Source organism: Muscardinus avellanarius, assembly GCF_963383645.1.
Source record: "Muscardinus avellanarius genome assembly, chromosome: 16".
Lineage (NCBI taxonomy): Eukaryota > Metazoa > Chordata > Mammalia > Rodentia > Gliridae > Muscardinus > Muscardinus avellanarius.
In genome coordinates this window covers 58214097-58357982 of record NC_137802.1, presented here as the reverse complement: position 1 = coordinate 58357982, position 143886 = coordinate 58214097, and the positions used below count along the sequence as shown (strand labels likewise).

Below are 143886 nucleotides of genomic sequence, written 5' to 3'. Positions count from 1 at the left end.
CACTGGGGATTGAACCTAGGGGCATTCTACCTCTCTGCTATCCCCCAGCCCTATTTTATTTTTTTATTTTGAAACAGTGTCATAGCCCGGTGTGGTGGTGTATGCTTGGAATCCCCGTACTTAGAAGGCTGAGACAGGAGAATCTCTGGTTCGTGGCCAGACTCAGTTACTTAGTGTGGCCATCTACAACTTAGTGAAGTCCCTGTTTCAAAATAAAGGGAAAAAAAATAGGGGTAGGGTGTAGCTCAGAGGTAGAATGCCTCTGGGTTTAACCCCCAGTACAGACTGTCCTCAAACTTGTAATTCTTTTATCTCAGCTTCCCAAGTGCTGGGATTACAGACATCTACCATCCCACCTATCTTGTTTGTTTTGTTTTTGTGGTACTGAGAATTGAACCCTGGGGCGTTCTACCTCCGGAGTCATACCCCCAACCCTATTTTATTTTTATTTCGAAATAGTCTTACTTAGTTGTGAAGGGCCCCTGCTAAATTCCCGAGACTGGCTTTGAACCTGTGATCTTCCTGTCTCAGCCTCCTAAGTACTGGGGTTACAGGCATGTGCCATCACACCTGGCACTTATTTTTGAGACAGGGTCCTGCTAAATTGCCCAGATGGATCTCAAACTTGTGAACCTTCTACCTTAGTCTCTGAAGCAGTGGGGATTACAAGTATGCATCACCACAAAATGCTGGGATTACAAGCATGCACCACCACATTTGGCTATACTGTTTTTATTCTTTATTTTGAAACAGGGTCTCACTAAGTTGCTGAGGCCCTCACTAAGTAGTTGAGGCTGGCCATGAATCTGCATTCCTCCTATCTCAGCCTCTCAAGTAATGGGATTACAAGCATGCGCCACCAGATGCAACTTCCCAGCTCTTTTTGAAAAGAAATCTTCAGTGATATTATATATAGTCCTCTCTCCAAAAATATGGAGGACTTATTCCAGTAACACCCTCAGAAACCCAAACCTGAGGATGCTCATGTCCCTTATATAAAATGGCATGTGTGCAATACAATTAATGCCTATCCTTCCATATACTTTTCTTGTGTGTGTGTGTTGGGGGGGGGGTACTTGTGATTGAACCCAGGGATGTTTTACCTCTGAGCTGTACCTCCAGTTCTATTTTTGTTTGTGACAGAATCTTGCTACATTGCCAAGGCTGGCCTCTAGTTTGAGATCCTCCAGCCTCAGCCTCCTGAGTTGTTGGGATTACAGACATACACTACTATATCTGGCTTATGTTTTACTTTTATTTTGAAATAGGATCTCACACTGGCCTTAGACCTGAGATCCTTTTGTCTCAGTCTTCCAAGTTGGAATTACAGGCATGAGCCACTATACCTGGCTCTCATCTATATACTTTAAGCCATCTCTAGATTATTAGTAAAACCTAAAACAGAGTAATTTCTTTTCTTTTTCTTTCTTTTTTTTTTTTTTTTGTTTTGTTTTGTTTTGTTTGTTTGCGGTACTAGAGATTGAACCTAGGGACATTCTACCTCTGAACTACACCCCCAGCCCTATTTTTTATTCTTTATTTTGAAACAGGGTCTCCTAAGTTGCAGAGGGCCTCCCTCACTAAGTAGCTGAGGCTGCCTGTGAACTTCTGATCCTCCTGTCTCAGCCTTCCAAGTACTGGGATTACAGAGTGCACCACCATGCCCAACTCAAGAATGCAAATCATTATCATTATAAATTTATTTTGTGTTAATAGAGATTGAACCCAGGGGCATTCTACATAAATTTGCAGAGGGCTTTACTAAGTGGCTGAGGCTGGCTGTGAACCTGGGATTCTTTTGTCTCAGCCTCCCAAGTACTGGGATTTTAAGTGTGTGCCACCATGCCCAGCCTATAGAAATGTTTTGCAGATAGTTTTATCCTGTATTATTTAGGGAATAATGCCAAGAAAAAAATATCTGTACTATACATGTTCATTACAGATGCAATTTTATTTCAAATATTCCCTATCTGTAGTTGATTGACTCAATGGAAGACCAACTGTATGCTATATTAGATTATCCCTGAATTTCTAATCCTAACTCAAAAAATATAATGCTTTAGCTGGGTGTGGTGATGCATACCTATAATCCCAGTACTTTGGAGGTTGAGACAAGAGAATTGCAGATTCAGAGCTAGCCTGAGCAATTTAGCTAACCACTCCGCAACTTGGTGAGAGCCGGTTTCCAAATAAAAGATAAAATAGGGCTGGTAAAATAGCTCAGACTAGAATGCCCCAGGTTTAGTCCTTGTAACACACACATGTACATGCACACACACAATGCTTTATTATAAGAAATTAGCATAGAAGTAGGAAATAAAATATAATTCTTCAAAAGTGTTCCCAGGCATAGTAGCTTCAAAATTAAAAAAAAAAATTTAATATAAGGTGGGCATGGTAGCACAAGCCTGTAATCCCAGTACGGAGGCTGACAGGAAGATTAAAGGTTTGAGGCCAACCTCAGCAACTTGGCGAGACCCTATTTCAAAATAAAAAATAGGACTGGGGCCAGGCGTGGTGGTATATTCCTGTAACTTCAGTACTTGGAAGACTGAGACAGGAGGATTGAAGGTTCAAGGACAACCTCAGCAAGTAGTAAGGATCTTGTCAACCTAGTGAGATCCTGTTTCAAAATAAAATTAAATAGGACTGGGGGTGTATCTCAGAGGTATATGCCCTGAGTTCAATCCCTGAACAAGGGGGGGGGGAAATAGAATGGGGGTATAGCTTAGAAATAGAATGTCCCTGGTACTGCACCCTCCCCCTAAGAAAAGGGCCTGGGGGTATAGCTCAGTGATAGAGTACCCTAAAATATCGAGCTAGGGCTGTAGCTCAAAGGTAAAATGCCCCTGGGTTCCATCCCCAGTACTGAAAAAATAAAATAAAATAAGGGCCCTATACTCTGAGACTTATTTCTGTCTCCCTCAGTAAATATAAACTACCTGTCATCTGGGCGAGGTGGCACACACTTGTAATCCCATCCCAGCGAGGCACTTTGCAACTCAGTGAGACCCTGCTTCAAATATAAAAGGACTAAAAAATAGGGCTGACGGTTTAGCTCGGAGGTAAAATGCCTCTGGGTTCCATCCCCAGTACTGCAGAAAATTTAAAAAAATTAAAAATAACCTGTCGGTGATCTCACTGGCAGTATTAAAATAATAGGATAAAGGTCATTTGGGTGGACAAGTGGATAAAATAACCTTAAAGACAAGTAGGTGAAATGACCTTAAAGCTTTTTCAGTTTCAGAGATTATATTTAATTTAGAGTGCCAAGACATATGTTATGCTGATTATCTGCACATGTCAGTCCATCTCAGTGATTTAGATACACAGAAAGTGACTTTCTTATGTTCTCTCTTAGTACACTTTTATTTTTATTTTTTGACAGGGAAGGTCAGCCTTTAAAGCTACCTGACACTAAGAGGACACTATTGTTTACATTTAATGGTAAGTATTCTGCGTCTCACCTCAGTTTTTAGTTTTCTGTGAGATGATCTTAAGAAGAGTATTGCCAGGCCTGATGACACATGCCCCTAAAACTAGTACTTGGAAGACTGAAACAGGAGGACCCCAGATTGGAGGCCAGCCTCAGTAATTTAGCAAGACCCTATTTCAAAATTAAAAAATGAGCCAGGTATGGTGGTACTCATTTGTAATCCCAGTACTTGGGAGGTTGAGACAGAAGGATTGCACCATAGCTACTTAGTGAGACCCTCTGCAACTTACTGAGACCCTGTTTCAAAAAATAAAGAATAAAAAATAGGGCTGGGGGTATGCTCAGAGGTAGAATGTCCCTGGGCTCAATCCCCAGCACCACAAAAAATAAAATAAATAGCCAGTTATCCCAGTTTTGAGAGGCTGAGACAGGATTGAAGGCTGGAGGATAGCCTCCACAATTTAGTGAGACTCATAAAACTATTGAGAGCCTATTTCAAAACAAAAAAAAAATTTTAAGTCCTGGCGGTATAGTTTGGAAGTAGAATGCCTCTGGGTTTAATCTCCATTACAAATAAAATTTAACAAATAAAAAGAACTAGGGACATAACTAAAAAGTAGAAAGCCCCTGTATCCCTGCCCCTCCCAAAGAGAAGATTATTTTTTGTTCTCAAATGATAGCTATAAACTACATTAAAACTAATCTCAGCCAGGCGTAGTGGTGCATACTTGTAATCCCAGTACTTGGAAGGCTGAGGCAGGAGAATCACAGGTTCTCTGCCAGCCCAAGCTACTTAGTGAGGCCCTCCGCAACTTAGTGAGGCCCTGTTTCAAAATAAACAGTAAAAAATAGAGCTGTATCATGTCGGGCGTGGTGGCGCACGCTTGTAATCCCAGCATTCGGGAGGCTGAGACAGGAGGATCACGGTTCATGGACAGCCTCAGCTACTCAGTGAGGCTCTCTGCAACTTAGTGAGACCCTGTTTCAAAATAAAGAATAAAAAACAGGGCAGGGGTGTAGCTTGGAGGTCAAATGCCCCTGGGTTCCATCCCCAGACCTGCAAATATAGATAGATAGATAGATAGATAGATAGATAGATAGATAGATAGATACAGAGAGAGACAGAGAGAGAGACAGACACAGAGCGAGCGAGAGAGAGCACGCGCACTGTATCTTGGAGGTAGAATGCCCTGGGTTCAATCTCCAGTACTGCAAAACAAAACAAAAAAACTAATCTCAAGCCGGGCGTGGTGGCGCACGCTTGTAATCCCAGCATTCGGGAGGCTGAGACAGGAGGATCACGGTTCGCGGACAGCCTCAGCTACTTAGTGAGGCTCTCTGCAACTCAGTGAGACCCGGTTTCAAAATAAAGATAAAAAATAGGGCAGGGGGTGTAGCTCAGAGGTCAAATGCCCCTGGGTTCCATCCCCAGACCCGCCAAAAAAAAAAAAAAAAAACTAATCTCATAGCTGGACATGGTAGCACATACCTATAATTCTAGTACTTGGAAGGCTGAGACAGTAGGATCACAGGTTCAAACCAGCCTCAGCAACTTAATGAGGCTCTCAGCAACTTAGGGAAATCCTGTTCCCAAACAGAAACAAAAAAGGGCTGGGAGTGTAGCTGAGAGACAGAATACCCCTAGTTTCATCCCCAGTACCAAAAAGAACTAACCTCATACCTGCTTTTTAATTTTTTAAAATAAATACATATGTGTGTGTGTGTGTGTGTGTGTGTGTGTGTGTGTGTGTGTGTGTGTGTATTGCTGTATTGGAGATGGAAGCCAGGGGCATTTGGCTTCCGAGCTACACCCCCTGCCCTATTTTTTATTCTTTATTTTGAAACAGGGTCTCACTAAGTTGCAGAGGGCTTCACTAAGTAGCTGAAGCTGTCCACGAACTGTCATCCTCCGGTCTCAGCCTCCCGAATGCTGGGATTACAAGCGTGTGCCACCACTCCCGGCTAACCTTTTATGTATTTTAATTTCTATTTTCTGTTACATTTTAATTTGGAGAAAGAAGTTTATTGACATTTTTAAAAGGAGAGTTTGTAAGTATTATGCTGCCATTAACTCAAGAGAAAAATGGATTTGTTTTCCAGTGCCTGGCTCAGGTAACACTTACCCAAAGGATATGGAGGCTTTGCTACCCCTGATGAACATGGTGATTTATTCCATTGATAAAGCCAAAAAGTTCCGACTCAACAGAGAAGTAAGATCCATAGTCTTTATTACAAACTGGTCCCTTCTATTATTGTTTTTTTCTGGGGAGGGAAGAACTATCAGTGATTGAATCTTTGCTAGTTGACTGCAGAGTGCCAAATGGAGGTAGTCTTATGAAAAAATACTAAGTGAGAGTTTGCTTCTGTTGGATAGAAACAGATTTCTTATGAAAGCCTTTATTTTTTGGGGAAAGGGCAAACAAAAAGCAGATAAGAATCGTGCTCGAGTCGAGGAGAACTTCTTGAAACTGACCCACGTGCAGAGACAGGAAGCTGCACAGTCTCGGCGTGAGGAGAAGAAAAGAGCAGAGAAGGAGCGCATCATGAATGAGGAAGATCCTGAGAAGCAGCGCAGGCTGGAGGTGAGCCAGATTTGCCTTACCAACTGGGACAAAACAGATGTTAATGATAAGAATGCCTGTTTTTGCAGGGCGTGGTGGTGCACACTTGTAATCCCAGTATTCCGGAAGCTGAGGATCACGGTTAGAGGACAGCCTCAGCTACTTACTGAGGCCCTCCGCAACTTAGTGAGACTCTGTTTCAAAATTTAAAAAAAAAAAAAAAAATAGGGCTGGGGGTATAGCTCAGCTCAGAGGTCAAATGCCCTGGGGTTCCATCCCCTAGACCTGCAAAAAAAAAAAAAAAAAAAAAAAAAAAGAGTGCTTATTTGTATCATATTGGTAGTTTCTAGGTAATCCTTTGTCAGACTGTATACAGACTAAAAGTTTAAAAGTTTATTATTTTCTCTGCATTTGGGACATTTTGTCAGTTGATAGCACTACAAAGAAGGGGAAAAAAATTACCTGCCCAGTGTGGTGGCGCAGTTGTAATTATAGAGATTTGGGGTGCTGATGCAGAAAGATTGCATGTTTGAAGCCAGCCTTGACAAAATAAAAAGGTCTGAGAATGTCAGTTAGTGATAGATCAACCCCTGATTCAGTCCCCAGTCCACACATGAACACAAACACTGCTCACACCACGCTAGATTGAGTTTGCAAACATGGAGAACTTTCCCCAGCACAATACCTTGTGAAGTCAAACTCATAGTGCGATAGAAAGAAATTAGGAATCTTAATAGAAGCCAGCACGTGCAGTGTGTTCTGAACAAACTTGTTACATAAAATTTAAGATTTGAACATAGAATTAGAGAATTACTTTATTTATTTATTTATTTATTTATTTATTTATTTATTTATTTTGTGTGTCTGTATGTGTGTGGTCCTGGGGATTGAACCCAGGGGCATTATACTTCTGGCTACACCCTCAGCCCGATTTTTGTATTCTTTTTTTTTTTGAAACAAGGTCTCATTCAGTTGTGGAGGGCCTAAGTAGCTGAGGCTGTCCATGAACTGTGATCCTCCTGTCCCAGCCTCCAGAATGCTGGGATTACAAGGTTGTGTCACCACGCCCAGCTTGAAGCAGGGTCTTACTGGCCTCCAACTTGGATCCTACTGTCTCAGCTTCCCAAGTCTGAATTTGCAGGTGTGCTCCTTCACTCCCAGCAAATTGTGTGTGTTGTGTGTGTGTGTGTGTGTGTGTGTGTGTGTGTGTGTGTGTGTGTGTGTGTGTGTGTCTCAGGCCTGAGAGCATGTATAGGCAAGTGCTCTACCATTGAGCTAATCTTCAGCCCTTCTACAATTAGCATCTTTTTTCTTTTTTTTCTTTTTTTTTTTTTTTTCCGCAGAACTGTGGATTGAATCTAAGGGGCATTCACCTCCAAGCTACACCACCAGCCCTACTTTTTTTTTTTTTTTTTTTTTTTTTCTGTACTGAGGATGGAACCCAAGGGCATTCTACCTCCAAGTTACACCCCCAGCCCTGTTTTTTATTCTTTATTTTGAAACAGAGTCTCGCTGAGTTGCAAAAGCTTACTTACTAAGTAGCTGAGGCTATCTGGGAACTGAGATCCTCCTGTTCCAGCCTCCCAAATGCTGGAATTACAAGCATGCTCTACCATCCCCCAGCTCCATACTTTTTATTCTTTAATTTGAAACAGGGTCTCACTAAGTTGTAGAGGGCCTTACTAAGTGGCTGAGGCTGGCCATGAACCTGTGATCTTTCTGTCTCAGCTTCCCAAGTACTGGGAATTGTAGCAGTTCTAGCTGGAGTGGTGGCGCACGCTTGTAATCCCTGCACTTGGGAGGCTAAGACAGGAGAATAGCACAGGTTTGAAGCCAGCCTCAGCTACTTAGTGAGGCGCTCAACAATTTAGAGAGACCCTGTTTCCAAATAAAATATAAAATAGGTCTGGGAGCATAGCCTGAAGGTAGAAAGCCACTGGGCTCTGGGTTCCACTCCCAGTACCACCCAAAAAAAAAAAAAAAAAAAAAAAAAAAAGTTTCTGTCTTTAAGGAAAGGAATGTCTTTCTATACATGAATATACATTTCTTCTAGGATTGTTTTCCTGAGGAAATAAAAAATGTATGTGTGAGCTGGGCATGGTGGTGCATGCTTATAATCCCAGTACTTGAGAAACTGAAAGAGGAGGATCACAGGTTCGTGGCCAGTCTCAGCTACTTAGGCCCTCTGCAACTTAGTGAGACTATTTATTATTTATTTATTTATTTATTTATTTATTTATTTATTTATTTTGGTGGTACTGGGGTTCCTGAAAACCCTTCTACTTCCGGGCTACACTCCCAGACCTTTTTATTTGGAAACAGGGTCTCTTAAGCCAGCACAGCTGGCTTCGAACCTGCGTGATCCTCCTGGCATGGCAAATACTTTTAATCCTAGTACTTAATGTGTGATTTATTTATTTTACAGTACTGGAGATTGAACCCAGTGGCATTCTAACTCCGAGCTACACCCCCAGCCCTATTTTATTTTTTATTTTTTATTTGTGAAACAGGTCTCACTAAGTTGCCGAAAATCTCATCAAGTAGCTGAGGCTGTCCTTGAACCATAATCCTCAGGTCTCAGCCTCCCAAATGCTGGGATTATAAGCCTGTGCCACCACGCTCAGCTTTGATGTGTGATTTATGTCACTATCAATATGATTTACATTATGACCAAAAACTATAATGCACCAATAGAAGCATATAAAAGAAATCCCAGTACGGACGTGGTGGCGCACGCTTGTAATCCCCGCGCTTGGGAGGCAGAAACAGGAGGATCGCGCAGGTTCGAAGCCAGCCCCGCGCGCTGGCTTAGGAGACCCTGTTTCCAAATAAAAAAAATTGTAAAAATAGGTCTGGGAGTGTAGCCCGGAGGTAGAAGGGCTTCCTGGAACCCCAGTACCACCAAAAAAAAAAAAAAAAAAAAGAAGTCCCAGTACCTTGGAGGCTGAGCCAGGAGGATCTCAGGTATGAGGACCACCTCAACAACTTACTGACGGTCCTCTGGAACTTAGTGAGACCTTATTTCAAACTATAAATAAACAAATAAAATAGGACTGGGGGTGTAGCTCAGAGGTAGAATGCCATTGGGTTCAATCCCCAGTACTACCACCAAAAAAAAAAAAAAAAAGGCAATTTGTATGTCTCTTTATTCGTATCTTTTTGAAAACTCATAATAAAATTTTTTTTTTGAGTCAAGCATAGTGTCACACATTAGTAATCCCAGTACATGGGAGGCTAAGACAGGAAGATTGCAGGTCAACTTGGGACCTCCACAATTGTGGACCCTGCTAGAGTCCACAAAAGCTAGAGTCAACTTAGGCCCTCCACAATTGAGTGGACCCTGCTTCCAAATAAGTAATAAAATCAGGCTTGGGGTATAATTTAGAGGTAGAATGCCTCTGGATTTAATTCCAGTACCAAAAAAAGCTTAGTGAGGCTTTCTACCTCCGGGCTATACTCCCAGCCCTATTTTATATTTTATTTTGAAGCAGGGTCTCACTAAGTTGCTGAAAGCCTCACTAAGCTGAGGCTGGCTTCGAACCTGCGCGATCCTCCTGTCTCAGCCTCCCAAGTGCGGGGATTACAAGCGTGCGCCACCACGCCCGGCTTAGGTCAGTATTTTCTAAGAGGAAAAATCAAATCAGATTTAAAGTCTAATTAAATGTAGTGGTTATTTTCTGTCCAAATTGAGATTTTAATTCCTTTTATTTCATTTTGAGTTGACTTAATTTCCATTTACCAGCGTAGATCCTAATAGGGTTTTTGTTTTTTGCAGTTCTGGAAGTTGAACCCAAGGGGTTGAACATGCCAGACAAGCTCTATACCACTAACCTACATTCTCTAGCCCCTTTATATTTTATTTTGAGAGAGGGTCTCACAAATTTGCCCAGGCTGGCCTCAAACCTGTGATCTTCCTGCCTCAGCCTCCTGAGTAGTTGGGATTACCGGGCATATACCACCATACCTGGCTGCTTTTTTTTTTTTTTTTAAACGTGCTAAGAACTTAGTTTGGATTCATATTCTTTCTCTCTCTTTCTTTCCCTTTCTACTACTCCCTAGGAAGCTGCTTTAAGACGTGAGCAAAAGAAGTTGGAGAAGAAACAAATGAAAATGAAACAAATCAAAGTGAAAGCCATGTAAAGTCATGCCAGAGATTGAGTCCTAATGCCACCTGTAAGCTCTTAGTTCATAGGAAACTTAAAATCAGGAGTCTGTTTCTTATCTTAAAGTCTAGACACTTTCTGCAGCTGAGAAGTCCTTATTTCATCATCTATTCTGCTCTTGGTTTGGAGTTTTATAGAAGCTGTGGATATATTGAAAGGGCTCTGTTTCAGTAATTCTCTTCTAGGTAATCAATTTATCTTGATTATTTTATAAAAGGAATGATATATAAAATATGTGTAGTTTTAGAATATTTTTTAAATTATAACATGAATCATCAGTGCTTTTAGTCCTTCAGTGTTTGAAAAAATATCATGAAATTTATAGGTAGATAATTAGGTTGTTACTTTTGTTTTTAAACTAGACAGTTGGAATAGCTATGGAAACTGACTTAACTCAAGATTCCACAAATAACTATTGGACTTGCACAATAAACATTGTTTGATGTTTTTATCTGTGTCTACATTTAACTTGTGAAAAAAGCAAAATTTAGAACATGATGATATGTGCTGATGAAATTTTAGGGCCTCAAAACATAATGCAGTATATGTTTTGTAGGTGTGAGGTGCTGATGACAGTATTATAGGAAATCAGTAGGTTTTGGGATAGTGACATGTACATGGATAATTCTAGAAATAGGAAGTACAAGAGCCCAGTTTTTACCTGATACTATGAACCTATGGCTATGTGAATGCTGTATTTTATGTGATCGTATGTTATTTTTCTTGAGAAACAAATGCATGAAAAATTAACTGCTTCACCTAGATCAGATCAGCAATCAGATCATGGGTCTGTGTGAGGTCACAAATGTTTTTCTCCTTGGTTACTACAATCTCTTGGATGTTGATGGAGAAGCTCTGTTCTCTGTGTTCTGGCTTTGTATCTGTGCTTCTTCATGTGCTTTATCTCTTCTACAGTTGAGGCTGGGTATGTTCTTTCAAAGAAATAGCCATGAACCTGCATAAATATACTTAAAAATGAGCTTTCCTAAACTTTTGAGAGTTCTTTCTGACTCTTGAGGAAGAAACTCTTGGAGGAGAGGCCCATCTATCTGCACGAGCATTTGGCTTGTTCAGATCTCTGCATTTTATAAATGCTTCCTACTAAGAAAGCATTTTTTAAGTCGCTGCTTGTACCAGGTAATTTTGGGGGCTTTTTGGTGGGAATGGGGTCGTGTTTTTTTGTTGATACTTTATGTGAAGACCTGCTTTGAGGCAGTAATGAGTTGCTGTGAAAACAGAATGTACTGCCGCCTTTGTAACTACATGGGAACTTTTCAGGTGGGTGTTCTCTAGGTTAATACAGAAGTGTGTAAACTGGGAGATGCAGATGTAATATTTTTTAACGATTCCTGAATTTAAGTTATTAAAATGACAAAGTAACACAAAAATTTTAATTACTTTAGTGCTATATAATTCTAGAATTAACCTTATTTTACAAATCTTTAAAGTAACATTTTAGAAATCAAAGTTGATATGCTTAGTTATCTTTTCAGTAATATAAGCTTTCTTAAAGCCCCACACATTTGGACCATGGCAGCTAATTTTGTAATATAAGCATTCATAATAAACCACCAGTGGATATATATTAAACTGATTGACAAAATCTCAAAATGCCGCCTTGACTTTTCTGATGTTGTCTTACAAGAGTATAAGCCCATAGGAAAGTTTTGTTGTTTTTTTTTGTTTGTTTGTTTGTTTGTTTGTTTGTTTTGAAGGTCTGGGGATGGAAGCCAGGGCATTCAACCTCCAATCTATACCCCCTGCCCTATTTTTTATTCTTTATTTTGAAACAGGGTCTCACTAAGTTGCTGAGGGCCCTGGATAAGTAGCTGAGGCTGTCCGTGAACCAACCAAGATTCTCCAGTCTCAGCTTCCCAAATGCTGGGATTACAAGCTTGCGGCACCACGCCCGTAAAAAGTTCTTTCTCATTAAAAGTCAATATTAAAATGCTATCCCTTCAAAAGAGTTGATCTTTTGATCAACTGCCAGATTACAGATATGCCTGTAATCTCAATACTTGGGAGGCTGAGACCTGATGATCACAGGTTTGAGGCCAGCCTAAGCAATTTAGTGAGCCTCAGTAACTTAGACCCTGTTTCAAAATCAAAACTAAAAAGGGAACTGGGCGTGGTGGCGCAAGGTTGTAATCCCCGTGCTTGGGAGGTTGAGACAGGAGGATCCCACAGGTTCAAAGTCAGCCTCAGCTACTTACTGAGGCTCTCAGCAACATAGTGAGACCCTGTTTTCAAATAAAATATATATTAAAAAAATAGGTCTGGGAGTATAGCCCGGAGGTAGAAAGCCTCTGGGTTTCACCCCCAGTGCCACCAACAAACAAACCAACTAAAAAGGGATAGAAGTATCCCTTGGAGGCAAAACACCCCTGGGTTCAGTCATCAGTACCGAAAAAGTATAAAGACATTGATCTTGAATCAATGTTGTTACCAGTAGCCACTTTTAAAGAGTGTTTTATAGTCTTGAGACCCATGTTTTGCTGATGGGCTTTCTGTAGTTTTAGCCAGTTGTCTGTCACTGTGACCAGGTATCTTGGAGAATCCACTAATAGGAAGAACAACTTACTTTGGGCACAGTTACAGAGGTTTCAGTGTATGTTGCTTGGCCCCATCACGAGGTAGAACATGATGGTGAAGCAGAGCTGCTCACCTCATGGTGGCCAGGAAAGAGAGTAGCAGGAGGGACTGGGACCCCATTATTCCCGCAACCTAACTTTCTTCTACTCCTGAAGGTTCCACCTCCCAGCAGCACCAGCAACCTTCAACACATGGCCTTTGGGAACATTAAAGAGCCAAACCTTAACAGTTCTCTTGGGTTATGACACCATACCTCTCCTATTGACAGGACTGAGAGAGGAGAATATTTACTGCCAAATGCTAGAAAACCATTAAATTGGCTGGGTGTGGTGTGGGGAGGCACATCTGTAATCCCAGGCTGCGGCAGGAGGCTCGGGAGTTCAAAGCCAGCCTGGGCAACTTAACAGGACCCTGTCTCAAAATAAATAAAAAGGACTAGGGATTAACTCAGTGGTAGAGTTCTTCTGGGGCTCAATCACTGTACCCTCCAACATCACCAAGCCACAAAAACAAACTCAAAAAACAACCACCTCAAAGCCAGGCGTGGTGGAGCACACTTGTAATCTCAGCATTCAGGAGTCTGAGACAGGAGGATCCTGGTTCAAGGACAGCCTCAGCTACTACTTACTGAGGCCCTTTGCAACTCAGTGAGACCCTGTTTCAGAATAAGGAATAAAAAAGAAGGCTGGGGTGTAGCTCAGAGGTAGAATGCTCCTGGGTTCCATCCCCAGTACCACACAATAAATAAATAAATAAATAAATAAATAAATAAATAAATAAATAAATAACCACTTCAACTTTATCTTTATTGCCTGGGCACTTAGTAATGTTTAAATAAACACTGAACTACAAGACAAAGACCTAGCTTTCAGGGTCAGCAAAACTAATTACATAAAATTACATAATTCTTTGACTTTGAGCAAGGGAAAATTCATTAACCTGTTTGAGTTTATTCTGTTCATCTTTTTTTTTTTTTTTTTAGGTAATGAAGATTGAGCCCAGGGGCATTCTACCTCTAAACTACACCACCGTATACCGTATACCCTAGGGCTATTTTTTATTCTTTATTTTGAAACGGGGGGGGGGGGGGTCTCACTAAGTTTCAAAGACTGTCTTCAAACTTGCAATCCTCCTGTCTCAAGTATCCCAAGTACTGGGATTTCAAGCTTGTGCCACCACGCCTGCTCTGTTTATCTTTATGTAATATGAGGATCATAATTATTTTCCCTATGAACAGGTTTATAGGGAACTTCACATAAAGCCAAGTGATAATATATATGAAATTGTAAGCTCTTAAGCACTTTACAAAGTTAAGGTATCATCTAGTATTGTTCCTCAAATGGTATATTTTTGTTCTATTCTCTTGCTTTCTTTCTCCCAAGCAAATCTTTTCTGAATTCTCTCACTTTATCTGCCAAACCTGACAGGAAGGAAAGAAGAATCATTTATGGTTCTGTTCCCTTAGTAATAAGAAACCTCACTGTGGCAAGCACCAAATATAGAACTCCTTTCCTTAGGTGGAACCTTGACCGAGGAAAAATATTGCTTAGAAAAATACTGATTTTTTTTTTTTTTTTTTTGGTGCTAGGGACGGAACCCAGGGGCATGCTACCTCTGAGCAATACCTCCAGCCCTATTTTCTATCTTTTTGTATTTACTTATTTATTTACTTATTTATTTGGTGGTACTGGGTTCCTGGAAACCCTTCTACCTCCGGGCTACACGCCCAGACCTATTTTATACTTTTTATTTGGAAACAGGGTCTCTTAAGCCAGTGAGGCTGGCTTCGAACCTGCGCCTCCCTGTATCTCAGCCTCCCAAGCATGGGGATTATAAGCGTATGCCACCAAGCCAGGCTTTTATTCTTTATTTTGAAACAAGGTCTCACTAAGTTGCAGAGGTCCTGACTAAGTAACTGAGGCTGTCTCAAAACCCTGATCCTCCTGTCTGAGCCTCCCAAGTACTGGGATTATAAACATGCAACACCACACCCAGTTCCCAGCCCCATTTTTTTTTTTTTTTTGGTGGTACTGGGGTTCCTGGAAGCCCTTCTACCTCCGGGCTACACTCCCAGACCTATTTTTGCATTTTTATTTGGAAACAGGGTCTCCTAAGCCAGCACGCGGGGCTAGCTTCGAACCTGCGCGATCCTCCTGTCTCTGCCTCCCAAGCGCGGGGATTACAAGCGTGCGCCACCACGCCCGGCTTCCAGCCCCATTTTTTATTCTTTATTTTTGAAACAGTCTTACTAAATTGTAGAGGACCTCACTAAGTAGCTGAGGCTTTTCTCAAACCTATGATCCTCCTGCCTCAGCCTGGCAAGTACTGGGATTACAAACATGTGCCACGATGCCCAGGTGAAAAGTACTGATTTGTTTTTATTCTACTTATCCAATAGAAATCAGGAATTTGATGATTATCATTGTTCAAAGATCTATTGGAAAGCCTGGTGTGGGTACACATGCATGTAATCCCGGCATTTGGGAGGCAGAGACCAGAGGATCGGAGTTCATAGATACACACACAAAAGAATGTAAAGTTAGTGGTATAGAATGTTAAAGGGATGTATGTAAAATTGAATGAGGCGCTCAGGGCAATGGCAAAGTCTAGTTTCAGCAGGTATGTTTGGATGCAGCTAAATTTCCCTATTTTGGAAGTTAGACCTATATAAAGTATGTTAAAGAAGCCCAGTGTGGTAGCGCACACTTGTAATCCCAGCATTTGTGAGGCTGAGGCAGGAAGATGGCATTTCGCAGACAGACTCAGCTATTTAATGAGGCCCTTTGCAACTCAGACCGTGTTTCAAAATAAAGAATAAAGCCGGGCGTGGTGGTGCAGGCTTGTAATCCCAGCATTCGGGAGGCTGAAATCAGATCATGGTTCGTGGACAGCCTCAGATACTTAGTGAGGCCCTCCACAACTTAGTGAGACCCCGTTTCAAATTAAAAAGGATAAAAAATAGGGCAGGGGGTGTAGCTGGGAGGTCTAATGCCCCTGGGTTCCATCCCCAGACCCGCAAATTAATTAATTAAAGAATAAAAAATAGGGCTGGGGGTATAGCTCAGAGATAGAATGCCCCCTGGGTTCTATCCCAGTGCCACTGTTGTATGCAGGTTTAGCGAGAAATGTCCAAGGGAATGTGCAATCGAAGCCTTTATTAGCTGCCCAGTGGTGGTACCCTCAGTCCAGAAATCTGACTGGAGGGGGGCACCGACTGGCCAGGGATAGTGGTTAATAAAGGAGAAAACAACAAGGGGGTGAGCCATTTATTAAGCAAGTGGGTTTACAGAAGTAGAAATTTGCAGTTAGCTTATCTTGTATGCAAGGTGGTCCTGCTGTTCCCCTCAGGTGCCCAGTGAGGCCTGGGCTCCATCCAAGGTTAGACTTTTGGGATATGTTTACCACAAATCACAGGAATTTCAGGTAGGGAGATAGGGCATTGTGATTACAAGTGTGGCCTATCAAAGGCTTTATCTTTAAAAGAAACCTTGCAAGGGATAATGAAGTTTCTAAATTTTTAAAACTATTATTTTTTCTCTTTTCTTTCTAGTTTGGCTCCTTTTTACTTTTCCCATTACACCACAAATAAAGCGTGTCAAGGGGCAGGAGGAGCCTCCCCTTGATGGTATATAATGACCTTTCAAACCCCCACTCTATAGGAAGCGAAGTAAATCACTAAAAATCCTAGCCTCTAGCCGGGCGTGGTGGTGTGCACGCTTGTAATCCCAGCATTCCGAGGATCGCGGTTCCCGGACAGCCTCAGCTACTTAGAGCCTGTTTCAAAATAATGAATTAAAAAACAGGGCAGGGGGTGTAGCCTGGGGGTTGAATGCCCCTAGGTTCCATCCCCAGACCCTTACCCTCATAGGAGTCTGCTCCATCACATGATCCCTTCATTTCTACTTCTTTTTTATTTTTATTTTATTTTTTGGTGGTACTGGGGTTCCGGAAGCCCTTCTACCTCTGGGCTACACTCCCAGACCTATTTTTATATTTTATTTGGAAACGGTCTCTTAAGCCAGCGCGGCTGGCTTCGAACCTGCGCGATCCTCTTGTCTCCGCCTCCCAAGCGCGGGGATTACAAGCGTGCGCCACCAGGCCCAGCCTGATCCCTTCATTTATGCACGCCTTGGCTTGAGCTAGCTTCCCCATCACGGTGTAAACCTTGTAGGTTTCTGTGAACAGGACAGGCCTCAAAGTTGTGTATGACAAGATCATGAAAAGGGGTGGGAGTCGGAGCAGTTACCACTTGAGCTATTTTCCTCGTTTTACAGATGTCTTTGAAGTGCAAGACAGGTCTTCCTGTTTAACTTTTACCACATGAAATTATTTGGGTGGGGGGAAATCTTCAAAGTAAATGAAAAGTAGCGAGGAAGAGAAAGCCGGCTGCCCAGAAAAAAGGCTTTAGGAGGCGAAGGGGCTCCACCCGCGCGGTCTAGGGCGGGGCTTCCGGGTTTGGGACGAGAGTACGCCGCGCAAACCCGGGCGGGGCGGAGCTTCCTCCGAGGCGGGCGTGACTTCCGGGGGCGGGGCGGGCGGAGCTTCCCCACCCTCCGGGGCGGGGCGGAGTCGACGGCCTCCCCGGTCCCCGACTGCGCATGGCACGTCGCGTACCACCCTCCCAGCAACCGGCCAGGCGGCGGCGCGGCCACCAAGCTGAGGAGGCGGAGCCGAGACGGAGTCCCGACTGCGCTCTAACTCCCAGACCAGGTACCGGGTGGCGGCCGCCTGGTGCGCTCGGGCCGTCCCTCTCGGGACGCCGATTCATGCCCTCAGGGGCGGGCCTCGGCAGAGCGGCCATGCCGGCTTCTTGAACCGCGTCCTGGCTTCCCGCGATGAGGGCCCGGCGCCCGGCCACAGAATAGGCCTGGGCCTGGCGGGAGCGGTGTCCGGGCGGAGAGGCGGGCTCCCGCCCCCCTTCCCGTAACCTCGGGCTTCCAAGTGGGGAGCCGGGGCCGGCTGTCGATGGCGTCAAGCCCCGCGGGTCGTGGCAGATCTCAGGGCCGACCCAGCCCGTCCGCCTCTCACCTCACCCAGAGGATGCCGGCGCCCGGGACTCCCCGAGTCGGCCAAAACGAAGAGCTGCTCGTCATTTTGTTTTCTACGAATAATTTAAGTGCCCACGGTAGATTTGGGGCTGGAGGTGGGGAGAAGGGACAGGAGAAAGCAAGAGGGAAGGGGAGTGGTTAGTTGTTCATAATTTTCAGGAAATAGGGAACTAATCACTCTGCCCAAACTTCTGAGATCCTAGCAGGCTTTAACTTGGTCCCCCACCCCAAACACACACACACACACACACACACACGAAAAACCGTTGGAATTGGTCTTTATTGTCATACCTGTTGAAGTAGAACCATGTATGTAGGCATTTCCTCAAGGACTAAGACTTCCTCTTGTTCTTTTTTTATATATATACTGGGGATTGAATCCAGGGAATTCTACCTCAGAGCTACACGTACTCCAGCCCACTTTACTTTTTATTTTGAAGCAGTCTGAGTTGTAAAGGGCCTTGCTGAATTGCTAAGGCCAGCCACGAACTGATGATCCTCCTCCTTTCTTAGTCTCTTCAAGTACTGTGATTACAGGTTTGTGCGGCCACACTCAACTCAGAGACTGTTTCTTGTCCCTGAAAGTTAATGGAAAAATCCAATTTGATAAGCTGCCGTAGGCCAAGAGCCTATTAATTCAACCATAGTTATTGCGAAGAATTGGCTAGATATGTTGCCCACCCTATAATCAGGTTTCTTAGAGGTATTTTGGCTCAAATTCAGTGTTCATAGTTGTGAACACAGACATGGAAGAAATTTAGAGAAGTGGCAACAAAAATATGGAGAAAGGGGAAAAAATAATTACAATAATTTTTTTTTCTGTACCATTTGGCAGCTGGTCAGCCATGTTTGCTAACTAGGTGATATCATTTTATCTTTGCACACGCAAGTCTTGAAACTTCTTCCTAGTTTTCTCATCACTGTGGTTTTTAGAGTACAGGCTGCAGGACAAATTTCATCAATCCTTTACCACTTGCCTGTGTGACTTTGGGCAGTTAATTTCCCTGAGCCTTAATTTCTTGAACTGTACAGTGAGGAGGACAGTGGTAATATTTATTGTGAACTGATCTCCACAAAGTATTTGGCACAGTGCTTGTGACATAGTTTGCCCTACTTATTTGTGCTAGTTTTTTTTTTTTTTTTTTTTTTTTTTGCGGGTCTGAGGATGGAACCCAGGGGCATTCTACCTCTGAGCTACACCCCTGCTCTATTATTTTCACATAATCTAATAATTAGAGATTATTTTCACATAATCTCTAATATCTCACACATCAGTCCTACATTTCTTACAATACCTTGTGTGTGTGTGTGTGTGTGTGCGCGCGCGCGCGCACGCTGGGAATTGAACCCAGGGGCATTCTTCCTCTGGGCTTCACTTCCAACCCTTTTTTATTTATTTATTTTTATTTATTTATTTATTTTTGGTGGTACTGGGGTTCCTGGAAGCCCTTCTACCTCCGGGCTACACTCCCAGACCTATTCTTGCATTTTTATTTGGAAACAGGGTCTCCTAAACCAGCGCGGGGCTAGCTTCGAACCTGCGCGATCCTCCTGTCTCTGCCTCCCAAGCGCGGGGATTACAAGCCGATCCTCCTGTCTCTGCCTCCCAAGCGCGGGGATTACAAGCGTGCGCCACCACGCCCGGCCCTTTTTTATTTTTTTGGAAACAGGTTCTCACTAAATTGTGGGAGGCCTCACTAAGTACCTGAGGCTGGCCGCGAACCTGTGATCTTCTGTCTCAGCCTCCCAAGTACTGGGATTACAGGCATGTGCCATCATGCTCCAACTCAGTCCTACTTTTCTCTCTTTTTTTTTTTTCTTTTCTTTCTTTCTTTTTTTTTTTTTGCAGGTCTGGGTCTGGAACCCAAGGGCATTTGACCTCTGAGCTACACCCCCTGCCCTATTTTTCATTCTTTATTTTGAAATAGGGTCTCACTAAGTTGCAGAGGGCCTCACTAAGTAGCTGAGGCTGTCCGCGAACCGCGATCCACTGGTCTCAGCCTCTCGAATGCTGGGATTACAAGCGTGCATCACCACGCCCGGCTTCAGTCCTACTTTTCTAACTTAATGCTGCCTGTTTCTTCTTGGAGTGTATTACTATCTGTTCATCCTCAGTATGATTTAAAAATCTTGAACTCATCTTTTCACCAAAGCCAATTCTACCTATGAGCTTGCTGATTGCTGTCATCGATACACTATTTTCCCTCTCCCCGTCATTTGGGCACACACAGAAACTGGACTCATTAGTTGTCCACAGGTAGAACAGGGTCCCTGCTAAGGTAGTAAGTCTCTGACATGGGGAGTTTTCAAGTAGAACTTAGGTAACCATATATCCAGGATTTTGTTAAAATTATTCTCCAGCTGAGTGAGGTGGCACACACATGTATTCCCAGCAACTCAGGAGGGTGAGCTGGAGAATCTCAAGTTCAAGGCCAGCCTGGGCAATTTAGGGGGACTCTGTCTCAAGGCAAAAAAGACTGGTGGTATAGCTCAGTGGTTCAGTCCCCCAGTACTGCAAAACAAAACCAAAAAAACAAGAAGATGAAGTTGCTCCTCATCTTATTATATTTGTGCATTTCCCTGTCTTGCTGTTTACCTGTACTACTTCACTACGAGTTTGTAAACACTGCATTTTCCAGGGCTCTGTTGTGTGTCTTATAATTTTTGGTGTCACTATAGCTGGGCACCAGTGTCTTGGTAGAGGAGGTACACGCATCAGAAAATGAAAGTTTCATGGTTATCCTCTGAGTCCTGACCCCCAGCATACAATCTGGGTTTTCAAGATTAGCAAGAGGTGCCACACCCAGTGTAAGAGGTAAAAACCTCTTCATAATAGTTATTCTATCAGTGCTCTTAATATAAATATCTCACTATCCTAGGGCCAATAAAGAGTTTTTAGAAAATGCATATATAGGATTATATCATGCTAGTCAAAAGGCCTCATTCTCACTTTTCTTCAGGATTTTAATCATAGCCTTAAATAGCAGTAGAATCTTTTAAATAATCATTTAAACCTGCTACTAAATAGAAAAGCTGTTTGGGGATGGGAGTATAGCTCATGCTTAACAACCATGACGCCTCATTCAGTCCCATTAGTAAAAAAAAACTATTTCTATATCTGTCCAGAAATAATATTGCTAATGTAGTATAGTGTTTGTTTTGTTTTGATATTGGATATTGAACCCAGGAGCATATTATGTCTGACATATCCCCAGCCCTTTGGGGTTTTTTTTTTTTTTTTCTTTTTGGTGGTACTGGGGTTCCTGGAAGCCCTTCTACCTCCGGGCTACACTCCCAGACCTATTTTTTTGAAACAGGGTCTCTTATGCCAGCGCGGTGGGCTTCAAACCTGCGCGATCCTCCTGTCTCCGCCTTCCAAGCGCAGGGATTACAAGCGTGCGCCACCACCCACGCCCGGCCGCCCTTTTTGTTTTAAAACAGGGTCTAAGTTGTGGAGGCTGACCTGGGATTCTCCTTTCTCAGCCTCCCAAATACTGGGATTACAGGCATGCACTACCACACCCAGCTTGTTTGTATTTTAGGATAATTGGGATTGATCAGGGCCACTGTACCACTGAGCTATATACTTAGGCCCCCCTGCTTTTTTGTGGTACTGGGGATGGAACCCAGAGGCATTATACCTCTGTGCTACACCCCCAGCCCTTTTTTTAAAAAATAATTTATTTGGAAACAGGGTCTAAGTTGCTGAGAGCCTCAGTAAGTAGTTGAGGCTGACTTCGAACCTATCCGATCCTCCTGTCTCAGCCTCCCAAGCACTAGGATTATAAGTGTGCGCCACCACACCCAGCATTCTCAGCCTTTTTCATGTTTTATTTTGAGACATGGTGTCATTGAGTTGTCCAGGATTGCCTTGAACTTGTAATCTTCCTGCCTTAGCTTCCTGAGTGGCTAGGATTACAGGCATATGCTATTACTCTCAGCTTCATGTTCTGATGATGACTGATTTCTTTCTTTCTTTTTTTTGGTACTGGAGATGGACCCAGGGGCATTCTACCTCTGAGCTACACTCCCAGACCTACATTTTTTTATTTTTTATTGTGAAACCGCGTCTCACTGAGTTGCAGAGGGCCTCACTAAGTAGTAGTTGAGGCTTTCCTTGAACCGCGATCCTCCTGTCTCAGCCTCCCAAATGCTGGGATTACAAGTGTGCGCCTTTGACTGATTTCTTTTTAGACCTGCTTGGTAACTGTCATCTTGAGATTTCTTTTCTATTTTTATTTTATTTATTTATTTATTTATTTATTTTTTTTTTGAGGGTCTGGGGATAGAACCCAGGGGCATTCGACCTCCAAGCTACAGTTCCTGCCCTATTTTTTATTCTGTATTTTGTAACCGGGTCTTACTGAGTTGCAGAGGGCCTCACTAAGTAGCTGAGGCTGTCCGGAACCGTGATCCTCTGGTCTCAGCCTCCCAAATGCTGGGATTACAAGCATGTGCCACCACACCTGGCTTGAGATTTCTTTTCAATGGACTTCTTTTTTGTATCTCATATCTTCCTTTTTCTTAGATTTTTACCTCTATTTTGCTGATGTACAGAAATTGACAAGTAATTTCAGTAAAAACATATATGGGAGTCAGGTATGGTGGCGCACACTTGTAATCCCAGCATTTGGGAGGCCAAGACAGGAGGATCGTGGTTTGTGGACAGCCTCAGCTACTTAGTGAGGCCCTTTGCAACTCAGTGAGACCCTATTTCAAAATGAAGAATAAAAAATAAGGCTGGGGTGTAGCTCAGAGGAAGAATGTCCCTGGGTTCTTCCCCAGTACTGCACAAAAACAAAACAAAACAAAAAAAACACCAAAACTATATATGGGGGAGCCAGGTGAGATGGCACATTCAGGAGGCTGAGACGAGGATCTCAGTTCACAGACAGCTTCTGCTACTTAGTGAGACCCTTTTTCAAAATAAAGATTAAAAAATAGGCCTAGGGGTGTAGCTCGGGGGTAGAATGCCTCTGGGTTCCATCCCCAGTAACTATATATATATATATGGAAGCTGGTCATGGTGCATATACCTATAATCCCAGTACTTAGGGGGCTAAGATAGTAGGACCGCAGTCTTGAGGCCAACCTCATCAATTTTGTAAGGCCCCCAACAACTTAGACCTTCTCTCAGAATTAAAAATTTAATAAAAGGCTGAGGCTATAGCTCAATGAGAGAATGCCTGTGGGTTCAGTCCTCAGTACAAAAAAGAAATAAAAATCTAAGATTGAGTTCATAGCTGTATAAACATTATTTAAAAGTGGCAATAAAAACCCAAAATAATGGAAGGTAATTGCTTCTGGGAAGAAATTAATGGCAAATTGGGTCAAGAGAAATTTAAAAAGTAAGCCAGGAGTGGTGGTTTATGCCTATAATCCCAGTACTTGGGAGGCCGAGATAAGAGGATCACAGATTCAAGGACAGCCTCAGCATGTAGTGAGACTCATCAACCTAGCAAGACTCTGTTTCAAAATAAATATAAAATAGGGCTGGGGGAATAGCTCAGAGGTAGAATGTCCCAGAGCTCAATCCCCAGTACCACACACACACACACACACAAAAAAAATTAAGCCGTGTGATGATGGCATATGCCTCTAATTTTTAGTACTTGGAAAGGTGAGATAGGAGGATTGCAAGTTCAAAGACACCTTTAGCAAATAGATTCTCAACAACCTAGTAAGACACTGTTTAAAAAAACTTTTAAATGGGTCTAGGGATGTAGCTCAGAGGTACAGCATCCCTATGTTCAACTCCCAGGACCAAAAATACCAAAAACTAAAAAACAGCTGGGCGTGGTGGCACACGCTTATAATACCAGCATTTGGGAAACTGAGACAGGAGGATCGTGGTTCGGGGATAGCCTCAGCTACTTATTGAGGCCCTTTGCAATTTGTGAGATTCTGTTTCAAAGTAAAGAATAAAAAAAATAGGGCTGGAGGTGTAGCTCAGAGGTAGAATACCACTGGGTTCCATCCCCAGTGCCACACACACAAAAAAAAAAGACAAAAGGAAAATATTGCAATTTCAGAATGAACTTGGTCAAAGTATAATTCAAGTTTATTGTCACTCAAAGTTTCTCTACAAGTATTTAGAATCTAACTGTATAGATCTACTGCAATGCTTTGAATGGCAGACCCTTAGTAAGTTTTTGTTAATCAAAAGTTCTTTTGTGCATGGGAGAGAAAGAGAGAGAAGAGAGGAGAGGAGAAGAGAGAGAACGAACCCAGGGTATGCTACCTCCAAGCAACACCCCCTGCCCTATTTTTTATTCTTTATTTTGAAACAGGGTCTCACTAAGTTGTGGAGGCCTCACTAAGTAGCTGACGCTAACCAAGAACCTGTGAGCCTCCTGTCAGCTTCCCAAGTACTGGGATTACAAGCATGTGTCTGTCACCACACCCAGCCAGCTCAGAAGATTTCTATAAAAGAAGATTTGACTAACTCAATTTGTTTAATTTTCCTTCTAGGTTTAAGTTTTTGAAATTGAAGTAGGTCTACACATTAAGAACTCATGTCTTTTCTTGTAAGTAAACCAGAGCGAATTAGGGTAAGTGTTTCTATTTTTCTTGCTTTACCCTGTTTCTTTTCTGAAAAGTAAAATGTTTTGGCAGATATTGTAGATTTTTTTTTCTTTTCGGTTCTGGGGATGGAACCCAGGGGCATTCTACCTCCAAGCTACACCCCCAGTCCTTTTGGGTTTTTTTTTTATTCTTCTTATATTTTGAAACAAGGTCTCACTGAATTGCGAAGGGCCTCACTAAGTAGCTGAGGCTGTCCATGAACCACAATCCTCCGGTCTCAGCCTCCTGAATGCTGGGATTACAAGCATGCGCCACCATGCCCGGCTCTAGGTGTTTGTTTCTTTTGTTTTGGTTTTGTATTTTGCAGGTCTGGGGATGGAACCCAGAGGCATTTGACCTCCAAGCTACATCCCCTGCCCAATTTTTTATTCTTTATTTTGAAACAGGGTCTCACTGAGTTGCAGAGGGCCTCACTAAGTTGCTGAGGGTGTCCATGAACCGCGATCCTCTGGTCTCAGCTTTCCAAATGCTGGGATTACAAGTGTGCGCCACCACGCCCAGCTTCTAGGGTTTTTTTTTTTTTTTTTTTAATGTGAATCAGAATCATTTATGTTCAGAATCATGCAGAAGTGAGGGATGTAGGAGGTACAGCAGATATTGCATCTCCTACTCCCGAAAAGAGTTTGCAGGCAGAGACTGGCCAGGGACATAGAATATACTGTCAGCCGTGTGATTGAGTGATTGGGAAGAAACAAGAAGGTGGCCGATTTCAGCCGGGCGTGGTGGCGCACACTTGTAATTCCTGTGCTTGGGAGGCTGAGACAGGAGGATCGCACGGGTTCGAAGCCAGCCTCAGCTACTTAGTGAGGCTTTCAGCAACTTAGTGAGACCCTCTTTCCAAATAAAATATATTTAAAAAAAAAAAAAACGGTCTGGGAGTATAGCCCGGAGGTAGAAAGCCTCTGGGTTCCACCCCTAGTACCACTTTAAAAAAAAAAAAAAGTAGAAGGTGGCTGATTTTATGAGTAAATATACGACATATCTTAAATGCGATTAAATGAGTGGCTGGCCCTTTTCAATGTAGATACTAAATGCTGATCCTCTCCCTGTTCTGTTTTTGATGGGTTTGTGTGTTTTAAAATTATTATCAGCTGGTTATGGTGGCTCACGCTTGTAATCCCAGCATTCAGAAGGCTGAGACCGGAGGATCTTGGTTCATGTACAGCCTCAGCTACTTAGTGAGGTCCTCTGCAACTCAGTGAGACCTGGTTTCAAAATAAAGAATACAAAATAGGGCAGGGGGTGTAGCTCTGAAGTCGAATGCCCCTGGGTTCCATCCCCAGACCCGCCCCCCAAAAAAAATTATTATCAAATGGAGCCGGGCATGGTGCCTTGCCCCCTAGGCCTATTTTATATTTTTTTGGAAATAGAGTCTCACTAAATTAGCTGAGGCTAGAAATAAAACCTGCAATCCTGTCTGCCTCCCAAATACTGAGATTGTAAGCATGTGCCACTTTGAAACAGTGTCTCACTAAGTTGCAGAAGGCCTCACTAAGTAGCTAAGGCTGACCACTAACTTGTGATCCTTGTGTCTCAGCCACTCAAGTACTGGGATTACAAGCATGCACTACCACACCCAGCTATTTTTTTCAATGTTGAAAAAATTGTAATACAGAAAGATAGAGAATAATTTCATAGTTCCAATTCACAATCTGTACTTACTTTGTAATTTATTTCAGAATGTTACTTAATCCTTTTTAATATGTTTATGTATTTAAGAATAATCTATATTTACATGTATATGTATATTTACTTATTATTTTTTGCAGTACTGGGAATGGAACCCAGGAGCATTGTACCTCTGAGCTACACACCACCAGCCCTATGTTTTAGGCTGTGTGTGTGTGTGGGGGGGGGGGTACTGGGGGTGGAATCCAAAGGCATTCTACCTCCATGCTATACTCCCAGACCCATTTTATATTTTATTTGGAAACAGGGTCTCACTAAGTTGCCGAGAGCCTCACTAAGTAGCTCAGGCTGGCTTTGAACCTGCGCGATCCTCCTGTCTCAGCCTCCCAAGCATGGGGATTACAAGCGTGCGCCACCACGCCAGCAGGCTTTTTAATTTTGAAACAGGATCTCACTGAGTTGCAAAGGGCCTCACTAAGTAGCTGAAGCTGTCTTTTAACTGCCATCCTCCTGTCTCAGCCTCTCAAGTACTGGGATTACAAGCATGTGCCACCATGCCCGGCTCCATCAAGAATAATTTATATTGAAAAGAGTAAACTGCATCCTCCTTGTGTCCCTTTGGGGCCATCATGAGGGTAGAAGAAGTGGGTGGGGGAGATCATGGTATACTGAAGTGTGAAACTGATCAAATTGTGCTTGTATGTATATGCAAATGTGACACAATGAAGCTTACCATTCTGTATAATAGAGATGCACCAGTTAAAAAAGAAGAAGCCGGGGAGTGGTGGAACGCACCTGCAATCTCAGTATTTGGGAGGCTGAGACTGGAGGATCACAGGCTCGAGGAGAACCTGAGCAAGTAGTGAGATGCTCATCAACCTAGCAAGATCCTGTTTTTAAAATAAAAATAAAATAGTGCTGGGGCTGGGGCCTGGCTCAGAGGTAGAATGCCCTGGGTTTAATCCCCAGTACCACACACACGCGCACCAAAAAAAAAAAAAAAGAATAAATTTCAGTATCAATTAAGAGGAAAAAGTGAATCTTTCCTTGGCCTAGTGTCTGCTTCGTGGAAAGAATGTCTCCGCGCCAGACTTTAACACCAGTCCTTATGTGAAATACAATCTTGATTCCATTGCTACTTTTCTATTTTCCCCTAGCTTGATCCAGGTGAAACCAGACCACTGCTCAGTATGCTGGAAATCTAACACTCATTTGAAATAGGCCAGTAAAGTGAACTGTAGATTGATCCTGCTTGTTTGTCCTTGTGAACTTGGTAGAAAACATAAGTGAGGATGTCTTTTAGAAATACTAGTAGGTAAAATAATATGCAGCTTGCTTTGTTTCCTTTTACAAACTAATGTAGGCTTGTGAAAAACAACTGTTTCACTCTTGTTTTCTATATTTTGAATTCTGATAATACTTTTCAAAATGGCATTAATGATCAAAGGCATCTGTAATAGGTAGCTGAAATGAATAGGATGGAACCCAAGGGAGTCCTATACATAAGAAAGACAGCCAGGCGTGGTTGTGCATGCTTGTAATTCCAGCATTCCTAAGAGACTGGAGGATCACAGTTCATGGACAGCCTCAGCTACTTAGGCCCCTTGCAACTCATGAGACCCTGTTTCAAAAATAAAGAGTAAAAAATTAGGGCCGGGGGTGTCACTCAGAGGTAGAATGCCCCTGGGTTCCACCCCCAGTACCATAAATTAAAGAAAGAAAGAAAGAAAGAAAGAAAGAAAGAAAGAAAGAAAGAAAGAAAGAACTGGGCGTGGCAGTGCATGCTTGTAATCCCAGCATTTGGAAAGTTGAGATAGGATCAAGATTCTGGAACAGCTTCAGCTACTTAGGCCCTTTGCAACTCAGTGAGACCCTGTTTCAAAATAACAAAAAATAGGGCTGGGGGATGTAGCTTGAAGGTAGAGTGCCCCTGGGTTCCAGTTCCATCCCTAGTACCACAAAAAAAAAGAAAAAAATATTCTTCATTATTAATGTATTACATATTTCTCATCTACCAGATTTAAGGACTAGTCATTCTTTTGTCTAAGATTAGGTAAAGAGGAATAAATAGAGATAGGAATTCATTGTTTTAGTTGATGTCAAGATTCTTTTCAAAACTTTTCTGTAGAAATGTATCCTAACTATCCTGTATGATTCTCTTTTTACAGTTGTGGTTTTGCTTGTGTGTCTAAAGGCTGATAGCTGATTCATTTTGGTTTGGAAGAAATACTAATTCTCTTTGGGGTTTTCCTCTTTAGCGGTGGGTCTCGGAAAAGTTCATTGTTGAGGGCTTAAGAGATTTGGAACTATTTGGAGGTAAGTACAGTATGGCACTTATCCATCACTTCAGGATAAATATCACTACTCTTTTGTTGATTACATCAGTGATAGAAACTAGCAATTCTAGGTGCAAGTGTAAACTACAGTTGTTAGATTATTTGGCTCCTTTTTGAACGCATTACTTTCCAAAGATTTGAGGACTAGTCTGACAGTTGTCCTTGGCCTGTTTGATTGCTAGAAAGCCTGTATAATATTTACTTGATGCCATGTATGTTTCTTCTAATTATTTGTTCAGTTGAAGTAACAGGAGCATTCTCTCTCTCAGCTATACCCCAGCCCTATTTTGTTATGAAACAGGGTCTTGCTAGTTGCTGAGACTGGCCTGGAACCTGTGATTCTCCTTTTGAGAAAGGAGCCTTCCAAGTACTGGGATTATAGGCATGTGCCACCATGCCTGGCTTCCTAATCTTTAATCTGAGGAGGGCAGAGGTTTTTCTGTAGATTTTTACAGCCTATTGAAGTCTGTATTAACAAGTCTTGGAATTTGCCTTCTACTCTGAAAGATTAAATTGGATTTTCTTTAGTTCATTCACCTGTCTTCTTACCTTTGATATATTGATTTAAGCAACAGCCCCTGTGCCTTGTGTATCAGGAAATGGATGCAGGGTAGGGGCGTGGTCACACATACTAGGCAGGCACTCTGCTACAGTGATATACCCCCAGCCCCCATTTCTGTGATTTTTATCACTTTTATAAAAATGGGAGAAATATTAAGCACATACAGAATTTGTCTGATTGGAGAACAGAAAATTATTTCAGTTGTATTATAATTGGTTAATTTTCACTATGAATAGAGTACATTAAAACCTTTGCTCTATTTGCATTTAGAATAGAATGAAACTGACTCTTGAGAATCAAAATGGGGGAATGATTTCTCAAATATGTATTGCTATATTAAAGTGTTTTTTTACTTAAAAACAAAACACTATATTCTAATCTCTGCACTCCTTAGGAAATAGCTGATCATCTCTGTGACTTTAAAATGAATTGTAAGAGCTGAGCGTAGCTCCAAAGGGAGAGAACTTGCCTAGCATGTGCAAGACCCTGGCTTTGAGCCCCAGAACTGCAAAAAGAAAGGCTTTTTATCTTACAGCCTATTCAAAATCTTGTGTGTTGATGACAAGTAAATTTATGACCAGAACTGGTGACTCATGCCCAGTAAAAAATACCCATAGAGTAGTAGCCTTGCTTTGAAGAGTGGAAGATTCATGTTTAAAAGTTTTGAAGAGTGGTAAATTTATGTTTAAAACCCTATCTAGCTGTAGCATTTTCACCGTGTGTCTGTGTATATGTGTGTGTGTATGTGTGTGTATGCATGTAGCACTGCAGGCACTCTTTGCTGTAATGACTCTTAAGTGGTTTCTATTAGTAAATGTAATCCTAAGTGCAATAATGGCTGTTTTGAATGTGGTTGTGTCTTCTGCTAAACAACAAAATGCCAACAATCAATTTCTCTACCCCAGAGCAGCCTCCGGGTGACACTCGGAGAAAAGTAAGTGATTTGGGGGGCTCTAGCACTCTTATTGCATGGCGATGACTTCTCGTGGAAGTTTGTGTTTTGTTGGCTTCTTGTTTTATGTTTCTGCTTCTCTGTTATTCTTTCACTTTGGGATTCAGGTTTCACCCTGGAAAGACTCTGATGTCTAGTGTGAAGAGTGGGAAAGAAAGACAAAAAAGACACTTTTTGTCTTGTGGGATTGAAGTCTCCTCCTACTCATCCTAACTATCCTCCACTAACCTGCCCTCCCAAATAGCTTTCACCAGTCTGAATTCTCCTTATCTTCTAGTGGCTTGTGGTCCTAAAGTCTACATCCTTAGTCTGTATTATGGAGATAATATAAATTTCTATTTAGATCATAAGGCAGGACCTCAAGTCACTTACCTTAAAAATAAAACCAAAATTAAAGAGTTCAAAGCAAAGCCGGGCATAGTGGCACACACTTATAATCCCAGCATTTGGGAGGCAGAGACCAGAGAATCACAATTCATGGACAGCCTCAGCTACTTAGCTAGGCCCTTTGCAACTCAGTGAGACTCTGTTTCAAAAACTAAATAAATAAGCCAGGCGTGGTGGCGCACGCTTGTAATCCCCATGCTTGGGAGGCTGAAACTGGAAGATCGCGCAGGTTCAAAGCCAGCCTCAGGTACTTAGGCTCTCAGCTACTTAGCGAGACCCTGTTTCCAAATAAAATATAAAATAGGTCTGGGAGTGTAGCCCAGAGGTAGAAGGCCTGTGGGTTCCACCCCCAGTACTACCAAAAAATTAAATAAAAATAAATAAATAGACTAAAACATAGGGCTGGGGGTATAGCTTGTAGGTACAATCCCCCTGGGTTCCATCTCCAGTACAGAAAAAAAAAAAAAGTTCAGAGCAGAAAAGTTACTCTTTCCAGTTGCCAGAGCTGCAAGACTCTTGCTCTGCTTCCTCTTTTTCTGGTTTATTTTACCTAAGTATTTAGCACCAGATGTGCACAGTGTACCAGACAGTGCTGTTTTGGAAAATGTGAATCAGTGATCAGTGTTTTACAAAGAGATAGCTTAAGAATGTTTTTCTGAGTAGACTTCGGACCTTGCCAGGGTTACAGACATTTGCACCTTTCCCAGGTAGCCCCAAAGTTGAGGAAAGGATGATGATGGTAATTAGGACTTTCTCTCTCTCTCTCTTTTTTCCCCCCGTTGGGTACTGGAAATGGATCTCAGGGGCATTCTACCTCGGAACTATACCCCTAGCCCTTCTTATTTTTTATTTTGAAACAAGGTCTCACTAAGTTGCTGAGTCTATCTTGGAACCTGCCATCCTCTTAACTTAACCGCCTAAGTACTGGAATTACTAGGCATCTGCCACATGTCCAGCAGGACTTTCTTGTTATTAAAGTTTTGGCTGCACTGTTCAGTGTTAGTCAGGAGTACCTTTCAATCAGATCCAAATATTTTCCATTCAAGAGACTAAAAAAGTTCCTATAGGATAATATATTTTTCAGAATACAGTAGCAATTATAAATAATTTTTATATTTTCAGAGCTATCAATCTTATACCAAAAGCTATCCTGTGTGAAACCTATGGAAAATTGAATGCATTTCAAAAGTATTGTTTTTGTATGCTAAATTGTATTTTGTTTTAAATTTTTTAAACAGTTATTATTTATGGTCATTTATGGATGTCAATAGCTCGTACTTTTTCTTTTTGCAGTACTGGGGATTTAACTCAGGGATGCTCTTCTCCTGAGCTACATCCTCGGCCCTTTTTTATTTTGAGACAGGGTCTTGCAAAGATGCCCAGGCTAGCCTTCAACTTGCAGTCTTCCTGCCTCAGTTTCCTGAGTTGCTGGGATTATCGGTGTGTACTCCCATGCCCAGCTTTTATGTATTTTTCAAAGGCTTCAAAGTGAATAAAATGCTTTTTCTGCTATGGGACACTAAAGAAAAGACTTTAAAAGAATTAGTCCCTTTCTCTTAAATAATTTGAGATCATACATTACACTAATAAAACTGTACCTTGCTATATTTACTTATTTATTTATGGTACTAGGGATTGAACCCAGGGGCATTTGACCTCTGAGCAGCACTTCCAGCCCCTAATTTTTCGTCTTTGAAGCAGGATCTCCTAGGTTGCTGGAAGTCTCACTTCTTGCTGAGGCTGTCTGCAAACCTGTGGTCCTTTGACTCTGCCTCCCAAATACTGGGAATACAAACACGTGCCACCACGCCAGCAAGAATTTTATTTTCTAAAACTAACACTTTTGAATATCCTCTGTATGACTAGATAGTAGATAAATTTGTCAAGTTACTAACAAAATAACATCAAGAAACCAGCTGTAGTGGTGCATACTTGCAATCCCAACATTTGGGGAGCTGAGACAGGAGGATTGCAGTTTGAGGACAGCCTCAGCTGCTTCATGAGGTTCTTTGCAATTCAGTGAGACCCTGTTTTTAACAAAATAAAGAATAAAAAGCTGGGTGTGGTGGCCCACGCTTGTAATCCCAGCATTCGAGAGGCTGAGACCTGAGGATCACGGTTTGCAGACAGCCTCAGCTACTTAGTGAGGCCCTCCCAACTCAGTGAGACCCAGTTTCAAAATAAAGAACACAAAATAGGGCAGGGGGTGTAGCTCGGAGGTCGAATGTCCCTGGGTTCCATCCCCAAACCCGCAAAAAAAAAAAAAAAAAAAAAAAGAATAAAAAATAGGGCTAGAGGTAGAGCTCAGAGGTAGAATGCCCCAGGATTCCAACCCCAGTACTGCAAAACAAAACAAAATAGTTTAGGGAACCATTCCCTAAATAGGCTCAATAAGAACTTGTCTTAATATAGAGCTTGGTAGATAGTATGTTTGTTTTATATATGCTCTGACAAGGAAGAAGTGTACGCACTTAACAAAAGAGGATCTGTTTGTAATGTTTCCAAAGGAAGTTATTTATTTATTTATTTATTTTGCTGTAGGGGATGGAACCCAGGGGCATTCTTACCTCTGAGCTATACCCCCTTCCTATTGTTTATCCTTTATTTTGAAACAGGGTCACACTAAGTTACGGAGGGCTTTACTAAGTAGCTGAGGCTGGCCACAAACCACGATCCTCCTGTCTCAGCCTCCCGAATGCTGGGATTACAAGCGTGTGCCACCATACCCAGCCCAAAGGAAGTTATTTAAAGTGCATATAATATTTTACTTTTTAGGCCTCAGCTGTCTTTCATAAACTCTGTGTGTGTGTGGGGGGGGGGGTACTGGGAATGGAACCCAGGTGCATTCTACCTCTGAGCTACACCCCCAGCCCTATTTATTTATTTATTTATTTATTTATTTATTTATTTATTTTTATTCTTTATTTTGAAACAGGGTTTCAGTGAATTGCAAAGGGCCTCGCCAAGTAGCTTAGGCTGTCCGTGAACTGTGATCCTCCGGTCTCAGCCTTCTGAATGCTTTTTTTTTCTTTTTCTTTCTTTTTTTTTTTCTTCTCAGTACTGGGAATAGAACCCAGGGGCATTCTACCTACGAGCTACACCCCCATTCTGATCTTTCTTTCTTTCTTTCTTTCTTTCTTTCTTTCTTTCTTTCTTTCTTTATTTTTATGGTACTAGGGATGGAACCCAGGGGCCTTCTACCTCCGGGCTATACTCCCAGACCTATTTTATATTTTATTTGGAAACGGGGTCTCTTAAGCCAGCTGAGGCTGGCTTTGAACCTGTGTGATCCTCCTGTCTCAGCCTCCCAAGCACGGGGATTACAAGCGGGGATTACAAGCGGCGCCACCACGCCTGGCTTATTCTTTTTTTTTGAAACAGGGTTTCACTGAGTTGCAAAGGGTCTCACTAAGTAGCTGAGACTACAATCCTCCTTTCTCAGCCTCCTGAATGCTGGGATTACAAGTGTGTGCCACCATTCCTAGCTCTTTCATAATCTTTTATTTTTATTTTATTTATTTATTTATTTTTTGCGGGTCTGGGGATGGAACCCAGGGGCATTTGACCTCTGCGCTACACCCCCTGTCCTATTTTTTATTCTTTATTTTGAAACTGGGTCTCACTGAGTTGCAGAGGGCCTCACTAAGTAGCTGAGGCTGTCCGTGAACCGTGATCCTCCATGTCTCAGCCTCCTGAATGCTGGCATTACAAGCGTGCGCCACCACGCCCAGCTTTCATAATCTTTTAAATGGGAAAGTTGAACCAGGTATGGTGGCACACACCTGTAATCCTAGTACTAGGGAGGCTGAGACAGGAGGATAACAGATTCAAGGACAGCCTCAGCAAGTAGTAATATTCTTATCAACCTAGTAAGACCGTTTCCAAATAAGAAATAAAATTGGGCAGGGAGTATAGTTTGAAGGTAGAATGCCTTTGGGTTGAATCTCTAGCACCACACACACACACACCCCAAAAAATTAACAATAATAATAGTAATAATTAAATAAATAAATAGAGAAAGTTTAAGGACTGGAGATTAGAGCAGAGAAAACCCATTCATTCATTCATTCATTCATTCATTCATTCATTGGTACTGGGAGCTAAACCCAGAGGCATTCTACCTCCAAGCTATGGCCCAGCCCTGTTTTATTTTGAAACAGGGTCTTGCTAGGTTGATGAGAGTCTCGCTGCTTTGCTGAGGCTGTCCTCAAACCTGCAGTCCTCCTGTCTCAGCCTTCAAAGTCCTGGGATTACAAGCATGTGCCACCAATCCCAGCTAGAGCTTGCATTCTAATGGAGGAGACAGGAAATAGATAAATAAACTGCAGTGATAATTCCTGTTAAGAAAGTAAAATAAGACAATATAATAAAGTGACTAGGAGCCCACTGTGCTGGACAGAGTCTTCTCTGAAGTTGACATTTGAGACCTCAGTGATAAGGAAGAGGCAGCCAAGAGGAAAGGGCAGGCGAAGGAGTGGGGCAGCACCGTTGCTCACAAAACCTTAGCACCGGCTTCCTAAGACACAGCACTTTTTTGTGTGAGGAAAGTATAGCTGGTCAGGAGACATATTAGAGAAGTTAGCAGGGGCCAAGTCGTGGATGCTTACTTAGAGGCCAGAGGAGACTATTGGGTGTGAAAGCAGTCCACTTGAGTTTTCTGTTAACTGATGGCATTAATTTATTGAGTGCAAGAGTATGCACAGGGGCTAGAGGTTGAGAAGATGGAATGCTTGAAGACAAAAGTAATATAAATTCTAGACAAATGAAGAGTTGCCATTTCAAGGTCTTGGTTTAGGCTTGTTGCCCAAATTGCTGTGCATGCGTGCGCGCGCTTGCTCTCTCTCTCCCTCCCCTCTTCTCTCTTCTCTCTTCTCTCTTCTCTCTTCTCTCTTCTCTCTCTCTCTCTCTCTCTCTCTTTCCTTACGTGGTACTGGGGATCAATCCCAGGGAGATTCTATCTTGAACTACCCCCACAGCCCTTTTTTGTTTTTTTATTTTTTTCATTTTGAAATGGGCTTGCTAGGTTGCTGAGTCTCACTACATTGCTGAGGCTGTCCTTGAACCTACAGTCCTCCTGTCTTAGTCTCCCAAGTACTGGGATTACAGGCGTGCACCACTGTGCCTCGCTCCATTTGTCTCTTTTTATGTATCAGTCTAACCTGTGTGAAGTACTTGACAAGGAGCCACAGTGACAATTAAATCATCCTAGATTTTGTCTTCCTTTTTTCTTCCTTCCCCCCCCCTCTCTCTATTTATTTATTTATTTATTTTTACTGGGGATTGAAACCAGAGGCATTCTACCTCTGTTTTGTGCCCCCAACCCTCTTTTTGTTTTGAAATAGGGTCCCTTAGGTTGATGGGAGTCTCACTACTTGCTGAGGCTGCCCTAAAACCTGTGATTCTCCTGTTTCAGCCTCCCAAGTACTGGGATTACAGGCGTGTGCCACCATGCCCAGCTTTAGAATTTGTTTCCTAAAATAAAAATAAGATATTGGGCTTGGTGGCACATGCCTATAATTCCAGTACTTCTGAGGCTGAGATAGGAGAATCACAGGTTTGGAGCCAGCCTCAGAAACTTAGTGAGGCTGTCAGAACTTAGCAAGATCCTGTTTCCAAATAAAATATTAAATAGGGCTAGGGGTGTTGCTTAGAGGTAGAATGCCCCTGAGTTCAATCCATAGCGCCAAAAAATAAATAAATAACAAAGAATCAAAATAAGTCAATTAACTATTAAGCTCCACTTGGTATTCTGTTTCCTCCATTTTCTCTGTGCCATTTTATTTGTTATGTCGAGAGTCAACAAAAGTAGACAGCAATAGAGGGGAGAAGGGAGTCATATATTGAATAACTATCATGCATCAAGTAGCACTAAGCTCTTTACATATTTTATATCATCTAGTAGTCACAACAAGCCTGTAGAATGGGAACTAAAGCACTGCTGAGATACAGAGACCTCGAGAGGTAACTCAGTGACGTGTTACTCTCACCATTAGAGTGACTTGCTTGGAGCCATAGAGCAAGGGAGAAACCCAAGTCCAAATTCTGCCTCTTTCAGGCCCCTGAGCTTATGGTCTTTGCAGTATACCATATGTTTTACTTTAAATAACCTTTCCCAAATTATTTTTCCCCTAATTTAACAGATGTTAGACACAAAAGTTTCCCTGATATGTATTTTGGGGGAAATTCTAGGTTAAGTAGAGTTAAACAAGTTTCCTTACTACTGAATCTCCCCATACTTTAGATCCAGCAGTATGCCTTGTGATTCTCCTGTATGACAGAGAGCATGGGATCTCCTCAACTAACTGGATGTGGGAACTTTACTTATGCATCAGCTACCAGGGTCAGTGTTCCATAGTGCCTGCTCTGGTGAAGTCCCACACTTTTCTGAAAACAACTCAGGAGACCAGTAGACCAAGGATGGAAAGAACATTTCCACCACAGAGAAAACAGACATGACCAGTAAATTCATGAAAGATGCTCACCTTTGTTAGTAATCAGGGAAATGTAACTCAAACCCACAATGAGACTGACAAAAAATAAGAAATCTAAGCCAGCTGTGGTGGTGCATGCCTATAACCTCAGTACTTGGGAGGCTGAAACAGGAGGATACACGATTCGAGGCCACCCTCAGCAACTAGTGAGACCCTGTTTTCAAATTTAAAAAAATAAGCCTGGCGTGGTGGTGCGTGCTTGTAATCCCAGCACTCGAGAGGCTGAGACCAGAGTTGCAGTTCACGGACAGCTTCAGCTACTTAGTGAGGCCCTCTGCAACTTAGTGAGACCCTGTTTCAAAGAATTAAAAATAGGGTAAAAGGTGTAGCTCGGAGTTCAAATGCCCCTGGGTTCCATCCTCAAACCCGCCAAAAATAAATAAATAAATAAATAATACAAATAAATAAATAAAATAGGGCTGAGTTGTAGCCTAGAGGTAGAAGGCCCCTGGGTTCTATCCCCATTATCCCTTCCCCACCCCCCACACACATACAAAAGCTTAAAATACTAAGCGTTGGAAAAAAGAGGGGTCAACAGGAACACATGCATTGCTGGGGGGAGTGTAATAACCATTTTGGAAGATAGTGTGCATTGTCTGTATGACAGCAGTTCTGTCCACCTCTAGATATAAACTTTAGTCAGTAGACGTATCCAAATATGTTTATAGTAGCACAGTTCATCATAACAGAATTGGAAAACAACCCAAAAAGTCCTTCAGTATCAGAATGGATTAAAGAGCTATGCTCATGAGAGGAATCATATAAGATGAAAGCAGGTGAGCTGTAACTAAACACATTGTTGTTGGGTGGGTCTTAGAAGTAGAAAAAAACAGATTTAGAATGGAGTTTGTTAGTAGGACTTGATTCTGCTTGACTGACTTCCTCCTAGTGTCAGTGTAAGTGCTGAGAAAGGCAGAGCCCCACTTGGCTTCATTCCCCATAAGCAGTGTCAACTGTTTTTAAACTGATGTGCTCAAAACATCAGCAGAGGGATATATTAATTTCCCTGGCATGAGCCTAGGTCTTATCTATGCCATGTACACACGTTTTGATTTTTTTTAATTTTTTTTATTGGTGCATTGTAGTCATACATCTTAAATGGGGTACAAGATGGTAGAGGCATTCATGCATAAGTCACTCATTTAGTCCTTCCCCAATTCTCACCCCATTCCCTTCCCTCTCCCAACATTTTGGATTTTGGCAAGTTGTTTCATCCAGTTGGTCCTTAGTTTTGTTAGTGGATAACAGAGATGTCTGCCACTGCTACCTAACTGACCTGTGGGCAAGATCAGATGCATCGTGGAAGTACTCTGAAAATGATACTATATTCAAATATCAAGCATAATCATCTTTTTGGACTGCTCTGCAAGGCCACTTTCCAAATTTGTTAGGATTAATTTTTTTAATTTTTCCTAACTTGTTCAGGTACCACCTTGTCAGAATGTTAATACTCGTTTAGGTACCACCTCATCAGAATGTTCTCCACTCGCAACCTTCTAGCTAGTGCTGAGCCAATAGCCCTTGACTAGAGGCCAGGTCATGATTGTAGCATATAACATGAACTAGTCTTAAGGTTTTTTCTTTTTTTTCAATTAGACACATCTAAGGAAAGAGGATCTAAAAGGGAAATGCAGTCCCTAAATCATACAAATAAATTTAAGTCTAAAAGAAGGAACCCAGCCGGGCGTGGTGGCGCATGCTTGTAATCCCTGCTCTTGGGAGGCTGAGACAGGAGGATCGTACAGGTTCAAAGCCAGCCTCAGCTATTTAGTGAGGCTCTCGGCAACTTAGTGAGACCCTGTTTCCAAATAAAATGTAAAATAGGTCTGGAAGTATAGCCCGGAGGTAGAAAGCCTCTGGGTTCTACCTCCAGTACCACCAAAATAAATAAATAAAATAAAAAAATAAAAGAAGGAACCCAAGCCTCTTACATTGAAAGAAGAGGTGTTGACCTGCTGTGGTTTAGGTTTCAACATTCAGACGGAAAGTTATCAAAGATGCTTGCTGTCATAGATTGTGGGCTGCTTACCTAAAGATTGTAGTAGTTGCTGGACCCCAAATGCCAGTTCAGGACCTCAAAGGGTAGAGATAAGGTGCCCACATCCTAAGTGACAGGGCTCCAGCCTCATGTGCAGCATGAGTGTGCAGGAATAGGAGACAGGTGACTTCTGCCACCACGGAGATAACAGAGACCTGGCTCCGTGCTCCTGGCCCACAGGTCAGTGCCAGGAAGATGGCAGAGACCCAGGCATCATGCTTCTGGCCCACATGCCAGCTCTGTGGTCATGCTCTCACTGCACGTGGAATGATAGAGAATGACTAGCCTGGGCTCTTGGTTTGCTAAAGAGAAGGCTCTGGCCACATTTCCCTAGAGCAGGATTTAATGTTTGGCCTTTGCAGTAAGGACCTTAAAAATAGGGTCCCAATGCAGCAGGAAATTCAAGAGAACCCTCCGCTTCCCCAACTTCTCTTTTCTAAATACGCCTTTCTCCAGACATCCTTTCCCCATGTAAGAATGTCATACACTTTAGCAGATGAGTCATTTGGAAAAGACAAGCAGATTAGCAATTGATTGGAACAGATTCTTGTCACCAGCACTTGTTCTGACATCAGTGCTGATTACTCCGCCGAACATCTGGTGTTTTATTTATAGTCAAATAGTGCTGGCACTGAGTCTTTACCACAGAGTCAGGATTTATATGTTGGTTTAGATGCCAGTCTCCTGATGGGTCTAAATTACCACTTCACCCACTCCCATCCCGCCCGTCTTTATTAACCTATGTTTCTTTTTCTCTAGACCAATGAGGCAAGCTCAGAGTCGATAGCATCCTTCTCTAAACAAGAGATCATGAGTAGCTTCCTGCCAGAGGGAGGGTGCTATGAGCTGCTTACTGTAATAGGTAATGTCCAGAGACTGTCACTGCTTTCCTGCTCCAGGGGACTGCTGCAGCTTCCTCAGCTAGTTAGTAGGATTTGTGATAACAAAACTGGCTTCTGTGGGGTTTCTTTTTTTTTTGTTTTGTTTTGTTTTTGTTTGTTTGTTTTTTGCAGTACTAGGGATGAAACCCAGGGGGCATTTTACCCCTAAGCCACACCCCAAGCTCTATTTTTTTTTTTTTTTTTTTTTTTTTTTTTGCGGGTCTGGGGACCCAGGGGCATTTGACCTCCAAGCTACACCCTCTGACCTATTTTTTATTCTTTATTTTGAAACCGGGTCTCACTGAGTTGCAGAGGGCCTCACTAAGTAGCTGAGGCTGTCCGCAAACCGTGATCCTTCAGGTCTCAGCCTCCGGAATGCTGGGATTACAAGCGTGCCACCACGCCCGGCTCAAGCTCCATTTTTTATTCTTTATTTTGAAACAGGGTCTCACTGAGTTGCAAAAGGCCTTCTAAGTAGCTGAAACTGATGGCTGCTAACCGCAATCCTCCTGTCTCAGCCTCTCAAATGCTGGGATTACAGGTGTGCGCCACCATGCCTTGCTTTCTTTTGTCATTTTTTCCTTCATGGATGTATGCTTCTGGTATCCTAGGCCATTGTCAGCTAGGATAATTGACTGAGAAAGGACTGGTATAGGAGAAAACTCAAGAAATTATACCATGAGAGTACCAGTAGTGAGAATTTTGACTTAATTTTCTATTTCTTTATTTCTTTATTTTGCAGAATTGGGGATGGAACTAAGGGGCATTGTATCTCCGAGGTATACCTCCAGCCCTATTTCTTAGTCTTTTTTTTTTTTTTTTTTTTTTTTTTTTTTTTTTTTTTTTGGTGGTACTGGGGATGGAACCCAGGGGCCTTCTACCTCCGGGCTACGCTCCCAGACCTATTTTATATTTTATTTGGAAATGGGGTCTCTTAAACCAGTGAGGCTGGCTTCAAACCTGTGCGATCCTCCTCTTAAACCAGTGAGGCTGGCTTCAAACCTGTGCGATCCTCCAGTCTCCGCCTCCCAAGCCCAGGGATTACAAGTGTGCGCCACCACGCCCAGCAGTCTTTTCATTTTTTGAAACAGGGTCTCACTGAGTTGCGAAGGGCCTCACTAAGTAGCTGAGGCTGTCAGCGAACCATGATCCTCTGGTCTCAGGCTCTTGAATGCTGGGATTACAAGCAAAATTAAGTCCCTCTTTCTTTAAAGAAGGTAGAAGACTTTTGTGGCTATTGTCCTTGTTGATGACATTTCTCTCTCTCTCTCTCTTTTTTTTTTTTTTTTTTTTTTTTGCGGGTCTGGGGACGGGACCCAGGGGCATTTGACCTCCAAGCTACACCCCCTGCCCTATTTTTTATTCTTTATTTTAAAACCGGGTCTCACTGAGTTGCAGAGGGCCTCACCAAGTAGCTGAGGCTGTCCGCGAACCACGATCCTCAAGTCTCAGCCTCTCAAATGATGAGATTACAAGTGTGCACCACCACACCTGGCTTTCTCTTTTCTTTTAGGCAAAGGATTTGAGGACCTGATGATAGTAAATTTGGCAAGATACAAACCAACGGGAGAGTATGTGACAGTACGAAGGATCAACCTAGAAGCATGTTCCAGTGAGATGGTGACGTTCTTGCAGGTAATATGCCACGAGTGTGGTGCTTGAAGGTTTCATAGTAATTGATTCCACAATAATCGCAAAGTGTCTCCCACCTTAAGCTTTTTTTTTTTTTTTTTTTTTTGGTGGTACTGGGGATTGAACCCAGGGCTATACCCCCAGCCCTAATTTTTATTCTGTTTTGAAACAAGGTCTCACCTAGTTGCAAAGGTCCTCACTAAGTAGGTGAGGCTGGCTGTGAACCTGTGGTTCTCCTGTCCTAACCTCCCAATACTGAGATTACAAGCATGCACCACCACACCTGGCTGTCATGGAAGCTTTCAATGGAGAGTCTTAGGCATTTGACACTAAAGATTAGAGCATAATGCTGCTCAACCCATTTCATGTGTTATATTCCCCTCTTCTTCAACTATCTCTTCATGGCTCATTTATTCCTTTATATTTTATTTTATTTTATCATTATTATTATGTTTTTGATAGTGGGGATGGAACCCAAAAAGACTTGCTTCCCTTTTGGGGATAGCAAGGCCTAATTTCTTCTATATTGAAGCGCCTAGTTAGGCCTCTCCTAGGGCTCTGAGAAGAACACTAGCATGAACTGGGTCCCCACGTAGTTTCTGTTCCCACCTTCATGTTGGGCATCATTCTTAAGCCCCCTGAATTCTGACTTTAGCTTTACCATTGCTTTCAGGGGGAGCTTCATGTCTCTAAGCTCTTCAACCACCCCAATATCGTGCCATATCAAGCTACCTTTATTACAGACAATGAGCTGTGGGTTGTCACATCATTCATGGCATATGGTGAGTGGGAAAGGGTTCCTGGTAGAGAGGGTTCAAAGCATCGTTTTGGTAGATTGCTTATGATGTGCCATCTTACCCCTCTGCTACCTCCCCACAATTCTTCTCTTCAGGTTCTGCAAAGGATCTCATCGGCACACACTTCATGGATGGCATGAATGAACTGGCAATTGCTTACATCCTGCAGGGTGTGCTGAAGGCCCTGGATTACATCCACCACATGGGCTATGTGCACAGGTACATTACATTCTTCAGCAACTTGACCAGCAGTAAGGGGTGGATTTCTGTGATGTTGAGCCATCAGGGAAATAGCTGAAGTTTGAGTGGAGTTGGTGAAGCCAGAGTTTAGGATACGGGATCTGGATTCTGACCTTGTCACTGACTTGGGGACAGTCATTTACCCTGTCGATGCTGAAGCCACTATTTTCTCTCTACTGAGTAGCCTGATCTTGAGTTTTGTGTGGGAGGAACATCTGGCATGGACTGCTGCCCCCTGCCCCACCCCCCACTCTGTGCTCCAGTGTCGGTCCTCTGCCAAGTGGCCGGGCAGTCAGATTGCTTAGTAGGTGGTATCAGGAAAACCTGCTCATAGAATGGAAGATAATAAAATTGAAGACCTATCTAACTATTCATACAAAGAATACTCTGGATCAAATGTAAGGTGTACAATTACAGACTTGAAGAAAATATGAGGAAATAGTTTTGTCAGCTTAGGCACAAAACAATGTCTAAATATTTTATTTATTTGGTTATTTATTTTTGGTACTGAGGATTGAACCCAGGAACATTTTCCCTCTGAGATATACTCCCAGCCTTATTTCATTCAATTTTGTTTATTTTTGTAGTACTAGAGATACTAGGGGCTGAACCCAGGGATATTCTATCTCTGAACCACACTCCCAGCCCTATTTTATTCTATTTTTTAAATTTTGAAATAGAGCCGGGCGTGGTGGCGCACGCTTGTAATCCCCGCGCTTGGGAGGTGGAGACAGGGGGATCGCGCTGGTTCGGAGCCAGCCTCACTGGCTTAAGAGACCCTGTTTCCACATAAAAAAGTTAAAAAATAGGTCTGGGAGTGTAGCCCGTGGGAGTGTATCCCGGAGGTAGAAGGGCTTCCAGGAACCCCAGTACCACCAAAAAAAAAAATTGAAATAGGGAGCCAGGTGTGGTGGCTCATGCTTGTAATTCCAGAATTTGGAAAGCAGAGACCAGAGGATCGTGGTTCGAGCACAGCCTTAGCTACTACTTAGTAAGGTCCTGTGCAACTCAGTGAAACCCTTTTAAAATAAAGAAGAAAAAATAGGGCTGGGGGTGTAGCTCAGAGGTAGAATTCGCCCCTGGGTTCCATCCCCAGTACTGCCAAAAAAAAAAAAAGGTTTTTTGAAACAGGGTCTCAGCTGGGAATGGTGGCGCATGCCTGTAATCCCAGTTACTTGGGAGATTGAGACAGGAGGATCACAGGTTCGAAGACATCGTCAGCAAGTAGTGAGACTCTTATCAACCTAGACTCTTATCAACCCTATTTCCAAATAAGAAATAAAATCGGGCTAGGGTTGTAGCTCGAAAGTAGAATGCCTCTGGGTTCAATCTCTAGTACCACATAAAAAATTAAAAAAAGAAAAAGAAGAAAAAGAAACAGGGTCTCACTAAATTACAGAGGGCTTCAGTAAGTTTCTTTGGCTGGCCATGAAACTTCAATCCTCCTGTCTCAGCCTCCTAAGTACTGGGATTACAAGTATGCACCCCCATGCCCAGCTTCATTTATTTATTTGAAATACTCTTGCTAAGTTGCTGAGGCTGAGCTCGAACCAACAATCCTCTTATCCTAGCCTCTGAAGTATAGGGATTATAGACATGTGTCACCATGCCTCTCTTTTGCTAAACATTTTTTCTTTCTGGTACTGGGGATTAAACTCAGGGACATGCTACCTCTGAGTAAATCTCCCATCCTATTTTATTTTTAGTTTGAGACACGGTCTTGCTAGGTTGATAAAAGTCTCACTACTTGCTGAGGTTGCTCTCAAACCTATGATTCTCCTGTCTCAGGCTCCCAAGTACTGGGATTATAAGTGTGAACCCCCATACCCAGCCGTCTAAACATTTTAGAAGCACAAAACATAAGGGAAAGTTTTAACAGATTTGATTATATCAAGACTAAAGATCTCTATCCAATAAAGGACACCATGTACGAAATGAAGAAGTGGGTAACAGAATGGGAAAAAAAAAATTAGCTTTGTCTGAAACATCAGGGATAGGAAATCTTACAAAGCAAAGAAAAGAAGACAGCAGAGTAATAGGAAAATGAGCAAAATATAAGAAGTTTATGAAAGAGGAAACCCCAAAGATAGCAGTCTTAGGAACAGACACTCAAACCTAGCAATCAGAGAAAAGCAAATGAAAACAAGATGCCACTTGATGCACTGGAGACCGGTGGTGGTTAGCAGGCTGGGTGAGGCCATTGTGGTGAGGCTGTGGTGCATCCTGTCCACAGAGTGGAGGGTGCGCCGAGCAGCAGTCAGGAACACAGATCTGAGACCAGCAGTGATACCTGGTGCACACCCCGGAGAACTCACATAGGTCTATCAGGGGACATACGGGTAGATGTCACTGGGCATAACTGTACTGCCTAGCGCCAGTGTGAGTGTCCCTCCCTGGAGAACAGGAGAATAAAAGTGTAAGATCCCGGCCTGGATCCCGGCCTGCTGGATGTGTGTGTGTGTGTGTGTGTGTGTGTGTGTGTGTGTGTGTACTACTAAAGATTGAAATCAGGAGCATTCTTCCTCTGAGCTACATCCTTGGCCCTTCTTATTTTTTATTTTTTAAACAGGGTACCACTAGGTTGTAGAGAGTCTCACTCCATTGCTGAGGCTATTCTTGAGCCTACAATCCTCTTGTCTCAGCCTCGTGAATGCTGCAGGCCTGGCTCTAGCCTGGACTTGAGATAGCAATTAGAATCAAAGCTCGGATGTATGTATACAGATAGCCACACTGGTGGGTCTTGAAAACATAGCACTGAGTGAAAAAGGAAGAATGAGTTGTATAACACAGAACCATCAGGTCAGTTTAAAACATGTTCATACAAAACAATGGCTCACTTTACAAGAATGGCTGCAAAGAAAGAGTGCAGATTATATCAGCAGGAGCCAGGCCTGGTGGCATTCATGAGGCTGAGACAGGTGGATCACAGTTCACGGATAGCCGCAGCTACTTAGTGAAGCCCTTTGAAACAAGAGACCTTGTTTCAAAATAAAGAATAAAAGCTGGGTGTGGTGGCACACGCTTGTAATCCCAGCATTTGGGAGGCTGAGACAAGAGGATCTGGGTTCCTGGATAGTCTCAGATACTTAGTGAGGCCCTTTGCAACTCAGTGAGACCCTGTTTAAAAAATAAAGAATAAAAAGTAGGGCTGGGGGTGTAGCTTGGAGGTAGAATGCCCCTGGGTTCCATCCCCAGTACTGCAAAAACAAACAAACGAAAAAGAAAACGAAAAAGGTGGCGCGCACCTGCAGTCCCTGGGAAGCTGAGACAGGAAGTCACAGGTTCAAGGACAGACTGAGCAAGTAATGAGACTCTCAGCAACCTGTTTAAAAACAAAACTAAAAGTAGGGCTGGGGCGTACCTCGGAGGTAGAATGCCCCTGGGCTCATCCCCAGTGCCACACACACACACACACAAGAAAAACCATTAGTACAAGGTGAGAGGATGGCGAGGTCTGTACGCAGAAAAGACAACAAAAAGGACACAAGTAACTTTTAAAATCTGACGACATGTACTTGGGGGTCATTCTCTTTTTCTCTTTTGTCTATGCTTGAAATTTTTTTATAAAACTTTATGTATGTATAAAATGCATATCTACATGTTAATAAACACTTAGGAGAAAGCCGGCCAGTTCTAGTGTTTGGATACTGAAGGTTTCTAGTGTGAGGAGCTCCTATTGCCCATGACACCTCCCCACCCCCAACCAGGAGTGTCAAAGCCAGCCACATTCTGATCTCCATGGACGGAAAGATCTACCTGTCTGGTTTACGCAGCAACCTCAGCATGATCAGCCATGGGCAGCGGCAGCGTGTAGTCCACGATTTTCCCAAGTACAGTATCAAGGTTCTTCCTTGGCTCAGCCCCGAAGTCCTGCAGCAGGTCTGTGTACAGGGTTCCAATGAGCCGTGTCTTTCGCCAACTCGTGGTTTCTCAAGGAATCCATCAGGAGTTCCTGGGATGGGGGAAATGCACCTGTTTCTGAGTTGGACTGAGGGGACTCTGGAGGGAGGGGTCTCTGTCACCTGGGTGTGCCTTGGTGCCTTGAGATTGGTGGTTGTTAGGGTCTGAGTGAGGCCCATGCAGCAGGAATATTACCTGCCTACTGTAGATGGAGGTGGTTTCCACTTGCTGGGGTCCCAAACTATACTTGATGCTATTTCTGCTCTCTCAAGGGAGTGAGTGTAAATACTTGGTATTCTCTAGACCCCTATGCTGAGCCGGAGCTTGGACCCTGGTCCTCCTTCCTGTTTATTACACAGCAGCACCAAACATCTGTTCCTTATAAAATATCAGTTAGCCAGGCATGGTTGTGGCACACGCTTGTAATCCCAGTGCTTGGGAGGCTAAGACAGAAAGATTACAGGTTAACAACCAGCCTTAACTACTTAGTGAGGCCTCTGCAACTTGGTGAGACCTTATTTCAAAATAAAGAATAAAAAATAGGGCTGGGGTATAGCTTGGAGGTAAAGTGCCCCAGGGTTCCAATCTCAGTACTGGAAAAGAAATACTTGATTTTCACAGTGCAGCTGGTTCTGATTGTGGGACAGTCATTCTTTCTCCTCAGTTTTTGTTCCAACCTTCTTTTTTTAAACAAAGCCTAGGACTGCAGACGGAGTCATCTGTGGCTTTTTTCTCCTGACTTAGAATCTTCAGGGTTATGATGCCAAGTCTGACATCTACAGCGTGGGAATCACGGCCTGTGAACTGGCCAATGGCCATGTCCCCTTTAAGGATATGCCTGCCACCCAGGTGAGCCTGCAGCCCAGTTCCTTTCCTGCCTTCCACGAATCTTTACTGAATACCTGCCACTCAGGGTCGCAAGTATTACCCAGATGAGAGACATAGCCCTTTTCTTCAAGAAGTTGGGGGTGGTTGCATAATTCTTTGTTTACTTCTCTATGTGATAAATGTTGTGTGGTCATGGAGCCTGGTCAGTTGGGGGAGGAGCCCAGGAGCTGGTGCCACACACCATGTGTGTATTTATTTATCTTATTTGTGTGTGTGTGTGTGTGTGTGTGTGTGTGTGTGTGTGTGTGTGTGTGTGTGTTACCAAGGGGCATTCTACCTCTGAGCTATACTGCCAGCCCCATTTTTTATTTAATTTTTATTTTGAAACAGGATCTCACTAAGTTGCAAAGGGCCTCACTAGCTGAGGTTGGCCACAAACCTGTGATCCTTGTGTCTCAGCCTTCTAAGTACTGGGGTTACAAGTGTGCGCCACTATGCTCAGCTTGTAAGATAACTTCTGTCTTCCTACTCTGAGGATAACCTGTACCTGGAAGGTCAGTTTCCGACTTAGAATTGTGAGACATCTCAGAGTTCTGTGCCACCGTGCCTTTGGAACTCCCTCTGGAGCCATGCTGCAAGCACACCTTCTAGGCTTGCCTCTACACATACCTGCCTTCTGGCCCAGGGGAGCACAGCTGTAGCACATCTGCACCTAGGAAGAGGCTTATCCAGGCCCCTGCACATCTAGAAACTGGACTTGGGTTGTCTGGGCAAGGACAGAGCATGGTCTAGGAGGAGGAGGGATGGGCACAGGCTCTGAGCAGGCCTTTCCCTTCCTCCTGCCACAGACTGCCCTTCCTGTGGGGAGGGGCAGCTAAAGAGTTGCCAGTCAGCCCTCTAGAGCAAGGCCCAGCCAGGCTTCAAAGGGGGAGAACGTTGGGCCAGGTCTTTTTGTGTGTGTACATATGGTCCTGAGGATTGAACTCTGGGACTTTCTACCTCTGAGCTACACACCCCCAGCCTTATTTTGTTTTATTTTTTAAACAGTCTCACTAAGTCACGGAGGGCCTCACTAAATTGCTGAGGCTGGCCACAAGCCTGTGATCCTCCTGTCTCAGCCTCCCAAGTACTGGGATTACAATTGTGCACCATCACACCCAACTGGGTCAAGTCTTAAAGGCAAATAGCAGTTCACTATGAAGAGTGGGAACAGAAACAGACCCTTTAAGACTCAAAAGAATAGGATCTAGGGACCCATTCCTGGGTGTCTCAGCTATGTCTCAGGGCTGCCGTAACCGTAACCGGAAGTGAGGCTGGAGAAGGAAGCAGAGACCCCTCACAAAGAGCTTTATATACCCTTCTGAGGCATTCAACTCCTGTTCACAGCAGAGGAGAATTGGTAAAGGATTTTAAATACAGAGACCATCCCATCAGTTACATATATTTTAGAAAGGTTATTCCAGTCAGGTGTGGTGGTACGCATCTGTAATCCCAGTATTTGGGAGGTGGAGACAAGAGGATCACAGTTTCAGGGCCAATCTTGGCAACTTAGTGAGACCCTGTCTTAATAAAATAGGCTGTAGCTCAGGCAAAATGCCCCTGGGTTCAGCCTCCATATGAAGAAAGGTCATTCCAGTAGCTGGATTAGATCTGGTAGACTAATTAGGAGAGTGTAGAAATCTAGGTAAGATATCCAGAAATTAAAAGCTGGGCGTGGTGGCACATGCTTGTAATCCCAGTGCTTGTAATCCCAGCACTTGGGAGGCAGAGACAGGAGGATCGCACAGGTTCGAAGCTAGTCTCAGTTAATTAGTGAGGATATCAGCAACTTAGTGAGACCCTGTTTCCAAATAAAGTATAAAATAGGTCTGGGAGTATAGCCCGGAGGTAGAAAGCCTCTGGGTATCACCCCCAGTACCACACACACACACACACACACACACACACAAAAGACAGCTTCAGCAAGTAATAAGATTCTCATCAACCTAGTGAGACCCTGTTTCAAAATAAAAACAAAATGTGGCTGGGGATGTAGCTCAGAAGTAGAATGCCCCTAGGTTTAATCCTCAGTACCACAAGGGGAAAAAACAACCCAATCACACATGGCTAGTGGCCGCTACATTAGCGCACTGCTAGAGAGGTTTCCAGGTCTCTGAGGTGGACAGCTCATGAGGTTCATGAGGACAGCAGTTCTCAAGGTGGGCTGGTTTTACGTTTTGAGTTAAAGGCTTTGGAATTGCTGCCTATCCCTGGGCTTCCCCGGCACGCTGCTCCTGTGCAGACTGCTGCTGCAACAGCCAGGCCGTGGCACTGCGGGTTCTGCCTCGCGGACCCATGTGGGCGGGGCTTCAAACTTCCACTCACTGCTGCCTGTCCCATGCTCAGGGCTCTATAGTTAAAGGAATTTAGTGCCTTGGAAAGGGAGGTTTAAAGATGGGGCTCTTCCCTGGTAAGGGGTGGTGGTGGGTGTGTGTGTTAGTGTGTTGTGTTTTACTAGGGATTGAACCCAGGGGCATTCTACCTCTGGGCTAACTTTAACCCTTTTATTTTTCATTTGGAAACAGGGTCTCGCTAGGTTGTTGAAAGTCTCACTACACTTCCAAGGCTGTCCTCAAATCTACAATCCTCTTGTCCCAGTCTCCCAAGCACTGGGATCGCATGTGTGTCACTATGCCTGGCTAAGGGTACTCTTTTTTTTTTTTTTTGGCAGTACTGAGGATGGAACTCCGGGGCATTCTATCTCTTGAGTTGAGCTTCACCCCCAGTTTTTTTTTTTTTTTTTTTTTTTGAAACAGGATCTCACTGAGTTTCGAAGGGTCTCACTAAGTAGCTGAGGCTGTCCACAAACCACAATCCTCTGGTCTCTGACTCCTGAACGCTGGGATTACAAGGGTGTGCCACCACAACCGGCTACAAGGGATACTGTTTGCAACCTCTCCTCCCCTGCTCCTCCTCCCCATCAGCCTGGTCAGGGGAGGCAGGCTGCCCAGCCAGTGGCTAGCATGCATTTGGAAAAGTTAGACTTGCTCCATTTTCATCTTTCCTTGATTTCCAAAAGACCGCATCGCCTACGGGGAGGAGAGTGTAGCTGTGGAGAGACTCTCCAGGCCTTCCAAGGTCCCGTCCAGCTCAGGCCTGCTCTGTCCTCCCCAGATGCTGCTGGAGAAGCTGAACGGCACGGTGCCCTGCCTGCTGGACACCAGCACCATCCCAGCCGAGGAGCTCACCATGAGCCCCACGCGCTCCTTGGCCAACGCAGGCCTGGGCGAGAGCCTGGCCGCCGGAACTCCCCAGCCCTCCAACGGCGACTCACCTTCCCACCCCTACAACCGGACCTTCTCTCCCCACTTCCACCATTTTGTGGAGCAGTGCCTTCAACGCAACCCTGATGCAAGGTACCCTGCTGGTCGGGGCGGGGCTAAGGGGGAGCAGAGGGAGCTCCAGAGTTGGGGCTAAGCTGGGGAGGATGAGCCTCTCAGAGACTCTGTAAAGTCCAGGTTCCCAGGAAAGACATGGCCCACAGCGAGAGGGAACAGCTCATGAGTTCTCTAGGAAGCGAGCGGGGTGGCAGTGGCTGTCGTAGGTGAGTGGCAGGAAGAGCTGCTGAGCCCAGCCACCTGGTGTCCCTTGCCTTCCAGGCCAAGTGCCAGCGCCCTCCTCAGCCACTCCTTCTTCAAGCAGGTACGTAGCCCTCTCCCTCGCTGCCGCAGCGCCCTGAGCCATGGGGTCTAACTGGCCCCTCCTTTTGAACTAGAGAAACCATCGTGTTTCTGAAGCCGCTGGAGGGCACTGCTCCTTCCTCTCCTTTTGGCTCTGACAGCCCATCTGGCACCAGCTGTAGCCCCTGCGCTTGGCGTCCCGGGGCCTGAGCAGCAGGAGGCATCACCAGCCCTCTCCTCCCCATAGATCAGGCGACGTGCCTCGGAAGCGTTGCCGGAGTTACTTCGTCCCGTCACTCCCATCACCAGTTTTGAGGGCAGCCAGTCTCAGGATCACAGCGGGATCTTTGGCCTGGTGACAGACCTGGAAGAACTGGAGGTGGACGACTGGGAGTTCTGAGCCTCTGCAGACTGCACGTTCCCAGCCCGGGCGCCAGAGTCGGGATTCCTGAGGCTGACACATTCCCACCCTCCCGGGTGTAGACTGAGGAGAGAGGACCTTTCTACTGATTAGAAGGGTTTCCTGGGAGAGATGGCTTCACCGCTCCATGGCTTTTCAGACACAAGGGAATCCCCGGCATTAGGAAGCTGACATCCTGTCCTGTGAGCTCGGGCGACCCTCTCAGGAGGAGATGCTGTCTGGCTGTGGAGCTCAAGTCCAAGCACAGTTTGGCTTTCCAACCCAGGGACCTGTCACCTCCAGTTCCCATCGCTTGCTCTCCCTCCAGCCTAACTCTTCCTTCCCTTTGCTCCCAGATCCTATAGGTCCACAAAGGGCAAGCAATAAGCACCCTACCTCCCATGCTCTGAAGCCCCGCCCCAACGGCTGAAGGGAAGGGCATTTGTCTTTTAAACACCAGGTGGAAGCTGGGCAGTTGGTCCTTGCCCCACACACCTGTTGGTCCTGACTCCTGAGGCCTTCCCATAACCCACCTCTGTAGTCGTTCCTTTCCCAGGGATCCGTCTGAGCACCTGCCGGCCACCTCGGTGCTTCCTCCAAGGGCCGCAGTGTCTTGCCTCACCTGAGGGCTCAGGTTCCTGTGCTGTGTTAGTTTCCTTGTCAGAACAAATTAAATTTCCAGGGAATCTGTAGGAGAACGGCATCAGTGTGTGCGCGCGCATGGAGCCTGCGGGCCTGCTCCCTCGGGTTCCTGCTTCCAAGGGTAATCAGACTCAGTTTCATCACTCTGCCCTGGATTCTGCCCAGGAGTTCTGGAGTGGGCCTATAAGTGTGTGTGGAAGCCCAACAGTGACCTCTCGATAGATAGATGGACCATTTTCTTCTAAAACTGGTAATAAGGCCAGGCATGGTGGTATACACCTATAATCCCAGAACTTGGGAGGCTGAGACAAGAGGATTGCAGGTTCAAGGCCAGCCTCAGCAATAGAGTGAGACTCAGCAACCTAGCAAGATCCTGTTTAAAAAACAAAAATTATAGCCGGGCGTGGTGGGCACGCTTGTCATCCCCGCGCTTGGGAGGCGGAGACAGGAGGGTCGCGCAGGTTGGAAGCCAGCCACGCTGGCGTAAGAGACCCCGTTTCCACATTAAAAAGTAAAAAATAGGTCTGGGAGTGTAGCCCGTGGGAGTGTAGCCCAGAGGTAGAAGGGCTTCCAGGAACCCCAGGACCACCAAAAAAAAAAAATTGTGCTAAGTGCTGGACATGGTCAGAGCGTGGTGGGCACGCTTGTCATCCCCGCGCTTGGGAAGCAGAGACAGGAGGATTGCACAGGTTCGAAGCCAGCCTCAGCTACTTAGGCTTTCAGCAACTTAGACCCTGTTTCCAAATAAAATATAAAATAGACCTGGGAGTATAACCCGGAGGTAGAAAAGCTGTGCTGCTCAAGAGTGCTCGCATGCTCGCACACACAACAGGCCTCAAGACCCCGCCACCCCCAGTACCACACAAAAAAAGCCAGGCATGGTGGGCGCACGCTTTTAAAACCAATACTTGGGAGGTTGAGACAGGAGGATTGCAGGTTCGCAGCCAACCTCAGCTACTTAGGTCCTCCACAACTTAGTAAACCCGTTTCAAAATAAAGAATAATGCCAGGCGTGGTGGCTCACGCTTGGGAGGCGGAAACAGGAGGATCGCGTGGGTTCAAAGCCAGCCTCACTGGCTTAAGAGACTGTTTCCAAATTTAAAAAGTATAATAAAAATGGGTCTGGGAGTGAAGCCTGGAGGTAGAAGGGTTTCCAGGAACCCCAATACCACAAAAATAAATAAAAGAATAAAAGCCAGGCATGGTGGTATATATTTGTAGTCCCAGCATTCAGGAGGCTGAGCCAGGAGGATCACGGTTCTCAGCCTCAGTTACTTAGGCCCTTTGCAACTCAATGAGACCTTGTTTCAAAGTAAAGAATAAAAAGTAAGCCGGGCATGGTGGTGCACGCTTGTAATCGCAGCATTTGGGAGACTGAGACCGGAGGATTGCAGTTCATGGACAGCCACAGCTACTTACTAAGGCCCTTTGCAACTCAATGAGACCCTGTTTTAAAATAAAGAATAAAAAAATAGGGCTGGGGGTATAGTTCAGAGGTAGAATGCCCCTGGGTTCCATCCCAGTACCGAAAAAAAAACAAGACACGTATTAATTTTTGCCTATGGTCAAATCACTTGGAGCTGGAGACCAGCCACTGCAGGACCAGGTCTGGGCCACTGAGGGACAGGGCAGAAGATGCTCTACCGACTGGGCAGGAAAGGGCGGAGGGTTTTGCCTTGTAACTAAGCCTGCAGCATCTCCTTACCATTGGTACTAATAGCCAAAGAGCAAGTAACCTTAGAGCCAGAGCTGCTTGCTCGCCTACCTGGTTGGCAGCCGGTGAGCGGTGAGCAGGAGCCTGGGGCCCATGTGGTGGGGTCTTGAGGCCTGTGTGTGTGTGCGAGCATGCGAGCACTCTTGAGCAGCACAGTCCCAGCCCAGCGCTGTCGTCCTCCCCAGCTCTGCAGTGAGGGAGCAGCCTGGCCCAAGCTTTTCAAACGCCTCGGAGTGGTGGTGCACGTTTGTAATCCCAGCATCTGGGAGGCTGAAATGGGAGGATCACGGTTTGAGGACAGGCTTCAGCTGCTACTTAGGCCCTTTGCAACTCAGTGAGACCCTGTTTCAAAATAAGGAATAAAACTAGGGCTGGGGGGTGTAGCCTAGAGGTAGAATGTCCCTGGGACCCATCCCCAGTACTGCAAAAAAAAAAAAAGTGTGCCTCCCTCTTCCCTGAGTCTGCTCTGAACCATCAAATGCCCTCACTTTCCATTTCTTCAGAAAATTTAGCACCAGTTTAAAGAAGAAAAATTGTAAAGGCTCTTCCTTTGAGCAATGACGAGCTGAGAATGATGCCCACCATGAGACGAGCTGGGACCAAAATGCTGAGCGAGAGGCCACTCGCGTCTCTTCTAGCCCTCTTCCTAACTGCTGCCCAGGTCTTTCTTTGAACCTTAAATTCCTTTTTAAATATTATGTGTTTATTTATGGTGCTGGTGAGTGAACCCAGGGACATTCCACCTTTGAGCTACACCCCCAGCCCTTTTTTTGTTTTGAAATGGTCTTGCTACGTTGATGAGAATCTCACTATTTGCTGAGGCTGACCCTCCTGCCTCGGCATCCCAAGTCCTGGGATTACAGGCGTGCGCCACCATGCCCAGCTTGGCTGATGGGATCTTGCTGTGTTGCACAGGCTGGTCTTGACTCCTGGACTCAAGTGATCCTCCTGCCTCGGTCTCCTGAGTATCTGAGACTATAGGCATGCCCCACTGCACCCAGCTTGTAATTTCTTTTTCCTTTTCTTTTTGAGCTACACTTCCAGCTCTATTTTATTTTTATTTATTTTTATTTTACATATTTACTTATTTGTGGGTCTGGGGATGGAACTCAGGGGCATTTGACCTCCGATCCACACCCCCTGCCCTATTTTTTATTCTTTATTTTGAAACAGGGTCTCACTAAGTTGAAGAGGGCCTCACTAAGTAGCTGAGGCTGTCGGCAAACTGTGATCCTCCCATCTCAGCCTCCCAAATGCTGGGATTACTAGCATGCGCCACCACACCCAGTTTATTTTTATTTTGAAACAGGAAGGTCTCGCTAGGTTGATGAAAGTCTTATTTGCTTAGGGTGGCCACAAACCTGCAAACCTCCTGTCTCAGCCTTCCAAGTATTGAGATAGCAAGCAAGGACCACTGCGCCTAACTTTTAATTCCCTTTTCTCAACACATCTCCCTATCAGTTTTCTTTCCTTCCTGGTTGCCTTCTTCCCTGCAGTCAACTCATCCCAATGCCCACACTGCTGGTCTTATGGCAGCTTCCTCCAGCTAAGCCGACAGCTAGGCCGGGCCAGGGCCTCAGGCCTGGTCGGCTAGAGCCCAGCAGTGGAGAGCCTCCTAGGGTACCCAGGGACTTCACATTACTCCCATCAAACAGCCCCTGTGGCACCAGCCATGGTGTTGCTGAGACAGATGGCAGGCTTCAGGCCAGTGTGGGGTAACAGTGAGACCAAGACTCTGTTTATAAATAAATAGGGCAATCGGGAGTGGTGTGCACACTTGTAATCCCAGCACTTGGGAGGCTGAGACAGGAGGATCTAGGTTTGAAGACAGCCTCAGCTACTACTTAGTGAGGACTTTTGCAACTCAGTGAGACTCTTGTTTCAAAATAAAGAAGAAAATCCGGGCGTGGTGGCGCACGTTTGTAATCCCAGCATTTGGGAAGCTGAGACCGGAGGCTCACGGTTCACGGACAACCTCAGCTACTTAGGTCCTCTGCAACTTAGTGAGACCCTGTTTCAAAATAAAGAATCAAAAATAGGGCAGGGGATGTAGCTCAGAGGTTAAATGCCCCTGGGTTCCATCCCCAGACCCGCAAAAAAAAATAAAAAATAGGTGCGAGGGTTTAGCTGAGAGGTAGAATGCCCCTGGGTTCCATCCCCAGACCCGCAAAAATAAATAGGGCTGGGAGTGTAGCTCAGTGGTGGAGTGGCCCTGGGTTCATTGTCTAGTGCCACAAGAAAAGAAAAAGGCCGCCTTGGAGACCCCCAAAACAGGAGTGCACATTCTCTAGGCAGACTCTTGCGGCTGCAGCGGGTTCTCACACCCGCCAAGGAGTCGGACGGGGACCACTGTGCAGGCGCAGCACCATCTTCCTCTAGGGCTGCAGGAGAAAAGAGAAGGCGGCGGGGCGGGGGTGCGACGGGGCGGGGGCGGCGTTCCCGACGGCGCGGCCGCGCAGGTGGGGCTGGAGTCGGGGCCCCGCGAGCGCCTGGGGGTGCGGCTGGGGGCGGAGCCTGGGCGGCGTCTCCGCGCTCGGCCCCGGGGCTGCCAGCCTCGCGCCCGGCCTCCCGCCGGCGCCACGCGGGGAAACTGAGGCAGGACGCGCAGGCTCGCCCGCAGGCCCAGGCGAGCGCGGGGGCGCCCGGGCGCTGTCGGCGGCCCCCCAGCCTCCGCTCGCGGCTCGGGGTCCGGCGGCGGCGCGGGGGGCGCGGGCGGAAGTGCGGGGCGCGAGCAACAGGAAATGACTTAGCGAGCCCGGCCGCGGCCCCCGGCCCGCGCGACTTCCCCTCGCACAGCCGCCGCGGGTCCCAGCGCCTCGCCATGTTCCAGGCTGCGGGGGCCGCGCAGGCCACCCCCTCCCACGTAGGTGGCCGCGGCGGGGCGGGCAGGGGAGGGGAGGGGGCGGCGGGGAGGGGAGGGCAGGGGGCGCCGCCTCACCGCCCCTCTCTCCCAGGAGGCCCAGGGCGGCGGCGGCGGCAGCTCCGTCCAGCGCTCCAAGGTAGGGCCCGAGGGCGGGTGCGGGCCGGGGAGGGGGCGGCGGGCGGGCCCCGGCTGAGTGTCCCCCGCAGTCCTTCAGCCTGCGGGCCCAGGTGAAGGAGACCTGCGCCGCTTGCCAGAAGACCGTGTACCCCATGGAGCGGCTGGTGGCCGACAAGCTCATTTTCCACAACTCTTGCTTCTGCTGCAAGCACTGCCACGCCAAGCTCAGGTGCGCCCCCGCCCCACCACCCCTGCGCCCCATCTGCCCCGCCGCCCTGCTCCCGACCCCTCTTCTTGCCCCCATTCTGTCCCCTTCCCCCTGCTCCTGCCCCTGCCCCTGCCCTCCCATTCTGCCCCGCCCGTCTGCCCCCCTGCTCCTGCCCCTGACCCCCCATTCTGCCCCGCCTGACCCTGTTCTGTTCCGCAGCCTGGGCAGCTACGCGGCGCTGCACGGTGAGTTTTACTGCAAACCCCACTTTCAGCAGCTGTTTAAGAGCAAAGGCAACTACGACGAGGGGTTCGGCCGCAAGCAGCACAAGGAGCTCTGGGCCCGCAAGGAGGTGGACCCCGGCACTAAGACAGCCTGAGCCCCTCTCACCACCACTCCGGGCCCAGGACTTGGAGCGGCAGTGGGAGGAAGGCGAAGGAGGCTGATCAGCGTGGGAGGGCGGGGGGCCGGGAGGCTCCCTCAGGCCAGGGTTCCGGGTGGGGATTCTGTCCCCTCCCTCAGTGGCGGGGGTCTGCTCTCCACCTGCCTCCTGCTTCTCTCGCTCACCGCCCACCCCGCCGGGAGGCCCCTAAGCCCCGCTCCCTATCTAGGTGCCTTTTCTCCAGCAAGGAGTCAGCATGCCCCCCTCAGGGTCCCAAGCTCCCCACTGCCACCTGGGCCATGTGTGGCCCCGCGTTTCCCCGTCTACCTCTGCCCTTGCCTGGTCCTGAGCCACAGAGACTGCGAGGAAGGAGAGCGAGAGCCACCTGCTGGACCTCAAGGGCGCCCCAGGGGTGGGGGGAGTGGCCGGGCAGGGGGCTCGCTGCCTCGCAGCTGGGGCCCCCTCCGCCTGAAGCTAAAGCCCCTGCCAGGCTCAGACCCTCCAAGCCCTGCAGGTCGGCAGCCTCCTCTCCCTGGTTTCTGCCTTCTGACTGTTGTGATCAACTCTGTTTTAAATGTGTTTAAACTGATCCTGACTCTGTATTGTGTGGCCTGCCGGGGGTGGGGGCGGCTCTGTGGTCGGAAGGAGGCCAGCTCACCACAGGAGGGAAGGGGACAGGGTCAGCCCAGAGCATGCCTGGCCTGGGGAGGGGCGGCAGCGGCTGTGGGGGATGCTAGCCTGCTTAGAAGGGGGTTCCTCTTTTCAGACCAGAGTGCTTCTGTAACGGAAACCGGAAACCGCACTCTGCCTCCCCTCCAGCTTTGGGTGGTTGAGACACTCCAGGCCCAGGGCGCATCCGTTCTGAAGAGGGCGAGAGTCACTGGTGCGGCTGGCTGCCCCCTGTGGTGGAGCGGGGCTGGAGGCAGCCTTCTGCAGCATTGGTAGATTGGGGCACAAGGCAGACCTTTGGCCGAGTTCTTGTCTGACCCCATTTCTGCTGGACCGTCCCCGATGCCCAGCTTCTCAACTCCTAGCCCTGTGCCCAGGAAATCTGCAGGAAATGGTGGGAAACAGACCCAGCAAGAGTTGCTGAGGGTGCAGGGCCGGCTGCCTCCATCCCTCCTTGTCTTGGTGCCTTTTACCCCTCTTGTTGCTGTCATCTTTCCTGGGCCTTTTCAAGCTCTGGGGAGTGACAGCAATGGCCACCCCTGCCAGGGTCATCTGCACATCTGCCAGTCCAGCACAGGGATGACAACTTACAGTCAAGACACAGGCAAGCTTGGAAGACGGAGGGCCTCCTCCCAGTGGAATTCGGGGTTGACCTGCCCAGTTTCCCCAAACTGCCCATGGGGTAGATAAGCTGTACAGCAAGAGGAGACTCCTGGGGGCTTTGCCGCCGCCACCCCATACAGTTTTCCACAAGTTCCTTGGTGATCTTTTATAGTGAACAGGACAGGAAGTGACCTCTGTTGTAGGTACTGTCCCTTTAGGAAGTGAGGCTTATGTCCAGGAAGCCATCCTAGGTCCTGGGATGTCCATGGAGCCGTCCTAGAAGCAGGAGAGCTGCTCAGCCTCACTCAGCAGCAGCAGGTGGGCCGGGGAGATGCTGGCGAGGTGGCGCCTGACCACCCTGCTGCAGGACGGGACTGAGGGAGCCTCTGGGCCAGGAAGACCGTGCTGGATGCCGCGAAGGCCCAGGAACCAGGCCACTCGAGATGCTCAGGTCAGAGGAGCAAGCGGTGCTCCTTGGTAAATTGGCCAATTTGCCACCCTAGTGACGCTCCTGGAAGGGGAGTGGGAGGAAATGGGCCCCCACACTCACGGTGGCACCCAGCCAGGCCACGTCAGGACCCCTCCAAGCCCTTGAGCCTCCCGGCCTGTTACTAGACCAGCCAACCCCTCCCCGTTACCCCCTCGCCGCCCCGACCAAAAGCATGGCCACAGGACGCCTCCAGTATAAATGATCCCTTTTATTGTAAGTAATGCACGACACTGGCCTGGCTTTGCACTGCAAGCCCTCGGTCAAGATATGGTCAAATAACTACGGCCGCAGGTTTTTCTGCACAATCCAAAATTCAGACACAGACACAGAGCTGGGTGGGCAGGAGGGTGGCGGCGTGCGCCCTGACCCTTCCTGGTGGGGCTGGCCAAGGTGGACACACCCCATGGAATGGTGAGAAAATGGTAGCATGGCCCCTTCCCACAGCAAGCCTAGCACCGCTAGGAAACTGCTCTTCAGAACCTCTGGGCTCAGGCCATCCTAGAGTCCCACAAGTTTTCTTCTGGATTAGTTCATAAAAAGAAATAAATTAAAATTAAGCAACAACTTTGTCCTGAAGATACTGAACCAGCACGTCCACAGTTTTTGGCACACGAAAGTCAGGGTCTGTGTGTGTGTGTTTGTGGTACTGGGGGTGAAACCCAGAGGTTTTCTACCTCCAGGCTATGCTCCCAGACCTATTTTATACTTTATTTAGAAATTTGGAAACAGGATCACTAAGTTGCTGAGAGCCTCACTAAGTAGCTGAGACTAGCCTCGAACTTGTGTGATCCTCCTGTCTCAGCCTCCCAAGTGCTGGGATTACAAGCGTGCGCCACCACGCCTGGCTTGTGTGTGTGTTTTGAACGCAGAGTTTGTTGCTTGTTTTTAAGTTTCATTTTTAAAACACATTCCACGTAAGGTAAGACCTGGGGTGGGCCTCTGTGAGAGCCTGAACCTGGGCAGACAGAATTGTCTCATCTTGCCAGTGGCACCATGCTGTTTCCTTGGGGATGGGGCAGGGTCTGAGCCAGGAGTGCTTCAGCCCTCAGGATAGAGGAGAGGCCAGGCTGCCGCCTGGCAGCTTTGATCAGAGAGGGCCATCCCCACCCTGCGAGGGCGAGGTAGAGCGGGAGCACTTGCTCATGGGCCTCAGGGCAGCAGGGGTGGAGGGTGGCCGACAGGCCTGGAGTGAGAGGGTGGAAGAGGGCTCAGGCCCAGCTGGCACTGTGCAGCACACACTTCTGCAAAACCAGCTGCTTTCATTTTTTTTCTTCTCTCTTGAGGCGTCCATCACCTGTAACAGTCTAGAATTGATATATATAAAAACCATCAAATATGATCTGAGATATAAATTAACAAGTACAAGGCCTCACATTACATGATGTGAAAAGGCTAAAAACAGCGATAGAAACTACATTCATAAAAGTGCATCGTCAACATACAACGAAGGCTTTGGCTTGTTCTGTGCCCGTGGGGAAGTGGGCATGGCTGGCAATGAGCTGCCTGGCGCTAAGCCCCAGCTCCCTGGAGATGCCCATCCCTGGGCATTGGCTTTTTTTTTCCCCCTCATTAATGACAACTCCCAAGGAAACTGGGCATTGGGAGGGAGAAGCTCTAGCAATAGGCACATTTTGGAGGGGAGGGGCCGGAAGAAAGGACCAGCGCCCAGGCTGAGGTAAATACGGCCAACTCAAAGCTGCTTGGAGATAAGTCTCCCCTGCCGCCACTGCTCCCCCATGGGAGGAGCGAGAAGGGAGAGACGGAGACCTCACAGGGATGGCGAGGCTAAGGAAGGACAGCTGGCTGTGGACATAACTGGGGCAGCACAGGCCTTTCCCTGCTCCCAGATGGGGCAGGCTCTGGCCTGGTGGGGCCAGGGCTCAGGCAGCAGGAGATAACCTCCGCCTGTCCTGAACAACCCGCTGCCCGTGCTGTGTCATCCGCCTTCCTGTGCTCCAGCAGGGGGACAGAAGCCCAGGCTGGGGGCACAAAGGCCATCCCGGCAGCCTTTTCAAACCCATCTGGAGGCCCAAGCCCACATGGGGGCACTCTGAGCCCAGAGGCACACAGAGTGTCCAGTTTAGAAACTGGGTACAGCATAAGAGTAACTCCAACTTGTAAAACAGAGACAACTAATTGCATTGACAAAACTGGTCTCCCCCCTCAGCGGGGGCAGTTCCACATCTCAGGGCCCTGCTTGGGGATGCAGGGGCACGGGGGCAGGCAGAATGGGCTCCTCCTTCCCTGAATAAGGCAGCATAGCATTTGCTTCATTCATCTTTGGTAAAGAACAAGGACTGGCACAGCTGCCCTGGGGCTACGGGAGAGGGCAGCCTGACTCTGCCTTCTGTCGGTTGGGAGATGCTGGGTTTTACCTCAGGCTTCCGCGGGCGTCCAGCCCAGAGACACCCTGGTGGTCTCCAGACACTGAGAGGAGGAGCAGAATAACACTCTGAATGGAAGTAACACTATTCATACCCACGTGTCAGTCCTGTGCCCGGGGGTGGACTGCAGGGCCAGGCACCCTCCCGGGGCAGGGCCTCTCGGGCCGTTCCCAGCCTGTTCCCCGCCACACTGAGCTCAGGACGCGGGAGCTCTTGGGTCTGGCAGGCTGGGGGCTCCCAGTCCTTGAGGCCATAGCCACCCCCTCCTGGCTCTGTGCCCCAGTGGCAGAAGGGACACAGATGAACGCCGGCTGGACTGCAGGTCTGAGGTCCACAGCCTTGCCTGGGAGAAGCAGCAACTTCACTGAGCCCCACAGCAGCCCCCGCGACGGGGGCAGCCGGCAGCAGCGTGGCCTCGAGAGCTCAGTACACCTGTGCAAAGTGGTGTGTGAGCAGCTCCTCAGCTGAAGGTCTCTGATGGGCCTCCACAAAGATACGCCTCAGGAAGTCCCGGCCGTGCTCAGAGATGTGGGAGGGCAGCTGAGGGTTGGTGGGCTGGGTGGCAATCTTGAAAATGGCGGCCATCGCTTCATATTCTGCCCAAGGTGGTTTCTCTGTCAGCATCTCCACCACAGTGCAGCCCAGACTCCTGAGAGAGAGAGCCCCACGTCACCCTTGGCCAGCTCTGGGCTCCCACCTTTGTGAAAGGAGGTATCTTCCTCCATCACACGGGGGCACGGGATGGCCAAGCTGAGGACTTATATCCTTGAATTCCCAACACCAACAGAGGCGTCAATGCGCTCTTGCCCTTGTCCACACAGCTCTGCCAGCCAACACCCCACAAGCCCTGGAGCTTATTCAGACTGGGAAAAGAACCACTGGGCATCCAGAGCTCCAAAGGGCTGGGAGGTGACTCAGTGCCAGAGCCCTTGCCTGGTGTGTAACTCAAGTCCATCCTAGGACTGCAGGGGAAAAAGTGCCCCAAGATAATGTTACTAGTTTCCTATGTGGGAGGTAAGCGATCTAATAGCCTCCCTGGGCTGAAGTGAAGCCTCAGCAGCCATGGCTTGCTCTACCGAGGCTGTGAGGGGTCTGTGTCCTCTCCGTGCCAGCTTCTAGTGGTGGTGTCCGTTTCTGCATCTCTTTTCCCTCCCTCTCTTTCTGTGTTGGATCAACCCAGGGCCTTGGGCATGCCAAGCCCATGCTCCGTCACTGAGCTACACCTCCAGGTGCCTGTGTCTGGGCCCTGGTGCCCTGCGTGCCTTCCTCCACCCTCATGCCTCCATCATCACGTCTCCCACTGCCCACGCTGCCCTGGTGACTGACCCCAGTGCATGCATGTACAGGCTGGGGACCAAACCTAGAGCCTTATACACATGCTAGGCAAGCACTCCAGCACTGAGCTATTTCTCTTTCTTTCTCTCTTTCTTTCTTTCTTTCTTTCTTTCTTTCTTTCTTTCTTTCTCTCTTTCTTTCTTTACTGTGGACTAGGGACTGGACCCACAGGCATTCTACCTCCAAGCTACACACCCAACCCAGTTTTTAAAATTTATTTATTTATTTATTTATTTATTATTTTTTGTGTGTATGTGTGGGTCTGTGGATGGAACCCAGGGGCATTCGACCTCCGAGCTACACCCCCTGCCCTATTTTTGATTCTTTATTTTGAAACTGCGTCTCACTGAGTTGCAAACGGCCTCACTAAGTAGCTGAGGGTGTCCGTGAACTGCGATCCTCCGGTCTCTGCCTCCCGAATGCTGGGATTACAAGTGTGCACCACCACGCCCGGCCCAGTTTTATTTCTTATTTGGAAACAGTCTCACTAGGTTGGTGAGAGCTTTGCTAAGTTTGTCAAACCTGGCTTCAAATCTACAATCCTCCTGTCTCACCCTCCCAGGTACTGGGATTACAGGCTATACCACCCTGCCCAGCTCCCAGCTCTTTATTTTTTGAGATAGGGTCTTGCTAAATTGCTCAGGCTTTTCAAGAACTTGAGATTCCCCTGTGACAGCCTCCCAAGCAACTGGGATTATAAACATGTGCCACCAGGCCTGCTTGCCTCCTTTTCAGAAGGACCCAGTGATTATGTCAGGCCCACCTGCCAGGATAATCCAGAATAACCTCTCTATCCCAAAACCCTCAGTCACGCAGCCAAAGTCCTGCTGCCATATATAGTAACACTTACTGATTCTAGGGATTAAGAAGTAGGAATCTGTGGAGCAAAGGTCATTATTCAGCCCACCAGAATAACTTTTTTTTTTTTTTTTTGCAGTACTGGGGGTGGAACTCAGGGGCATTTTACCTCTAAACTACACCTCCAGTTCTATTTTTTATTCTTTATCTTGAAACAGTGTCTTACTAAATTGCAGAGGGCCCCACTAAGCAGCTGAGGCTGGCTGAGAACCTGTGATCCTCCTGTCTCAGCCTCCCGAATACTGGGATTACAAGCATGCATTCGCACGCCCGACCAGAATAGCTTTTCAAGGAGAGAAATTCTCATGACTTCTGGACATACCGGGATGGACATAAAGTTAGGCAGAGCCAGTGCAGGCCATGTGAGCACAGGGAGGAGGAGAGAATTCTACTTTTGTTTATAAACAGATTTAGACCTTCAAAGCAGTTCCTACTTCTTAGAGGGATTCAGGAACATGAGGGATTTTTTTCCCCAGGGTCTGAGTTCCCAGCACTAATAGTTTACTAGTTGAGGTTAAAACACACCCCAGCTGTCTGACCACGACCTGCCCCTGCACACATGGAGCCCACACCCCGGGTGCACGGGCCAGTTAGAGGTAGTGAGTAGTCCCTCCTGCCATACCACAAGGTCCTGGCACTCACCACACGTCTGCCTTCCTCCCGTAGCCCTCGCCGCTGATCACCTCAGGGCTCATCCAGTAAGGAGTGCCAGTGACAGAGCGCATGCCTGTCCCCGACATGCAGATGGTCTGCAGGCGCTTGCTGGCCCCGAAGTCCCCCAGCTTCACATTCCCAGCAGAGTCCCGGAGGATGTTGGCTCCTAAAGCATAAGGGCAGAGGCTATCACCTTGACCCTCTTGCAATTTCTACCATCCTCCCTCCCAGGTCATGGAGAGCTGCTGGGAGGGTGAGGCTAGGGCCGACTCAGGCGCAAGCTGTACACGGCAGGCTGTCCAGGAAGGAGAAATGACCATGTCCGTGGCCTACATGTGCACAGCACTCGATCCAACTGGCTAACCAATCTCCACAGAAATCCTCAAATGGGGGAGCCGCTGGTGTCCCACTTTCCAGAAAGTTCAGAAAGGCTAGGTGGATGGCCCCCCAGTCACTACGTGGTAGACCTGAACCCCCGCCTTGAGGATCACGCCTGCCATGCTCACCCTTGATGTCCCGGTGAACAATCATGTTGCTGTGCAGGTAGGACATGCCCTCCAGGATCTGCCGGGTATACTTGCGGGTCACGTTCTCTGTCAGCGCTCCATAGGCCTTCAGCTGGTCTTTCACCGAGCCCTATCAGCCACAAGGAGTCAGAGGGAGCCCTCAGTGGATGGCTGTGGGGGGCAAGGCTATCTCTAGCCTCCAGCACTGCAGCAAAGCAGTGATTCATTCAAGTGCCATTTGTAATGTGTTGAGCACTTTGCCAAGATCTACCCAGCAGCTTGGAGAAAAGCACAAATAGTCCTTCCCTCAAGCTACAGATGCCCCAAGTGCAGAAGGGCCTCTGCTCCAGGGTGAGGAACAGCCCTCAATGCGGACCTTAGGTGAGGCTGGCTGGGCCATTCCCACCCCTACGCTCCCTGCAGCCAAAGGCCCGGCCCCTCCCTCTAGCTCTCGCCATCACCCACAGCTCCTCTAAGCCTCTGGAGCCTGAGGGTCAGGCCAAGGGAGGCTCTCCGTCCAGCCCCAGCCCTTCTTCTGTGTCGGTCTCACACACACTCAAGGGGCACATACCCCTGGCATGTACTCCATGAAGATGGTCAGAGTCTTCTCCGCGCGGTCTCGCAGGCAGCCGTAGTACTGCACAATGCGCTCGTGCTGCAAGTTCTTCAGCAGCTGGATCTCGCACTCCAGAGCACTCACCTCCTAAGGAAGAGCCGGGGTCACCTGGGCACGCAGGGCCTGGGCCTGCCTGCCATGACCAGCTCCGCTGGCCTCGTCTGTGCTGTCTCGGGAACATCCGCTGGAGAACAGAGGGCTTCTGGGATGCAGCTCTCCCAGGTGGGAAGAGGGTGTTAGAGAGGGGAGGAAGTGCAGGAGCTTAATGAAACTACTGTGTGTGTCCACTCAGACTGAGCTGTCAGCCACACGATTCCTCCTCTAGAGTTAGGTCAAGAGAGTCCCCACAGTTCCTTCCTGGGCCGAGGTGGGGAGAGGGGCCAGGGGGTAGCCTTGTGGCCCTGGTCTTTACCTCTTGGTTTGGGCGGCTTGGTTCTGTAGTTATGGGCTCAGTTCCTCCCCAAGGAGCTCAGTGCTCTTTGGACCAAGGGAAGGGACAGTTCCCTTCACCCCATGGCCAGGGTGGACAGTGAGGAAACTTAAGAGGAAAAATGATGGGGAGGCAACCTGTAGCACCTTGAGTAATGACTCTGTACGGTGATAAAACATGCATTTTTGTCGAAGAGGAGAACTGGAGGTCAGAGCAGGGGAAGGCAGTACCTTGCTTGTCTCAGGACTATCCGGGTCAAATTGGACCTGCTTGGAAGCAAGTTCGCGTCCTGTGTCCACATCATAGCATAAATAGACCCTGCCGAAGGCGCCCTGGCCCAGGAGCTTCCCCCGGCGCCAATTTATGGGGGCACTAGGAGCTACAGGAGGACAGCAGGAAAGAGTGTTAGGCTGTGCATGTTGCTTATGGACACCCTTAATCTTGGGACCCTGGTGCAGGCTCTCCATACCCAGCGCCATCCCTCTCAGTTCAGTATCTCCACCCCCTCAGGAGCAGGCCCCGGGTCCCGCTTACTGAGACCTTAGAGTCAGGGGAGGCCGAGGACGGCTGAGGCCATGGCAATGCTCTTCTGCACTGATCACATGCCTTTACTGCCAAAGCTTCTAAGTATCTTAATATGGCAGGGATTAAGAGTATGTTCTTCAGGGGTTTTTTCTTTTCTTTCTTTCTTTCTTTTTTTTTTTTTTTTGTGTGTGTATGCGTGGTAGTAGAGATTGAACTCAGGATTCCCTACCTCTAAGCTACATTTCTAGCCTTGTTTTACTTTTTATTTGCAAACAGAGTCTCACAAATTTTCTGAGTGCCTCCCTAAGTTGCTGAGGCTGGCCTCAAACCTGTGGTCCTCCTGTCTCAGCCTCTCAAGTACAGGTATTATAGATGTGTGCCACCATACCTGGCTGCTCTTCAGTTTTGAACTAAAAAGCAGAGAGGAGAAGCGGTGTGTCGTACAGACTGGAGGCAGGCCAGGCGTGCTGCCCTCCAAGGTTCTCCCTGTGGAGGACGGGCCAGCGCAGCAGGACGCTGAGCTAAAGCATCCCAGTGCCCCCCACAGCTCCCTTGGGGCCCTGGTGTCTCCTCCTGGCCAGGGACACTGCTCACACTTGGTTGGCACACTCCTCTCCTGAACTGAGAGGGCATTCTCGCTGTCCGCACTCCGCAGGCGCCCGCGGGGGTCCAGGTACTGCATGGCCAGACCCATGTTCTCGCCATTTGTGCTTAGGGAGCGGCTGGAGGGCACCAGAGTGAACAGGTTGCCTTGATGACGCCGTATTCGGGGAAATGTTCTTCTGCCTGAAAGGGTACGAGGGTCACAAAAGCACATCAGATGGGCGGCCACACGAATGGACATGCAAATCAGGGTGGAGAGATAGATAACACCCACTTGGACCCATCCCGTCTATCCCTCCACCTCACTCAGGAGGAAAGGCTGCTGTCTAAGTACCCCAAGAATCCAGGCAAAGCAGAAATGAGAAAGTAGCCAGCTCAGCAGGCTGTGCCCTCAGGAAGGCCAGGGCTGGCTCTAAGGCCGACCCAGCTCAAGGCTCCGTTGCCCCGGGCACCCTACTCCTGAGCCGTCACAGCTCCAGGACATCTGCTGCTGCCACACAGCAAACCTCAGAGCATCCCATGGATGGCACAGTGCCCCCAGCAGCAGCCTCTTGGTCCACAAATTCCATATTCCCTATCTGGTTAGTTCTCAATCTCTCTTGCCTCAAGTCTGAGAGGCACAATTCCACAGAATTAAAGGAGAATGAGGAGCCTAGAGGGCTGTGAGGTGCGCGTCCCCTCGCAAAGGGAGAGCATTAAGCAGGGCCTTTCTCAAGGCAGCCAGCAGGGGGCAATGTGGAGGTGCACTCACCGTCATTGTAGTCCTTGTGGTGCACAGACACGTGGTAGCGTCGGGGATAGGTCCCACCTTTGACCCCTTTGTCATAGAGCTGGGTTTCCCGATCTAAGTAAGAGAGGGGTCACTGGCTGCTGGGTAGGTCAAAGTAAGTGAGCCACTTTGGCCCCAGATCATCTGAGACCCTAGATTAGCAGGCACAGGAGAATTTCCACAGAGTCCAGGCATCCCAAGTCAGACCCCTCTGTCACCCCACTCAGACACCCCACAGCACCCGCTCATGGAATTTACCTGAGTACTCCTGTCTGTTGTCTGGAAAGCTCTGGGCTCGGGACATTCGTGATTTCCGGAAGGATGGACTGGAAAGAACAAAGAAGAATCACAAAATAGACCTGAGTTCACTTGCAGAGGAAGCCAGAGGATGAAGAGAAGCAGGGTATCTGTCTGGAAATATCCAAGCTCCAAACTGCCTCCTGCGAGAGCAGGGTGAAAAGCAGCCCCTTCTGAGCCTGGTCTGCTTTCTCCACCTCCCTTCACTAGCCCGAGGCCCGTGGTGACAGGACCCTGTGTGACAACTGGCCTGTCTCAGCTCTACCCTGCATAACCTTCTCCTTTTGCTGTCTTCCCACTTCTGCAACAGGTGAAGCACTGCAAGAGAATCCCTGGCCAGGCACTAAGAAAGGTAACAACGACACTGTAGTTTATAGGTTGCTACTTTCTTTTTACAGAGTGAGCTTTTTCTCATTTAATTCTCACAACTCTGTGAGGTAGAAAATATAATAAAAATAATATTAGAGCAGGTGTTAATTACAGTGCAGCTGTGGGCTATTATCACTGTCTCAGACATTGCTATTTACTTGCCCAAGGATACATCTAGGAAGCAGAAGATCACACCCAGGTCTGTAACCCCAGAGTCTGTGTTCCTGCCACCATGCCAGGCATCTTCCTTTCAGACTAATCACCACCATCCAATTTTAGAGGCAGGGGAGACTGGAGAACCAAAAAGTGCAGAGACTTGTCTGTGCCGTGGATCTTGTCCTTCCCTAGGTCCCAGGGGAAGAAGAGGAGAGTCCTGAGCTCAGATGATTCTGGCCTCAATAAGTCAGTTCCCATCACTGGGTTTCACTCCCCAGAAGAAAGCAAAGCAGAGACAGAGGAAATATCCAAGAACAGAGAAGTGGGTCAGTTTACCTATCCTTCCTAGCACCCCCCTGAATGACCCTTTCCCTGACAAGCAAGTAGCCTTTAAAGGGGCCATAGGTCAGAAACTCTCCAGGCAGGAACTCGGGGGACTGCCCCTTACTTCCCAACTACCAAACCTCTGTGCTCCCTTCCCACCCAAAGCTTAGGACATAGTCCCTGTCCTGGTGGGTCAACTCTGCCCTGTACCTGTGCCTCCAGCCCCCCTGGTGGGAGAGCAAGCCCAAAACAAGGCTACATGCTAGAATCAACAAGGAACTATAACTATTCTGTCACATCCAGGGGGAAGACAATGCTTCCCAGTGCCCAGGTCTATTAATTACTTTACTTATTTTGTGGTATTGGGGAAGTGAATCCACAGGCACTCTACCTGAGTGCTCAGGTCTATTAGAAAAGACAAATCGTACAAATTTAGCTTCAGTCACAAGATCAGTACCCACATAAACATACATATATGCATACATACACACAAAGAAAGAAAGAAAGAAAGAAAGAAAGAAAGAAAGAAAGAAAGAAAGAAAGAAAGAAAAAGGAAGACAGGAGAAAGAAAACCCAAACCTGCTCATTAGTCTCTGACCTTATCCCTAAGCCTGGCCAGAGATGATCATTATGCGGCAGGGTGAGGGGCACTGGATTAGTGCTCAGGCCTGCTCCAGAGAGCCATCTGCTACCTAAAACACAGCTCCTGTTTTCTCCTACAGTGTAAGAATAGGATTCCACACCACACAGTGGTGTGATACAGTAGGCTGCCTGAATATTGTTTCCTGATTTTCATAAAATGAAAGTAAACCCATGGATGAGAATTCTCTCTCCCCAAACTTCAATAATCCATTGTTTCTCAGCTGGATTACAGCAATTAGGCCAAAAAAAAAAAAAAAAAGCACAAGAATAGCTTGTGCTACTCTTAAGCAGAAAGTCACAACATATAAAGCACTTAGAACAACACAGCAAGCACTTAATAATAAGTGAACTACTATTTTACAAGCTATTATTATATTCATTTTATTATGCAAACAAAACTTGTTGTGGCATTTGGGAAATTAAGGAGAGGGCTTTCCCAGAAGCATGTGTTTTTAACCCTGGGACTATGACTATGGCTAGATAAAGACACATGATACCTAACATGATTTTCTCAACCCATCAGTTCAAAAAATACCTATGCATTCACCATGAAGCTACCCACAGCCCCGTACCTGTCTGCTGACCTGTCCAAGGATTGGCAGCTTCCTGACAAGGAATTTTCAGCACTGCTCAGGGGATCCAGCATCTGTAAGGCAAATCATTCAATACAAACCTAGTCTCAACCCAAATCTCAGGCAGCCAGGTGACCAAGGCTTTATGACCCAGTGGGGACCAGCACATGGTCCTCTTTGTCAAAATATGAAAGTAGTCTTTGCCTCCCCATACAGTGGGAATAATGGCTAGTAAGGTACCACTTTCCCACATTGTTTTGGTTGTTTGTTTGTGGGTCTGGGATAGAACCCAGGAGCATTTGACCTCCGAGCTACACCCCCTGCCCAATTTTTTATTCTTTATTTTGAAACAGGATCTCACTGAGTTGCAGAGGGCCTCACTAAATAGCTGAGGCTGTCCATGAACAGCAATCCTCCAGTGTCAGCCTCCCAAATGCTGGGATTACAAGCGTGTGCCACCACAGCTGGCTCTTTATTTTTATTATTATTATTATTATTATTATTATTATTATTATTATTTTTTTTTTTTTTTTTTTTGTATGTGGTACTGGGGTTCCTGGAAACCCTTCTACCTCCGGGCTATTCTCCCAGACCTATTTTATATTTTATTTGGAAACAGGGACTCTTAAGCCAGCAAGACTGGCTTCGAACCTGTGCAATCCTCCTATCTCCGCCTCCCAAGCGCAGGGATTACAAGCGTGCATCACCATGCCCGGCCTTTATTCTTTATTTTGAAACAGTCTCACTGAGTTGCAAAGGGCCTAAGTAGCTGAGGCTGTCCATTCTCAGCCTCCCGAATGTTGGGATTACAAGTGTGCACCACCACGCCCGGCTCCCACATAGTTTGAAGGCAAGTTTCCAGGAGGGAGATGAGTGCTTGGCTGGCACCCCAAGAGCTCTGGGGAGAGGCAGAGCAGGGATGCTGCTTTTCACGTTGGCCTTTTCTTGGCTCATCAACACTGGCGCCTGGCACTAGAGATAGTACTGCCTGCAGGGGCTTCCAGGGGGGTTGGGTGGGACCTTAATGCTTCTGTTTACAGTCCATAATTCACACTTTACAAAAAGACAAGTATTGCTTCATTTCACAAATGAGTACTGTAGGTCAAGAAAGGTTAGGATACATGTCTAACATTATAAAACTAGTTAGTACACAGCTGGTACCAGAACAAAAATTTCCCAGTTCCTGGTTCTGATGCAGAATCAATAGGTATCTATATAAATTATTTCTCTGGCCCTTGTCAAATGCAGTAACAAAAAGCCTCCAGAATAGGGTTTTTTTCCAACTAGCCCCTGAAGGTCTTCCCCTTCATTTTTTCTGCAAAGGGTTAGGGTCTTCAATTTCAGAACACAGTTATCCTTTGATATTCATGGGGGATTGGTTCCAGGTTCCACTCTTTCTGTGGTATTGGGGATTGCACCCAGGGGCATTCTATCTCCAAGCTACACCCCCTAGCCCAATTTTATTTTATTTTATTTTGAAACAAGTTCTTACTAAGTTGTTGAGAGTGTGACTCCTTGCTGAGGCTGTCCTCAAACCTATGCTCCTCCTGTCTTAGCTTCCCAAGTACTGGGATTACAAAGCAGGTGCCACTAGGCCCAGCCAGGTTCCCTTTTAAAATTCATGTACACTCAGCTGGGCATGCACACTTGTAACCCCAGCGCTTGGGAGGCTGAGACAGGAGGACCACACAGGTTTGAGCCAGACTCATGTATACTCAAGTCCTTTATATGAGGTGACATATCTGCACATGACACACGCATATCCTCCCATGTACTTTAAATAATCTCTAAATTACTTTCTTTTTTGGTGTATGTGGTACTGGAGGTAGAACCCAGGGGCTTTTCTACCTCCGGGTTATACTCCCAAACCTATTTTATACTTTATTTGGAAACAGGATCTCATTAAGTTGCTGAGAGCCTCACTAAGTAGCTGAGGCTGGCTTCAAACCTGTGCGATCCTCCTGTCTCAGCCTCCCAAACCCAGGGATTATAAGCGTGCGCTACCATGCCTGGCTTCTAAATTACTTATAATACATGATATAATTAAATGCTATGTAAATAGTTGTTATGCTGTATTGTTTAGATAATGACAAGACAAAAAGTGTACATGTTCAATACAGTAGAGAAACAATATTTTTTCTGAGCATTTTTAATCTGCAATTGGTTAAATCTACAGATGCAGAACCCACAAACACAGAGGGCTTACTGTATTAGTTATCTAAGCTCCAGAGCCAGGTGTGGTGGCACACTTGTAATCCCAGCATTTGGGAGGTAGAGAGTAGAGGATCGCAGTTCACATACAGTTTTAGCTACTTAGGCCCTTTGCAACACAGTGAGACCCTGTTTCAAAATAAAGAATAGAAAATAGGACTGGGGGTGTAGCTTGGAGGTAGACTGCCCCTGGGTTCCATCCCTAATACCACAAAGAAGAAAAAAAAAACTGACCTCCAAAGTTAAATATTACACTGGGAAGTAAAGTATCTGATTTATGAAAGTTCACTGACATAAAAATTTATTTATTTATTTATTTATTTATTTATTATTTATTTTTGTGGTACTGGGGGTGGAACCCAGGGGCTTTTCTTCCTCTGGGCTATATTCCCAGGCCTATTTTATACTTTATTTGGAAACAGGGTCTCACCAAGTAGCTGAGGCTGGCTTCGAACCTGTGCGATCCTCCTGTCTCAGCCTCCCAAGCACAGGGATTACAAGCGTGCGCCACCACACCCAGCCTCATTGACATACAATTTTAAATAATTAATTTCCAACTCAGGTATCTTTTCCTATTTCATACTAGGGTTCATCTCCATCATTATTTCAAAATGCTTTAACTGATATCACATTTTAAAAAACCTGTCAATCAAGTCAAATTAATTTCAAAGTACAATTGCAAATCTTGGTAAGGATACAGGATTTCCCAAAGTGAATGAAACCAAATGGGAAAGAATGCTTCTAATCTATCCAGTGCATGTCTGGCAGTTAGATCAGTTAACAGCAAAGAGAAAATGAATGAGCATAACAACGTGCCAGGTGTGATGATGGAGGAAAAATACCCAAAGTTCAAGAGGGAGAAACTGCTGACTCCTGTGAATGTTTTTGCAAAAACGACCCTTGTTATGACAGTGCTGCATAAGTAAAAGGGGAAGTAAAGGAAGTTACACTGTGCCAGTGTAATTTCTGTTAGAAAATTAAACCAAAAAACTTAACATGAATCATGCTTTATTCATTCTAAAAATTAGAAAGAGATATAAACATTACCTAAATCTGATTAAAGGAAACCAAAATAGTTTATCTTAGTTTCGCTTTTTAAGAAAGTTACAATAGAATGTTCTTTCACTACATACTATGCTGTTTTGGTCCCTGTGAAGTGGCTTTATCTTGAGTGGCCTGCAACCAGGAAAAATTCTGCTCAGCTCAAGGGAAGGAACGTGGGGATGACCTCAGCAGTCCCCAGCTGTCACATTCCTTGGCCTCTTCCTAAAAGTCTATACTCATTAAGAGTCAAATTCTTCCACGCTTTCTAGGGCCAGACAGGAAAAGTAAAAGAAAGAAGAAAAAAACAGACCAGGGCATAGGACCTGGAGAGACCAAGGCGAGGGAACTCATCTGCACTCCCTGGGATTCCATGCCCAGCCGCTCTAGAACAGCAGGGGTTAGAGAAGAGAAGAATCAGCAGAATGCCCAGGAAAGGAAGCTGCCGCTAAGGATCGCCATGCCAAGCATGAATTTATCTGGAAGGCAGGAGTATAAGAGAGTGTAGTATAAAGAGCTTCTCAGAAAGTTTGAATAATGAAAGAAAAGCTACGTGAATAATTTTCTTTGGTAAAATCCTTCTGTTGGACATTTTACTCTCAAGAAATCTTCCCTTCTCAAACCAAAGCCCAGAAACTTATAAGAGCAGATCTTTCTCTTCATAATCAAAGAAAACCTGCTGAAAAGACTAGAATGACACCAGAGACCTTACCCTTTCTGAGTTCACTGAGCAAAATTAGCATTTTTATCAGGTAAATCACTAGAATTAAAAAAAGAAAAAGCCAGGCGTGATGGCACACACTTGTAATCCCAGTACTTGAAAGGTTGAGACAGGAGAATTGCAGGTTCGCAGCCAGCCTCAGCTACTTAGGGAGACCTTGATTCAAAACTAGAGAATAGCCAGGCGGGTGTGGTGGCACAGGCTTGTAATCCCCGCTTGGGAAGTGGAGACAGGAACTTGGGAGGCAGAGAAAGGAGAATTATGCAGGTTCAAAGCCAGCCACACTGGCTTAAGAGACCCTGTTTCCAAATAAAAATATTTTAAAAAATTGGTCTGGGAGTGTACCGGAGGTAGAAGGGCTTCCAGGAACCCCAGTACCACAAAAACAACAACAACAAAAAACCTAGAGAATAAAAATTAGGGCTGGGGGTGTAGCTCAGAGGTACACAGGTATTCAAGGCCAGCCTCAGCAGCACATGGCCTTCCACAATTTAGTGAGAACCTCTTTCAAAATAAAAAAGATAAAATAGGAGCTGACCATGGTGGCGCACGCTTGTAATCCCAGCATTTGGAAGGCTGAGACAGGAGGATCGAGGTTCGTAGACAGCCTCAGCTACTTAGTGAGGCCTCTGCAACTCAAGTGAGACCCAGTTTCAAAATAAAGAATAAAAAATAGGGCTGAGGGTGCAGCTCAGAGGTAGACAGCCGCTGGGTTCCATCCCTAGTACTGCCAAAAAAAAAAAAAAAAAAAAAAAAAAAAAGATAAAATAGGGCTAGGGGTGTAGCTCAAAGGTAGAATGTCCTTGGGTTCAATCACCAGTATCACCAAAAACCAAAAAACAGCTGGGAGTGGTGGTACTTGCTTGTAATCCCAGTACTTGGGAGACTGAGATAGGAGGAAGACCAGTCTCAGTTACTTAGTGATGCCCTCAGCAACTTAGTGAGACCTTGTTTCAAAATAAATTAAAAATAGGGCAGGGTTGTAGCTCAGAGGTAGAATGCTCCTGGGTTCAATCCCCAGTACCAGAAAAATAAATAAATAAATAAATAAATAAATAAATAAATAAATAAATAACAAAAAACTCCAGCTATTAAAATGATAGAGCTGCCATGATGGACACACTCTAAGGTGACCAGTGATTTAGATACAGCTTACTCCCTTTCATTGAGAAATAGCAGTTTGTTCATATGTTAACACTGCTGAAAGGAAGACAGGTGGTCACAAGGAACATCACAAATAGCAGAGTAGTGTTCTGCAAGGAGATCAGTGAGAAGATTTCAGAAGAAACTGGTAAGAGCTCACCCAGTACCAAGGAGGCTAGGTAGGTTAGGTTCCATTTGGAGCAGGAATTAACATCTGACTCCTAAAAAGAAGTAAGCCATGTTTGGGCATGGCTGGTTTATAAAGGAGCTATCAGATGGGGTTCAAAATCCCTCAGTTCTACACCAAGCCCAATGAAAACCCTTGGTTATAACCAGGCCACGTCACACCCCAGGCCTCCGTACTCACGCACTGCTCGCTGGTCTCTGGGATGAATTCCCCCTCACTGTTGATGCTGGTGTAAGACCCTTGCCGGGCAATATGTTGCTGCCGCTCAGGAACATATCCAGGGGGAGGCGAGCTTCTGCCAGGGTTCTGGGAGCCTAGAGCACAGGAAAAGGCTTTTAACAACACAGCCCTGAACACAAGGTTCAAAAAAGCAGGTGTGGATGGAGCCAGCTGGAGATACTGAGCCCTAGAAGTCAGTGGTGTGACTGGAATGGTCTATGGCACCAAAACCTAGCATGCTTCAGCTCCCAGAAGCAAAATCCCTTCCAAATGGGAAGCAAATATGAAAGACAGAACAGGAACTGGAGCACTAGACCAAGAAGCTTCATGCAAAATATGAACCAGAATAAGCCCTATAAAACCCACTTAAGCTGCGACAGGAGGATGGATCTCAGGATCTCAGCTACTTAGTGAGGCCCTCTACCAGTTAGTGAGACCCTGTTTCAAAATAAAAATAAAGGCTGGGAGTGTAGCTCAGAGGTAGAATAACCCTGAGTTCAATCCCCACTACCACACACACACAAAAAGGAACTGATTAAAGAGAAAGAAAAACATTAACTGATGAAATCTCAGACAAGATCCAATTTATCCCCAACAGGAACACTGCCTCTGTGTTTCAGTGTCTGGGGAGAGACCTCCCAGGGTTGAAGTATCCCTGCAGGCCCTGGGACCCTCCTCCCTTCCCCCTCACTAGTCTCCCCTGGTTTTGTAGGGGGGATGGGACTAGCTCTTGAGAGGCCAGTGCTACAGACACAGAGGAGGGAAAATAGCAAAGGTTTTCTGAGCTTTTATTTCCAGCCAGAGACTTTCACTTTTTCCAATCTACACTATGGCCTGCAGAGAGCCAGCCTTGTTATCTGATGGGCAGCAAGCCAGGGGCTATTGTGCACAGGCCCACGGCCTGGAGCAGGAAAGGGAAGTCTCCCCAAACCAATGGCTATCAGAGGAAGCTAATGGAAAAACCAGGAGTTGGCAGAACTGCTCCAGGGTATTTTCAGTTTTGTTTTTATCTTCATTTCAAAATTAGGACCCAATGAGATGCACAACAAGCAGTCAAGAAAAAGTAGGGAGCTGAAGAGGCCAGAATACTGGACTATAAGACTTTGATGGTCATATATTTACCAGCACCCATCACAGTATGCTGATGGCAGAAAGCTCTGCTATGCAAAGCACAACTCTTCCCAGAAGTCTCAGGAGGCAAATGCAGGCTGGGGGAGGGGAGCATGCCCCCCAGAACATCCTTCTCTGGCATTCCAGCCTGATCTTGCTGCTCTAGCTTGAACAGGCCTTTGGTACTAAGGGGCCATCTTAGCATCAGCTGAAGCAGAAGAGCACAGTCCTCTGTTCAGAGTGGCCCACCCGCAGCTTCTCCTGAAGGCCGAAGGCCTTCTACACATAAGAAGCCCCAGGCTTAGACTGCCAACTGTTGGAATTCCCCAGGGTATGCTATGCTTTGCCAGCTCCTTAACTCAGAGAAGCAAAGTCAGAGATAAACTCTTCCTAGGATATGGCTGATTCTTTTGCTCCTACTCTGCTGACTCAAAGCAGAAAGTCAGGGCCTGGGCTTCTGGCCCTTCTCATAGGAGATCCCTCATCAGGAAGCTGATGCAGTCAGGAAGTTGCCTCCACAGGGAGTTCTAGGGCTTTGGGTCAGTGTTAATATGCAGGTCATTGCAAGTACAAAGAGACATTTCTTAATTCTTTACCCTCTTGAAGGATAGAAGAGATGGGAAGGGTGATCAAATCTTTTTTCTTTCTTAATAGAAAACCATAATCAATATTTCTCAAAATACTCACCTTAGATCAGGCTGTGAACAGTGCTTTTCAACATTTTCATCCCATACAACCCTATGTCTTTCAATTTTTAAAATTCCCATTTTATTCCTTTTTTAGAAGTGTTGAGGATTAAACCCAGGGGTATTTTTTCCTCTGAGCTATATCCCCAGTCCTATTTTATTTTTTATTTAGAAACAGGGCCTTGCCGGGCATGGTGGTGTATGCTTATAATCCCCGCACTTGGGAGGCTGAGACAGGAAGATCATGCAGGTTCAAAGCCAGCCTCAGCTGGCTTAAGAGACCCTGTTTTCAAATAAAATATAAACTAGGTCTGGGAGTATAGCCTGGAGGTAGAAGGCTCCTGGGTTCCATCCCCAGTACCACAAAAAATAAATAAATAAAAATAAAAATAAATATAGAAACAGGGTCTTGTTAAGTTGCTGAGAGCTTCACTAAGTTGTTGAGGCTGGCTTTGAACCTATAATCCTCCTGTCTCAGCCTCCAAGTACTGGGATTGCAAGCATGCAACACCACACTGGGAAAAATTCCAATTTTATTCTAAAGTTGCTACTATCATCAATGAGTTTCTGGTCTCATCTAGTATGGAAATAAACCTTTTAGCAGTGAAGGAAGCGGGCCATTTTCTTTCTTTCTTTTTTCTTTTTTTGGTATTGGGGATTGAACCCAAGGACATTCTACCTCTGAGTTACACCTCCACCCTAGTATATTTTTTATGTTGAAACATGGTCTAAGTGGCTGATGCTGTCCTCAAACATGCAATCCGTCTATCTCAGCCTCCCAGGCACTGAGATTACAAGTAAACTGAAAGCCTGGCCACTTTCTTTTCACATGTATGGTCACTTCCTCTGCTATCCTTTCAAAGCTGATTTAGGAATGAAAGTTTGTCCCATACACAGCGCTCTGTCTACTATCCAGCTGTTGCTATAAATTATCTCACCCTTTCCCCATTTCTTTTCTCCCTCTGCCTGAATTTGTCCTTCTCTTCCCTCAGAGGCAGAAGCATCTCTCCTCCTGGCCGGGGTAATATAGCCTTCTATCTGGACTCCCCATTTCAGCACTGCAGGAGCCAGGTTACCACCAGCTCTTCACCTTTACTTGTTAGGGATGGAACTCAGGGGCATTATACCTCCAAGCTACACTCCCGGCCCTGTTTTATTTTTATTTGAAACAGGGTCTCACTAGGTTGATGAGAGTTCCACTACTTGCTGAGGCTGCCTTCAAACCTGTGACCCTCCTGCTTAAGCTTCCTGAGTACTGGGATTACAAGCACGAACCACTAAACCTGACTTTGCTCTTTCCTCTTGAAGCCATCTTTACCTTCCCCTTCACAACCTGCATAGATTTCTAGCCTAATAATGATATCATTACCTCAACTCTGCTGATCCCTTAAGACATTAGAGGGCTGGGGTATAGCTCAGTGGCAAAGTGCTTGCCTTGTAAGTTTAACTCCTTGAGTTTGATACCCAGTACCGAAAAAACAAACAACAACAAAAAAAAATCCAAATAAGCTAAGTACAAGAATCAAACAATGAGCCGGGTTGGTGGCACAAGCTTATAATCCCAGCATTCGGGAGGTTGAGACTGGAGGACTGCGGTTCGTGGACATCTTCAGCTACTTAGTGAGGCCCTGTTTCAAAAAAATTAAGAATAGAGCCGGGTGTGGTGGTGCATACTTGTAATTCCAGTGTTTGGGAGGCTGAGACAGGAGGATCACACAGGTTCGAAGCCAGCCTCAGCTACTTAGTGAGGCTCTCAGGGACTTAGTGAGACCTTGTTTCCAAATAAAGTATATAAAAAAATAGGTCTGGGAGTTTAGCCCAGAGGTAGAAAAGCCCTGAGTTCCGCTCCTAGTAACACACACACACACACACATATAAAAATAAAAAAATAAAAATTAGGTAGAATGCCCCTGGGTTCCATCCTCAGTACAGAAAAAAAAAGGAAAAAAAAGAATCAAACAAACAAAAAAAAACCTTAACCGGGCATGGTGGTACATGCTTGTTATTCTAGTACTTAGGAGGCTGAGACGGGGCATTGCAGTTTGGAGGACAGCCTCAGCAATTTAGCAAGGCCTTCCACGACTTGGTGAGACTGACTGACTGACTTCCTTCCTTTCTCTCTGTCTCTCTGTCTCTGTCTCTCTCTTTGTCTACCCCCCCCACCCGGCCCGTCTCTCTCTTTCTTTATGGTACTGGGAATTATTTTTATTTTGAAACAGGGTCTCCCAAGTACTAGAATTACAAGCATGCACCACCACACCTGGCAAGACTCTGTTTCAAAATAAAAAATAGAATAGGTCTGGGGGTATACCTCAGAGGCAAAATGTTCCTCAGTTCAATCTCCAGTTACACCATCACCACAAAAAAAAAAAAAAAAGAAAAGAAAAGAGAAAAGGAAAGAAGAAGACATCAGAGCCCCCTCCCTTTTTTTTTTTAACTACCAAACTCCTTGAAAGAACTGATTGCTTTTATTCCCCGAGCTTGGGAGGCAGAGACAGGAGGATCGCGCAGGTTCAAAGCCAGCCGCGCGCAGGAGACCCTGTTTCCAAATAAAAATGTAAAAATAGGTCTGGGAGTGTAGCCCGGAGGTAGAAGGGCTTCCAGGAACCCCAGTACCACCAAAAAAATAAATAAATAAATAAAGAACTGATTGTTTGCCTCCTCTCATTTTAGGGGTCCCAGTCGGGCTTGGCTCAGCATGGGAGGAAGTAGCAAGACAAAGAAAAAGATAGTGGGAACAAAAGTAAGCTGGGGTGCAGTAGTGCACAACGGTAATCCCAATATTTGGGAGATTGAGACAGGAGGAATACAAATTTGAGGACAGTCTCAGCAACTTAGCAAGATCCTGTTTCAAAATAAAAAATAAAAAAGACTAGGGGGAGCCCGGTGTGGTGGCACATACTTGTAATCCCAGCATTTGGAAGATTGAGACAGGAGGATCACAGGTTCAAGGCCAGCCTCAGCTACTTAGTGAGGCCCTCTGCAACTTAGTGAGACCCTGTTTCAAAATAGAGACTAATCATAATAATAATTTAAAAAAAAACAGGCTGGGGGTGTAGCTTGGAGGTTGAATGTCCCTGGGTTCAATCCCCAGCACCACCAGAAAAAAAAAAAAAAGACTGGGGGTGTGTGGCTCAGGGGTAGAATGCTCCTTGGTTCAATCCTCAGTACAGAAACAAAAAACAGAACAAAACAAATACAGAAGCAAAGGCACTTAAAAAGTTAGTAGGACAAGCAGGAATGAGAACATGGCTTTAACTGAGAGATGAGTCCTTTAGTTATGGCTTGGCTACATGGATTAAGGGCACCACCCAACTTTCCATAGGCAAAGACAGGCGGAAGGACATCTTCACATAGGGAAATTCCATCCACCTGCCTGGTGATCTCTCCACAGGGAGATTGCCTCTTTTGAGTTAATTCATTACCTAAAGTTTTTTGTTTTGTTTTGTTTTTTGGTGATACTGGGGGTAGAACCCAGGGGCTTTCTACCTGCGGGCTATACTCTCAGACCAATTTTATATTTTATTTAGAAACAGGGTCTCACTATGTTGCTGAGAGCCTCAGCAAGTAGCTGAGGCTGGCTTTGAACCTGTGTGATCCTCCTGTCTCAGCCTCCTTAGTGACGGGATTATAAGCATGCACCACCAGGCCTGGCTATCACCTAAAGTTTTTGTTTGTTTTGTTTTAGCATGAACTAGTGTAATACACAATCTTGCTTGAAAAAATGGAATTTAAGATATGTATATTATGATGGCAAAAATGAAGAGTAAACATGACTAGTTTCAAATATTTGAAAAACTATCATATGAAAGATTTTATCTGTGTTATCTGAGTTGCTCAAGAGAGAAGCACTAGAATAAATTTTTTTCAATTCAATAAAGAATTTCAAATAAACAGATGTAAAAAATTGGATTGAGCTACCCTGTATTTCTCCATCTTGGAAATGTTACAATGAAAACAGAATGACCTGCAAATTGCAGTCTCTCACTATGCAGTTCCAGCTATGTTCATGTTGATGGCAAAGAAGGAGAAAGGAGGATTAGTCTCAGTCTAATCTCAGTCTAATCTCTGTCTGTCTGTCTCTCTCTCTCTCAACACCTGCAAATTCAATCCAATACCATAGTATTTCTTAAGCGTTTAATTTTAGAATCCCTTTACCATTTTAAAACTGAGGATATACACTTCTATACCAACAAGAGAAAAGCATAATAATTTTATTTAATCAAAGTTTCACATGACATAAGAGCCCTCAGAATGAAGATCCAGGGGAGTGTATCCATGTTTTATGCTTAAACACAATGAAGAATGAACAGTGAAACAAATATGACTAGACAAAATAGGTATACCTAATGGTATATTCAGGAAGGAAGCCCAGTAAAACCTCTATTCAAATGCTTCTTGGCCTACATGGCATTCTTTCCTCCTAGGTATGGATCATCACCCTTTCTGGAAGGAAGATCTTGTGATCTACTCTCAAACAAAGCAGGTCAGAGAATTTCTTTATGCCCAACTCTTATAATAGAAAGGCGGAGAAGATAAGAGAGTTGCAGGCTTAAGGCCAAAGTGCAATAATTTAGGGAGACCCCATTTCAAAATAAAAGGGTTGGGAATATAGCCCCAGTGTCATAAAAAAATACCCAGTATCATCCTTTTTTTTTTTTTTTTTTTTTTTGAGAGACTAGGTATTGAACACAGGGGCATTCTCCTGCCAGGCTACATCCCCAGCCCTATTTTTTGTGTGTGGGTGTGTGGTACTAGGGATAGAATTCAGGGGCATTCTACCTTTGAGCTACACCCCTAGCCTTTTTTTTTTTTTTTTTTTTTTTTGGTGGTACTGGGGTTCCTGCAAACCCTTCTCCCTCTGGGCTACACTCCCATACTTATTTTATACTTTTATTATTTGAAAACAGGGTCTCTTAGCCAGCGAGGCTGGCTTCGAACCTGCGTGATCCTCCTATCTCCGCCTCCCAAGCACAGGGATTACAAACCACCATACCCACCCCCCTCCGCCATGTTTTTTATTCTTTATTTTGAAACAGTCTGAGTTGCAAAGGGCCTCAGTAAATAGTAGCTGAGGCTGTCCTTAAACCTCAATCCTCCTGTCTCAGCCTTCCAAATGCTGGGATTATGAGTGTGTGCCACAACACCCAGCTTATTCTTTTTTTTTATTTTTTTTTCGGTACCAGAGATGGAACCCAGGGACCTCTGAGTTACACCCCCAGTCCTATTTTTTAAGTCTTTCTATTTTTGAAACTGGGTCTCACTGAGTTGTGAAGAGCCTCGCTAAGTAGCTGAGGCTGTCTGCAAACCGTGATCCTCCAGTCTCTGCCTCCTGAATGCTGGGATTACAAGCATGTGCTACCACGCCCAGCCCTTATTCTTTTTTTCTTTTTTTGTGGTACTAGGGGTGGAACCCAGAGGCTTTCTACCCCCGGGCTATACTCCCAGACCTATTTTTGGAAACAGGGTCTCACTAAGTTACTGAGAGCCTCACTAAGTAGCCGAGGCTGTCTTCGAACCTGTGTGATCCTCCTGTCTCAGCCTCCCAAGTGCAGGGATTACAAGCGTGCGCCACCACGCCCGGCTCCTTATTCTTTATTTTTGAAACAGGGTCTCACTAAGTTGCAAAAAGATACATTAAGTAGCTGAGGCTGGCCATGAACCTGTGATACTCATATCCCAGTACTCATATCTCAGTACTGGGATACTGTGATACTCATATCTCAGTACTGGGATTACCACGCTCAGCTCCCCCAGTTTCATAAGTGTGTGTGTGTGTGTATGTATGTGTGTGTGTGTGTGTGTGTGTGTGTGTGTGTGTGTGTGTAGAAGAAAGGTAAGGGAAGGTTAGAGGAATATTTCCAAGTTTTACAGCTGGTTTTGAGGAAGAGGGGTCTAGTGTCCATGGCCTGCCTTGTGGAGAATGGGGAAATGGAAACAGAAAAAGAGGTCAGAGACTTTGCTCCTGAGGTCTTTCCAGTGTCCTTCAGTTCAAAGTACTCAGCATGGCAAAATACCAAACTCTGAGGTATTGTTTTCTGAGTTCCAAAAATATCAACTAATATTTACCATATTAGAAACTGAAGCATAATCTGGGCATGGTGGCACATGCCTATAATCCCAGTATTCTGGAGACAGGAGAATTGCTGGTTTGAGGCTAGAGTGCCTTAAAGAAGAAAAAAGAAGCCGGGCGTGGTGGCGCACGCTTGTAATCCCAGCATTTGGGAGGCTGAGACCTGGAGGATCACGGTTCGTGGGCAGCCTCAGCTACTTAGTGAGGCCCTCTGCAACTCAGTGAGACCCGGTTTCAAAATAAAGAATAAAAAATAGGGCAGGGTTGTAGCTCGGAGGTCAAATACCCCTAGGTTCCATCCCCAGACCCGCAAAAAAAAAAAAAAAAAAAAAAAAAAGAAATTGAAGTTCAGATACATTTTTTTAAAATAGTACTAAATTTTTGGATATGAAATCCAAAGCATGCTAGGTAAGTGCTCTACCATTACACTACATCCTGAGTCATTTTTATTTATTTTTTGGGGACAAAAATGTTACTACACTCTAGCCTCCAAATTGGGATCCTCCTGTCTCCCAAGTAGCTGAGAATTATAGGCATGTGCCACCACATCAAACAAGCTCATATTTCTTTTCTTTTTCTTCTTCTTTTTTTTTTAATGAACCCAGGGGTACTGAACCCAGGGGTATTCAATATTATTGTGGAGTTGTGGGGGGGGGGGAATATGTGGTACTGTGCCACCATGCCTGGATTCAGAATTTTCTTTCTTTTCTTTTTTTCTTTTTTCATTTTTTTTTCAGTACTAGAGATAAAACCCAGGGGCATTTGACCTCCAAGAGACACCCTCAGCCTAATTTTTTATTATTTATTTATTTATTTATTTATTTATTTATTTATTTATTTATTTATTTATTTATTTATTGTTGGTACTGGGGTTCCTGGAAGCCCTTCTACCTCCGGGCTACACTCCCAGACCAATTTTGTATTTTTATTTGGAAACAGGGTCTCTTAAGCCAGCGCGGCTGGCTTCAAACCTGCGAGATCCTCCTGTCTTTACCTCCCAAGTGCGGAGATTACAAGCGTGCGCCACCACGCCCGGCTTTATTCTTTATTTTGAAACAGGATCTCACTAAGTTGCAGAAGTCCTCACTAAGTAGTTGAGGCTGTCCGCGAACTGGGATCCTCCTGTCTCAGCCTCCCGAATGCTGGGATTACAAGTGTGTGCCACCATGTCTAGCTCAGAAATTTTTTAAAACACAGTAATACACAGTTAGGTGAGGCAGCACACACCTGTAATCCCAGTACTTGGGAGGATGAGACAGGAGGATTGTAGGTTTGAGATCAACATGAGGTAACTTAGCAAGACCCTGTTTCTGTTTTAAAATAAAAAAGACTGAGGGTATAGCTCAGGTAAAACACCCTTGGGTTCAATCTTTAGTGTCACATGTACACACATACACACACACATTAATACATAAACACATATTCCATGAGTCATCAGAGGGATGACATCACTTTAGCACATAAATTCCGGAAAACTCCATAGTACACTTGTGAGAATAAGCATCAGGTCTTGCATGATTATGAAAATAACTGCCATCTCACGGATCCCCTGAGAAGATCTTAAGGACTCACGTATATTCCCAGATCATGCTTTGAAAACCTCTGAAGTGCCATGTTCTCAGTCTTACCTCTAGATAGCTCAGATTCACCTGTTCTTCATTGTTGTCAGCAGCCTAATCCAAGCGTCTGTTTTCTTTCATTTGGATTACTGCGTTATTCTAATATGGTTCCCTTGGATCCATTCTTGCCCCTTCCAATGTGTTCTCCACAATACAGTCAAAACAGTCTTTTCAAAATGCAAATGTGCATATATAACACTATCCATTCTTCCTCACCTAGAAACTCTAGGGGGCTTTTCACTGCTTTTGACAGAAGGGTGAGGACCTGTACCACAGTCCACCAGGCTCAGCACCCCTCTTCAGCCAAGTCCCGTCCTCCTTCCTCTGCTCTCCAGCCATCAAGACATCTTTCCCTTCCACCAACAGTCCGCACTCCCTCCTGCCACCAGGCCTCATGTGCAGCACTCCCTGCACAGGGGCCTCTCCTGGGCCTCCACTTCGCCCGACCTCTATTTGATCTTCAGATGGCAGCACAGGGCTCTCCTGGCCCCAAGGCCAGGTTCTCTCCCTCAGCTATACACACTCACAACACTATACATCTTTTTGTCACAGTTTGGAATTATATATTGATGACATCATGACAAGTAAATGTCTGTCTTCAGGGACAGGGCCCATGTCTTTTTGCTTCTCATATTTCTGGCACATGGTAGATACTTCCATAATGAATGAACAAATTGAAGTTTAATGGGAGAGAAATAAGATAGCAAAAAAATGTGATAAGTATTATAATGGAGAAAGCTATGAGGGGCAAAGATTTTCAACGGCTTCCTACTGCTCACCAAAAAAACCTAAGTGCATGACGGGAGTGGTGGCACACTGGGGGAAGGAGGACCACAGGTTTGAGGCCAGATTGGTCAGTTTAGCGTGACTCTGTCTTAAAATAAAAAGGGCTGAGGAAGGAGCTGGATGTGGTGGTGCATGCCTGTAATCCCAGCATTTGGGAGGCGGAGACAAGAGGATGGCAGTTTGCAGACAGCCTCAGCTACTTAGTAAGGCCCGATTGCAACTCAGTGAGACACTGTTTCAAAAAATAAAGAATAAACCAGGTGCTTCTAATCCCCGTGCTTGGGAGGCAGAGACAGGAGGATCACCAAGGCTGAAGCCAGCCTTCTGGCTTAAGAGACCCTGTTTCCAAATAAAATATAACATAGGTCTGGGAGTGTAGCCCGGAGGTAGAAGGGTTCCATCCCCAGTACCACCAAAAATAAAAAAAATAAAAAAAAAGAAAGAATAAAAAATCAGGGACTTCCGGGAAGATGGCGACCGAGAAAAGCGGGGCTTAAGAGTCCCGCTAACAACCAATCTCCATTACCACAAAAAGAGCGCCTTTCATAGCCAGAAAACACCATCACCAGAAAAACAAAAAAACCACCAGGCTCCAGAGAGAAAGCGGACTGAGAACAGAGCTCAGGGCCACAGAGGAGACACACACGCCTGAGGACGCGGCAGCAGCGCCATACTGCCGGCGGCAGCGGCGAACTCAGCGGACGGCTACAGCAAGCCGAGGTGAGCCGATGCGGAACAGCCAGGCGGGATCTTTCGGCGCAGACAGCATTTAAAGCTCCCAGTGGCTGAGCTCAGCACACGCTGCAGGGATTCAGAGTGGAAATCAAAACCAGAGAAGAAAAAATACGCCAGCCTCATGGCCGAGGGCGTGGCAGAGGCGCCATATTGCCACCGGCGGCGGCAGCAGCAGTGAATCCACCGAGTCCAGTACAGCTACATCTACGTACTCAAGAACAGTGAGTCAAATTGCGGGCCACAGAGGAGAAATCCCAGTATTGTGCCTCCTGGGACTTGACCCAGTGAGGGAGTGGTGGTGGCAGAGATATCACACCATAGGAGAGCGTGCAACCTGGCACCCCCCATAGTTTAAAGCAGCCTCTATCGACTCCCTGGGTCGGAGACTCTGTGATACAACCCAGTAAAGGAGTAGTAGGGTCTGAGATAATACAGACTCGAGATCCAGAGCACCTTAAGTGAAGCCATAGTGACCCAAGGGAAGAACCCAGAGAAGGCACAAACCTCCGAAATCATGGGAAAGAGGAATAACACTGAAGTAATGAATGTGCACAACCCCACAACATCAGAACCTGATAAAACAGAAAATCAGAGATTTCTAGAAGATCAAATCAGGAAAATAACTGTAGAAATAATAGAGGTGCTTCGAAAAGAACTCAGAGAGAGACAAAAAGAGATAAAGGATGCAATTAATGAAGTAAAGGCCTCAATTCAAAGCACAAACAACCGATTAGACCACATGGAGAACAGAATCTCGCTCTTAGAAGATGAGCAATCCAAAAATGAATGCATAGTTTCTAATCTAGAAAAAGATATCCAATAGCAGGAATCTGACATTGAAGAAATATGGGCCCATCTTAAGAGAGCTAACCTAAGAATAATTGGAATAGAGGAGGGAAAAGAAAGTGATACCAAAGGGATCAACAATCTCTTCAAGGAAGTAATAGCAGAAAATTTTCCAAATATAGAGCAAGAGGTTGATACACAGATCCAGGAAACTTATAGAACTCCCTTTAGACAGGATCAGAGAAGAGGATCCCCACGCCATATAATTGTCAAAATGACCAATGTGGAAGCCAAGCAGAGAATCTTAAAGGCAACAAAAACAAAGGGCCAAGTGACATTCAGAGGCAAACCAATTAGAATCACTCCAGACTTCCCAAACCAAGTCATGAGAGCCAGAAGGGCTTGGAGTAACATATTCCAAACTCTGAAAGAAAACAACTTCCAGCCAAAAATTTCCTATCCAGCAAAACTTTCTATCAAATTAGATGGAGAAATAAGAAGCTTCCATGACAAACAGAAACTGAAGGAATTTATGTCTTCAAAACCAGCGCTAGAGAAAATACTCAAAGAGATTAACTACAAAGAAGAAATAGGTAACACTCACCAGAACCAGAGAAACAAGAGTTTCCATCCAACAGACAACTAAGATTGGTTATCTGTGGAGATTCATTATTTATGTTAGTCTTTTACCTATCTCTAAATTGTATTGTTTGCCTTTATTGTTGTTAATTTTTAGGATTTCTAGTTGGAATATTAATATACCTTCAGATATAGCATTTGGAAATATTTTATCCAATTCTATTAGTAACTTTTAACTCTGTTTACATTGTCTTTGGATATACAATATTTTCTTTTATTTTTTAGGGAGTGTGTATATTCTTCTGTTGCCTGTGCCATTGAAATCATATCCAAGAAATCACTGCCAATTTCAATGTTGTGAGGTTTTATGACCCAGATTTTCTCCTAAAAGTTTATAGTCTTAAGATTTATATTTAGGTCTTTTATCTAGTTTGAGTTAATACTTGTATGTGGGATTAGGTAAGGGTCCAATTTTATTCTTTTCCATGTAATTATTATGTTTCAACAATATTTAGTTAAAAGATTATTATTTCCACCACCAAATCTTCGTGGAAACCTTGTCAAAAATAACTTGACAATATAGGGAAGAAGTTAGCTCTAGGCTTGTATTTAACTCCAATGGTCTATATATCTGCCTTTAGAACAGTACTACACTGTTTCAATTATTGTAGCTTTATATGGTTTGAAATCAGAAAATATACATCTTCTAGCTTTGTTTTTGCTTCAAGATTGTTTTGGGTATCTAGAGTCTATATTCCATATCAGGATAGATTTTTTTTCTGAAAAATAAATATATGATAGTTTCACCTAAAAAAAAAATATTCTCTGGTAAGAAAGAAAGCAAAAAGAAATATTGAAATGTTATCTTTAAGTCATCAAAAGCTTGGTATCAGACAAATGAAACTGTTATGTGAGATTATCATTTTTAATTTTGGATAAATTGCTATAATACTAGATGTCAACCACTAAGCCAAGCATGGGAGGGAGGGATGGGGAGAGAATGGGGTGGGGATCGGGTGGGGGCTGACTGGGCGATGTGTGCATGTATGTCTACAAAAGTTTGTATCCCACTATGATGTATGAATACAGTGCACCAATAAAATAAAATTAAAAAAAAAATCAGGCTGGGGGTGTAGCTCAGAGGTAGAATGTCCCTGGGTTCCATCCCTGGTACCATAAAAAAACAAAACAAAAAACCTGGGTGTAGCATGGCATGATGGCACACACCTGTAATCCCAGTACTTGGGAGGCTGAGATAGTGTGGTCACAGGTTTAAAGCCTGCCCCAGCAATTTAGTGGGGCTCTCAACAACTTAGAGAGACCCTCTTTCCAAATTAAAAAAAAAAAAAAAATAGGGCTACAGGCGGTATAGCCCAGAGGTAGAATGCCTCTGGGTTCAATTCCCAGTTCCACAAAAACAGCAACCTAAGTGCACCCAGGACTCCTCGGAAAGCAGCTCAGGCATCCTTCCTCAGTCTTCTCTATGCCTTGTCCAAAAGATCAGCCCACCTGGACCTGGAGGATGGCGAGCTCTCCACAGGCACTGTTTAAATGGCCTCTCCCCTTGTCCTTGACTATGAAAATCCTCTATAATCTATCCTCCCCAAGTAGAAGTCATCTCTCCCATTTGATGGCTCTGCCCTTTCTCTCGCCACATCCACACCACTCCACACACGTCCAAAGCACCGAGGGCCCTCGGAGCCTGCTGCATTCTGTGATCATGCCTGGCAGGTGCTCTTTCCTGTGCCGGAATGTCTGTCTCCACTTCAAATCAGCACCCTTCCTTCAAGTGTCAGCTCAGGTGGTCCCTGGGCTGTGAGTCAGAGGGTGGCTCCTCTGCTCCCACCACCCTTGCCCTCCCACATGCTTTGCTACATCCATCCCAGACCAACAGCTGGTGCATATGGTTGCTGACTGAAGGAAGACAGCATCTAGGTAGGCCATTCACTAGATGAAGCGGACTACAGAGAAATCTTATTCCTCAGCATTCTTTGCCAGGAAAATATTCCATATACAATGTGGAGAAAGGGCCCAAGTGGCCCAGCCTACCTCCACGTGAATTATAGGCTCATGCTTGGGAGAAGACTGAATTACTACTGTCCCATCTAAATCTACAAAGAACAATTCTTCCCACTTCCATCCTTTGACTCCTACAAGGTCACTGGAAAAGAGGTCAATCTGGAAGTTTCCCAGGCTCCAGGATACCCAGATTCCAGGGATGTTCTGGAGAGGGCCTCCTTGCCCACATGCTGCCCCTCACCAGCTTACTGAAAACATATCTACTCATTATCTACAATTACCCACAGAAATTTGAAATTCACTTGTGGACATTTAGATTGGCAACACTTACTATCAGTGCTTGCTTGGGTTACAGAAAACACTCAGTGTGGTAAAGTGAGTGCCTCAGTAACATGCTTTTCTTGCCATTTCCTTAGGAGGCATCTCCCGCACAGGGCAGCAGGACCAATGCTCAGTTTTCTTTTTCTTTTTCTTCTTTGCTTGTGGTACTGGGGATTAATCCTAGAAGCATTCTACCTCTAAACTACACTCCCAGCCCTATTTTTTAAAATTCTTTATATTGAAACAGGGTCTCACTAAGTTGTGGAAGGCCTCACTAAGTAGCTAAGGCTGGCTGTGAACCTGTGATCCTCCTGTCTCAGCCTCCCAAGTATTAAGATTACAGGTGTGTGCCACCATGCCCAGCTAGTTTAATGCAATTTCACTTGTATGGAAAAAGGAAAAGTTTACTTTCTACCAGCAGAAGGAGCCTCAATGTTAGGGCAGTAGACACAACACAAATGTTTGATAAGGCCAGATTTCCTTCTTAACATAAATTTCCCAATTCAAGAAATGGGCGTTCTCCTCCCCATTTTCTCTGGGAAAGGGGATATAGAGAACTACTGTGTTACCTGGTATAATGCACAGGCCTGATTGAGGCTTCTTTTCTGAGGAGGCCTGGCAGCAGCATCATAGTTTTCCCACTAGACAGCTAATTTGTATATTCTGTCAATACTCTGTCCTCCCAGGCAACATAGTTTGATTCTGTAAGAGTTTCACTAGCCAGCAACTTCCTTGAAACATAATGACTTCTCAGGAACCATAACTCAAACTTAGACCGGATTCCTAACTTTACAAATCTCTGATCCTTTGGGGAAAAGAATGGTCAAAAGTAAGTGTAAGCCAGGACTGGTGGCACATGCCTATAATTCTAGTACTTGGTACTAGAGGCAAGAGGACCAAAGTTTGAAGCCAGCCTCAGCAACTTAGCAAGGCTCTATTTCCAAATAAAAAATAAAATGGGCTGGAGTGTAGCTCGGAGGTAGAATGCCCCTGGATTCAATCCCCAGCACTACAAAACAAACAAAACAAAACAAAAATAAAAAAAACCTACACTCTACTGGAAGTCTTCAAACAGATGATGTTTAAAAGAAATTTAATCATGCCACTATATCATTATATTGTAAGATTCTTAAAGATCTGAATACCATCCCAATGTTTTCCCTGCCCCTCCTCCCCAAATAAAAGTATAGAGGACTACTCTGCACAGAGTAGTGGTCGATACATATTTGCTAACTGTTTAATAAATATTTGCTGAATTTTTAAAATGTAGGTAGATAAAATAGATGAGAAGAGGGGGACAAAGAGATGAAATACTCACTGACAGAGAGGTGCCTGCTTCTGGGCTCAGGGGGCTGGTAGACGGTATTTATATCCCCTGCGGACTGGGAAGCCTTGATGCGCACCTGCCTGGACACCCCAGAGTGAGGGGAGGAACTGGTCTGTAAAAAAAAAAGGAAACAATCTGAACTAGATATATATATATTTTAAGGCCTGATCTTATTTACTTGTTACACTTAAGAATTCTTATTTTTGACTGGACTCAGACTTAGAAGTAGCAGTTCTCAGGGAGGATGGCCTGCATCGCTTGGTGATCTGTTTCTGGCATTTTTCTTTGGCTTCCTTCATTCTCTTGGCCAAAAGTTTAGCATAATCTGCTAAACTTCCTTGTTTTTCTTAGTACGCTGTTTCTTCAGAGCAATACGCCGGCGTTTGCGTTGCAGGACACATGGAGTAACGAGATGCCGAATCTTGGGTGTTTGGTCCTGTGTTTCTTACCTTCCTTGTTTAAGGGCTTTCTGACAACATACTGGTAGACATCGTCTTCTTTGGAGAGACTGGAAAGTTTTTGGATTCTGCTGGCTCTTTTGGGTCCCAGGTGATGAAGCACAGTAGTATCCATCAATCCAGGAAGATCCTTCTCTCCTTTTTTTACAATAGCCAAGTTGGGAACACTCAGACTGGTGCCCACAATGCAACCCTGAACAGATTTGCACTTTCTCTCTCTAGTTCTCCTTGGTCTGTAACAGGAAGGCCCTTTCTCAATAGCAGGCAAACATGGCTGTGAGTCAAGATACCCTACTTCATGGAGAAACTTTGCTGGTCATTCCCACCACTCATTTGGACCACAGGACCATTCCATTCTTCACCCAGAGCGGCAGCTGCAACTTCTGTGACCACACATGTCTCATAAAAAGTTTGTCATCCACTTAAATGAGATTCTGGCAGCCAGTGGCTGGGAAGGAGATATTCGGCTTCATCTTGGCACTGAACTAGATCCTTAAGCAGGCAGGCAGGCCTAAAGGCCCCCTGGCCTTTGTCTAGGATTTGCATTACTCTCAGCCACCTTCACATTTTTTTTTTTTTCGGAATTGGGGAATTGAACCTAGAGACATTCAACCTTCTAGCTATACCTCAGGCCTATTTATTTATTTATTTATTTATTTATTTATTTATTTATTTAGTGGAAGTGGGATTCCTGGAAGCCCTTCTACCTCTGGGCTACACTCCCAGATCTATTTTTACATTTTTATTTGGAAACAGTGTCTCCTAAGCCAGTGTGCTGCTGGCTTCGAACCTGCGTGATCCTCCTGTCTCTGCCTCCCAAGCGCGGGGATTACAAGCGTGCGCCACCACGCCCGGACTATTTTTTATTTTTTGAAACAGGGTCTCATTAAGTTGCGGAGGACCTAAGTAGCTGACGCTGGCCACAAACCTGTGATCCTCCTGTCTCAGTCTCCCAGATACTGAGATTACAAGCATGTGCCACTATGCCTGACTACCTTCACACCTTTAACACATGAGATACCTGGTTTTCTCCCAAACCTCATGCCTCAATCTGTCTTGCCAAATCACTGTCTGCTTGATGGCGTTCTGCAGCTTCAGTGGTATATGAGCACTGAAACGTGGTGCCCAGTGTAATGGGTGATGACCCAGAAACGGAGAAATAACACACATTCCTGTAAAAATCTGCCAAACAGAAGAAAGAGCTGTAAATACTCTCTCATAAAATTCTCCAGAGAGCTTGAAAGAATAGCAGGAAATTATTTCAGCAGCAAGATCACCTAATGCAAGAGGGACTGAATAGAACATGATGGCAACTTTCCTGCCCAACAAAGTTCTGGTTGCTAAATATGTATTTTAAAAAGTAACTCAATATGTTTCTTCTTCCTCAACCATAATCGCTTTTCAGAAAAGTAAAAAGATCTCAGTTGCTTCAAATACCAGGGTTTACATGTACATCATCTCAGGATTTTGTTTAACTGGGAAAAACTATCAGAGGCACCATCCTGCTAGAGGTCAAGGACCTCAGAACTGGGTCAGCAGCCTTCCTGCATCTACCCCCACTTTGCACCAGTCTGGTTAAGCCACTAGGTAAGCCCTAGAGAGAAACCAAAGCAGCAAAAGGGGTTCTTTGCACTAAGAAAGCTTAAGACTGAGCACTGGAAGAGTGCAAGTACATCAGGATGAAACTACAAATAAGCAGAACACTATTGTGAATGGGAATAGGAGCTTAGGATTTATCAACAGTTTTGGTCAAAGTTTCTACTTGCTTCTCTATTTTCTCTATCTCCCATAAGAAACAAAAACAAAATATAAAAAAAAAACACATAAAAACTGGATCTACCGGGCATGGTGGTGTATACTTGTAATCCCAGTTCTTGGGAGGCTGAGACAGGAGGATCGTGGTTCAAGGCCAACCTCACCTAACTTAGTGAGGCCCTTGGTAACTTAGTGAGACCTTGTTTCAAAAATAAAGAATAATAAATAGGGCTGGGGGTGTAGCTCAGAGGTAGAATGCCCCTGGGTTCCATGTCCTGTACCACACACACACACACACACACAAAAAAAAAAAAAAAAAAAAAAAAAAAAACTAGATCTAAACAACCTCCATATCCTGTCCTCCAGGAAAAAGGCTTCCTGCTCCAAGGGGCAAGTTCAGCTGCCAAGCAGCCCTCTATAGTGTCCCCACACCAGACTTTATCACATGCAGGGCTGTCTTGAAAAACTGCCTTACTCTAACAGGAAGTCAGAACCAAGAGGAAGTGAATGTTCTTGCTGAAGTCTCCGATGTGCAATAGCTCTCTGCTGAGAGTCAGAAAGGAAAAAACAGCCAAAGCCACGCACTGGGGAAGCAGGCTGTGAAGGGCAAGGGAGGGCCACAACTCTGCAAAAGAGAAGAGCTGCATGATACGCGCCCAGGACACCTGCTTGAATGAAGGGCCTTTCACACAGTGGGAATTCACTGAATCTTGGCAGCATGAATTCAAAATGTGCCAAAGAACATCCACTCTAAACCTTCAGTTTTAAAATCTAAAAGTTAAGATGGAAAAATGGCTCATCAGCCAGCACAGCTTAGATTTGTAAAAGAAAAGGCTGAAGACTGGTAAGAGGTTGGAAGGCAGAGAAGGGAAAGAAAGAGTGAAGGTTTCAGAGGAGGGCTTCCACATTGATACACATACACGCGAATGCCCTGGAGCCCTGTTAAAAGCATTCCAATTTGATTGATCTTGGGTGAGGCTCAGACTTAGTATTTCTTTTTTAGGGAGAAGGTACTGAGGATTGAACTCAGGAGCATTCTGTCTCTGAGCTATACCCCTAGCCCTATTTATTTATTTATTTATTTATTTATTTATTTATTATTTTTGTGGGGGGGTGTCTGGGGATGGAATCCAGAGGCATTCGACCTCCGAGCTACACTCTCTGCCCTATTTTTTATTCTTTACTTTGAAACAGGGTCTCACTAAGTAGCTGAGACTGTCTGCAAACCACAATCCTCCAGTCTCAGCCTCCTGAATGCTGGGATTACAAGCATACGCTAGCATGCCGGCTTATATTTTTTATTTTGAAATAGGCTCTAAGTTACTGAGGTTGGCCCTGCGATCTTTCTGTCTCAGACCTCCAAGTGCTAATATTACAGGTATGTGCCATTATGCCTGGCTCAGAGCCCGTCTTTCTTCCTTCCTTCCTTCCTTTCTTTCTTTCTTTCTTTCTTTCTTTCTTTCTTTCTTTCTTTCTTTCTTTCTTTCTTTCTTTCTTTCTTTCTGCAGGTCTGGGGATGAAACCCAGGGGCATTCGACTTCCAAGCTATACCCCTTGTCTTATTTTTTCATTCTTTATTTTGAAACAGGGTCTCACTAAGTTGTGGAGGGCCTCACTAAGTAGCTAAGGCTGTCCAGGAATCGCGATACTCTGGTCTCAGCCTCCCGAATGCTGGGATTACAGGCGTGCGCCACCACGCCCAGCTCAGACCCTGTACTTCTAATAACCATTCAGGTGATGCTGCTGGCCCATAAGCCAAACTATGGGGTTAAGCCACAAGTGAGGTCTGGAGAGCTGTGACAAGCTTCAGTTTCAGGTAATGCAGCTCATTAGAACTGCCTGCAAAGGAGCTTTGCACACTTGTGATCCCAGTACTTAGCAGGCTGAGGCAGAAGGATACCAGATTCAAACCCAGCTTTGACAACTAGCAAGGTTCTCAGCAACCTAGTGAGACCCTGTTTCCAAATAAGAAAGAAAATCAGACTGGGGGTGCAGCTTGGGGATAGAATGCCTCTGGGTCCAATTTTCAGTACCAAACTAACTAAATAAATAAGAACTTCTTGTGGATCTGTTGATGTCTCAGACCAACTCCAATAAAATCTCTGGGTCCAAAGCACTGATAAATTTTAAACTTCCCCAAGTGATTATAGTACTCAGCCAATTTTCTAAAACCTTGATTTAACGGGGCAATTGAGGATAACATGGTAAGTAAAAATGAGGTTGTTGCAAGGATTTGTAAGAAAGAAGGAAGGTAGGATTACACCCCAAAAATAATACTGGACTGTCATACAATGAAAGTCCATGTGTGTGAAGTGTATAACCTAGCAAAACAGTCTAAATATAGCAGCTAGAAGTGGGCATTTGACCACTCCATAACAACCTCACTGAAAGATCTGGGTAGTAGTATGCTACAGCTGATACAAATGATATGAAACATTACAGGGAATCACAAACATAGATTAGCAGTAAATAAATTTGATCCACAGCTGGGCATGGTGGCGCGCACTTGTAATCCCAGTACTTGGGAGGCTGAGACAGGAGGATCACAGGTTCATGGCCAGCCTCAGCTACTAAGTGAGGCTCTCTGCAACTTAGTAAGACCCTGTTTCAAAATAAAGAATAAAAAAACAGGGCTGGGGTATAGCTCAGAGGTAGAATGCCCCTGGGTTCAATCCCCAGTACTGAAAAAAAAAAAAAAAAAAAGATTTAGACTGTAAGTGTTCTCATGAAATGATGAAATGTAGGCACTCAGAGACCATTCAACCCAGGAAACTATGTAAGGGATAACTCTGCTAGCTCATATAGATTGCCTACTACTTGGTAGGGCAACAGCTGGTAAGTTAAAGAAGCCTTCCAGAGCATGGCCTTTTTTTCCTACTGAACAGAAAGAAAAGTTTGTTTCCTAGAACTCTCCCAAGGGAAAGGGACAATTCCTGCTGAATTGCGGGAGTTGGATTTACAAAGCATGATAGTCTCAAGTCTTTGACAATCTGCCAGACAGCACCCTAATCAAATATGTCTTGGTGGGGTCAAAATCTAATTGAAAACATAAACACAGAGAAAAGGAATTTTTACTTTTAACATCCAGTATTGTCCTTTCTCCCACAATATTAGTGAGTAACCAAATCTGTAACTTTGACACTGACAATCTGGCTCGAGAGAGAAACCAAATGTAGAAGGCTACACAGGCTGGGCTACACTTCGCTCTCGCTTTGACAGTGGTGGGGGAACACACAATTCTGTGAGGGAAGCAAAGCAAGCCTGAAGGAAAGCAAGCCTGCCATCAGCTGCCGGGCCATGACAGGAGCTACTTACATGGTTTCTGTCCTGAGACAGCAGCAATATCCTAAGGCTTTTCATGCTTGAGCTTCTATCCAAAATGTCAATTGCTTTATCAAGATCATCTTGGTTTTTCAGCAGGATGGAGAGCTGTGACACAGAACACAGAAAAGGAAATCATAAAATACAACTGATACAATATTTCAGTTTGCAAAAATATACAAAAATAAAAAACTTTGGAGAAAAACCAATCTCATTGGATACTATGGTGTCTTAAAAGGTGTACTTGAGCCCGGCGTGGTGGCGCACACTTGTAATCTAATCCCCATGCTTAGGAGATGGAGACAGGAGGATCGTGCAGGTTTGAAGCCAGCCTCGCTGGCTTAAGAGACCCTGTTTCCAAATAAAACAGTATTTAAAAAATAGGTCTGGGAGTATAGCCTGGAAGTAGAAGGGCCTCCAGGAACCCCAGTACCACCAAAAAAAAAAAAAAAAAAGGTGTACTTGAAATAAAGATTTTTTTCTCTAAGTGAACAATTCAGTAATTTTAGTAACTTTACAGAGTTGTGAAACCATCACAACAAATCAATTTTAAAAGATTGCCATCACTCACTCCAAAAATGTCTCTTGTGCCCATTTACTCACCCCTCCAGCCCTGGCAGCTGCTAATCTATTTTCTGTCTATGCCGACTGGCATTTTCTAGACATTTACTATAAGTATAATCAGATAAGTCATACATATTCAATTCAAAGATTCAGTCTTGCCAGGCGTGGTGGTGCACGCTTGTAATCCCCGCGCTTGGAAGGCGGAGACAGGAGGATTGCGTAGGTTCGAAGTCAGCCTTGCTGGCTTAAGAGACCCTGTTTCCAAATAAAAAGTATAAAATAGGTCTGGGACTGTAGCCCGGAGGTAGAAGAGCTTCCAGGAACACCAGTACCACCAAAAAAAAACCCAACAACAACAAAAAAAGATTCAGTCTTTTTCTTTTGTGGTACTGAGGATGGAACCCGGGAGCATTCTACTTCCAAGCTACACCCCAGCCCTATGTTTTTATTCTTTATTTTTAAACATGGTCTCACTAAATTGCAGAGTGCCTCACTAAAGCAGCTGAGGCCGGCCACGAACCTGAGATCCTCCTGTCTCAACCCTCCAAGTACTGGGATTACAAGCATGTACCACCATGCCCAACTTTAAAGAATCAGTATTTTGCCAAACATGGTGGCACATGCTTGTAATCACAGCTATTCAGGAGGCCAAGGCAGAAGGACCTCAAGTTTGAGGCCAGCCTGGGCAACTTAGTGAGATCCTAACTAAAAAAAAAAAAAAAAAAAGTGGTACTTGGGATTGAATCCAGGGGCATTCTACCTCTGAGCTGCACTCCCAGTCCTATTTTATTTTTTATTTTTAAACAAGGTCTCACTAAATTGCAAGGGGCCTCGCCAAGTTGCAGAGGCTGGTCATAAACCTGTGATCTTCCTGTCTTAGCCTTCCAAGTAGTGGGATTACAACCATATGTCACTACACCCAGCTCTATCTAAAAAAATATTTATTTATTTATTTATTTATTTATTTATTTATTTATTTATTTATTGTGGGTCTAGGGATGGAACCCAGGAGCATTCAACCTCCAAGCTACACCCCCTGCCCTATTTTTGTTCTTTTATTTTGAAATAGGGTCTCACTAAGTTGTAGAGGGCCTCACTAAGTAGCTATCTCAGCCTCCCAAATGCTAGGATTATAAGCGTGCACCACCACACCCGGCTCTCAAAAATTTTTAAAAAGAGGGAGGGCTAAGGGTATAACTCAGTGGCAGAAGACTTGCCTAGTATGAGTAAGGCCCTGAGTTAATTCCCAATACTCTAAAAAAAAAAAAATTCAGTCTTTTACATCTAGCTTCTTTTACTTAGCTTAATGTTCTTTAGTTCATCCATACAGTCGCACATCTCAGAACAGTGTTTTGAGATATTTTCTAAGAAAAGCTTCCTTCTAAAACAACCTTTTACTCTAAAGCTCAAATCCCCAAACTAGCTACCATATTTCTACCCAAAGTAAGCAGAAGAGCCACCACACCCTCTCCCAGTCTCCAACTGTGCTGACATTAACAGCAATAGCAGGAAAGGCACAGAAGGGGTAGGGGAGTGGGCAGAGGATGAAAATATACAAATAAGAACACAATTTTAGACCATATAGTAGCACGGTTTGTTATCTTAATGCTTAAAGGCAAAATTAGTCACTAGAATTTGAAAACTACCTCCTCTGTTTTCATTCCACTGAAGTATTATTACTGTTGTTGCTGCTGTTATTATTATTATTATTGGTGCTAAGGATTGAACTCAGGGGCCACTGTACCTCTGAGATACACCCCCAAATCAATTTTCTTTTTTATTTGGAAATAGAGTTTTGCTAAGTTGCTAAGATCCTCGCTAAGTTGCTGAGATTGGCTTTGAACCTGTGATTGCCCTGTCTCAGTCTCCCAAGAACTAGGATTACAGGTGTGCCCTACCATGTATAGCTCCACTGAAGTATTAAAGAGAAGTCCTTGAGAATACAGGTAAGTCGGCTGACTGGGCGATGTGTGCATGTATGTCTACAAAAGTTTGTATCCCACTATGATGTATGAATACAGTGCACCAATAAAGAAATAAAAAAAAAGACTATAGGTAAGTCTCACTCACTATTATATGCAAAGGACATTATAAGTACTTAGTACTAAAAGTTGCAAAAATCTGCTTTGCCTAGGACCTAGCAAACATCAGATTTTATACATATGTAGTAAAACAAAACTAAGCAAAGTCTAATTAATTTATTCAGTTTCCAACTTATAGTAAAGCAAGAGAACTCTAAATCCTAAACTGGAAAAAACAAATAGTGAGGTGTGTGTGTGTGTGTGTGTGTGTGTGCGCGCGCGCGCGTGTGTGTGTGTACACGTGTGCGTGCCACATATTTACCACTGAGCTATATGCCTAGCTCTTTTGATTTTTGAGGTTGGGTTTAAGTTGCTGAGGCTGGTCTCACATTTGTGATCTTTCTGTTTCAGCCTCCCAAACAGCTGGGATTGTAGCTGTGTGCCCCTCCACCCAGTTGTTAAAATAGTATTTAAAACATAAAATCTCAAAACTACCCATGGGATAGGAGAATGTTTTGCAAATCATATCATAAATGCAAAAGAATTCCTTCTTAGCTGGGTGTGGAGGTGCACATTTGTAATCCCAGTACTTGGGAGGCTGAGACAGGAGGATTGCAGGTTCACAGTGAGTCTCAGCAACTTAGTGAGGTCCTCTACAACTTAAGTGAGATCCCGTTTCAAAATTAAAAATAATAAGTATGACTGAGGGTATAGCGCAGGGGTTGGATGCCCCTAGGTTTAATCCTCAGTAGGACACACACAAAAAGAATTCCTTCCTAGGTGACATTGGAAATAGAAATGACTGGGGATGTTACTGGATATAGAATGTCCCCTGGAAAAAGCTCATGTATTGGAAGTGCAAAAACGTTCAGAGGTGAAATAACTGAATCATGAGGCTTCTAATCTCATCAGTGGTGGACAGGTAGGGTACGGCTGCAGAAGGTAGAAACTGGGAGAAGGGGAGTTTGGGGAATGACTGCTACTAGAACAGTGTTTCTCTCTGGGGTGATAAAAATGTTATGAAATTAGCTGATGGTATTAGTTATACAACTCTATGAATATACTAAAAACCACTCAATTGAATATATATATATGTGTGTGTGTATATGTATATATTATTGTATGTATGTATATATATATATATATATATATATATTGGTGCTGGGGACTGAACCCAGAGGCATTCTATTTCCAATCTATAAACTCAGACCTTTTATTTTTTTATTGAAACAGGTCTCACTAAGTTGCTGAGGCTGGTCTCAAACCTGCAATCTTCTTATCTTAGCCTCCCAAGTTACTGGGATTATAGGTATGCTCTACCATGCCTGGCTTGAATTAAATAATTTATTTTAGTTTGTTATTTTTTGGTACTGGAGATTAACCCCAGGAGCATTCTATCTCTGAACTACACCCCCAGCCCTTTTTATTTTTTTTATCTTTAAATAAGGCCTCATTAAGTTGCAAAAGGCCTCCCTGAGTTACTAGGGGAGGCTGTAAACTTGTGATCCTCTTGTCTCAGTCAGCCTCTCAAGTATTAGGATTACAGGTATGGGCCACCATGCCTTGAACAGGTTCTCACTAAATTGCTGAGGGCCTTGTTAAATTACTGAGGCTGGTCTTAAACCTTCGATTCTCCTGTATTAGCCTCCCAAGAACTGGTATTATAGGTATGTGCCACTGCTCTGGGCTTGAATACTTTAAAAGCGTTAAATTTATGATGGGTCAATTGTATCTCAATAAAACCATTATTATAAAAAATATAAATTAAATAAAAACTCAATGGATTTTTTTCATTTGGAATTCTCAGATCTTGACAGGGCAAGTTTAAAAGCCAAAGAAAAACTGAGTGTGGTGGCATATGCTTGTAATTCCAGTTCTTGAAGAAGATCACAGGTGAGGCCCTCCACAACTTAGTGAGACCCTGTTTAAAAAATAATAAAATTGGACTGGGGGGTGTAGCTATCAGAGGTAGAACACCCTTGGGTTCAATCCCCAGCACCAAAAAAAAGCCAAAAAAAGAGAAGAGTTGAGAAATTTTGTGTGTGCACGTGTGTGTGTGTGTGTGTGTGTGTGTGTGTGTGTGTGTGTATTACTAGAATCGAGCCCAGGGTTTCCTCTGAGTTACATGTTCATCCCTTTTTAACTTATTTATTTGGTTATTTATTGTGGTATTGCAGCTTGAACACAGGGGTGCTCTATTTTATTTTTCTTTGGAAACAGGGTTTCGCTAAGTTGCTGAGAGTCTCATTAAGTTGCTGAGATTTTGCTGAGATTGGCTTTGAACCTGCGATCCTCTTGTCTCAGCCTCCCAAATACAGGATTACAAGAATGTACCACACCTGGCTAGAGTTGAGGGATTTTATTTTTTTTTAATGTTGTGGTACTGGGGATTGAACGCAGGAGTATTTTACCCCTAAGCTATACCCCAGCACTATTTTATTTTATTTTATTTATTTATTTATTTATTTATTTATTTATTTATTTATTTATTTTGTGGTACTAGGGATGGAACCCAAGGGCATTCTACCTCCAAGCTATACCCCCAGCCCTATTTTTTATTCTTTATTTTGAAACAGGGTCTCACTGAATTGCAAAGGGCCTCACTAAGTAGCTGAGGCTGTCTGTGAATCTCAATCCTCCTGTCTCAGCCTCCCAAATGCTGGGATTACAAGTGTGCACCACAATGCCTGACACTATTTTATATTTAATTTTTAAACAGGGTCTCACTATGTTGCTGAGGGCCTCACTAAATTGCTGAGGCTGTCCTCGAACTTGCGATCCTTTTATCTCAGCCTCCCAAGTACTGGGATTACAGGAATGTGCCACCAAGCCCAGCTCAAAAAATTATTATTTTTTTTTTTTTGGTGGTACTGGGGGTGGAACCCAGGGGCTTTTCTACCTCCGGACTATACTTCCAGACCTATTTTTTTATACTTTATTTGGAAACAGGGTCTCACTAAGTTGCTGAGAGCCTAAGTAGCTGAGGCTGGCTTCGAATCTGTGAAATCCTCCTGTCTCAGTCCCAAGCACTGGGATTACAAGCATGCGCCACCACACCCAGCTTCAAAAAATTATCAATAAAAGAACATCCATGGGTGTATCAATGGGTGAGTCACTCCTCCATGCCATTCTGGCATGGGGTTGTAACTATCTTCTGTATTTCTATCTTTTTAATAAACTTCTTTAAATCTTCAAAAAAATAAAAAAAGAAGAAGATCCATTGCTGAGTAGCTAGCTGATTTTGGCCCTACTTTCTGTTTTTTTTGTTTTGTTTTGTTTGTGTTTTTTTTTTTTTTGGTTTTTTTGTTTTTGTACTGGGGTTTGAACCCAAGGCCATTCTACCTTCAAGCTGCACTACACCTCTAGCTTTTTTTTTGTGGGGGGGTGGTACTGGGGATGGAACCCAGAGGCATTCTACCCCTGAGCTATACCCCCAGCCTTATTTTTTATTATTTTCGAAACAGGGTCTCACTAACTTGCAGAGGGCCTCACTAAGTAGCTGAGGCAGACTGCAAACCTTTGATCCTTCTCTCTCAGCCTCCCAAGTACTAGGATTACAAACTTGTGCTAGCACACCCACCTAGTGATTGTGTGTGTGTGTGTGTGTGTGTGTGTGTGTGTGTGTGTGTGTGTGGTACTAGAGGTGGAACCCAGGAGCCTTTCTATCTCCAAGCTATACACCCAGACCTATTTTATACTTTATTTGAAAATAGGGTCTCACTAAAATCCTGAGAGCCTCACTAAGTAGCTGAGGCTGGCTTCGAACCTGTGCGATCCTCCTGTCTCAGCCTCCCAAGCGCTGGGATTACAAGTGTGCGCCACCACGCCCAGTTTCTTTTTCTTCTTCTTTTTTTTTTTTTTTTTAAATTATGGCCGGGCGTGGTGGCGCACACCTGTAAACCCCGCACTTGGGAGGTGGAGACAGGAGGATCGCGCAGGTTCGAAGCCAGCCGCACTGGCTTAAGAGACTCTGTTTCCAAATAAAAATATAAAAAAAACAGGTTGGGAGTATAGCCTGGAGGTAGAAGGGTTTCCAGGAACCCCAGTACCACAAAAAAAAAAAAAAAAAAATGCTTTTATTGCCAGGGATGGTGACACACTCTTGTAATCCCAGCATTTGGGAAGTTGAGACAGGAGGATCATAGTTCATGTACAGCCTCAGGTACTTAGTGAGGCTCTTTGCAACTCAGTGAGACCCTGTTTCAAAATAAAGAATAAAAAATAGAGTTAGGGATATAGCTCAGAGGTAGAATGCCCCTGGGTTCCATCCCCAGTACCACATACACACAAAATATATGCTTTTATTGGTGCACTATAGTCTCACATCATAATGGAAATCTAGTTGACAGTGACATACATCCAACACTTAGTGGACCCCCCGACACTGCTAGTGATTTGCTTTTCAAATTTTCTATATTCCTAAAATTAACAAAAAAAGATCAGATGGTCTGAGTTTAGTAATCTATTTGATAACATTTTCAATTTGCAGTTGTATATTGTTTTATATTCTGTAGGAAGACTAGAGAGTATTGAGACATTCTACCTCTGAGCTACATCCCCAGCCCCAATTTATTTTATTTTTGAGGGTCTGGGAATGGAACTCAGGGACATTTGATCTCCCAGCTATACACCCCTTGCCCTATTTTTTATTCTTTATTTTGAAAAGGGTCTCATTAAGTTGCAGAGGGCCTCACTAAGTAGCTGAGGCTGTTCGCAAACCGCAATCCTCTGGTCTCAGCCTCCCGAATGCTCAAATTACAAGCGTGTGCCACCACGCCTGGCTCCTATTTTATTTTTTATTTAGAAACAGGATCTTACTAAGTTTCTGAGGCCTGGCTAAACTGCTGAGGCTGACCTTGAATCTGTGATCCTCTTATCTTAGCCTCCCAAGTACTAGAATTATAGGTGTACACCATAATGCCCCTGCAGACCCCCTTTATTTTAACTATAAAAATTGCTGGGTACCTGTAATCCCAGTTCTTGGAAGGTTAAGAGTGTGTGTGTGTGTGTGTGTACTGGGAATTGAACACAGAAATATTCTACCTCCAAGCTATATTCCCAGGCCTATTTTATTTTTTATTTAGAAACAGGATCTCACTAAGTTGCTAAGGCCTGGCTAAACTGCTGAGGCTAGCCTTAAACCTGTGACCCTCCTGTCTCAGTCTTCCAAATGCTGGGATTATAAGTGTGTGCCATCACACCTGCCTGGCTTATTTTATTGGTTTATTTAACTCCTACTTCCTGCCCCACCCAACAGTCCTTATTTTATTCCTACTATGAATGTCACCCAAAAAGAAATTTTTTTGTGTGTGTGTTTGTGTGTGTGTTACTGGGGATAGAACCCAGGGGCATTCTACCTCCAAGCTATACCCTAGCTCCCCCCCCCTTTTTTTTTTTTTTTTTTTTTTGGTGGTACTGGGGTTCCTGGAAGCCCTTCTACCTCCAGGCTACACTCCCAGACCTATTTTTACATTTTCATTTTTGGAAACAGGGTCTCCTAAGCCAGCGCGCACGGCTGGCTTCGAACCTGCGCGATCCTCCTGTCTCCGCCTCCCAAGCGCGGGGATTACAAGCGTGCGCCACCACGCCCAGCTACCCTAGCCCTTTTTTATTATTATTCTTTATTTTGAAACAGGGTTTCACTGAGTTGCAAATGGCCTCACTAAGTAGCTGAGGCTGTCTGTGAACTGCGATCTTCCTGTCTCAGCCTCTCAAATGCTGGGATTACAATCCTGCACCACCATACCCAACTCTTTTTTTTTTTTTTTTAAGTGGTATTGGGGATTGAACCCAGGGGCATTCCACATCTGATCTACACTCTCAGCCTCTCTCCCCTTTTTTTGAAACAGGGTTTTGCTAACTTTCTTATGCTGGCCTGCAATCCTACTGTCTCAGCCTCCCTAGCACTGGAATTATAGGTGTATAACCACACCTGGCTGATGCTTTTGCTTTTTTTTTTTTTTTTTGGTGCTGAGGATGGAATCCAGGGGTATTCTACCTCTGAGCTATATATCCCTCCCTATTTTTTATTCTTTATTTTTGAAACAGTCTCACTGAGTTGCAAAGGGCCTAAGTATTAGCTGAGGCTGTCCTCAAACCACGATCCTCCTGTCTCAGCCTCCCAAATGCTGAGATTACAAGTGTGCACCACCATGCCCAGCTGACTGATGCTAACTTTTGAAAAAACAGGCTACAATCAGGAGTTCAACTCTGAGAGAAGACTCTGGCATGAGAATAATAGAGGATTTACCCACCATTTTCTAAACCTCCCATGCTCCCTTCTGAGTCCTTTACCTCTTAGAGCTGAGCTACAAAAGGTAAGGAAAACAAAATAAATTCTGGCTATGGTACTTAATACCTGATTTTCCATGGAATATTAGATCCTGCACTGAATAAGTAAGGGGAATGGGAATAGCTGCATAATCTCTCATGAGTAAAAAGAAAATCTCAGAGTTGTTGGAATTAAGAAACGGGGAACCAGAAAATGAACATCTGCAGATGATATTAGAAGAACAAACTAAAAATACTCAGTTAAACAGAAAGAAAAAAGGTAGGCAGCTGATGCTCTAGTCCCTGCAGCATCCGTCTCTCTCACCTCATTGTTCACATAATGTAGACCAAGAGGTTGCCCAAATACTGTTGTCACCTTGTGCTCCACATCTTCATATCTCACAGGCCGGCTGAATGCTATGATTCTGAAAAGGAATAGGAAGGTTGGTAACTATATATTTAAACTCTAGGGTTTAAAAAGTAATGGACTGAGTTTATTTCCCCTATCAGATTCTCTTTTTATTTTCACTGTTAACCTTTCTCTTTATTGTTTCTTTTTCTTCTCTTATCTACCTTTACCACACAGGGACATCTCTCAGATTTGACAATAACTCTCACAACTACTGCTCAATACCCAACTATTCATTTTATTTCTTTAGCTGAACCTTTCTGCCAATCACGGTATCACAGCAGGCCACTAGATTTAAAAACTATGTCCCAAATACTCTTGTTACAAAACAAGCTAGAAAACCTAGAGATCAAACTAGCAGTAATGAAAACATGGTCTCAATTCCTAAGTGACAACTCCAAGACTTGAAAGGCCTTTCCTTACTGCTCATTCTTGAGATGCCATAGGAATCTTAATACTGCTTATAATCAGAATTAAGATTTCCTACACTGGAGTCACAGGAATTCCCCTTGAGTTGGTGATATGCCTAATCAGTTTTATTAACCAGTATCATATCTGGCCATGAAAGTACTATTGTCATATAAGCTTGTCTAATCATTCATCGGTCAGTTCTAAGATCAATTTCCACAAAAATAAGAGTAAAAATTTGATTAAAGAACAAGCATAAAATGTTATTAAATACCATAGCAAAATTTAAAAATTGGGATAGGCCCCTCTCACTCTTGAAGTAGCCTGTGTTCTCCATTAAACGTGTACACCCGCACTTCTATTTATTTATTTATTTATTATATTTTTTTATTATTTTTTTGGTGGTACTGGGGATGGAACCCTTCTATGTCCGGGATACACATCCAGACCTATTTTATATTTTAACAGGGTCTCTTAAGCCAGCAAAGCTGGCTTCGAACCTGCGCTATCCTCCTGTCTCTGGCTCCCAAGCACGGGGATTACAAGTGTGTGCCACCACGCCCGGCCCCCCATTTCTAAACAAACCTTTTTGTTTCTAAAAAAAAAAGGGGGGGGATAGGCTGGCAAAAAGTTGATAATGAGCAGGGCATGGTGGCACACACTTGTAATTCCAGTATTTGGAAGACTGAAACAGGATGATCACAGGTTCTCAGCCAGCCTCAGCAACTTAGTGAGGCCATCTGCAACTTAGTGAGATCCTGTTTCAAAATAAAAGAATAAAATAGGGCTGGAGGTGCACCTGGGTTCAACCCTCAGTAACACACACACACACACACACACACACACACACACACACACACACACGTTGATAATGTTAAAGCTACATGACAGATCTATGGTGGTTCAGTCTATTTTTTTTGGGGGGGTGGTGGTAGTGGGGGTTGAATTCTGACTTCTAGTGCTTTTTTGTTTTTGAAACAGGTCTCACTAGGTTGCTGAAAGTCTTATTACTCACTGAGGTTCTCCTTGAACCTGCAGTCCTCCTTACTCACCCTCCCAAGTACTGGGATTACAATTGTTCACCACCATGCCCAGCTTAATATTTTTTGTGTTTAAAATATTTATCATAAAATAACTGTAATAGTATTGGTCTGAATTATATGGGACTGCTAATAGTCAACTTTTTTTGGTTGTTTTTTTGGTGGTACTTGGGTTCCTGGAAACCCTTCTACCTCTGGGCTATACTCCCAGATCTATTTTTTAATATTTTTATTTGGAAACGGGGTCTCTCAGGTCAGCGTGGCTGGCTTCGAACCTGCACAATCCTCCTGTCTCCACCTCCCAAGAGCGGGGATTACAAGCTTGCGCCACCACGCCCAGCTGTCAAGCATTTTTTTATATACAAATGTGATGATTTCAAATAGGTCCAACTCAGAGAGCCAGGCACAGTGGCACACGCTTGTAATCCCAGCACTCGGGAGGCTTAGACCGGAGGATCACAGTTCGTGGATAGCCTCAGCTATTTAGTGAGGCCCTCTGCAACTTAGTGAGACCCTGTTTCAAAATAAAGAATAAAAAATAGGGCTGGGGGGTGTAGCTCAGAGGTTGAATGGACCTGGGTTCCATCCCTAGACCTGCAAAAAAAAAAAAAAAAAAAAGGTTCAACTTAATACTCTTAGAACTTAAAAATAAATAGATAGCTGGGCATGGTGGCGCACTACAACCAAAGCCCTGTTTTATTTTTTATTTTGAAACAGGGCCTCATTAAGTTGCTGAAGCTTGCTGTGAACCTGCAATCCTGTCTCAGCTTCCTAAGTACTGAGATTACAGGTGTGCACCACCATGCTTGGCTAGAAAAAGAGATAATTTAAAGGAGAGTTATGAATAGCTAATACAGAGATGAGAAGATGCTCCATGTGATTGGGGAAAGGCTTACTGAAACAATTTTCATCTCAAGATGGGAGTGGTGGCTCACACCTATAAACCCAGCATTTGGGAGGCTGAGACAGGAGGATTGCAGTTTGCAGACAGCCTTAGCTACTACTTAGTGAGGCCCTTTGCAACTCAGTGAGACCCTGTTTCAAAATAAAGAATAAGAACTGGGCATGGTGGCACACTCTTGTAATCCCTGCACTTGGGAGGTGGAGACAGGAGGATTGTGCAGGTTTGAAACCAGCCACGCTGGCTTAAAAGACCCTGTTTCCAAATAAAAATATAAAATAGGCCTGGGAGGGTAGCCCAGAGAAGCGTTCCATCCCCAATACCACCAAAATAAATAAATAAATAATAAAAATAAAGAATAAAAGACGGGCGTGGTGGTGCATGCTTGTAATCCCAGCACTTGAGAGGCTGAGACAGGAGGATCGCACAGGTTTGAAGCCAGCCTCAGCAACTTAATGAGGCCCTGTTTCAAAATAAAAAATAAAAGAGAGCTTTGGGATAGTGAGACTCTCAGCAATTACGTGAGACCCTGTTTCCAAATAAAGTATAAAATAGGTCTGGGAGTATAGCTCAGAGGTAGAAAAGCCCCTGGGTCCCACCCCCAGCACCCCCCATACACAAATAAAATAAAGAATAAAAAATAGGGCTGGAGGTATAGCTCAGAAGTAGAATGCCTGGGTTCCACGCCCAGTACCGCAAAAACAAACAAACAAACAAACAAACACTTTGATCTCTTCGTACACCTAGGCAGGATGATATCAGACTAGTGACAGAGTAGCTACACTCAGCCAGCTGTACTTTTTGCCCTTTTTCATGCTAACAGGAAGAAGTATATGGTTCTTTCACATCTTCCCTGTTCTCCCAGAATCGGAAGTGGATAATCAGAGGAAGAAGCAATAAGCCACAGGAAAGAGGAATCTCAACCACCAGGTTTTAATAAAACATGAGAATTACTTTAATATTCTTCAGTTTGGGGTTGGCTCAAATCAATGAGCAGTATAAAAAGCTTTCATCACCTAGAACTGTGTCATTCAATACAGCAGATATCGCCACATATGCCTATTTATTTTTAATCCAATTAAATTAACTTTAGAATTGGTTCCTCATAAGGCAGACATGATGGGGCAGGTGCACACTTGTAATCCCAGTGTTTGGGAGGCTCAAATCCACACATTCTCCACACAGGATCACAGGTTCGGGAACAGCCTCAGCAAGTAATGAGACTCATCAACCTATTGAGACCCTGTTTCAAAATAAAAGTAAAATAGGAGCTGGGCATGGTGGCAAACGCTTGTAATCCCAGTACTTGGGGGAGGGGATGAGACAGGAGGATTGCAGGTTTGTGGCCAGCCTCAGCTACTTAGTGAGGCTTTCCACAACTTAGTAAGACCCTGTTTCAAAAATAAAGAATAAAAAATAGGACTGGAGGTATAACTCGGAGGTAGAATGCCCCTGAGTTCAAACCCTAGAGCCATAAAAAACATATATAGAAGGCCGGGCGTGGTGGCGCATGCTTGTAATCCCCACGCTTGGAAGGCAGAGACAGGAGGATCACGCAGGTCCAAAGTCAGCCGTGCTGGCTTAAGAGACCCTGTTTCCAAACAAAAGATATAAAATAGGTCTGGGAGTGTAGCCCGGAGGGCTTTCAGGAATCCCAGTACCACCAAAAAACAAACAAAAAAACAAAAAAACATATATAGGGCTGGGGTGTAGCTCAGAGGTTAGAATGCCCCTGAGTCCATTCCCCAGAACCCTTCCTCACACACACTGTGTGTGTGTGTGTGTGTGTGTGTGTGTACATGTATATGTATACACACACACATATATACACACATTTATATCTGTATACACACACATACATAGAGAGAGAAGGAAGTGAGTGGCGCACTCACCAGAAAACCAGGGTGGCATACACCTATAATCCCAGTACTTTTTTTGTTTTGTTTTGTTTTGTTTTGTTTTGTTTTGTGGTGCCAAGGATTGAACTCAGGGGCATTCAGGGGATTACAGGTGTGCACCACCATGCCCAGCTAAAGTTTTATCCTTTTTCTTACTTGGGGTGGGAGGAGTAATATAGATTGAACCTGTATCTCACACATACTAGGCAAACACTCTAACACCAAGGTACATTTCCAGCTTTGTAATCCAAGTACTTGTCAGGCTCAGACAGGAGGATCACAGGTTTGAAGCCAGTCTCTGCAATTCAGTAAGGCTCTTAGCAACTCAGCAAGACTCTGTTTCAAAATAAAAAATAAGCTGGGCGTGGTGGCACACACTTGTAATCCCCGCGCTTGGGAGGCAGAGACAGGAGGATCGCGCTTGTTCGGAGCCAGCCTCACTGGCTTAAGAGACCCTGTTTCCACATAAAGTTAAAAAATAGGTCTGGGAGTGTAGCCCATGGGAGTATAGCCCGGAGGTAGAAGGGCTTCCAGGAACCCCAGTACCACTAAATAAATAAATAAATAAATAAATAAATAAATAAATAAATAAATAAAATAAAAATAAAAAACAAAATATGGCTGCGGTGTAGCTAAAGGTAGAATGCCTCTGGGTTTAATCTCCAGCATTGCAAAAAAAAAAAAAAGAAAGAAAAAAGAAAGAAGAAAAAAAGAGAAATTATACTGAAAACTAATTGGTCTCCACTGCATTTTTTTCTCTCAAATCAACTGTCTCAAGCAGTGATACTATTAGATGCTATCTTGATTGGTTATCTAGATGGAAATGTTTTCTGAAGTCTTTGGAGAGAAGAGCTCTCCATTAGTTGGTGATAGCAAATTGTATCTCTCTCACCAGTGCCACAGCAATAGTTCAAAAGGGCCATTTTTTCTGGGTAAAATACCCAGTACTAGGAAAAGACCAGGCTCAGAGATTAAATTTTCGTGCACCTGGCCTGGCAATGGTTCATTCAGAACCCCTAAAAGTAGCCCAAAAGTCTGGTCAAGATCAGAAACTAGGACTTAAGATTCAGTGAGACACAAGCTGCTACCATCACACTGATTAACAGGCATCTTTATTTATTTATTTTTGTGGTACTGAGGGTGGAACCCAGAGGCTTTCTACCTCTGAGCTATACTCCCAGACCTATTTTATATTTTATTTGGAAACAGGGTCTCGCTAAGTTGCTGAGAGCCTCACTAGTAGCTGAGGCTGGCTTCGAACCTGTGCGATCCTCCTGTCTCAGACTCCCAAGCGCAGGGATTACAAGTGTGCGCCACCACGCCCAGCTATTAACAGGCATCTTTAGGCCAGTGATTAAAAAAGTGATCTAACATCCCTCATAACAACCCCCAGCAGTATCCTGCCATTAAAGTTTTCAAAGGGAAGGAGGTCCTAATCTACAGTCCTCCTCCTTCTTCCCCTCAGAGGTGAGGAAGTTCAGGTGTCTAGTCCCCACCCTTCTAAAACAAAGGGAATAGATACCTGGCATGGATAAATGAGAAAAGTCACTCTTTTCTGTAAATTCTAATGTTATAAGGACTTACATTTAGAAAGATACTACCCATGTTCCCTATAAAAAGCAAAGAAATACCACAATGGCATTCTCTACAAAATCCTAAAATATGAAATACATTCAACTAGAGCTGTCTGGCACAAAGCAGCTGCAACTTGGCTTCCCTGTGCCAACTCTCTAAAGTCCTCAGTTCCACAGATAGAACACAAACAGTAAAATGTCACCGCTCCTGAAAACAGCTCCATCAAAAGAGAATGAACCAACACTCTGCCACTCAGGGCTTCTGAAGGCCATTCCTGCCAGACCACCTTAAATATTTGTGGTTTCAATCTGGCGGCTTCTCTGAAACCAAACACACACTTTCTCAGTGTAAGTCCCCTCGCTGTAACTGCACACCACTTTGCGAACAGGGAATTCAGGAGAGCACTACTGTATGATTAGGCTCCAACTCAATTGAGCTTTTGATTTCATATCTACTTCTGAAAATTGTGTGCTCCGAGTCTGGCCATTCCTCCAAAACTCAGGTAAAAAAGCACGAAAAGCAGCAATAATGAAGTGGCCATTTAACTTCCTTGCTTCTGACAAGACACAGAGCTAGCAGCTGGGGTTGGCTCTCAGAAGACCTTCCTTCCTCTAGTCCTGGAATCTACGTGGGAGAGCAGGACTCTGGTTCCATAGACCACAGTTTCTATACTGTTTCTCTTGGATAACCTCTGATAATCTTGCAGGGTTGTGAATGGATCTTTTTAAGAGGGAACGGCAGCCATCCATCTCCTGGGGAGCTAGCTTCAAAGTGGGTTGAAAGGTGCCAGCTAAAGACAATTCTCAGAATGAAGAATGTGTGAAGGCACTAAGGTTCTGTGGTGGAACTCAAAGTAGAAAGACCTCCTCATGGGCATGCTTTTCCCTTCTCCATATGCTTAAAGCAAGGGGGAGAGAGGGGAAATAGCAATAAAAGAGGCAAAACATAGGAAACAAATACTGAAAGGCACACTTAGATATACTTGGGCCACATGCATACACACACAGTCCCAAATATTGTATGACCATATATACATATACATACACACACACACACACACACACACACACACATTTTTGGTGGTATTGGGGTTTTTGGAAACCCTTTTATCTCCTGGCTACACTCCAAGACCTATTTTATATTTTTATTTGGAAACAGGGTCTCTTAAGCCAGCACAGCTGGCTTCAAACCAGCGCGATCCTCCTGTCTCCGCCTCCCAAGCATGGATATTACAAGCGTGCGCCACCATGCCCGGCTGCTCTATATGCTTTTAAAATGTTTTTCCTTAAATCATCTGAGGAAGTAAGTGGAGGTATTTTTGTGTGTGTGTGGAACTGGGGATGGAACCAGGGGCTTTCTACCCCCGGGCTACACTCCCAGACCAATTTTATATTTTATTTGGAAACAGGGTTTCACTGAGTTGCTGAGAGCCTCACAAAGCAGCTGAGGCTGGCTTCGAACCTGTGTGATCCTCCTGTCTCTGCCTCCCAAGCGCGGGGATTACAGGCGTGCGCCACCACGCAGGGCTTGGAGTTACCTTTTTTTTCCCCATTGAGAACTTCTACCTTGGCTTCCCACAAAATAATAACAACAATAACTACAATATTGACAATGAGGAAAAAAGAGCTTTGTAACATTTTTTCTTTTTCTTTCATTTTTTTGCAGAGTGTTTTATTTTTGTTTTTTGTTTTTGCTGAGTTACACCCCCAGCCCTATATTTTTATTCTTTATAACCAGTGTCTCATTAAGTTGTAGAGGGCTTTTCTGAGTGGCTGATGTTGGCCATGAACCTACAATCCTCCTGTCTCTGTCTCCCAAGTACTGGGATTACAAGGGTGCACCACCACACCCAACTTGTTTTAACATTATCATCATCATCTTTCTCCTCCTCCTCCTCTTCTTCTTCTTCTTTTTTTTTTTTTTTTTTTTTTTTTTTTGCCGTACTGGGAATGGAACCCAGGGGCATTCTATCTCCAAGCTATACCCAGACCTATTTTTTATTCTTTATTTTCAACAGGGTCTCACTAAATTGCCAAGGGTCTCACTAAGTTGCCGAGGGCCTCACTAAGTAGCTGAGGCTGGCCACGAACCCGGATCCTCCTGTCTCAGTCTCCCAAATACTGGGATTACAAAAATGCACCACCATGCCTGGCTACATTATTTTCTACTTTTTTGCACACACCTCAAGCCTGCAATCTTCCTAAGTACTGGGATTACAAATGTGTGGCACTATACCCAGTGAAACTGTTCCCTTTATGCCCAATCAATCCTATTCTCCAGCCAGTGACATCATAGGGAACATGAGAGGGTATGGCTTCCTAAAGTCAATACATTCTGAGATTTTCAGCACTTGCAAATACAACCACTGATCAGAAGGCAACTTACCGTCTCTCCCCGTTGTGCTCAAACTTGATTCTGACGTCACTCTGCCAAAGGAATAACAGACAGGTTAGATGGTTCTCTGGCATGTGTTACTTCACCATTTCCAGGTAAGCCTTGGGAAGTCCTCTGGCAACCTTATGGAAATATCACCATTAGGCAAACACACGATGGCTCCTGGTCCAGTTTCTCTACCCAGAAAGGCATTCCTTTCCAGGGAGTTACAACTTCTAGTTCTAACTTCAAGACAAGAAAGCTCTTGGGACAAAAATCCCAAGACGTTTCCCTGGCTCAGATACAGTATTCTAACACAGCAACTTTCCACCTTCAAACACTATTTCTCTAACTGGCTTTGGAATTCTTCCTACATATCACCTCCTAACCAGGATTATTTCAAGCTTCTTAGTTGATGCTAATAAACAGAAAAAGAAATCTTGATGGGCATTGTGGCACACACCCATAATTCCAGTACATGGGAGACTGAGACAGGAGGATCACAGGTTTAAGGCCAGACTCAGTAACTTAGCAAGACCCTGTTTCAAAATAAAAAGAAGCTGGACGTGGTGATGTACCATTGTAATCCCAGCCTTCAGGAGGAGGAAACCGGAGGATCATGGTTTGCAGACAGCCTCAGCTACTTAGCAAGGCCCCTCACAACTCAATGAGACCCTGTTTCAAAAATAAAAAGACTAAAGCTGGGCGTGGTGGTGCACGCTTGTAATTCCCGCACTTGGGAGGCTGAGACAGGAGGATCACACAGGTTCGAAGCCAGCCTCAGCTATTTAGTGAGGCTCTCAGCAACTTAGTGAGACCCTGTTTCCAAATAAAATATTAAAAAAAATAGATCTGGGAGTATAGCCCGGAGGTAGAAAGTTTCTGGGTTCCACCCCCAGTACCACTAAATAAATAAATAAATAAATAAATAAATAAATAGACTAAAAAATAGGGCTGGGGTATAGCTCAGAGGTAAAATGCCTGAGTTCCACCCCCAGTACTGCAAAAAAAAAAAAAAAATGGAGGTATAGCTCAGAAATAGAATGCCACTGGGCTTAATCCCCAGTATAAGAGAAAGAAGGGGGAAAAAAGGAAGAAATAAAATCTTATTGCTGATTTTTCTAGCTATAGGCCACAGGCAAGTTACTTATATTCTGTTTTAGTTTTCTATAAAGTAGAGCTAAAGATATCTTTCAGAGTTACTGTGATAACTAGAGATACTGTTAGTAAAATAACTGATACCTAATAAACATGAAATAAGTGGTATTTGCTCCTGCTGTTGTTATTGTTAATACTATCATGAATTTTCCATGATCCCACCAAGGCTAATGCAGTGGGGATAAAGCAGGGCCCTGGGAAAATTATCTTCGAAACTGTCTCCAGTTTGAGTAGCATGTACACTCTGGGCAAAAGGGATCATGTTCATCTCTTTTTGTACCCCAGTACTAAGCAAAGGGAATCATATATAATATTTGTGCTTAATATCTGTTAAGTGTATGAGGAAGTTAAAAATAGAACAGTATAAATATCAGAAATAGGGGGAAGTAGAAGCCTTAAAACATTAAAGAACAAATCAAAGAGAAGAAAGATATTGCAAAAGGTAAAACAACTTTAGAGAGTTTTTAAAATGACAGGAAAGGAGAAGAGATATTTTAGAAGCAAAGAATAGAAATGGGGGGGTATGATTGTCAGGAAGCAGAAAAGGGTTCATAGAATAGGAATAGAAATTAGTCAGGTGTAGTGGCTGATACTCATAATCCCAGTACTTGAGAGGCTGAGAGAGGAAGATCACAGGTTCATGGCCAGACTCAGCAACCTAGTGAGGCCCTCCACAGCTTAGTGAGATCCTGTTTCAAAAAAAAATAAAATAAAATAGAGGAGAGGTGTAGCTCAGAGGTAGAATGCCCCCCTGAGTTCAGTCCCCAGAGCTACACATACACACACACACACACACACACACACACACACACACACACACCCCACATCTACTAAGGAAGACAAATCAATAGACTGGCTTGGAAGAAAGAAAAGGGCCTCAGAATATGTGAAGATGAGAACACATAGCAGTGGAGCCGACAGGCTCGGCGGAGTGTCTAGAAGACAGGGAAAGTGTATTAAGGATTCCCCTCTCTTGGTTAAAACCCTCTTCCAGTCCACTGAATTCAAACAGTGGCTTTTATACTCTAAATCTACTGAGGACCCTAAAGAACTTTTATGTTGACTGTATCCAGATAATTAGAAATTAAATATTAGAAATTAAAGCTGGAACTCTCAGTAACTTAGACCTTGCTTCAAAAGAAAAAAAAAATAGGGCTGGAGGTATAGCTCAGAGGTAGGGTGCCTCTGGTTTCAATCCCCTAGTATCAAAGAGAAAAAAGAAAATGGGAATAAATTAAAACTAAAGCCAGGCATGGAGGATGCTGTAGAGCATGCCTGTAATTCAGCAGTTGGGAGGCTGAGACAGGAGGATCAGAGGTTTGAAGTCACCCTCAGCAACTCAGGCCCTCAGCAATCCAGTGAGAACCTATTTCAAAACAGGAAGTAAAAAGGGCTGAGAGTGTAGCTCAGAAGTAGAATGCCCCTGGGTTCAATTCCAAGTACCAAAGTGGGAGGGGCAGTTAAAAACCATTAAATGCTAACAGACTTTTTATAAAAAATAACAATATATTTTTGTGTGTGTGGTACTGGGGGTGGAACCCAGGGGCTTTTCTACCTCTAGGCTATACTCTCAGACCCATTTTATATTTTATTTGGAAACAGGGTCTCACTAAGTTCCTGAGAACCTCATTAAGCAGCTGAGGCTGGCTTCGAACCTGTGAGATCCTCTTGTCTCAGCCTCCCAAGCGCTGGGATTACAAGCGTGCACCACCACACCCAGCTAAATAACAATATTTTTAAAAATATTAGTGGGAGAATACAAATCTCTTTAACTCTGGGCTTAAGACTGATGGATTCTCATGTTTGTTTCTGCATTTGATCTGTTGCAATAAAACATACCATGTAGCCTCTGAAAAACTACATATTTTTTGGTACTGGGATTGAACTCAGAGGCATTCTCTCCTCTGGAATACATCACCAGCCCTTCTTGTTTTATTTTTTGTAGTATTGGGAATTGAAGCCAAGGGCACTCAATCTCTGAGCTACACCCCTAGCTCTATTTTTTATTCTTGATTTTGAAACAGGATCTCACTAGGTTGATGAGTTTCACTACTTGCTGCCTGTGATCCTCCTGTCAGCCTCCCAAGTACTGGGATAACAGGTGTGTGCCAGCACACCTAGCTGTACATTCTTGCATGTGTATGTAAGCAGGAAGGTAGAACAGTGCTGTAGAAGGAGTTACATATGGCCTCATATTTATATGAGTGACTTTTTTATTTGCCATCTTCTTTTTCTCCTTCCCCTCAAATGCTAAGCAGTTGCCATTAGAAAAGCCCTCCAGCTGGGCACAGTGATGCTTGTTTGTAATCCCAGTACTTGGGAGGCTAAGACAGGAAGACTGTAGGTTCGAGGCCAGCCTCAGCAGCTTAGTGAGGCTCTCAGCAACCTAGTGAGACCCTGTTTCAAAATAAAATATAAAAGTAGGTCTGGGAGTGGTGCCCAGATTAAGTCTCTGGGTTCCATTCCTAGTAACACACACACACACACACACACACACACACACACACACTCACTTACTCACACACACACACACACACACACTCACACAAATCGGGCTGGGAGCATAGCTCAGAGGTAGAATGGTAGAATGTCCCTGAATATCACCAAAAAAAAAAAAAAAACCCATAATAATAATTGTTCTCAGTCCTCAAGTTGGAACAATATTATCTTTATGGAATGAAGAAATCTCTTCAGTCTCTTTGTGTGTGTGTGTATGTGTGGTCCTGGGTACTAAACCCATTCTACCTCTGAGCAACACCCCCAGCCCTAATTTATTTTTATTTTGAAACAGGGTCTCACTAGGTTGATGAGAGCCTCACTACTTACTGAAGCTGTCTTTGAACCTGTGATCCTTCCCTCTCATCCTCCCAAGTACTGCGATTGCAGGTGTGCACCCTCCCCTGCTGCTCCTCCTCAGTCCCTTTGCTGGACTAAAGGACTTAAATTTATTTCATGATGGGCCACAACCCCAAAACTGTTCTACATGAAGTTAGTCAGAAAAGGAATTAAGCTTTTGCTCCAATCCAAAAATCACTATATTCAAGTCTAACCAAGCCTATGACTAGTAAGCAGTATAAACAAAGATAACTTTTCTAATGCCATAACCACCATTCCAGAGCAGGGCATAGGCTTCCATGTGCCACATGGTATGGCCAAATCTGTCACGTTCCTAAATCTGAGTTTCCTCTGTGTGGTGACAAAAATGAATAAGGAAGATTCAGAAAAAAGATAACTCTATTCAATTTTGTCCTGCCAACCACTCTCCTGACCTCTCTAAAACATTCTGCACTGTGGCTAACTCCTGGTCCGACTCTGTGACGCTACCTCAGCCCAGGGAACCGGCCACCACTGTAACCACTTCTGCTTCTTTGCTGATTCCTCTTCTTGGAGTCCTCTCCTGCCCCTGCCACATGTGACCATGAACTTTCAGTGTCTGGCTTTCTCCGTCTTTCCTTACACCCCTCTAAAAAGAATAAACTTTATCAGTCAACCTATAAATAGAAAATTCTCAGATCTCTATGTCTAGCCCCAATCTATGGAGCAAAGCGTTATCTGCCTGCCATGTATTTGAGGCAACTATGCAGTTGTTAGGAATGTAGTACTGGGCCGGGTGTGGTGGTAGGACACTTGTAATCCTAGCATTTGGGAGGCTGAGACAGGAGGATTGCAGGTTTGAGGACCTAAGCTACTTAGGCCCTCTGCAATTTAGTGAAACACAGTTTCAAAATAAACAATAAAAAATAGGGATGGAGATGCAGCTTGGAGGTAGAATGTGAACAACAACAACAACAAAAAAGCCAGGTGTGGTGGTGGACACTTGTAATCCCAGCATTTGGGAGGCTGAGACAGGGGGATCACAGTTTGAGGACAGCCTCAGCTGCTGCTATACTACTTAGTGAGTCCCTTTGCAACTCAGTGAGACACTCTTTCAAAATAAAGAATAAAAGCTGGTGTGGTAGCACATGCTTATAATCCCAGAGGTTGGGAGGCTGAGACAGGAGGATCACACAGGTTTGAAGTCAGCCTCAGCTACTTAGTTAGGCTCTCAGCAACTTAGTGAGACCCTGTTTCCAAATAAAGTATAAAATAGGTCTGGGAGTGCAGCCCGGAGGAAGAAAAGCCCCTGGGTTCCACTCCCAGTACCACACACAAAAGAAGGAAGGAAGGAAGGAAGGAAGGAAGGAAGGAAACAAACAAACAAACAGGGTTGGGGATATCGCTTGGAGGTAGAATGCCTCTAGGTTCCATCCCCAGTACTGTAAAAAAATAAAATAAAGAATAAAAAATAGGGCTGGGGCTGTAGCAAGGAGGTAGAATGCCCCCTAGGTTCCATCCTCAATACTGCAAAAAAGAAAAAAAAATGTAGTAATGGGCTTGGTGGTGTATACTTGTAATCCCAATACTTGGGAGGCCGAGGTGAGAAGATCTCAGGGTTGCAGCCAGCTTCAGCTACTTAGGCCCTCTGCAACTTAGTGAGACCCTGTTTCAAAATATAGAATAAAATAAAATAAAAATAGGGCTGGGGTGTAGCTCAGAGGTAGAATGCCTGTGAGTTCCATCCCTAGTACTGAAAAGAAAAAAATTTAAGATAAAAGTAGTACTAGGGCCAGACATGATGGCAGACACCTGTAATCCCAGTCCTTGGGAGGCTGAGTCAGGAGGATCAAAAGTTTGTGGCCACAACTTAGTGAGACCTTGTTTCAAAATAAAATAGGGCTAGGAGTATATCTTAGAGGCAGAATGCTCCTGGGTTCAATCCCCAATACCACACACACATGTACAAAAAAATAAATAAATAGGGCTGAGGATGTAGCTGAGAGGTAGCATGCCCCTGGGTAAAACCTCCAGTACAAAAAAACAGGGTTTAGGTCCTGGCTCCACAACTTCCTAGCTATATGACCACGAACTTGTTATTTAATCTGTCTGTGACTTGGTGTCTTCATCTAAAATGAGCATAATATTATTATTTATCTGATTAACTTATCAAAATAATTAAGTTATATAACTGAATAAAGAAATCAGAATAGCACCTGATGCCTAAGTGATAAGTCTACTAGCCTTTAGCCAAAATCCTTGGGGTCAAAAGTGTCTCAGAATGCACATTCAGGACTCAGCTAATACGGTGTATTCTGTATATCATGTGATGCTTCCCCCCTCCCCAGAGTCTGCGGCAGCACTCCATTGGAGAGGCAGAATGCTCGCAAGTATTTCCTGTACTCCCCTGCATTTCCTGAAGTTAGTTTGGGGCTTTGTGACTACTTCTGACCCAGAGCTGGGAGCACAGTTGAGCTCTACACATTTCTCTGGCAGCTTCATGTCTCAAGACAGTGGCCCCTTCTCAACCTAAGTAGCTAAGTGAATATGAGCAATGCTGTTCTTCTGGTATTGGACATATTGTGTTAAGTTACTGAGATTTGTGGTTTATTTGTTAACACATTACAAGCTAGTTATCTAAGCTATCCTAATTTTTGCAGTGAAAAAGTATGAATATTTACAATAAGTGGAATAGAGAAAAATTATAAATAGCTCTGTGTCTGTTCAGACAAATTATATTGCTAAATGAGTTTGCTTCAAATTAAAAAATGAAAACCTTTTAGTTTGCAGAATTCTTTGGATTTCAGATTTGCAGACAAGAGACAGTAGACCTGTAAAGTTAACACACACACATACCCCTCACATATTCTCAAAGGTTTTGTTTCCCATGGTAATCTCAAACTTAACCTAGCCATGGGTATATACATCACTCTCTTAAAAGATTAGTCTAGCATGGTGGCGGATGCTTGTAATCCCCGCGCTTGGGAGGCGGAGACAGGAGGATCCCACTGGTTCGGAGCCAGCCTCGCTGGCTTCAGAGACCCTGTTTCCAAATAAAAAAAATATATAAAATAGGTCTGGGAGTGCAGCCCGGAGGTAGAAGGGCTTCCAGGAACCCCAGTACCACAAAAAAAAAAAAAAAAAAAAAAAAAAAGATTAGTCTCTCCTCTCAATGCCACCATTTCTAACTTGGTACTACTGGTTTCCTCAGCCAAATAGGCTTAAACCTCTGAGTTCTGCTTACCTTCCCTCAGCCCCCACAGCAAATAGTTCTAATTTTCCCTCCAAAGGCCTCCAGATTGAGACTCTGCTTCCCATTCTTTCTGACACCATGCTTGTTGAGACCCTTTCTTTCCCCTTGACCCTGGATTCCAAAAGTTGCCTTTGTGTTCTCAGATCCCCCTTCCAACCCACTCTACATTCCTTACACTTCCAAAAATCCTAACCACCTCTTTCGCCTTGTCCTTTCCTTGTCCAAAAAGTAATCAATGATACCCATAACTTTTAGAATAAATTCTAAATTATCTACCATCATTTGAAGTTCTCTAGAATTTAGACTTGTTGGTTTACCTAACCATCTCACACTGTTTGTTCCCCAAGGAACCCTCTTCCAGACAGATCAATGCTCACTCTATTTTCTAAAATATACCACATTTATTCCTTCCTCAGCTTCCCCCTTTTTTGTACTGAGAATTGAACCCTGGAGGATTCCATTTCTTAGCTACACCCCAACCCCTTCACCCCACCCTATTTTTTATTCTTTATTTTGAAACAGGGTCTCACTAAGTATAGAGGGCCTCACTAATAGCTGAGGCTGTCTGCGAACCACGATCCTCCTATCTCAGCTTTCCAAATGCTGGGATTACAAGCATGGGCCACCACACCCAGCTGTTTTTTGTTGTTGTTTTGTTAAAATAAGGTCTTATGCCAGGCATGGTGGCGAATGCTTGTAATCGCATGCAACGCTTGGGAGGCTGAGACAGGAGGATCGCACAGGTTCGAAGCCAGCCTCAGCTATTTAGCGAGGCTCTCAGCAACTTAGTGAGACCCTGTTTCCAAATAAAGTATAAAAAAGGTCTGGGAGTATAGCCCGGAGGTAGAAAAGCCCTGGGTTCCACCCCCAGGACCACAAAAACAAAACAAAACAAAAAAACAGGGCCTTGCTGTGTTGCTTAGAGTTTCACTATGTTACTGAGGCTGTCCTTCAACCTGCAGTCCTACTGTCTCAGCCTTCCAGGTAACTGAGAAAAAAGTTCTGGTATAAAATTTAAGTTTAGGCAGGTTCAAGTCCCTTGTTCACTACAGTTAACTGGTAAGAGAAACAGAGAGAGCCACTTCAGAAAAGGGACAGGACAGGCCTCGAGGTTGAGATACTGATTCAGGAATTCAGTAGGAGTGATAGGATAGCCAATAACACCAACCATAAGCAGAAATGACTTTCTCAAAGTCAGATGGTTGAATATATAATGCAAGAGAGCTCTTGAGAATCCAGAAAAAACAATTTATTAAACAAAGGTTTGTGAACTAATTTGACCTGGTAAAGGGGCTCAGTCAATCATCTCTCTCACCCTAATTCTATACTGTTCTTCCTCTATTTGCTACAGGCCTTTAATGCTCCCCATATCTTTGGAACTGGAGTCTTTATTTTGCCACAGATAGTAAGAGTAAGTAAATTAAAGGGAAGAAAAAAAAAAGCCAGGCATGGTGGCACACCCTTGTAATCCAGCATTCAGGAAGCTGAGACAAAAGGATCGTGGTTCGGACTGCCTCAGCTACTTAGTGAGGTCCTTTGAAACTCAGTGAGACCCTGCTTCACAATAAAGGATAAAAAAACAGAGCTGGAGGGTGTGTGGGTCAGAGCTAGAATGCCCCTGAGGTCTATCCCCAGTACCGCAAGAAAAAAAGAAAGAAAGAAAGAAAGAAAGAAAGAAAGAAAGAAGGAAGGAAGGAAGGAAGGAAGGAAGGAAAGAAAGAAAGAAAGAAAAGGGGAGGAAAAATAAAAAAAATTTTATTGGTAAGTGTAACTTGGGAATGTCAGAAGAGATCAATAGAAGAGATGATTATAAACCAACCTCCTTACAAAATATAATGCCAGATCTGTCCTGTGTGTTGCTATATGTCTTATTTTCAAACTGGCCAGCTTATTTTATCAACAACCCTTGAACAAGAAGAGAAGTCCTGAAGAGCCAGGTCTATCATAGTAAAAGCAAAAGGCAGGCTGCTCAATCACTGGTCCTGCTAGGGAAAAGCTCCTAGAGCTTTCTTCCACTAGAACTGATAGCTAAGGCCCTGCCCTGATTATGCCTGCCACGAAGAAAGAAGATTTTCTATTCTGAAGGACCTACTAGTGAATGTCTAAAGTTTCATATCCAGACCCTGAGCTCTGTTCAAACATCTACCTCCCTTTTTCTTTTTTAATTATTTTCTGTACTGGGGATGGAACCTAGGCACATTCTACCTCCGAGCTACACCCCCAGTCCTATTTTTTAGTCTTTTTATTTTTTGAAACAGGGTCTCACTGAGTTGCAAAGGGTCTTGTTAAGTAGCTGAGGCTGTTTGGGAACCTCAATCCCCTGATCTCCACCTCCCAAATGCTGGGATTACAAGTGTGTGCCACCACACCTGGCCATCTATCTGCCATTTTGATAAGATTAAGGGAAACAGGAATCCATGGAAATAAGGATTCTGTTTCTTCCTCCACTGGGGTTTTAAAAAATTAGGCTAATTTGGAAGCAGGGCATGGTAGCACATGCTTGTAACCCCAGCATTTGGGAGGCTGAGACCAGAGGATCGCAGTTTGCAGACAGCCTCAGCTACATAGTGAGGCCCAGCTACATAGTGAGGCCCTCCGCAACTCAGTGAGACCCTGTTTCAAAATAAAGAATAAAAAAATGGGCAGGAAGTATAGCTTGGAGGTCAAATGCCCCTGGGTTCCATGGCTAATTTGGGAGGTTGAGACAAGAGGATCACTGTTCGCAAACAGCCTCAGCTGCTTAGCAAGACCCTTTGCAACTCAGTGAGACTCTGTTTCAAAAAATAAAAAGACAGCCAGGTGTGGTGGCACACGCTTGTAATCCCTGCGCTTGGGAGATGGAGACAGGAGGACTGCGCAGGTTAAAGCCAGCGTTGCTGGCTTGAGACCCTGTTTCCAAATAAAAAATATAAAAATAGGTCTGGGAGTGTAACCCAGAGGTAGAAGGGTTTCCAGGAACCCCAGTACCACCGAAATAAATAAATAAATAAATAAATAAATAAATAAATAAACTAACTAACTAAAAAATAAGACTGGGGGTGTAGCTCAGAGATAGAATGCCCCTGGGTTTTATCCCTAGTACCTCCAAAAAAAAAAAAAAATTAGGCTAGATTCAGAAATTTGCAAAAGATCATCAATCAGATAGTAATGCCAATTCAATAAAAGTGGAAGAGACTTAGCCCTATCAGCTCTGCAAGACTATGTACAGTTCTGGTGAGAAGTTGAGATTTGGCCGGGCGTGGTGCCACACGCTTATAATCCCCGCACTTGGGAGGTGTAGACAGGAGGATCGCGCTGGTTCAAAGCCAGCCGTGCTGGCTTAAGAGACCCTGTTTCCAAATAAAAATATATATATAAAATAGGTCTGGGAGTGTAGCCCGGAGGTAGAAGGGTTTCCAGGAACCCCAGTACCACCCAAAAAAAAAAACAAAAAAAAAAGAAGTTGAGATTCCCCAGGGCTCATATCCACAGTTCTATAACACAATAGAAATGATGTAATCACTTTACATTTGTACATTTGTTTCATAGTGTACAAAATACTTTATATTCTATCTACAATCTTTACTAGAACCTTAAGAGGTAGACATTGTGGTATTATGTCTATATTTCAGGTGGAAAAATTGAGACTCAGAAAGGTTAATTGACTTACATTTGCCAAAATTAACATAATCAGGAATCAAAAGATCTGGATTTGCTAAATGGATCCATTCTTTGTGTAAAAGTTCTATAAACCTTAAAATAGCATGTACATGCTTGTAATTGTTGATGGTAACTATTGTTGTGGAACACATTCTGTAAACTGTAAAATCCTATGTTAACAGATGATTAACAAACAACTCTGACTCTTGGGCCAGTGTTCTTTTCAGTACTCCAAACTATCAACCCCAGAAAGAACTAGCACCCACTGATAAGGCACTGGGTAGATGATGGCTAAAAGAATTTTGCACATCATGATCTGCAAAATCATCCACAGGCCCAGCCATACCTACAATATGCCACACATCTGAGATGCTCAGTCAGCTTGAATCACACTGTAGACTTCAGGAACCAGATGTACACAACAGAGAATACAGAGAACAAAGAACCTACATCCTAGCAAATAGCTCATATCTGAGCATCTCATTGCTCATGAACTTCCATAGCTGCTCAGAAAGCTTATTTGTACCCAAATGCATTCTTCTAATTAGTTACCAAGCTTGTTTACTTAGAGAAGAGGATGCCAAAGTCTTGCCAAGCAGATAATGAATTAGGTTTTCCAGTTCTTCAGGCCTCAGCCCCCAAACAATTCTGTCAATAAACCTAGGTCCTCTGGCTTTCCTTACTGGGCCCATCTTGAGCCCTGTAAGGCTGTGTCAATCTCAACTTGGCCCTGCAGCCCAGTACTGCCGTTCTCATACTGAAGGGCTATTTACCTCTGCCAACACCATTCTACCCAACCCTTTCCACTAGCCAAATTACTTAGTTACCTTTAACTGCAGCTCTGCAATTTGAATCTTTGGCCTGATTTAGCATCTACTAGCCACTTAAATTAATTTTGATCTTTCACTCCTTCCTCCTCCTAAGCATAAACCTCTAGCAGAAGAACTGGTAAACAAACAAACAAACAAACAAACAAACAAACAAACAAAAAACTATTTCATCCTATCCCAGGCCAAAGCTAACAGAAACAAGAAGGACAATTCATTCACTCTAAATTATAAATTGTAAAGTCCTACATCAACAGATTAGTATTACTGCCAGCTACTTTTCTTTTTCCTGTGGTATTTAGAATTAAACCCAGGGGCATTCTATCTCTAAGCCACATTCCCAGCCCTATTTTTATATTATTTATTTATTTTTATTTATTTATTTAAACCCAGAGGCATCCTACCTCTGAGCTATACTCCCAGCCCTATTTTATTTGCTTTTATTTTTTGTGGTACTGGGGATGAAACCCAGGAGCATTCTACCTCTGAGATACACTTCCAGCCTTATTTTTTATTCTGTATTTTGAAACAGGGTCTCACTGAGTTGCAAAGGACCCCACTAAGTAGTAGCTGAGGTTTGCCGTGAACCTCAATCCTCCCAATTTAGCCTCACTGAAACAGGGTCCAAGTTGCAGAGAGCCTCTGGGCTGCAAACCTGCGATCCTGTCTCAGCCTCCCAAGTACTGGGATTACAAGCATGCTCCACCACACCCAGCTCTATTTTTTAATTTTTTTTATTATTTAATTTTTTTTTCCGGGTCTGGGGATGGAACCCAGGAGCATTTGACCTCTGAGCTATACTCCCTGCCCTAGTTTTTTTATTCTTTAATTTGAAACTGGGTCTCACTAAGTTGTGGAGGGCCTCACTAAGTAGCTGAGGCTGTGAACCGCGATCCTCTGGTCTCAGCCTCCCGAATGCTGGGATTACAAGTGTGAGCCACCACGCCCGGCTCTATTTTTTTTTTTTAAACAGGGTCTCTCACTAAGTTGCTGAGGCTGTCCTTGAACTTGCCATCCTCCTGTCTCAGCCTCCCAAGTACTGGAATTACAGACATGAGCCACCAGGCCTGGTTTGCAAGGTACTTTTCTTTACACTAAACTATAAACACCTCTCCTCTTTGCATTCCCTGAACCATCATCAACTCTCTCACTCCTAGAAACGCATTCTCTTTCTGCTTTCAGAAATTAAGAAGAGCCTGGGGTGGTGTTACATGCCTATAATCCCAGTACTTAGGAGGCTGAAACAGGAGGATTGCAGGTTCGAGGATAGCCTTAGCAAGTAGTGAGACTCATTGACCTAGTGAGACCTTGTTTCCAAATAAGAAACAAATCGGGAGCTGGGTTTGGTGGCGCATGCTTGTAATCCCAGCATTTGGGAGACTGAGACAGAAGGATGGCGGTTCATGGACAGCCTCAGCTACTTAGTGAGGCCCTTTGCAACTCAGTGAGACCCTATTTCAAAATAAAGAATAAAAAATAGGGCTGGGGGTGTAGCTCTGAGGTAGAATGCCCCTGGGTTTCAGCCCCAGTACTGAAGAAAGAAGAAAAGAAAGAAAAAAGGAAAGAAGAAAAGAAGGAAAGGAAGGAAGGAAGGAAGGGAGGGAGGGAGGGAGGGAGGGAGGGGGCTGGAGGTATATCTCAAAGGTAGAATGCCTCTGGGTTCAATCCCCAGAACACACACACACACACACACACACACACACACACACACACACACACACACAGAAAAATGCTTCACCTAGTCAAAGGTGGCTACAGTTCCCAGAAAAGACCATTCTACTGCCTTGTCAAGTGGGCAAAGCCATCTTTCATTGCCTTTTTACCCAATATTAGCATAAAACTTTAAGCTTCAATTTCATATTAGTTTTAGAGCTTCACATTCTCCCTAGAATCTTAGATAGCATTACTGTTGATGAGCTTATCACAATTTATAGAAATTCATGACCTATGTAGAAAGACTGAATGCACCAATGAATCTCTATACATCTCTAGCAGACTCAATTTCTTGCCCCCCAAAATCAACAGTCCCTTACATGATATATAAAGTTGCAATGTCCAATACAATAGCTACTAGCCACTATTTAACTTAATTTAAATTAGCTAAAATTTAAAATTTATTTCCTGTTGCTCAATAGCCACATGTGGCTAGTGGCTGCTACATGTGATAGCACAGATATAAAACATTTCTATTATCACAGAAAGTTTATTGGACAGCATCAATAAAGGCTGCTTATAAATAATATTGTTGTGTGAAATGATGTCTAAAGACAGAGAACATGGGTAACGAGTAACCAGTGTGCCTTGCAGATCCATTAAAACAACTTGTCTGGGAAATGATTTCTAGTCTTCCAGCATGAGTAGCAGATTTAAAAGCACATTTCAGCTTTAACAGGTAATATGAATCCTTACCAAAAATTTCTTTTTCTCACTGGCCCCTGCATATGAGCTTGTTGTTACTGTGGGGCTGTTCAGAAGGGCTGAGCTGCTGCTGCTGTGCTTTTTCTTTAAAAACAAAAAAACTGAGGTTAATAATTTGTATCCTCCATGCAATAGAAAAAAAGTTTGACATTATTTAAGTAAACTATGGGTCTAAACAGCCAGTACTTCTTGTTAAAATTACTTTCTAACAAAGTCAGTCCTTCTCATAATCACTGACTGAACTCCAATAACACAGCAGCAGGCATAGGGCTTCTCTTATAATAGCCTTCAGGTTCTAAGCAGAAAGATTCTCAAAAGGCAATCCCCCATTAAGGAACTATGACGGGCTACTCTTTCCCCCAGACAGACCCTTTGGTCTTTCAAGTCAAGAACATTTCTCCTTTTTACCCACTGATATCCACGCTGGTAGTCCATTTAGAGAAAGATTAGCTAACTGGAGTGAGTGGTTAGCAGGCATACTCCACATAGGAAGACAGGAAGGAAAGTGAGGTCATTAGGCTCAAGCCTGGGGGAAGGGACTCACTTCTGGAAAAATGTTCCTTCCAAAAGTGGCTGTGAATACAAATAAGTTACAGCAAAGGAGAATTCACGTGACTAAACAAAATAATATATGAAAGTTCTAGAATAAGCCCTAATCTGTTATTCCAGTTCTGTAAGATCATTACAACAATAAGAACAATTTTTAAAAATAATCTTTCTGTTATAACATGGAACAAAAAGTATTCCTCCCACCCCACAGGGCCCTTAGAATTCCTAAAAGCAGGAAATACTCTGTGAGGTACTATCTAGGCTACAGATAGAAAAAGTTCTAGAGCCTTATACTTTATGATTCAAGTGTACTTCTGAAAAATGGTAGATAAGATACAAATGAGAGTGGAAGTTAGCTGATAAGACAGAACCACAGAGAGAGTGTCATGGGCATATTTTCATCAAATATTCCCAACATAACCCTCAGCTACAGCACTGGATACCCACTAGGCAGTAAATCTCCCCATCCAAAACCAAAGTACCCAGGAAACAGGACAGTAAATGACACTGGAGGTGGGAAGAAGATTCTCAACCGTACACAGGTTTAAATGTTAACAAAAATAGGAAATGTTTTCCTAAAGAAACATAAATGACTCTCATAAAACAGGCACTCTCAACTACCTAAGTCAATAATAGGAACAACAATAACAAAGGCATCCACTGTTGCCTTCTGGCTTCTCTATTTCCCTTTGAAAACCCCTCCCAACCAATCTAGTTAAGCTCTGCCAGGGCTACACATACCTGCTGTCTGTTTGGGTGACTGGTGTCCTTGTTCTTCATGGTCTCATACCCAGATACCCGGGGACGTCGGCTCATCTGGAGAGCCACCAGATCCTTCATGATTGAGTCCAATGCCTCCTGTTCATCTGCAATGAAAGAGTGTGTCAGCTAAAGTACTTAAATACAGACCAGCAAAGCACTTCCACAAGATATAAGACTAATACTCAGGGAATTCTGCCCAGGTAAAAGAAGACCCATTAAATACAATCACATATAGTAGAGGCCTCCCAAATGCAGATGTCTGAGGTCAGACTATGGCAATTTGAATTTTAATGGATTCTTAGCAGCCTTCAAATCAAATTTCTGGCAGCAGCATTTACAGTTGACTGCAACTAAGAAAGGTACTGAAGCAAAGCAATTTGTCCAGTACCAGAGAAACTCGACCAGGAAAAAACAGATGAACAGTTGGAGTGAAGAAAAACACAGCACACTGTAGTAATGTATTAAATGAAAAATTAACCATTCTACCACCAAGCTACACTCCCAATCACCACTGCCCCCACCCTGTTTTTTTGTGGTACTGAGATTGAACGCAGGGACAATCTGCCTCTGAGCAACAATCCCAAGCCTTATTTTATTTTTTCTTTTTGAAAAAGAGTCTCACTAAGTTGTAGAGGGCCTTGCTAAATTGCTGAAAGTGGCTGCAAACCTATCTCAGGACCTATCTCAGCCTTATAAGTACTAGGATTACAGGCAAGTGATGCTTATAAGTACTAGGATTACAGGCATGACGCCTGGCTACCTCCAGACCTGTTCGTTTGTTCATTCATTCATTCATTCATTCATTCATTTTGTGGTACTGGGGATGGAACTCAGGGGCATTCTACCTCCAAGCTACACCCCCAGCCCTATTTTTTATTCTTTATTTTGAAACAAGATTGCACTGAGTTGCAAAGGAACTCACTGAGTAGCTGAGGCTGTCCAAGAATATTGATCCTCCTGTCTCAGCCTCCCAAATGCTGGATTACAAGCATGCACCACCATGGTACTGGAGATTCTGAGCTATTCCTCCAGTCTTCTTTTATTTATTTTGAATCAGGGTCTCATTAAGTTGCCACGGCTGGGTGTGAACCTGCAAACCTCTAGTCTCAGTCTCCCAAGTAGTGGTATTACAGGCATGTGCCACAATGCCCAGCTATTTTTTTTATATCTTAAAACAGGGTCTTACTAAATTGTTGAGGCTGACCTTGAACCTGCAATCCTCCTGTCTAATCCTCCCAAGTACTGGGATTATATGCATGTGCCAATGCACTCAGCTCCAGACCCATTTGTTCGTGTGTGTGTGTGTGTGTGTGTGTGTGTGTGTGTGTGTATGTGTGTGTTACTGGGAATTGAACCCAGGGGCACTCTACCACCAAGCTATACTCCCACCCCATTTTTTTAAAAATAGGATCTAGCTAAATTGCTGAGAGACTCACTGAGTTTTTGAGGCTGGCCTCGAACCTGTGATCTTCCTATCTCAGTTTCTCAAATACCAGGATTATAAGGATGTGCTACCTCACCTGGCTCTGCACCCATTCTTGAAGCATCATATGTATGAGATCACATCTCAAAAAGTACCATTAGAACTGGGCATGGTGGCATACGCTTGTAATCCCAGCACTTGGGAGGCTGAGACAGGAGGATCGCACAGGTTTAAAGCCTGCCTCAGCTACTTAGTGAGGCTCTCAGCAACTTAGTGAGACCCTGTTTCCAAATAAAATATAAAATAGGTCTGGGAGTATAGATCAGAGGTAGAAAGCTTCTGGGTTCCACCCCCAGTACCACACACACACACACACACACACACACACAAAAAGTCCTACTAAGAACCCTCAGGTAGCTGCTTTAAATAGAAGTTGTTTACAAGCTTAGTAAAACAACACTCCAATAATTCTTTACAAATTCTTCTGTTTCCCATAGGAAAGTCAAAGGGCAATTCTATTTTCTTCCCTAACTGACCAAGCCAGACACTGTCTATATACCTTACTGGCATTACTTTTATGTGTCTATGTATGGACACATGTATGCTACTGGGAATTTATCCCAAGGGCACTCTATACTGAGCTATGGCCTCATTTGTCTTTCTTTCTTTCTTTCTTTCTTTTTTTTTTTTTTTTTTGCAGTACTACCTCTGAGCTACATCCCAAACCCTATTTTTAATTCTTTATTTTGAAACAGGGTCTCACTGAGTGGCCGAGGCTGGCCTCAAACCTGGATCCTCCTGTCTCAGCCTACCAAATGCTGGGATTACACGTGTGTGCTACCACGCCTGGCTGTACTTCTAATTTTGAATCAGGGTCTTGCTAAATTGCCCAGAATAACCTCAAACTTGTGATTCTCCTACCTCAGCCTTCCAAGTACTGGAATTAAATGTATGTGCCATCATACCTGGCATTACTAACATCACTTTTAATCCCTTTCTCATGAAATAGCATGGAGTACTAGAAATGGACTAAAAACAACTGACCAAAACCCAGATCTCAAACCATTTCACTTCCAAGGTCTGCAAAACCCTCATAGGTCCTTAAAGAACTCTTATCCATTTGAACAACAACAAATAAACTTGTTCCTCTGAAAGAGAACCTGAGGGATAAGTTGTTACACCTGTCAAGTGAGTCACTTGGGACTTAGGGCACACCTTTAAGAGATGTGAGTGTAAAAGGCTCCACCCAAAGAGAATGGTGGTACACGCTTGTAATTCCAGCATTTAGGAGGCTGAGACAAAAGAATCACTGTTCACAGACAGCCTTAGCTATTTAGGAGGCCCTTTGCAAGCCAGCTAGTCTTTCTTTATATTTTTTGAAACCGGGTCTCACTGAGTTGTGAATGGCCTTACTAAGTAGCTAAGGCTGTCCTTGAACCATGATCCTCCGGTCTCCTGAATGCTGGGATTACAAGTGTGTGCCACCACAACCAGCTAGAAACCCTGTTTCAAAATAAAGATTATTTTTCTTAATTTTTTAGAAATTTCCCTATAGGTTCCTTAAAGAAAAGGACTTTGGGATTAGTGATGATGGTGTATGTGTGGTCTGGAGATAACTTGTTTACTTTTCTGGTTTTATCCTTACAACTAAGATTTTTAAACTGGAGCACAGGGCCAAAGGTGTAGTTCAGTGTCAGAGTACTTGCCAAGAATGTATAAGGCTCTGGGTTTGATCTCTGGCACCCCTACTCCCATACACACAAACAAAAAACAAAAAACAACAACAAAAAGTTTCAGGTGTCTCAACTCAGATATTGATCTATGATGGATGTGAATAAACACACACACACACACACACACACACACACACACACACTTTTCAAGTCAAATCCACAAGTATGACTGGAGATATTACTCTTTCCTGTATAAGATGATGCTTTTATAAGAGCTGGTTTATCAGGTTGACAAATTCTGCCTCCAGGAAGCTAACCAATCCCAGGCATTACTTAATGGATAAACTTGTTTAGTAGTTTTAGCACTGAGAATACACTAAAGGAATGGTTTGGCACTACTGCCTGAAATCTGGAACTGACACAATTGAAGCCGTTACAGAATTTGATTTTGTGTCAAAATTGAATATACTTCAAGAATTCATTTCAAGAAGCAGACAAATTCAACTGATACTTCAAACTAAGGACATGAATAAAGACAGGAAATTAATCAAGTGGCTCTTCTAGGCATTTCTTCCTGAAATGAGATTTTTAACTAAATTATAGTACTCCTCGGTATAGCATTCATTAACAAACAGACTTTTAAAAAATACAGCTTTCTTAGAACATAGCCATCAGGAATATTAATACTGGAATCAGAAAGGCATTGAGTTTCATGAAGCCTTAAGCAAATCACATATTCTTCCTAAACCTCAATTTCTTCATCTGTAAAATAGAGATACAAAAGCATAATTTCACAAAGCTACTATAAGAGCTGAAAGCAAGCAAGCAAGGTTTAGCTGGGTGCAGTGGCACATGCCCGTTACAGCTAGCCTCAGCAATTTAGGGAGGCCCTCTGCAACTTAGTGAGCCCGTTTCAAAATAAAAAATAAAAAGGGCTGGAGGTGTAGCTCAGAGGTAGTATACCCCTGTGTACAATCCCTAGTAACACACACACACACACACATACACACACACACACAAATGAAAGTTTACAAATTACTTTTCCTGGTATCTAACATTTAGTAATGCTAAAAAAAAAAAATGCTGGTTATTATTATCATCAATAGGAAAGGGTCAGTGGAAAAAGACTGGAGGCCACTTAATCTACCCTGGTACTTATTTTTATTCTGAAAATTTTATTAATCATTAACAACCATTTACTGAATACTTATCATGTATTATACATAAGAAAATTCTAAAAGCTACTTCAAAGTATTGAAACTCTAGAGGTAAAAGAATAAACAAATATGAGTTTTTAAAAAAAACATAGACTGAAGCTAGATGTGTAGCTCAGTGGTAAGAGTTCCTGCCTAGCATGTGCAAGGTCCTAGGTTTTATCCCCAACCAAAAAAAGAGAGAGAGACTGCATTATTAGACAATATACAAGCCAGAATATAGCCAGGTGGCGCATGCCTATAATCCCAGTACTTGGGAGGCTGAAATAGGACTGCAGGCTCGAAGCCAGCCTTAGCAACTTAGTGAGGTTGTCAACAACTTAGCGAAACCCTGTTTCTAAATAATTAATAAAATAGGGCTGGGGGTATAGCATGCCTGGGCCTGGGTTCAATCCCCATCAACACACACACACACACACACACACACACAATATATATGTACTTGTGTGTGTGTGTGTGGTACTGGGGTTCCTGGAAGCACTTCTACCTCTGGGCTACACTCCCAGACCTATTTTATACTTTTTTATATTTGGAAACAGGGTCTCCTAAGCCAGCGCATCTGGCTTCAAACCTGCACGATCCCCCTGTCTCCACCTCCCAAGCGCAGGGATTACAAGCGTGCGCCACCATGCCTGGCTGAAAATATGTACTTTAAAATATGCAAGTAGCAACCAGGCACAGCTGTGTATACCTGTAATCCTTGCTGCTACTTCAGAGACTGAGGCCAACATGAGAAACTTGTCTTTGAACAAAATTTTAATCTAGCATGCATGAGGCTCTGGGTTGAATCGCCAATAACACACACACACACACACACACACACACACACGGCCGGGAGTGGTGGCAAATCCTTGTAATACCAGTACTTGAGAGACAGGAGGATCGGGGTTCACGGATAGCCTCAGCTACTTAATGAGGCCCCCTGCAACTTAGACCCTGTTTCAAAATAAAGAATAAAAAATAAGGCTGCAGGTATAGCTCGGAGGTAGAATGACTCTGGGTTCAGTCCCCGGCAATACACACACACACACACACACACACACACACACACCCACCACACACACACACACACACACACACACACACATACACACACAGAGGAGTCTAAGAAGTAAAGGAATATTCATAGGAAAAGAGGCATTGATGAATCAAGGATTAGAGTTCAGGCTTAAAAAGTAGAAAATAAGAAAAAAAGTAGAAACTCTTAAGTTTTAAGCACATGCCAGGCATGGTGGCTCATACTTGTGTTCCTAGCAATTGGGAGGCTGAGACCAGAGAGGATCACGGTTCACAGACAGCCTCAGCTACCCTGTTTCAAAATAAAGGAATAAAAAAAATAGGGCTAAGGGTGTAGCTCAGAGGTAGAATGCCCCGGGTTTCATCTCCAGTATCGAAAAAAAAAAAAAAAAAGTTTTAAGCACATACAGGTATCTGTAATCCTCCAGTGGTATATACGTTTTCTTTTCCTAAACTCTAACCTAGGTAAGGGGGCTGTTAAGGAACACACTCCTCTCTCATTAGCTCTAGCAGCAAGTATCCTTCCAGACTGAGGCATTACTTTCATCTAAAATAAGGGTTTAAGGCACTTCCCATTTATGAGTTCCTTTAGCTAGAAACCCAGAAAAGTTGCCAGAAGCACCTTGTCCCTCCAATAAAGTCATCCTGCAAGATGTCAGTTTATATTCTACATACTTACTCTTTTCCATATACACAAATCCCCAAAGTAATAGTTTAATCTTTGTTTTCACTTAACTAGTGATGTTATTTCTTGCCAAGGTTCTACCCAGCTCTGTAAGATGGTCAGACTGCACTGCTCACCCAGGAAAATCTGTGTTTCAGATTTTGTTGATCAGATTTTACTTTCTCTTCATGACATTTCACATACTGCCACTGCCTCCACCCTGTCCATATCCAGGCAAACATTATTTTATTTTATTTATTTATTTATTTATTTTTATTTATTTATTTTTTTTGGTGGTACTGGGGTTCCTGGAAGCCCTTCTACTTCTGGGCTACACTCCCAGACCTATTTTTATATTTTTATTTAGAAACAGGGTCTCCTAAGCCAGCGCGCGCCTGGCTTCGAACCTGCGCGATCCTCGTGTCTCCGCCTCCCAAGCGCGGGGATTACAAGCGTGCGCCACCACGCCCGGCAGGCAAACATTATTTTATAATAAGTATGTGTAATAGGGCCCAATCCTCAATTCACAAGAAATTTTCCTCCTTCAATAACACAGTTAAATCTTTGCTAGACCTCAAATTCTGATGTTTATTTTTCTGTTTGGAGTTTAAAATAAAAACGTATTACAAAGAAAACCACTATTCTTCATAAGAATTATATACATCATTATTACATTTTATTTTAGTACTTGATGAAACTAACCTAAAGGACTAGATACTATAGAACTCTGTATAACAACCCTTAAACTACAGAATTGCTATCTTCTTCCTGTGTACTTTTACGCACTTTTGGCAGAGTACTACAGTTCCTTGTTGCACTTACAGGTTGGGCATTCCTAATCCAATCCAAAATCCAAAATGAATTAGGGATGCTCAACCAGTAAAGGCTATTCAAATATTACAAAGTAAAAAAAAAAAAAAAACTCTGAAATCTGAAATATCTGATCCCAAGCATTTTGGATTAAAACAAACAAACAAACAAACAAAATTCAGATCCCACAATTCCTCTAAATTCAATCCCCAGTACTACATTAAAAAAAAAAAAAAGAAGAAGAAACAAAGAAAAGAAATTGAGAAGGAATTCTAGGGTAACCAAGAAAAAACAAACCAATCCCAATTTTTAAAATAGTTATATAGTATCTAACCCCCCAAAAAAAATAATATTTCCTATTACTTAAAAGGTTAAGTGCAGTTTCCACTAGAAATTTACTGGAGCTAATAGCCAATACAAGATCTTATCTGTTTTTATTAATAATCCAAGCTGTCAGTCAGGCTTGAGTCTGGGGCATAGAACAATTCAGGAAAATATGACTATCAACCAAAGAACCTGCAGGATATGGAATTAAAATTAGTTTTAGTCTTTTCCTTTCTGGGCTGGAGTTTAACAAGTATAACTAAAATATAAGAAGTCTCTCTCTTTTATCAAACTCTTGAAATTGTTTGTTTATTGACATATATATTGATGCTGGGGATTGAACTCAGGCCCCTGTTCTTGCTAGTTATGTAGAACTAGACCAACCAAAGCAAAGTAAGCTGGGGATCCGATTTTTTTTTTTTTTTTTTTTTTTTTTTTGTGGTTCTGGGGATGGAACCCAGGGGCATGCTACCTCTGAGCTCCACCCCCCTGCCCTATTTTTTATTCTTTATTTTGAAACAGGGTCTCACTGAGTTGCAGAGGGCCTCACTAAGTAGCTGAAGTTGTCCTTGAACCAGGATCCTCCAGTCTGTCTCCTGAATGCTGGGATTACAAGCGTGCTCTACCACACCCGGCTGGGATCAGAATTTTCATCATTTACATCAACAATACAGATCTGGTATTTCAGGGAGACTGTATGTTTATGTGTCCATATATCCTCACTGAGCCCTATACAAAGCAAATAAAAGAGCCAGGTATCCGGGAGAACTCAGTATTACCTCTGTGTGTAAAGATCATCTACAGAAAAGAAAGGGAATAGTATGGAAAGAAAATGCATCAGGAATCCAGGGCAGTGATTCTTTAGCTTGACTAGTATACTATAGCCACCAGGCAAGTTAATTCCCCTCTATACATCTCAATTTCTTCATATAAAACTGTCTTGGGAACCAGATGTGGTAGCACATGCCTGTAATTCTATACTTAGGAGGCTGAGACAGGAGGATGGCAGGTTCAAGACCAGCCCCAGCAACATACAGAAACTCTTAGCAACCTAGTGAGACTCTGTTACAAACAAACAAATAAATAAATAAAAAGGGCTGGAGGTATAGCTCAAAGATAGAATGCTCCTGGGTTCAAACCCTACGTATGTACGTACGTACGTACATACATACATACATACATACACACACACACACACACACACACACACACACACACACACATACACACACTGACTTGGGGGCAAAAAGGTTCCTACTCCTTTGTCTTTGGAACTCTGAACCTACCTATATAGTTCTTTTCCTCCCCATCACTGTCTTTCCATATACTCACACACTTTTTGAAAACATCTCGAAATGTGAAAACAGGTTTGCATCTACTTATCTACTTTCATGCTAGATGAGATATAGCCCTCATATCTGAACACTTACTGATTTCAAAGTGTGGAAACATCCACAAGTTTTTTACAATTCCTTTTGAAACTTAAGGCTGTGCCCACAGGACATGGAAAAAGACTTTAGAAAGATCATTATAATTCAATTCAAATATTTAGCTTCAATTCAATAACACAAGATAAATATTTGAAGCCTTGGGAGGATAATAAAAAAATTCCGTGCCCCATTTATAGTAAATGTCCAATAAGTGTTTGTTGAATTACATTTTGTGTGTGTGTGTGTGGTACTGGGGATTGAACTCAGAGGCATTCTACCTCTTGAGGTACACCCCCTATGTTTTATTCCTTATTTTGAAACAGAGTCTCACTAAGTTGTGGAGGACCTAAGTAGCTGAGGCTGACCACCAACCTGTGATCCTCTTGCCTTAGCCTCCAAAGTCCTGGGATTACAAGTGTGGGCCACCACGCTGTACCTTAAATTACACATTTAAACATTTAAACAACAGGTGTTACCAGGTTCCTCTTAGCCTTAACTCTCATAAAAGACCTTCCCCAGAAGAAAAAGCACCCCCCCCCCAGTGCTGGAGATGAAATCCAGGGGCATTCTACCTCCAAGCTATACATCCAGCCCTATTTTTTATTCTTTCTTTCTTCTTTCTTTCTTTCTTTCTTTCTTTCTTTCTTTCTTTCTTTCTTTCTTTCGTGATACTGGGGGTGGAACCCAGGGTCTTTCTACCTCCGGGCTATAGCCTCAGCCCTATTTTATAATTTATTTGGAAACAGGGTCTCACTAAGTTGCTGAGAGCCTCACTAAGTAGCTGAGGCTGGCTTCAAACCTGTGCGATTCTCCTGTCCCAGCCTCCCAAGCCCTGGGATTACAAGCATGAGCCACCACGCCCAGATATTCTTTATTTTTGAAACAGGGTCTTACTGAGTTGCAAAGGTCCTCACTAAGTAGTAGCTGAGGCTGTCGGAGAACCGCGATTATCCTGTCTCAGCCTCCCAAATGCTAGAGCTGACCACTACACCCGGCTGAAAAAGCACTTCTGAAAGCATAGAAAGGAAACAGTAGGCCTAGCAAATGAATTAACTCTTCCCAATACTGTGTGAGGGAGAGCATGGAATAGAACAAGGCAATTCATTCAGAGCCAGAGTGTGGAGATGGGTCACAAATGAGTATTGGGCCAATGTGACACAGTACACACTTAACCTCCAACAAAATGCCCTAACCCTGCTATACAAAGATTAACAGTTCCTCCTCACACTGGGCACCTCTGAGAAGCAATGAATGATTTTGCAAAGCTTTTTCACTGAAATTTACCCTTTTATTTAAGTCAATACCAAATATTTTGTAAAACTTGTGAATTGGGACAAGAGTGTCACAACATCTGTCCAGACGGAAGAATCAAAGTACACTGAAAATATTATTAGCCCCTTAATCTCAGGTATCAATAGACATTTGCTAAATTAGCAAAAAGGATAAGCAGTGTAATTTGGTTCAAATGCTGCGTTGTGGAAGACAATAAAAGCTTTTCCTAGATTACATCTTCACGGCAGAAACTACAAATATTGACAAAAAGGAAATGATTTCATAGATTCTTTTGTGCAGCGAATGTTTCTTTCAAAAGTTACATAATTCCAGGGATGCCGCAAGATAAAAAAAAAATAATAGATGTAAAACACCACAGCTGAATTTTTCAAAAAGTAGCATGAGAACTATGGCCTGCAGCACCCTGTGATTCCTAACCTCCTGCAATCTGCGTGGAGCGCGCTTATCTCCACGGTGCGGTTGATAACAGTTTTGGTTATAATCTCTTCCAAGCCTTCCCGCACGCCCTCCTCCCCCCTGCGCTGGGGCGCGCACAGGACTCGAGAGCAAGCCCCGGGAACTCTCACAGGCCGGCCTGTGTGAGCAAAGGGAAGGAAATGACACAGGCAGGGGAAAAAAAAAAAAAAAAAAAGCAAATCAAGGAAAAGGCACAACAGCAGCTGGGCCTGCACCAGCCTCCAGCCCCGGCCCCACACTGCGCTCTGGCTCCCCCGCCCGCGGGCTCGCAGGCCGGCTTGCAGGGGCTGGAGCGGGCTGCCCAGCCCAGCGCGGGTCCTCAACCCGCCGCGCCGCCCGGAAGGAGGGCTCCCCGAGTGGGCTCCGACGGCGGGGCCGCGGCTGGGGCTCGGGGGCCAGAGCCCGGCCCGGTCGGCGAGGCGGCGCGCTGGAGGCGGGCGGTCCGCGGCTCCGGGCCGGGCGGGCTGTCCATGCCTGTCAGGCGGCGGCCTAGGGTCCTCCTCCTCCCCTCCGCCCGGGGCGGGGCGTCGCGAGGCAGCGCGGGCACCGGCCGGGGCGGTGGCAACACTCACCCATGGTGGCGATGACGGCGGCGGCGGCTCGGGCCCAGGGGTGTCACCTCCGCAGCCGGGGCTGCATGCCGGGGGCCCGGGCGGCGGGGACGGCGGCGGGCCTGGCTCCGCGCGGGGGCCGCGGGCAGCGCTCGGGGCCCCCGACGCCTCCCCAGGCTCCGGCTCCGGCTCCGCCGGCGGCCGGGCGCTGTGGCATGGGCAGGGTGGCCCGCTACATCCCCAGCGCTCCCGGGCTCGGCCCAGCCCGGCCCCGGCGGCGCCTCTCCGCCCGCCCGCCTGTGCCTCAGTCCCGCAGTCGCTCCGTCGGGCCACCGTTCTCCACCTCAGGAACGCTCCGAAAAACAAACCGCTGGTCGCGCAGCTCGTCCACTTGCCTGCCACTCACGCCAGCACCCTCCAATCCCAAGCAGTCTCTAGACCTTCGCACCACCCCCACTCGCTTAACCAGCCAATAACAAAGAGGAAGCCGGTTGTCCCCCGCCGCCCCTCCTCCGGCTCTCACCCAACACCCTAACTCTCAGCGGCCAGCTAATCAACAGCACCACACGATGAACTAATCCCGCCTACTCCCTCAGGATGCCAATGGCGAAGCAAAGGTGGTTTCCGAGGGCCGCCCGGCGCCTGCCAATCATTGGGACACAGCTTGGGTCCCGGAGCTGCGAGCCAATCACAGAGAGGGCGCCGAGCCCCCGCCTCTGCGCATCCTTCGCTGACTCTCAATCCCTCTTCCCCGGAGGTGTCGGTTGCTCCAATCACAGCTCGGGTGTGAAGCTCCGCCCACATTCCCACCTCCCGTCAACCACCGAAGGCTCTGCGGACGCGCGGGCTGGCGCGGTTCCGAGCAGGCTGCATCAGGACTAGGGTTAGGAAAAGGAGGCCGCCGGGACTGTTGGGCCTTCCGCTCTCTCGGTTCTCTGCGGCCCCCGGGGTCCGGACGCTTCCGTAGGCCGGCGTCCTGCTCCTCACGGTGCTCAGCACCAGGAGCCGGGGAGGTCTGGCTTTGAGCGTTCCCAGCGTGTGGCCATCTCTGCGGTCTCATCCTGCGTCCTGTCCTCGGGGTCCAGACCCTGCGCTTGCCCTGAGGAAGGCGGTCTCGCCACTCTCCTGGCTCTCTGGGTCTCAGACGCTGAGGACTACCCGCTCGGGTCTCGGTTCCTCCGGCCCCAAAGGTTGGGGATCTGTAAGTTCCACCAAAGGATTTTTAAGAAAATAACTTTTTTCTTCTAGTTATAAAACAACACAAGAGTTTTGTAGAAAAAACTGAAAAGCACAGGAAAGTATAAAGAAGAAAATAGAAACCCCACCTCAGAAATAATTTTATCTACTTCCTACCCAGATATACGACGTTTGACAAAAATGGCTTTATATTGTTTTGTAGTATGCTTATACTTTGTTTTCTCTGGCTACTAAATATTGTTCTGAAACAATTGTACTGGCCGTATGATATTTCAAAATAGTGATTATAACTAATCTCCCAACCCCATTGTTTGGCATTGTATAGACCCAGGTCTTTAGATTCCAAGTCCACCATAAATACGTGAGCTCTTTTCCTGTGGCCACTGTTCAGGTAAAATATGTCAGACTCCAGAATAATCTTCCTCAGATGCCGTTTTCAACTGGTCAAGGCCAGCCTCAGCAATACCATTAGCAACTTAGCAAGACCCTGTTTCAAGAATAAAAAATTACTAGGAATAAAAATGGCTAGAGCCGGGCGGCGCACGCTTGTAATCCCAGCATTTGGGAGGCTGAGACCAGAGGATCGCGGTTCGCGGACAGCCTCAGCTACTTAGAGAGACCCTCTTCAATTTAGTGAGACCCTGTTTCAAAATAAAGAATAAAAAATAGGGAAGGGGGTGTAGCTTGGAGGTAGAATGTCTCTGGGTTCCATCCCCAGACCCGCCCCCCCCCAAAAAAAAAATGGCTAAAGAGCCAGGCGTGGGCATCCTTGTAATCCCTGCATTTGGGAGGCTGAGACAGGAGGATCCGACTTCACAGACAGCCTCAGCTACTTAGGCCCTTTGCAACTCAGTGAGACCCCATTTCAAAATAAAGAATAAAAAATCGGGCTGGAGGAAGAATGCCCCTGGCAGGTCCCATCCCCAGGACCACAAAAAAAGTAAATAAATAAAAATGGCTAGAGGTATACTTTGGAGGTCGGAGGTAAACTATCCCTGAGTTCAATACCCAGTACAAAAAAATGTTTGTCAGGTTGAGCTGTGTGTGTGTGTGTGTGTGTGTGTGTGTGTGTGTGTGTGTGTAAAAGCCAGGGGCTTTTCTACCTCCAGGCTATACTCCAGGACCTATTTTATATTGTTGGAAAAGGTCTCACTAAGTTGCTGAGAGCCTCACTAAGTAGATGAGGCTAGCTTTGAACATGTGCGATCCTCCTGTCTCAGGCTCCCAAACACTGGGATTACAAGCATACGCCACCACTCCTGGGCTTCAGGTTGAACTTTGAGGGCCACACATCATTATATAATATAAAGAGTTTTCTTTTAATCCTTAAAAATCAATTTCTCTCCTGCTGAGGACAGTATCACCCCATTAAAAATGTGTATGAGAGATGAATATTAAGCCGGGCATGGTGGCACACACTTATAATTCCAGTACTTGGGAGACCTAGACAGGAGGATCTGGGTTCATGGCCAGCCTCAGCTATTTAATGAGGCCCTCTGCAACTTAGTGAGACCCTGTGTCAAAATAAAGAATAAAAAGTAGGGCTGGGGGTATAACTTTGAGGTAGAATGCCCCTGAGTTTTCAACCCCCGGCACCACGAGAGAGAGAGAGAGAGAGAGAGAGAGAGAGAGAGAGAGAAGAGAAGAGAAGAGAAGAGAAGAGAAGAGAAGAGAAGAGAAGAGAAGAGAAGGGAAGGGAAGGGAAGGGAAGAGAAGAGAAGAGAAGAGAAGAGAAGAGAAGAGAAGAGGAGAAGAGAGATTAGAAGACAATATCTGCCAACTTGAGGTCTGCTGACCCCTAGTCTTTTTTTTTTTTTTTTGGCAGTACTAGGGATGGAACCCCAGGGGCATTCTACCTCCAAGCTACACCCCCAGCCCTACTTATTCTTTATTTTGAAACAGGGCCTCACTAAATAGCTGAGGCTGGCTGTGAACCTGTAATCTTCCTGTCTCAGCCTCCCAAGTACTGGGATTACAAGTGTGTGCCACCACGCACACTTTCCCTAATCTTAT

The 143886-nt window shown here is 44.5% G+C and overlaps 4 protein-coding genes and 1 pseudogene across 8 annotated transcripts in view; 3 read left to right on the top strand and 2 right to left on the bottom strand.

Annotated features, from left to right (window-relative positions):
- The window catches only part of CCDC47 (coiled-coil domain containing 47), a gene marked incomplete at both ends in the record, with an annotated part of 26930 nt that extends 16793 nt beyond the window's left edge, over positions 1–10137 (top strand). The window contains 4 exons of the mRNA XM_080713556.1: positions 3389–3447; positions 5537–5646; positions 5851–6018; positions 10057–10137. Coding sequence (XP_080569682.1) covers positions 3389–3447; positions 5537–5646; positions 5851–6018; positions 10057–10137 — 418 coding nt within the window. The remainder of the gene's footprint in view (positions 1–3388; positions 3448–5536; positions 5647–5850; positions 6019–10056) is intronic.
- Positions 10138–24315: 14178 nt separating this feature from the next.
- Positions 24316–51117, top strand: STRADA (STE20 related adaptor alpha; the record flags this gene model as incomplete). Of its 4 annotated transcripts, none has more annotated exons than XM_080713743.1 (12): positions 24316–24351; positions 28273–28330; positions 29818–29846; positions 39540–39642; positions 41175–41296; positions 41967–42075; positions 42186–42309; positions 46038–46209; positions 46975–47079; positions 50212–50453; positions 50697–50739; positions 50965–51117. In XM_080713743.1, the coding sequence occupies 12 exons, from the start codon at positions 24316–24318 to the stop codon at positions 51115–51117; spliced, it is 1296 nt and encodes a 431-aa protein (XP_080569869.1). The 4 variants fall into 4 exon arrangements, with proteins under 4 accessions (XP_080569869.1, XP_080569868.1, XP_080569870.1 ...); XM_080713742.1 differs by having other exon boundaries at positions 29785–29846; XM_080713744.1 differs by lacking the exons at positions 28273–28330; positions 29818–29846.
- Positions 51118–56294: 5177 nt separating this feature from the next.
- Positions 56295–57040, top strand: LIMD2 (LIM domain containing 2; the record flags this gene model as incomplete). The annotated part of the gene is made up of 4 exons (XM_080712540.1): positions 56295–56336; positions 56428–56472; positions 56543–56682; positions 56881–57040. The coding sequence occupies 4 exons, from the start codon at positions 56295–56297 to the stop codon at positions 57038–57040; spliced, it is 387 nt and encodes a 128-aa protein (XP_080568666.1).
- Positions 57041–61612: 4572 nt separating this feature from the next.
- Positions 61613–140597, bottom strand: MAP3K3 (mitogen-activated protein kinase kinase kinase 3; the record flags this gene model as incomplete). Its single annotated transcript, XM_080714101.1, has 18 exons — positions 61613–61838; positions 64025–64202; positions 64543–64672; positions 65114–65245; positions 65819–65967; positions 66708–66895; positions 67464–67560; positions 67744–67811; positions 69846–69919; positions 75329–75462; positions 91400–91520; positions 96937–97050; positions 106123–106222; positions 114414–114454; positions 128502–128594; positions 129801–129925; positions 140112–140243; positions 140450–140597. The coding sequence occupies 18 exons, from the start codon at positions 140595–140597 to the stop codon at positions 61613–61615; spliced, it is 2250 nt and encodes a 749-aa protein (XP_080570227.1).
- LOC308274569 (small ribosomal subunit protein eS6-like) lies at positions 91606–92465 on the bottom strand (annotated as a pseudogene). Its single transcript has one exon. The product of its transcript is annotated as a small ribosomal subunit protein eS6-like (transcript).
- Positions 140598–143886: the final 3289 nt, after the last annotated feature.